This window comes from Hypanus sabinus, chromosome 10 (genome assembly GCF_030144855.1).
Source record: "Hypanus sabinus isolate sHypSab1 chromosome 10, sHypSab1.hap1, whole genome shotgun sequence".
Taxonomy (NCBI): domain Eukaryota; kingdom Metazoa; phylum Chordata; class Chondrichthyes; order Myliobatiformes; family Dasyatidae; genus Hypanus; species Hypanus sabinus.
The window spans coordinates 99,092,430-99,236,608 of record NC_082715.1 but is presented as its reverse complement, the minus strand read 5'-3'; the positions used below and the strand labels follow the sequence as shown (position 1 = coordinate 99,236,608).

The window sequence follows — 144,179 nt, the reverse complement described above, 5'->3', positions numbered from 1 at the left end:
CTCCCTAATTAAGGCCAAAGTTTTCAAAATGCTCATAAATCCAATTACTAAGAACCCTTTCCAGTAACTTCCCTACCAGAGACGTAAGACTCTCTGGTTTATTGTTTGCAGGATTACACCTGGTTCACTGCTTGAACAATAGAGCAACATTACCTATTCATCAGTCCTTTGTCTGTGGCTAGAGAGAAGACAAACATACTGGTCAAAGCCCCAGTAAGCTCCTCACTTGCTTTTCTCAATAACCTGCGGTATATCCCAGCAGGGTCTGGGACACCGTTTTTCCGAACGGTGCATTCGGTTGCAGCAGTTCTATGGGGTCAACAAAAGATGCTAATGTAGCATTTAAACATATTTTTAATGATCACAAGGTCTTGCTCTACATTAAGAACATAAAGTTCTGCAGGTCTAACCCATTAGCAAGGGATGGCAGCATTGAAAATGAAGGTGCTGCATATCGTGCTGCTGCTGGAGTTGAAGGACGCCTACAGTCGAAAAGCCAGTGACTGTCTTGGTCTCTTTTCCTGCAAGACCCTTTTGGAAATTGTTAATGGTGTGGAGCAGGGGCGGATGGCAGGCGAACTGTGTGGCTGCAGTAGCAGCGAGGACTAGGCCTTGGGTCACGGGATGGCCTGTTTACAACCTCCAAGAAAGGGGTATCAGAGCCAGTGCTGCCAGCCACACAACCCATGCTAATGTTCACTCAGCAGAAGGCAAGCTCGACAGCAACAGATTTCAGTGGACTCAGACGTCATCAATTTACAGCCAGCAGAGAGGCATTGCACTCCCCTGGGGATTGTGTGACGCAGCATCCGGGCTGGGGTTGGTTGTCTCAGCAGAAGGCAAGCTCTGTTATGGTTGACTGAAGGTTTCAATGGACTCAGGGTCTGGACTATCTATTTTTTTGTGCTGTTGTATTTTACTGATATCCAACATGAGCTTGCTACCTTGTATAAGCAAGGACGAGGGCTGAAGCTGCAGTCGCCTGCTTACAGCTGCTAGGAGCAGGCGTCAGAGCCAGTGTGCTCCGCCAGGGGCAATGTGGCATGGTGTCCAGGCTGCAACCAGTGTTGTTCCCACCCCAACCCCCTGAACACCTCCCGCCCCGCCGTGTTCGCTCTGCGGAAGACAAGCCCTTTTGTGGTTTCTGCAGATTTCTGCTTGAATTGGACTCTTTCAATGTGTAGCTGTATCTTTCTATACTATATGTGCAATGTATGCTTTGTGCTGTGTGTGTCACATTGGTACTGCGTTGTGCACCTTGGCCCTGCAGTACTGCTGTCTCATTTGGCTGTAATCATCAGTATTCATGTATGGTTGAATGACAATTAAACCTGAATTGAATTGAATTAAGACCTAAGTCAGCATGGTTTTCTTCAGGGGAAATCTTACCTGACAACACTATTGGAATTCTTTGAGGAAATTACAAACAAGATAGACGAAGGAGAGTCAGTGGACATTGTTTTTCAAAAGGCCTTTGATAAGGCACCGTCCATGAGGCTACTTAACAAAAGCCCACAGCATTACAGCAAAAGGGATTGGCTGAATATGTCAGGAGGCAAAGTTCTGCTTGGCTGCCGATGACCAATAGTGTTCTGCAGGGGTCACTGTTGGAGTTGCTTCTTTGCACATTATATGTTAATGATCTGGATGATGGAATTGATGGGTTTGTGGCCAAGTTTCCAGATGATGGGGAGGTAGGTGGAGGGGCAGATAGTGCTGAGGAAGCAGGGAGTCTCGAGATGGACAGACAGATTAGTAGAACGAGCAAAGAAGTGGCAGATGGAACATAGTATGTGGAGGTATATGGTCATGCATTTTGATAGATGGAATAAAGGTGTAGACTATTTTCTAAATGGGGAGAAAATTTGAAAATCAGAGGTGGAAAGGCCATGGGATCCTATTGTAGGACTGCCTAAAGGTTAATTTGCAGGTTGAGTCTGTGGTGAGGAAGGCAAATGCAATGTTGGTATTCATTTCAAGAGGACTAGAATATAAAAGCATGGATGTAATCCTAAGGCTTTATAAGGAGTTAGTCTGTCCGCACTTGGAGTATTGTCAGCAGTTTTCAAACCCTTATCTAAGAAAAGCTGTGCTGACATTGGAGAGGATCCTGAGGGTGTTCATGAAAATGATTCCATGAATGAAATGGTTAACATATGAGGAGTGTTTGATAGCACCCCAATGGTACCTACTTCTTTACTTCAAGCATATCCCAGCATATTAACACTCTCAGCACTGATGTCCTTACCCTTTATATCATTCTCCTTGATAAATACTGATGTAATGTAGTCATTAAGGACCTCATTCATATCCTCCACATTCAATCCAAATGTTCCTCCCTTTATCATTAAGTGGTCTCACCCTCTCCTTAGTGATGCTCTTGCTCCTCCAGTATATATAGAATGCCTTAGGATGCTCTTTAATCCTACCTCCCAAGGACTTTTTGAGGCCCCTCCTGGCTTTCCTAACTCCCTTCTTGAGTTCTTTTCTAGTTTAATTATAACCCCCAAGAGATCTATTTGATTCCAGTTCCCAAAGCTTTACATGCTTCTTCTTTTCCTTCTTGACTAAGTTCGTCACTTCCCTCGACATCCAAGGTTTCCTTACCTTGCCAACCTTGTTCTTCCTTCTGACTGGAACATACCTGTCCTGTACTCTGTGAACTAGTTCTTTAAACACACTTCACATGCCATATATAGAGTTGCCCACAAACAGCTGTCCCCAATTAACTCTCCTTCGTTTCTGCCTAACAGGCTTATAATTTTCCCTGCTCCAGTTTAATACTCTCCCACAAGGTCTATATTTATCCTTATCTATAGAAATTTTAAAACTGTCCTCTAGTTGTTCACCCACTGAAAGATTACCCAACACCAGATCCAGTCCAGCACCTAACAGATTCAGCCCCATCTAAACCCCTTACATTCAAAAAGTCCCAGTTCATATTAGGGAAGTTGAAGTCCTCCATGACATCAATCATATTGTTTTTACACCTTTCCTTAGTCTGCCTGCATACCTGTCCTAGTGGCTATAGTGGGATGGGTGAGGGGGACGGGAGAGCCTGATACAATCCCTTCAGAGTATTTGCACCCTTTCCATTTTTGAGTTCTACCCATATAGACTCAGTAGACAAAGCCAACTGACAGTGATATTGTCCCTGATTAGTAGTGCAACTCCCCTCCCCATCTCTTTTACCTCCCTTTCTACCTTTTCTAAAATATTGAAAACCTTGGACATTAAGGACTCATTTCTCTCCCTTTCTCAACCAAATGTCTGGAAATGGTCCCAACACCATAGTTTCATGTACTGATCCATGCTCCAAATTCATCAGCTTTTCTCATAATACTCCTCACATTAAAATAAGCACACTTCAGGCTATCTATCCTATTGCATCTATTACTTAGCTCTTGTCTGTTTTTACTGGCTCTGATATCTGCCTTCATCTCCATCCCTCCTCTTGAAACGAAGTTATTTCAATCAATTTCTGCATATTTATCATCTAATATATTATCAGTACATCTCAGAATAATAAATGAGTCATGAAATTTGCCTTGCAACAGAAATGTTTTAGGCATTGCTTGCATGATTTGCCATCTGTTGTTTAAGGACTGAACAACGTGTATTTTCCATCACCTGCTTGAGTGAGGAACACATCCATTTGATATCTGCTGCTTGAATGCAGCTTTTAGATATTCAACACCTTTGTTTGGTGCTACGTGTCCATTTGCCACATATAATGTTTCATTTGTAAACATATCTATTTTCCACTCCCATTTTGAGAGCAACATGCATCCATTTGTAAATAAACTAGAAGGTTAAAAATAGTCACTGGTAATGATAACTATAAAATCTACTGGGTTGTCGTAGAAATTATTGTTTTACTAATGTTCTTCAGGGATGAAATCAGAATCAGGTTGTTATCACTGGCATGCTTTGTGAAATTTGTTGTTCAATTGATCTTATCCAGCCCACTTTTCATGTGACTATGACCCATTTTGTGTAGTTGACTCTCAAGGGTCCTCGGAAGTGTTGTAGCAAACCTGGGAATGCCCTGTCTCAATTGTACCATTATGACTATGTTAAAACAGAGAAGAAATAAAACAGGACAGACCTCTTGGTTTCAATCTATGCAGCAAATTCAAACATAGAAAACTTCTTCCCAGCCTTCAAAGTCCTACTCACAAACATCTTGAGCTGATGCTTAAATTGTGAGACCTGCTGTACGGGTTTGCCATGTAAATAAGTCACTGTTATATTCTGTAATTTCAAAACATTAAACTATTTCAAAAGAAAACAAGAGCCAAGAGATGTGAGTCTTAGTTCATATTTACTTTATGCGAGGCACACACAGTAGAGTCATGATGCATGCAATTCATGTATTTTTACATATAACCATAATTAATTATATAAATAACAAAGATTCTTAATCAAGCAATACATTTACAAGATTACTCAAATATTACTGAACTATTAAGTATACAGCAATCACACTCACAGAATCTTGCTTACAGGCAAAGTTCCTGATTCCTGCATTGCTATCCCTGGGAACGTCCTGCCTCACCAAAAGAACAGTTCCATTAGAAAGGGTAGCATTTTGATGTAGAGGTAGTAGGTGTTTGGCTATTGGAGTTCTCAACCATGATTTGTGATCTCTTGAACTCTCATGAACAGGGAAACCTTTCAATAGTTACTGGCCAATGTTTTCAGTCATCCCTTGCATCAATGCCCCTCCATGTTGAACAACACTTGGAAGAGACAATAAAGTGGCAAGGACACAATGGATAGGAATGTTTTTGTTGGGCTCTCACTGATTAAGCTGCCTGAGTCTTTGAAGGACAAAGGTGCCAGAATGGGCCTGCAGCTGAGTGAACGAGAGCTGAACGTAAACCAACATGATCTCATTCACACCATTTAGCTAATAGAAGATGTATCTGTCTATGGTGTTCATGATACAATTGAACACACTGGAGGCTGTTGAAGAACAATGTACCCTATGGAAAATCCGAGCAGTTCTGGGCAATGTTTCTCACCTTCTGCATGCAACCTTGGCTGAACAGGGGAGCTCTTTTTCTAATAGACTATGACTATTTGGATAATGGAATTGATAACTTTGTGGCAAAGTTTGTGGATGTTACAAAGATAGGTGGAGGGGTAGGTAGCACTGAGGAAGCAATGTGATTGCAGAAGGACTTAGACAAATTGGAAGAATGGACAAAAAAGTGGCAGATGGAATACAGTGTTGGGAAATGTATGACAATGCATTTTGGTGAAAGGAACAATAGTGCAGACTATATCTAAATGGGGAGAAAGTTCAAACATTAGAAGTGCAGCAGCAATTAGGAGTCCTCGTGCAAGATTCCAGATGATTAACTTACTGGTTGCATCTGTGGTAATGAAGGTAAATTGAATAGAATACAAAAGCAAGGAGATAATGATGAGGCTTTATAAGACACTAGTCAGGCTGCACGTGAAGTATTGTCAACAGTTTTGGACCACATATCTCAGAAAGGATGTATTGTCCTTGGAGACATTCAGAGGAGGTTCATGAGGATGATTTCAGTAATGAAGGGGTTAACATATAAGGAGTGTTTGGCAGTTTTGGGCCTGTGCTCACTGGAATGTAGAAGAATGTGTGGGGATCTCATTGAAACCTATCGACAGTCGAAAAGACAAGATAAGATGGATGTGGAGAGGATGTTTCCTCTGGTGGGGGTATCCAGAACTAGAGGGCACAGCCTCAAAGTTGAGGGTGACCTTTCAGAACAGAGATAAGGAAGGATTTTTTTTAGCTGGAGAGTAGTGCCTCAGTGGAATGCTCTGCCACAGACTGCAGGGGGGGGCCAGGTCCTGGGGTTTATTTAAGGCAGAAGTTGATAGTTTACTGATCAGTCAGTCATATTCAAAGAATATGGCGAGAAAGCAGATGTATGGGCTTGAGTGGGATCCGGGATCAGCCATGATGGAATGGCGGAGCAGACTCAATGGGCTGAATGGCCTAATTCTGCTCCTGCATCTTATGGTCTAACAGAGCTGCTCCAAAGAGTGCTATATGAGGTCATTCTTACCCTTGGCCATTAGCTCTACAATGAGTTAACCTACAGCCGGGGGAGTGATATCCCTCTCCTGCTGGGCTGTTTGAGGTAACTATTTTTAAATTCTTTTTTACTTCTCTTCTAATATTTGTACATTTGTATATCTGTGCACTGTAATTTCCTTTGGGATCAATGAAGTAACTATCTCTATTACAAGCACCACTGCACAATCCTCAAGGAGGTAAAGCCCCATCTTAACATTAAAGACACACTCCATTGTGTTGTTTGGCATGAGCTGACTGAAAGAGACGTTGAACTAGTAGTACAGTTACTGCCTCACAGGTCCAGTGACATGGCTTCAGTTCTGACCTCCATTGTTGACTGCATGAAGTTTGCATGTTATTCCCAGCAGCGAACGGGACTCTTCCACATGCTTGTATTTCCTTCCCCTCCCAGAGGCAGGAGGGTAGGTAGGTTAATTGCCTATGATTAATTACTCATAATGTGCAAGTGAGTGGTAGCATCTGGGGACGTGGGGGTGGGAATGCAAGTGATGGCGGTTTGGGGAAAGTGAAATGGAATTAATGTATATAGGTGCGTAAAAGTCAACACAGGCTCAGTGGACCAATAGGTCTATTTCCATGGTCTCTCATCCAATGATACTGGAATTCTAAATCTGTGAACTGAACATGCCCAAGTTGGGCAACTATGAGGGACTATGAACTATTAGCAGCTGCAAAAACATACAGCACAACAATTTGTTTACTCATGGCCAGGTTTATCCATAAGTCCATAAGATAGAGGAGAGCAGAATCAAGCCATTCACCTATTTCATCATGGCTGGTCCAATTTTCCTCTCAGTCCCAAGCTCTTGCCTTCTCCTTGTACGCCTTCATGCCCTGACCAATCAAGATTTTATCGACCTCTAACTTAGATATACATAAAGACCTGGCCTCCACAGCTGCCTGTGGCAAAAAGTTCCACAGATTCAGTACTCTCTGGCTAAAGAAAGTCATCTGCTTTCTAAAAGGATGCTGCTCTATCTGAGGCTGTGTCATCTGATCTTAGACTCTCGCTCCTTAAGAAACATCCCCATCACATCTACTCTATCAAGACCTTTCACCATTTGATAGGTTTGCCACTTTTTGCCCATTCTGCCTTATCCATGCTAGCATCTTTCCAGTAATACCATGGGCTTGTAGCTTGTTAAGCAGCCTCATGTGTGGCACCTTGTTAAAAGCCTTCTGTAAATCCTTGTACGCAACGTCAATTGATTCTCCTTTGTCTATCCTGCTTGTTATTTCTTCAAAGAATTCCAACAGACTTGTCAGGTAAGATTTTCTCTTGAGGAAACCATGCTCGCTCCAGCCTATTTTATCTTGTGTCTTCAAGTACCTCCTGTACTATGAATACAGGAGCAGGGAGGTTCTACTGCAGTTGTACAAGGCCTTGGTGAGACCGCACCTAGAATATTGTGTGCAGTTTTGGTCCCCTAATCTGAGGAAAGACATTCTTGCCATAGAGGGAGTACAGAGAAGGTTCACCAGATTGATTCCTGGGATGGCAGGACTTTCATATGAAGAAAGACTGGATCGACTAGGCTTATACTCACTGGAATTTAGAAGATTGAGGGGGGATCTTATTGAAACATATAAAATTCTAAAGGGATTGGACAGGCTAGATGCAGGAAGATTGTTTCCGATGTTGGGGAAGTCCAGAACGAAAGGTCACAGTTTAAGGATAAAGGGGAAGCCTTTTAGGACTGAGATGAGGAAAAACTTCTTCACACAGAGAGTGGTGAATCTGTGGAATTCTCTGCCACAGGAAACAGTTGAGGCCGGTTCATTGGTTATACTTAAGGGGAAGTTAGATATGGCCCTTGTGGCTAAAGGGATCAGGGGGTATGGAGAGAAAGCAGGTACAGGGTTCTGAGTTGGATGGTCAGCCATGATCATACTGAATGGTGGTGCAAGCTCAAAGGGCCAAATGGCCTACACCTGCACCTATTTTCTATGTTTCTAAGTACCCCGAGACCTCATCCTTTAGAATTGATTCCAACATCTTCCCAACTACTGAGGTCAGACAAATTGGCCTATAGTTTCCTTTCTTCTGCCTCTCTCCCTTCTTGAAGAGTGGAGTTTTCCAGTCTTCCAGAACCATTCCAGAGTTGAATGATTCTTGAAACACCTCCACAATCTCTTTAGCAATTCCTTGCATAACCCAGGGGTGTACACCATCTGGTGCAAGTGACTTATCTACCTTCAGACCTTTCAGTTTCCCAAGAATGTTCTTGCTAAAAAGGTAACTTCAAACACTTCATGACCCCTGACACCTGGAACTTCCACCAAACTGCAGGTATCTTCCATAGTGAAGACTGATGCAAAATACTTACTCAGTTCATCTGACATTTCCATTACCATCTCACCAGCATCATTTTCCAGTGGTTCAATGTCCACTTTCACCTCTCTTTTACACTTTATGTATCTGAAGAAACTTTTTATATCCATCACTCTACCATTACTCTCAAACTAGGTGATTAAAGCAAGTTGATTTAGGTGAATATGTGGGCATACTAGGAGAAGAACCCGAAATAACTACAAACAATTAAATGCCAAACTGGTGGAGCTGCAGCTCAGGTCATGAGATGGTTAAACAGCAACAATCACAGGCAAAAGTTTCACAAACACCAATTCAGGCCAAAGCTTTGAATTTCAATGGTGATGGACAATATTGTCTTTCATAGGAGAAGAGCATCACTGTCCTCAATGACACTGGTGTTGGTATCTGAGTGCTTGCTTTTACAAGCTTTGAGAACTGTCCTCATCCAGAAGTGCCAAGTGAATTATCCTCCTCATTTTCCTCCAGTAACCACCATTAAGAATCAGAATCAGAATCCGGTTTATTATCACCGGCATGTGACGTGAAATTTGTTAACTTAGCAGCAGCAGCAGTTCAATGCAATACATGATATAGATGAAAATAAATAAATTGATTCCAGTATATGTATATTGAATAGATTAAAAATCATGCATAAACAGAAATAATATATATTAAGAAAGTGAGGTAGTGTTCATAGGTTCAATGTCCATTTAGGAATCGGATGACAGAGGGGAAGAAGCTGTTCCTGAATCGCTGAGTGTGTGCCTTCATGCTTCTGTACCTCCTACCTGATGGTAACAGTGAGAAAAGGGCATACCCTGGGTGGTGGGTGTCCTTAATAATAGACACTGCCTTTCTGAGACACCGCTCCCTAAAGATGTCCTGGATACTTTGTAGTCTAGTACCCAATATGGAGCGGACTAGATTTATAACCCTCTGCAGCTTATTTTGGTCCTGTGCAGTAACCCCTCTGTACCAGACATTGTTGCAGCCTGTCAGAATGCTCTCCATGGTACATCTATAGAAGTTCTTGAGTGTTTTTGTTGACATACAAAATCTCTTCCAACTCTTAATGAAGTGTAGTTTCTGTCTTGCCTTCTTTATAGCTGCATTGATATGTTGGGACCAGGTTAGGTCCTCAGAGATCTTGACACTGAGAAACTTGAAACTGCTCACTCTCTCCTCTTCTGATCCTTCCATGATGTTTGGTATGTGTTCCTTCATCTTACTCTTCCTGAAGTCCACAATAAGAGAAAATAATGTTCAGCAAAATTGCATAAATAAACATGACATCAAAAGATTAAAGAGAGCACTGAACACAGGAGAGACTATGGAAGCAAATTCCATTCTGGCTGCATTAGTGAAGATCAATGCTCCAAACTGGCCTCACCTCTAACCAAGCTATTCCAATAGAGTAGTAATACAGATATGTATCCAATAATTACAGTATCTTGCTATTTGCCATTCAAAAAAGCCGACAAATCCAGGCTGACTGATTATTACCATCTGTTCTCAATCATCAGCAAAGTGGTGGAAGATGTTGTTGACAGTACTACCATTTCTCTTCACAGCCTTGGCCTAAACATGGACTGAAGAGCTAAATTCCAGAGAAGATATGAGTGTGGCTTCCTTAATATCTGACCAAGGCTGGTGTTAAGGACCCCTGAAGAAAATGTTAACAATAAGAAAAAAAACACTTCAGTCATTGGACCTACAATTCATGCCAAGGAAGATGGCTGCAGTCGTCAAATGTCAGCAATCACAGCCCCAAGACTTCCCTGCAGGAGTTTTTTAGAGCAGTGTTCAAGGTTCAACAACTTTTAGCAGTGATCTTTTATCCTGGAGCAAGATCTAGGCAACATTTAGACATGGATTGTTGAATCACAAGTAATATTGATACTGTAAATGTGCATACTGCATCTCTAATTACAGACAGTCTAACCATCTACCATTAATATTCAATGGCATAACCAACACTGAGTCAGCACACAAAATGCTGGAGGAACTCGTTATGTTTTGTTACTCAAAATATAAATCTAATTGCAAGAAATAGATGGAGCTGGGAATGTTAGTTTTTTATCGTAAGCAAGGGTCACAGGTAAATGATGTATGCCATTTACATACTTTTATATATTACTCTGAGTGCATTATTTAAATGAAAAAGAATGCTTAATTAAACAATATATTTACAATATTATTCAAATATTACTGAAATATTCAATACACAACACCTCTCCCTCCTTATCTATAGACTCTAACTCATGCATCCCAACTATAAACTATACAATACAACTGCTTTATTTACATCCACAGCATAGTAAATTTCAAATTGTCCCATTCAGGTCTAAAGACTTAATCACTGTGGAGACTTTCTTATTCTTGTGGGATAACATCTTTCCAGACAAGAAGGATCACCCTGCTTGGCAGGTGGAACTTGCAGATGTGAAACAATCTCAGGTCTGGGGCTTCCTCTGGAGTTGACTATGGAACACCAGAAAGTGGTTCTGACAACTTCGGACACCTTTCTTTTCCTCTTCTCCCTTTCAACTTCTTCTCTTTCTTTATCTCGCCTTCCTTTTTCTTCTTCTACTTTTTTGTGTGTATCTCTGAATTTGCTAATTTCTCGAGAAATTAGGTTTTGTTTATCCTCTTCCATTTCTATAGCACTTACAACATCCTGCTCTTTCTTTTCCTTTTTCTTCTTTTAGGATGCCCATCTTGATCTTGGGAAGGCAAATTCAGTTCACTGGAATATTCTTTATTAATCCCTCTACTGCTCCCTTTATGATCTGATCGCACCTCTTGGTTTCCTCATCCGCAGCATCATCTGAAAAATCCTCTTTCTGTGGCTCCTTTAACTCCTTTCTTTTTGACCTTTCATTCAGCTAGCTGGGTGTTGGACGTTGCATCCACTTTTACAAGCAGCTTTTTTGATTCCTACTTTATGTACACAGAGTGGATTCTAGCTCTTGATACTCACAAAAGATGAATGCTTCCAACTTTCCTGAGGCTCCTTGAACTCTTACCAGCTTAAAACCAAACCACAATTCACAAATATCTGCCTGATTAACAGATCAGAAGTTTTCTCAGATTTGGTTCCTCCAAAAACTGTTGTAGTCCAATAACAGCTTTCATCACTTTTGTGATTCCTCTGAGCAGCAGGGTCCTTCCTTAGTCCAATATACTTTCCAACCAGAGACACAGAGGTTAAAACCAACATCTGTTTGCCCACTGTTGAGACAGCATGGTGTACAGCATAGAGACAGTTGTGGCATCGTCCAATACCTTTCTTAATTCACTTTGAGTTGAATCTGTTATAGGGGCTGTGGCATGCAACTGGTGGATGGATCACCAATCAAATTGCAGTTCCCTCAGCCAATCATATCCCCACAATGCTGGCCCTCCAGTTTTCACCACATACAAACCCAACATTGTTTGTTAGTTGTTGTATTTTACTGTTACAACTGTCACTCCCACAGGAATGATCCTTTCCCTAGTATAAGTTCTTAGTTGGATATTTTCAGGCTTCAGTTCAGTATCTTTGAAATGCCGTTCAAACTTATTTTGTGGAATGACTGAAACACCCAAACTAGTGTCTAATTCCATTTTAATCAGTGTGTTTTTCACTTCTGGTGTAAACCATATTACTTGTCTTGTAACACACATAAAATGCTGGTGGAACGCAACAGGCCAGGCAGCATCTATAGGAAGAAGCACTGTCGACATTTCGGACCGAAACCCTTTGTCAGAACTAACTGAAAGAAAAGATAGTGTTATGAATGTACCATAGCTCTGAGGGGCCGAAGGGTGCGGGGTAGCCCCCTCCTTTGTGAGAATCGCAAGATCACTATTGATTTGGGTCAGGAGACCCAGGAAATGAGAGAGAGACATGCGGAATGTCTCGTTCCCCAGCAATATAAAGCTACGGGACACGGCCATTGTCTTTTGAAGACGAACTTGTGTATTACAATACTGTGCTACGTGGAAGCCCTCAGGCAAAGTGGGCTGGTTGAGGGAGGGATTGCATCACCCCACCTGATTGACATCTGAGACCCTGCGAGTCAGAATAAAAGAGGGTCTGTGGGAACAGCCCCTCAGACCAGAAGAAACGCTAGCGATCCCGTAATAGCGGAAGCCGGTGGGGAGGCCACGTGCGTTCGGTTCCATTTGCCCCGGAAACCAGTACCCTTACCACAGAAAAACGGCTTTTAGCTAACAACGGGGAAACCAACTCCCAAAAGACTCGAAGGATTGGCTTCATCAAAGAACTGGGCACGTTTAAACCGTCTCTCTCTCAAACCCAAAACGCTGCAGCTTGAACGAGCTAACAGTGGCTTTTATATTTCTATCGGACAATACATTATCCCCCCAGACAACGATAGAGCTATTTCTTATTGATTATTATTATACCTGCGCTTTTAGATTTAGTATTGATGATGTATATTATCTGTATGTTTGCATTGATCTTAATTTGTGCCTCTTTATCAATAAATACTGTTAAAAATAGTACCATCAGACTTCAGCGGACCTCTCTATCTTTGCTGGTAAGTGACCCAGTTACGGGGTTTGTAACAATAGTAAGAGATTTGAAAGTAAGAGGGGGAGGATGAAATCTGAAATGATAGGAGAAGACAGGAGGGGCTGGGGTGAAGCTAGGAGCTGGAAAGGTGATTGGCAAAAGGGATACAAAGCTGGAGAAGGGAAAGGACCATGGGACGGGAGGCTTAGGGAGAAAAAAAGAGGGAGGGGAGCACCAGAGGGAGATTGAGAACAGGCAAAGAGTGATGGGCAGAGAGAGAGAAATAAAAGAAAGGACGGGGGAAGTAAATAAATCAGGAGTGGGGTAAGAAGGGGAGGAGGGGCATTAATGGAAGTTAGAGAAGTTAGACGGAATATGGCCTCCTCTACTGTCAAGATGAGCCACACTCAGGTTGGAGGAACAACTCCTTATATTCCGTCTCGGTAGCCTCCAACCTGATGGCATGAACACTGATATTTCTAACTTCCGTTAATGCCAAAGCGGAACAGTCCTATGTCACTCTCATCATTAGATTTTTCATAGAAACATAGAAAACCTACAGCACAATACAGGTCCTGCGGCTCACAATGCTGTGCCAAACATGTACTTACTTTAGAAATTACCTAGGATTACCCATAGCCCTCTGTTTTTCTAAGCTTCACGCACCTGTCCAAGAGTCTGTTAAAAGACCCTATTGTATCCACGTCCACAACTGTTGCCGGCAGCCCATTCCACGCACTCACCTCTCTCTGCATAAAAAAACTTACCCCTGACAACTCCTCTGTACCTACTTCCAAGCACTTTACAACTGTGAACTCTCATGTTAGCCATTTCAGACCTGGAAAAAAGCCTCTGACTATCCACACGATCAATGCCTCTCATCATTTTATACACCTCTATCAGCTCACCTCTTATCCTCCATCAGTCCAAGGAGAAAAGGCCAAGTTCACTCAACCTATTCTCATAAGGCATCGTCCCCAATCCAGGCAACATCTTTGTAAATCTCTGCACCCTTTCTGTAGTTTCCACATTCCTCCTGTAGTGAGGTGACCAGAACCGAGCACAGAACTCCAAGTGGGGTCTGACCAGGGTCCTATATAGTTGTAACATTACCTCTTGACTCTTGAACTCTATCCTATGGTTAATAAAGGCCAATACACCATATGCCTTCTTAACCACAGAGTCAACCTGCACAGTTGCTTTGCGTATCCTATGGCCTCAGTCCCCAAGATCCCTCTTATCCTGTACACTACCAAGAGTCTTACCATTAATACTAAATTCTGCCATCATATTTGACCTACCAAAATGAACCACCTCACATTTTTCAGGGTTGAACTCCATCTGCCACTATTTTGCATCTTATCGATGTCCCGCTGTAACCTCTGGCAGCCCTTCACACCATCCACAACACCCCCACCCTTTGTGTCATCAGCAAATTTATTACCCATCCCATCACTTCTTCATCCAGGTCATTCTTAAAAATCACAAAGAGAACAGGTCCCAAAACAGATCCCTGAGGCGCACCACTGGTCACTGACCTCCATGCAGAATATGACCCGTCTACAACCTCTCTTTGCTTTCTGTAGGCAAGCCAGTTCTGGATCCAGAAAGCATGGGTTCTCATGCCTCCTTACTTTCTCAATAAGCCTCACATGGGGTAGCTTACCAAAAGCCTTGTTGAAATCCATATACAGTACATCTACTGCTCTACCTTCATCAATGGGTTTAGTCACATCCTCAAAAAATTTCCTCCTTTGACAAAGCCAAGCTGACTATTCCTAATCATATTATGCCTCTCCAAGTATTCATAAATCTTGCTTCTCAGGATCTTATCTATCAACTTACCAACCACTAAAGTAAGACTCACTGGCCTATAATTTCCTGGGCTATCTCTACTCTCTTTCTTGAATAAGGGAACAACATCTGTAACCCTCCAATCCTCTGGAACCTCTGTCATCTCCATTAATGATGCAAAGATATTGCCAAAGGCTCAGCAATCTCTTCCCTCGCCTCCCATAGTAGCCTGGGGTATATTTCATCTGGTCCTGGTAACTTACTAACTTGATGCTTTCCAAAAGCCCCAGCACATCCTCTTTCTTAATGTGTATATGCTCAAGCTTTTTAGTCCACTGCAAGTCATCCCTACAATCGCCAAGGTCCTTTTCTGTAGTGAATAGTGAAGCAAAGTATTAATTTACCTTCTCTATCTCCTCTGATTCCATACACACTTTTCCACTATCACACTTGATTGGTCCTATTCTCTCACATCTTATCCACTTGCTCTTCACATACTTGTAGAATGCCTTAATCCTGCTCACCAAGACCTTCTCATGACACCTGGCTCTCCAAATTTCATTCTTAAGCTCCTTTCTGATAGCTTTATAATTTTCTAGATCTCATCATTAACTCATATTCTGAACCTTTCACAAGCTTTTCTTTTCTTCTTGACTAGATTTACAACAGCCTTTCTGCACCATGGTTCCTGTACCCTAACATCCTTTCCCTGTCTCATTGGAACATACTTAAGCAGAACTCCACACAAATATCCCCTGAACATTTGCCACATTTCTACCATGAATTTCCCTGAGAACACTTGTTCCCAATTTATGCTTCCAAATTCCTGCCTGATAGCTTCATATTTCCCCTTACTCCAATTAAACACTTTCCTAACTTGTCTGCTCCTATCCTTCTCCAATGCTATGGTAAAGGAGATGGAATTGTGATCACTATCTCCAAAATGCTCTCCCATTGAGAGATCTGACACCTGACCAGGTTCATTTCCCAATACCAGATCAAGTACAGCCTCTCCTCTTGTAGGCTTATCTAAATATTGAGTCAGGAATCCTTCCTTAATACACCTAACAAACTCCACCCCATCTAAATTCCTTGCTCTACGGAGATAATAGACAATAGACAGTAGGTGCAGGAGTAGGCCATTCGGCCCTTCTAACCAGCACCACCATTCGCTGTGATCATGGCTGATCATACACTATCAGTACCCAGTTCCTGCCCTCTCCCCATATCTCTTGACCCCGCTACCTATAAGAGCTCTATCTAACTCTCTGTTGAATGCATCCAGAGACTTGGCCTCCACTGCCTTCTGGGGCAGAGCATTCCACATATCCACCACTCTCTGGGTGAAAAAGTTTTTCCGTATCTCTTTTCTAAATGGCCTACCCCTTATTCTTAAACTGTGGCCTCTAGTTCTGGACTCACCCATCAGCGGGAACATGCTTCCTGCCTCCAGTGTGTCCAATCCCTTAATAATCTTACATGTTTCAATCAGATCCCCTCTCATCCTTCTAAATTCCAGTGTATAAAAGCCCAGTCGCTCCAATCTTTCAACATATGACTGTCCCGCCATTCTGGGAATTAACCTTGTGAACCTGCGCTGCACTCCCTCAATAGCAAGAATGTCCTTCCTCAAATTTGGAGACCAAAACTGCACACAATACTCCAGGTGGGGTCTCATCAGGGCCCTGTACAGCTGCAGAAGGATCTCTTTACTCCTATACTCAATTCCTCTTGTTATAAAAGCCAGCATGCCATTAGCTTTCTTCACTGCCTGCTGTACCTGCATGCTTGCTTTCATTGACTGATGTACAAGAACACCCAGATCTCATTGTACTTCCCTTTTCCTAACTTGACTCCATTTAGATAGTAATCTGCCTTCCTGTTCTTGCCACCAAAGTGGATAACCTCATGTTTATCCACATTAAACTGCATCTGCCATTATTTTGCCCACTCACCCAACCTGTCCAAGTCACCCTGCATTCACATAGCATCCTCCTGATATTTCACACTGCCACCCAGCAAATTTATCATGTCATCAGCAAATTTGCTAATGTTACTTTTAATCCCTTCATCTAAATTTGCTAATTTTACTTTTAATCAATACTGGGGAAATTAAAATCTTCCATCACAATAACGTTGTTATTACTGTACTGTTCCAGAATCTGTTTCCCTATCTGCTCCTTGATGTCTCTGTTACTATTGAGTGGTCTAGAAAAAACACCCCGTAGAGTTATTGATCCCTTCCTGTTTCTAACTTCCACCCACAGAGACTCAGTGGACAATCCCTTCATGACTTCCTCCATTTCTGCAGCTGTGACACTATCTCTGATCAGCACTGCCACACCCCCACCTCTTTTGCCTCCCTCCCTGTTCTTTCTGAAACATCTAAAGCCTGGCACTCTAAGTAACCGTTCCTGCCCCTGAGCCATCCAAGTCTCTGTAATGGCCACAACATCATAGCTCCAAGTACTGATCCACACTCTAAGCTCATCTGTTTTGTTCATGATGTTTCTTGCATTAAAGTGGATACATCTCAAACCATCAGTCTGAGTGCATCCCTTCTCTATCACCTGCCTATTCTCCCTCTCACACTGCCTACAAGCTTTTTCTATTTGTGAGCTAAATGCCCCTTCCTCCATCTCTTCAGTTCAGTTCCCACCCCGTAGCAATCCTAGTTTAAAATCTCCCCAGCAGCCTTTGCAAACCTCCCCACCAGGATATTGGTCCCCCTGGTATCAAGTGCAACCCGTCCTTATTGTACAGGTCACGCCTGCCCCAAAAGAGGTCCTAATGATCCAGAAACCTGAATTCCTGCCCCCTGCTCCAATCCCTCAGCCACACATTTATCCTCCACCTCACTCTACTCCTATGCTCACTGTCCTGTGGCACAGGCAGTAATCCCAAAATTACTACCCTTGTAGTCCTGCTTCTCAACTTCTTTCCTAACTCCCTGTAGTCTGTTTTCAGGACCTCCTCCCTTTTCCTACCTATGTCATTGTTACTAATATGTACCATGTCCTCAGGCTGTTCACCTTCCTGGATGCGATCAGAAACATCATGGACCCTGGCACCTGAGAGGCAAGCTACCATCCGTGTTCCTATCCTGCATCCACAGAATCACCTGTCTGACCCCCTACCTAGAGAGTCCCCTATCACTGCTGCCATCCTTTTCCTTTTCCTACATTTCTGAGCTACAGGGCCAGACTCTATGCCAGAGGCACAGCCACTACAGCATCTCCCAGGTAGGTTGATCCGATCCCCCCCCCCCCCCCCCCCCGCTAACAGTACTCAAACAGGAGTACTTATTGTTAAGAGGGACAGTCACAGGGATTATGCTCTAGCATTCGACTCTTGCCTTTCCCTCTCCTGACTATTACCCACTTATCTGCCTCCTGAGGCCTTGGCGTGACTACTTGCATATAGCTCCTACCTATCACCTCCTCACTTTCCCTTACCAGACTAAAGTCATTGAGCTGCATCTCCAGGTCCCTAACCTGGTCCCTAAAGAGATGCAGCTCAATGTATCTGGTACAGATATGGCTAGCTGGGAGGCTGGGAGTCTCCCGGACATTCCATGTAGTGTTTTCGCTCGGGTGTAACAGAACGCCAAACTAAACACCGAGGTAAACTGTAGTCAATGAAAACAAGAACGTAGTAAGATTTACTGTTTACTGTTCACTCTTCCTCATTAATGTATGTTGAAAACTGTTGATAAAACAATACAAGATTTGTACAACATTTGTTTCCTTCTTGATATTATATGTACATCGTAAATACTTGCAAAAGTAAAACTACAACAACTACGTTACATTAAAGTGCAGCATACAGTCATAATCTACCTACAGCATTGACTGCTTTAAATACACTTCAACACAAACTATCCGCAACTCTTTAACTAATGAAAACATAAACCTTATCGACCGTCGTTACTTTTAACAGGATCGGCGTTAACATTTTAATTCAACATATCAATTATCTCATGACTTACTGCGTAGCTTCCACTATGTTTCTAGTGCGTAGAAAGACAACTTTCCTTGCGCTGATTTCGCACATGTGTGCCCCCCACCTTCCCGTTTCTCCAAACCGGTATTTTCCCACAAGACGTGGCGAAACCGGATGTGACGTAATCACATGCCGCGATATATCACAGACAACAAATTTACTTTAAACAATCCTAACTTTAGCTAGAAAATGCTAACAATGACTTACTAAAGCGAAAATATTATAAACTAAACACATGCCATAAAGGCAACACACTCCACATCCGACAACCAGTATAGAACACCGGCCTCGCAGACATACTTCCTATTCCTATTCTTCACAAGTAACTTACCTCGCCTGGACCTGTTACCTGCTGTGCAATGGGATAGGTCTATCCTTCTGATGCAGCCAGCCTTTTCTGTTTTTTTAAATTTATTGTTACCACCTGGTACTTGCTTACTGTGAACCTGTAAATTTTTCTGTTTTCTGTGCTTTTTAATCTGTCTTTCCTTTTGTGAAGCAAATGTGCTGCTCTGAAGAAAAAATGTGCTCTGTTTTTTAACTTGACTGTTTCTCACTGAGCTTCTTTTTGAAACTCAAGAGTCTCGCTGCACTTCAACAGGTAGTAGTTGTCTCAGGTTTGCTTTAAAATAGCTTATCACCACTGTTCTGCTTTGTAACTCCAAAACATAAATCTTAATTAAATTAAACCATTTTCGTATTTTTACATATAACCCACAATGCATTGCTGTATTTAAATAAACAAGAATGCTTAATCTAATGATATGTTTACAATGTTACTGAAATATTAATTACACAAGAAAACTCAGCAGGTCAGGCAGCACCTATGGAAATGAATGTGGTTGAAAATCTACAGATGAGAATAAAACAACAAGACAAGGCTTCCTCTTTTGTCTCAATGAGGGCACTCTCAGTGTGGAGAAGCAATGCCTCATATTTCTCATTCTATCTGGGTAGCCTCCAAACTGATGGCATGAACATCAGTTTCTCCTTCTGGTAAATTCCCCCCCCCCCTTCCCTCTTTACCTAGTCCCCACTCTGGCTTCTCATCTCTTCACCTCACCTGTCTATCACCAACCCCTGGAGCCCCAGCTTTCTTTCTTTCTTTCTCTCATGGTCCACTGTCCTCTCCTATCAGATTCCTTCTTCTCCAACCCTTTACCTTTCCCACTCTCTGGACTTCACCCTATCACCTTCCTGTTAGTCCTGCTTCCCCTCCCCTCTCCTTTTTTTTCTGGCATTATCCCCCTTCCCTTCTAATCCTGAAGGAAGAGAGCCTGAAACATCGACTATTTATTCATTTCAGTAGATTCTGAGCTCCCCCAGAATTTTACGTATGTTGTGAGCAGTCTTGGCCCAAAACATTGATGGTACTCTTTTCCATAGATGCTGTCTGTCCTGCTGAGTTCTTCCTGCATGTTGTGTGTGTTGCCTAGATTTCTAGCATCTGCAGATTTTCTCTTGTTTATGATTGTAGGAGCACTATCTTCAAAACATTGCAACCCCTAGCTTGGGATATTCTCCTAGGGACTACGTGTCTATTTAAAAGCCATTGTTTCTGTGATATGAGTACTTATTTCCATTCAGTGACACTGGCTCCTTTCTGTAAGTGCTGCAGAAGAGGTGCCCAGTGAAGCAGCAAACAAAACATGATGAGCAAACTTCACAGATTATATCAGCAGGAATTTCCTTTCAATTTGCATTCAAGTATATCCTCAGGTACTACCTGTTTATTTGCAAATTAATTACTGCCAAATGTGCTTCAAGGCTTTTAGTGTGTCTACTTGGGTTACAGTGTGTACCCTGATCTTTTGCAATAGGGGCTACATCATACTAGGTTATGCAAGGTTATGCAAAAGAGTTGCCCAGCACTGGCAAGCTGGAAAGGCTGGATACCAAAGTAATACGTAGCTTTGGTGCTGGCCTCTGTCATGCTTTCTGGTATTGTCTACAAGCTTTCTGGCAGTTCTGCCTATGCTCCAAGGATTTTATATTGCCGTCAGCCTTCTGCATGTTGCCAGCTGAAATCTTCACTGAAGTCTTTTGCAGCAAACATCTTGTATTCCCTCTCCCTCTTGGGGAACTGACATCTGCACTCTTTACCCTGCCTACAGGCCTCTCAGCCAGGGCTATTGGTGCAGATCTCAACCCTAATCTAACCTAATGATCTAGTCTCACCATTAATAAATGCTAAGTGTCCTTGTGCTTGTGGTTGTAAGTGTAACTTTAGAAGCATATTTGTCAGGTTGTGGTTGGAAGGAGGAGGAAGAATGAAAGAAGTGCAGGTTCAATGTGTGAATAAGGTGAGGGTGGAGAGAATTGTTAAATGAGAAATAGCATGAACAAAGATCAATTGTATTCTGGCAACATACCTACAATTGCAGATCCCCTTCCATCATTAACACCAGTTAGGTGTCACATTGTCCTGCATTTGAGATAAGAAATATGTTAATAAGTACCACATCATGTATTTGACTACAACAGTCTGTCTGTATCTGACTAGCAGTCTGTGCAAGCTGAGAGATGGATCAGCCACAAACCATTCTGGGTACAAGCAACACACACAAAATGCTGGTGGAACGCAGCAGGCCAGGCAGCATCTATAGGGAGAAGTACAGTCGACATTTTGGGCTGAGACCCTTCTTCGTCAGGACTAACTGAAAGAAGAGATAGTAAGAGATTTGAAAGTGGGAGGGGGAGGGGGAAATCCAAAATGATAGGAGAAGACAGGAGGGGGAGGGATTAAGCTAAGAGCTAGAAAGTTGCTTGGGAAAAGGGATACAGAGCTGGAGAAGGGAAAGGATCAGGGGACTGGAGGCCCAGGGAGAAAGAAAACGGGGGAGGGGGAGCACCAGTGGGAGATGGAGAACAGGCAAGGCGTGATTGTGAGAAGGACAGAGAGAGAAAAAAAGAGAGGAAAAAGGGGGGGGGGGGAGAAAATAATAAACAAACAAACAAATAAATAAATTGATAAATGAGGTATGGGGTAAGAAGGGGAAGAGGGGCATTAACGGAAGTTGGAGAAATCAATGTTCATGCCATCAGGTTGGAGGCTACCCAGATGGAATATAAGGTATTCTGGATACAATGAGCTTTGAGTTCTCATGAAGGTTATTAATACAGTCTGTGGTTGTGGACCTGTCATCTGTATGTTGGATAGACTGGTAGAGCATTGGTGGGGTTTTTGATATCTGAAGTTGCATTCAATAGCTTTGAACACTTCTGAAGTCTTTAGGCATTCTAAAACACCACATCTACAGCATGTCCTTGGGGTTTGATTGCTGAGTCTGGACATACTCCCAGCTCTCTGCAGATAAATGATTTCATTGCCAGCTTCTCAACCAGGATCTCCAATGAAACATCCAAAACCCATGACCCCCACTCTCTTATACATCACTCTACCAAATTACAATCACCTACAAAATGACTTCCACCAACTACTGCAGCCTCAGTGCAGCCTCATACGCTTTAACAAGTGCAAGCTAGCCACTTACACTTTGGTTTCTTGCATCAAGACAATCAGCAGCTGTGGTCAGCTCTGCCTGGATGCTAAAATTAGCAGACCAACCGTCTTTAGTACACTGCTGATAGATGTACAAGGGGGAATGAGTGATCTGCTCAAGGAACTTTGGGGGGGGGGTGGTGTTCAGCAGCATCCATAAGGGGGAAGGAACTGACAATGCTTTGGGTTGGACTGAGAGTAGAGAGAGGAGATGGGCGACATAAAGGACAGTGTGGAGATGGTGGTTGGGGGTGGGCGGGGTTAGACAGGAGCCCTTAGTGATTGGTGGACTAAGAGGAGGCAGAGAGTGACAGGCAGGTCAAGCCAAATAGAATAGAAAGAGGGGTGGATTTGAGTGAGAGTACATGTAGATGGTACACACAGGAGATTTTGTGGATGTTCAAAATGCAGGAGAAAGTCAGGAAGCATCTATGGAGGGGAATAAACATTCATTGTTTTGGTCTGAGTTCTTCCCTCTCCCCCCCCCCCCCCACTGAGGATCAAGGGACTCAGCTTGATACGTCAACCATTTACTCCCCTGCATAGATGCTGCCTGACTTGCTGAGTTCCTCCAGTACATTGTGTGTGTAACAGGCGGAGGATAGGTGAAGGCAGACACAAAGACAAGAGCAGGATGTTGTTCTAAGGTGGATGAGGGGGTCGGGGAAGGGGGAGACAACTCCAAGATGATGATGAGCAGGAAGACATAGTCTATCAATGTCGGAATCTGATAGGTAATGAAGGTGATAATGGGATCTTTGGTAGAAAGGGAATTGGGAGATGGAACCAGAACCAGATGAGGGTGGGGCAGGGGGAGGGGGGTGAAATATGTGTAGTGGGTGGATGGAACAAGAAGGTGGAGGGGGATGAAGTTGAGTGGTGGGGCCTGGAGATTTGGAGGGTTGGGGGCTGGCAGTATAAAATTGGATAAAGACACTGGTGGGAGCAGGAGGGGAGGGGTGTAATCTAAGATTGGAAAACTCAATATTCATGCCATTGGATTGTAGACTAGTCAGACAGAATAGGAGATGCTGCATTGAACCTCTCAGTGGCAGTTGATTCCGTCTCTGGGTTTATTTAGAATCAGCTTTTCACTTGCAGTATGGCCTTCCCTTGGTCATACCTGGACTTGTTGGAGGGTTCTGAATTATGGGGGTAAAACAAGGCTGCACTTCCTATGGTTACAGGTGAAAGTGTGGGAAAACTAGGGATCAGGGAGGGTGGGATGAGCAGAATAAGGAGGCTCAGAGAGATTAGCCTCTGTGGAAATTAGAGAGGGGTGGGGAGGAGAAGATGTGACTAATGGTGGGATATCATTGCAACTGACAGAAAGGACAAAGAATAATGTGTCAGATGCAGAGGCTAGTGAGGACTAGGGGAACTATCACTGTTCAGTTGGAGGAAGATGGGGTAAAAACACGTCTGAGAAGTAGAGGAGATACAAGCGAAGGGTTCATTAGAAGAAGAAGCAGAAGAAGAGAGGCCACGTTTGTGGTAAAAGGAAGACATTTCTGATGTCCTAGGTGTGGTGGATATGGAGAAATTTGGAGAAAGGGATGGCTTTCTTACAAAAGGCAGGTTGGGAAGAGGTGTAATTTAGGGACCTGAGTTCTGCCAGCACATTGTTCATTTTGTTCCAAATCCCAGCATCTGAAGACCATGTGCTCTTTCATCAGCACTACCTAGTTTAGCCCTCTGCAAAGAGTGAATAAAGCCAGAAAATTGAATAACTGCCAGATTTTTACAGAATTTGAATTGCATATGTTAATACAGACCTCAAGGATGCAGAATAGTGGGCTGATGACCAAGCTGAACCTTGGCATCTGAAGTAACTTAAGGACTGGAATCATTGTATTTCAGGATCATAATATTCTGGAGAAGAGTAAATCACTTTCATCGTAGAGCTCCACATGTTGACAAATTATCATATTGTCCTGAATCTTGTTAGCAAAATATTGCCATAAGATACTATGAAGTGCTGGCACAAAAATGCAAATAGAGAATTGCAAACTAGGCTTTGTGCCAAGCAGATACATAGCAGAAACAAAAGAAATAATCAGTTGCTGGAAATCAAACTAACAGACACAAAATGCTGGAGGAACTCGGCAGCGTTTATGGAACAGTCTTTGTTTTGGGCTGAGACCCTTCAAAGGGACTGAAAAAAAGAGATGAGAAGAAGTAGGTAGAGGGAAGGAAGAAATGCAAGGTAGTAAGTGATAGGTGAAACCGGGAGCGGGGAGGGGAGTGCAGTAAAGAAGTTGATTCGTGAAAGAGATAAAGGGCTGGAGAAGGAGGAATCTGACAGGAGAGGACTGAAGGTTGTGGGAGGAACACCAGAGGGAGATGATGGGCAGGTAAGGAGCTTTGTTAAGAGGGGGAAATGGGAACTGGGGAATGGTCAAAGAGGGGGGTTAATTACCGGAATTTTGAGAAATTATGTTCATGCCATGGTTGGAGGCTACTCAGACAGAATATAAAATGTTGCTCTTCCAACCTGAGTGTGACTTCATCGCAGCAGTAGAGAAGGCCGTGGGCTGACATGTCAGAGACACAGCAAACAGGATTTCCTTGACTGAAATCAGAAACTCAGTCAATTCTGAATGATCATTCTAATGAGAGTGGCTGCCATGGAGTGACCAGTTCTTTTACATTCTATGCATGAAGCATTTAACTAATCCTGAAGTTCTGCATTCCCTTCCCTCTCAGTTGTCTGCACATTTTGGACTAGACAAAATGTATTCCACCCTTTCAAAAACCAAAAGCTTCTTTGCAATACATTGAAAATATTCAAAGCTGTTTCTTGAAAGAAAATGCTTTACAGAGTCAAAACTCTAAACAAAAAATTAGTCTGTTCTGACAGAATCATGACTTGAAGTCAACCATGCAGAAAATAGTTCAAAAGCTGCTAGAGTATTTCACTGAAACATACCAAAAAAAATTGACTGTATTGTACTGTATAATGCAAATTCGGATATAGGAGAAACAGTAAAGCACTAGGTGAGGTAGGGAAAAGGAATGAGGATCTTAACATAAACTGAACTGTTCATTATAATAACACTTGATGTTTCTGGAACTGGATGTTGGTAGGGGAGAGTATAGCCACTACCTAATACTCCTCTGTGTATTAAATGCTGCACACGATGAGGGAGTTGTTCACAATTGTGTGCCAGGTTTCCCTGTCATTGCCCTTTTGTCTTTAGATGGATTGAGCTCTTGATTGTCTTGGTGTGCAAAGTACAGGACATGTGTTGATAATGGTATCACCTTCCTGCAGCGCTACCTGCACCATTCATTTCTATTGAGGCCATGAAATCCTTTTAGAGAATTTGTCCCAGAGAAGTGAGTCCCCACACTTCTCTACGTCTTTGGTGAGCAGGCAGGAAGTGAGCTGTGACAGGGACAGCACAGTAGCAGAGTGGCTAGAGTGTTGTTCTTACAGTGCCGGCAATCAGCAATCAGATGTCAATTCCTGCAGCTATCGTGAAGGAGTTTGTATGGGTGCTCTTTTTCCCTCTCACATTCCAAAAGATGTAGGTGTTATGGTTAGTAAGTTGTGGGCATGCTATGTCGGAGCTGGAAGCGTGAGGACACTTCCGAGTTGCCCCTTGCACATAAAAGTACTGTGAATAAAGCACTTCACTACATGCTTCGATGTTTTGATGTCAGCATGTGTAACAAGTAAGGCTAATCTTTTAAAAAGATGCATTACTACATGTAAGGGAGTAAGTGGCCATGTGGGCAAAGATGCTTGAGATAAGATTACTGTTGGATAAGACACTTTCTGAAAATTGCTGAAGAATAAGTAATTAGACCAATGGACAACAAAGCTACGTGTATTGATTGAGGAAGGAGATCCTGTTGACGTCTCCAAAAAAGTTTTCCATTGATTTTCCACATTAAATAACACACAGTTTCTGCACCCTTTTGTGTTAATGAAAGCAAACATGTCAGTATTCGGGAAAGGAACACATCGAAAATAGCAACAGTGTAAATTTTCATTTCAGAGTAAGACCATAAGATGTAGGAACAGAAATGGGCCACTCGGCCCATCCAGTCTGCTCCACCATTCCATCATGGGGATTTATTATCCCTCTCAACCCCATTCTTCTGCTTTCTTCCTGCAACCTTTGATGTACTGAGTAATCAAGAGTCTATCAACCCCCATTTTAAATATAGACTATGAATTGGCCTCCATAATTGTCCATGGTAATGAATTCCAAAGATTCAGCACCTTTGTTTAAGGAAATTCCTCCTCTTCTGTGTTCTAAATGGACATCTGTCCATCCTGAGACTGTGCCTCTGGTTCTAGACTCACCTACTACAGGAAACATCCTCTCTGTTGAGGCCTTTCAATATTCAATAGGTTTCACTGAGATTCCCACTCATTTTCTAATCATTAAGTAAAGGCCCAGAGAAATCAAACGCTCCTTGTACATTGACATTTTCATTCCTAGAATAATTCTCTTGAACCTCCTCTGGATTCTCTTCAATGCCAGCACAATGTTTCTTACATCAGGGGCTCAAAACTGCTCACAATACTCCAAATGTGGTCTGATCAGTGCCTAAATAAGCCTCAGCATCACATCCTTGCTCTTACTGTATATTGCAGTCCTCTTGAAATAAACACTAGCATTGCATATGCCTTCCCGTGGGAAATCCTGCACAGGGACTTCCCTTTGAATTGTCTTCCCATTTAGAAAGCAGTCTATACCTTTATTCCTCTATCAAAGTGCATGATCATACACTTCCCTACACTATATACTGTCTGCCATTTATTTGCCTATTCTCCCAGTCTAAACCCTCAACACTACCTGCCCTTCCATCAGTCTTTATGCTGTCCATAAACTTGGCCACACAGCCTTCAATTATGTTATCCAAATCAGTGATTGATTTCAGATTGCAGTATCAGTTAGATTATTTTTTATTTATTTAGAGATACAGCACGGGACAACTTCTGCGCTTTCCAGAAATCCACCTATTTAACACCAATTTGAATGTTCAAGCATTGTGCAAACGGCAACAAACGACAAATACAAAAAGAAGGAAATAGTAATAATAAATAAATAAGCAATCAATATCGAGAGCAGGGGATGAAGAGTACTTGAAGTTGAGTCCATAGGATGTGGGAACGTTTCAATGATGGGGCAAGTGAAGTTGAGTGAAGTTATCTCCTTTGGTTCAAGGGCCTGATGGTTGAGGGGTACTAGATGTTCCTGAATCTGGTAGTGTGAGTCCAGAGGCTCTTGTACCTTCTTCCTGATAGCAGGGATGAGAAGAGAGCATGATCTGGGTGGTGGGGATGCCTGATGATAGATTCTGCTTTCCTGTGACAACCATACATCTATTCACAGGACGGTTTACAATGACTAATTATTCCTTTAATAGGTGGTATATCTGTGACTGCATGAGGAAACTGGATCACCAGAGAGAAATCTATGAGGTTCACAGGGGGAAAGTATAAACTCTGCACAGGTTGTGCCAGATTTAAACTCCCAACCCTAAGCAGTAATGGTGTCTTGCTAACCACTGTGTTAACTTGGCAATTAGCTATGTATCAAAATAAACTTTATTCATGATACATAATTATTTACAAGAATAAACTACGCAATGTGTTTTCATCCTTACATTCATAGGCAATGTGTTAAGTAGTATTCAATTACATTTCTAACAACTTGCAGCACCAATGGCACTCACTTATTTCCCTGGGGTGGGATACTACTACAATAACTGCAGAAAGTTTTTTTAGAAATCAAAACAAATTTAATTCATTATAAAAATGTTTATAAAAATAAGCCATGCGATGCCTTTTCATTCGTACATCCATAGGCATTGCAAGGAGGAGCTGGTAGTGTAGAGGCAGCAGAAAATCCACAGAAGGTCTTAGGTTGGGAGAATGGGCAAAAAAGTGGCAGATGGAATATAGTGTAGGGAAGTGGATAGTCATGCACTTTCTAAATAGAGTCCCTGTGCGGGATTGTAGGACTCTCTAAACATTAGCATGCAGGTCAAGTTGGTGATAAGTGTTATGATTAGTAACTCTAAAACATTAAAACTAATTGAAATGAAAACAAAAGAGAGCAGGGAATACGAGTCTAACTTCGGTTTTACTTTAAGCAAGGCATGCACTTGTCATGTAGCAGTGTCATGATTTCTGCAATTCATGTATTTTTTCACATAATCCATAATGAATTATTTGAACTAAGAAGAATGCTCAAACAATATATTTATGATATTACTCAAATATTTTAGGAATATGAAATACACAACAGTTAGGAAAGCAAATGCAAAGTTAGCATTCAGTTCGAGAGGTCTAGAATATAAGATCAAGGATGTAATGCTAAGGCTTTATAAATCAGTGGTCAGACCGCACTTGAAGTATTCTGAGTAGTTTGGGCCCTTTATTTACAAAAAGGTGCTGCCATTGGAGATGGTCCAAAGGAGGTTGAATCTGGGAATAAAAGTGTTAGTGTATGAGGAGCATTTGACAGCTCTGTGATTGTGCTCACTGGACTTTAGAAGAACGAGAAGGGATTACAGTGAAACCTATTGAGTATTGAAAGATCTAGATAGAGTGGATGTTTCCTGTAGTGGGTAAGTCTAGGACCAGAGGGCAATAACCCAGAATAGAGGGATGTCCATTTAGAACAGAGAAGAAATTTCTTTAGCCAGAGTGATGAGTCTATGGAATTCATTGCTATCAGCAGCAGTGGAGGCCAAGTCATTGAGTATATTTAAAGCTGAGGTTAACAGGATCTAGATTAGTTAGGACATCAAAGATTACAGGGAGAAAACAGGAGAATGGGGTCAATGGACACATTCTGCTCCTTTGTCTTATGGTCTTAAGGTCATGGTCTAATACACTAAATCGATCCAACCATGCTGAGGCTCAGGTCCTTGTGAAGTCATGCTACCTGAAATTGTGCCACTCACTTCACTTGAGTTTCATATTAGCATGTCACATTTTCAGCCTGACATCTAAAACTTTGACAAATTCTATAGATGTATGGTTGTCACAGGAAAGCAGAATCTATCATCAGGCATCCCCACCACCCAGATCATGCTCTCTTCTCATCCCTGCTATCAGGAAGAAGGTACAAGAGCCTCTGGACTCACACTACCAGATTCAGGAACATCTAGTACCCCTCAACCATCAGGCCCTTGAACCAAAGGAGATAACTTCACTCAACTTCACTTGCCCCATCATTGAAACGTTCCCACATCCTATGGACTCAACTTCAAGTACTCTTCATCCCCTGCTCTCGATATTGATTGCTTATTTATTTATTATTACTATTTCCTTCTTTTTGTATTTGTCGTTTGTTGCCGTTTGCACAATGCTTGAACATTCAAATTGGTTCAGTCTTTCTCTGATTCTATTGTGGTTGTCATTCTGTTACGGATTTATTGAATATGACCACAATACAAAGAATCTCAGCTTTGTATATGGTGACATTAAATTACTTTGAACATTTTCCAGCATTGGTCTAATGAATTCAGTCTCACACGTTTCCAGGCGCTCAAGGGTTTATTCAACAGCCTGCATAGACGAGTCTCAGCACAGCTAATGCCATCTCATGCTACTCCATTGCTCTCATTGTTATTTCAAGAAATATTCTGCTAACATCAGCATATCCAATTGAGTAGCTCTGGAATTATTGGCAGCTATTGAAACACCTTGTGAATTCCAGAGTGTATTTTAACTAAAACAAGGTGTTACCTCTGGCTTTTAGCTGCTGGCACATCACTCGCTAATGGCAGAAATCCATTAACAACCTTCCAAGGTGTGGTCTGTTGCTATGTCCATGTCACTTATCCCTATACAATGAAGAAAGCAATATGCCCTGAAATAGGACGTATGGCATTTCTTTGCTCTGGTGTATTGACAAATATTGATAAGAACAAGAAAATCAACTCTACAAGTTGAGAGAAAAGCACTTAGGTTTGATATCTATCTTTAAGTAAGTTTTCTGTACGTGTTTCTCAAGACAATAGTGTACAATGTTGTATATTTTGCATGCTGCAGTCTGTCTGCTGAATTGCTGCTCCCTTTGCCCAGAGGTGTCAATGACCCACAAGAAGTTCTTGCCCTTGGTGAATCAGCTTCAATTTGCTTCTCAGGACCAAAAGATAGAACAGTCTAGGAAGGCCATCTGTACAGAGTCAGAAGAGGCCACATGGAGAACCTAGTGAGGGCATCACTGTCTCAATCTGTTTACCAGGTTTACCAGGTTAGACAATGGTTCAAAGATCTGCAGCCCTCTCCAACAGTATTTCAACCTCCAGAGCTGAGCCCATGGCAGACCTTCAGTCTGATCTCTGCTCATCCTCATTCCTCTCCTCTCAATCTGTATAATCAGAATGAAAATTAGATTTCTTATCACTGACATATGTCATGAAGTTTATTGTTCTGTGGTAGAAAGACTTAAAAATCATCATATAACAAAAAAGTAAATAAATAGTAGATGAGAGGAGCAGCAAAGTAGAGTTTAGGAGTTCATGGACTGTTCCGAAATCTGAAGGGGGAGGGGAAGATGCTATTCCTAAGGTGTTGAGTGTAGGTCTTCAGGGTCCTGGATCTTTTCTACGATGATAGAAGTGAGAAGAGGGCATGTCTCAGATGGTGAGGTTCCTTAATGATGGATGCTAACCTCTTGAGATTTTGAATATGTTTTCAATAGTGGGAAAGCTTGTGTCCATGATAGCACAATCAAAGCAGGAACGTACACTTTGATGATGTGGGATCTCTGTGGGAGGGAGATGAAGAAAGTCTCCAATCCAGGGCAGGAGGCCAGATCCTGTGTACCATACCTGCATTCCAGAAGGAAAGAATCTGGCTCATGAATGGCATTCCTTCTGCACATGCAGGAGAGAAATCTGTTAATGTGCAGCAGCTCAGTGTTCACTGAGACCATCAGGTTGCAGATGTACATGATTGCCTGTCCATGGACAACACCTGGTGTTGATGTGCAGCACTGCTCTGCTTCTGGAGAACCATGAACTGATTCTGTGTTGAATCTCTAGGACACTGAGAGACGGACCTGTTTCCTTTCTCTGCTGAGTGTAAATGTCAGGCTGCTTCCTTATAACAGATCACTGTTCTTTTTGATCTGTTTCCATTTATCAAAGGCTTCACAAGGTTCGCACATAGCCTCCATCTGAGTTGTATGTAGTGGATCCTATCGTCCCCTGGCTCCACACATCCTCCGTGTGAGTATAAGGATAGACTTCTGCAAACTCCTTCTCACCTGCTTCATTCAGTTTGCCTGAAAGAGGCATGTTTGTACAAAGGTTACTTAGTTTATAATGTACATTTTCAGTTTCACTTACCTACCAAAACACCTTAATGGTGATACAAAAGCACAGATTCTAAAGATTTATCTATTGTTCACCAAAGAGAATATAGCAATCAGAAAGTCAGAATATGAATTACACTTGTTACTGAAGTGATTTGAACTCAGTGCCCCATCTAATCATCAGTTTTCTATCAGGAGCAGTGCTGCATAGATGAAGAAATCAACTTCCCTCAGCTGAGCTTTCCCCTGTTCCTTGCTAGCTTTACATAAATAGCAGAGATAAAGAATACTTGGAGCAAAAACAAGCATCTAAGAAGGCAGAGAGATCATTGATGTTTCAGGTTGAGATTTGTGGGTCTTTACACAGGATCTCAACAGGAAATGTTGCCAGTTCCTTTGCTGCCATGATGTTACCTGACCCGTAGTGTCCCTCCAGCAGTTTGCCTTGGTTCCAGATTCCAGAAACTATAGTCTCTGTGCCTCAAGTGGATCTGGAGCCCTAACTTCTGTGTGGTGGCAATTGGATTGGATGTGAGTGGCAAAATAATAAAAGGGAGTGAGAGTAAGAGGTACAGTGGCTGAGGAGTGCCTGCAACCTGTGGAGATGCAGGTGAAGAAAAAGTTTGTGGGTGTCTCTACCAGCATAAATGTTTAATGGTATAATGAATGACTAAGGGGGGTGCACAAGGACACTGGCCATAAGTTTGGGGACATTATATATATATGATATTGATGGCAGTATGAGGTCCCTTCTGCTTTTGTAGGATGAATTTGCAAGGAAATCATCCCACAGCAAAAGAAAAGAATGAAACCATGATACAGTTCCTGGCACATTGCACTTACAGTTCAAGTCCAGACATCTGTGATGTCTGTGTGATGTTCCTGTGTACCCCTTCGATCACATGGTGCTCCAGTTTTCTCCATGCCCTGACCTGCAGGGTTGGTCCGGAGGTGATTTAGTCACAATAAATTGCCTTTAATGTATAAGTGACTGATGGTGTTGATAGAAGAATAAAATGAGATTAGAATAGGATTAGCAAAAATGGTCGCCTGGTGGCCAGTCCAAATTCAGTGGGCCGAATGGCCTGTTTCCCGGCTGTATGACTCTATGCCACATTTCTACTGTTGTAGAACTCCATGTGAGTGGAATTTGGTAACACAAGGAAATCACCAGTGAACGGCTGAAGATTCTGTGAGTTCTGGGCTGGAAAACAGAGCTGATCAGTTCAGCTCACTCAACTCTGAACTGACTGCCCAACTGACAGACTCACTTTCAGGGACTCTACAACCTATGCTCTCATGTTCTCAGTATGACAAGAAATAAGTATATATGTTTTGATATGCATATGACAAATAAAGTTAACCTTTACTGAGACAACAAAAAGAGTAGACAGAGCTCATCGAGCAGAGGCTGCTTTCTGTGATATGCTGAGTGTGTCCACAGCTCAGCAGTTTCTTGTGGTCAAGGGCAAAGTGATTGCTGTATGGGCTCATGACTCATAAATGCTTTCTATGGTGAATATATAAAAAGTAGTGAGGGTCAAAAGGAGCATGCCAATTTTCTCTCGCCTGGCAATAGAGATGTTCGTATGCTTTCTTGGCCGTGCCATCTACATGTTTAGACCAGGACAGGCTTTTGATGATGTTCATTCCTAGGAACTTGAACTCTTCTGTCCTCAGTGCCGTTGATGTGAACAGGAGTGTGTGCATCCCCATACCCCTGTCGTCAGTGACCAATTCTTGTGCTTTTCTGGCATTGAATTCAAGCAGTAAGGGCATTGGAATAAGAGAGTGGAAGAAAGGAGAATCAAAGGGAAAGGATGCGGGCAAGATCTTGATGTGCCTCTGTTCATGTGGGTGTTTGTGTGTGTCAATTATTCTGTGCACACACGTGTGTTTGTGTGCATGCATGTATGTGCAATCTATATTTATAAAGCAAAGCCCAGTTTCCAAATGCGGTGGACCTATTTGGAGAAAGATCATGGTCTACTAAGGCCAGGAGGTAATTCCATGTTGAAAGAGATTACACACAATCATCATCCACCCTTCAGAGCGGGGAGGAGACAAATCATCCTTAATAGTAATTGTCTGTCTAAGAGAAAGTAAGCAAGGAAGAGCAGGATTTATGTTCATCTGGACATAATTTCAACATATCCAGCGAGGTTGTGGCATTTCTTGTGGCACGTCTGTATAGTTTGGGGATACTTCTTCCCAGCCAATACCTGTCAGGTTCTTTGAAATGAAGGGTCACACACCCAATAGATCTGAAACACCTCATCAAACCCCCTCCACGGCTCATAAGGTGTCACTCGGGTTTCTTTTCTGCTGCACTAGAATATCATTCTCATATTGAGAGAATCCAGATGCTCTCTCTGAAGCAGCCAAATTATATGCCTTGACCGTTTGGCTGGCATAGGGGTGTGTCTTTCCCAGCTGAACATTTCTGTCCTTAGCATTCTACAAAGTGTCAACAGAATTTGACTTAATATGTCCCTGTCTGGATGTGTGGAAATTTAGGGTTTGGGTTTTCCCCGCTGAAAACATTATGTCCAACTCATCTGTGAGATAAAATACTAATCTTTATGTTCCGTTCTTTTTTAAAATTAACAAAAACAGTAATAAAAGAGGGCAAAACGTTTTGAGTAAGATTTGATGGTACGTCCCTGCCAGTATGTAAGTGGGATCCTTCAATGTGTGTGTAAAATTTTTCTGCAGACAGCCATGTAGTTTTTGCAGACCATATCAATGTTGTAAGTCCTGTGCCAGGAACCTGATTTTATGAGCCTCCCAGTACTATTTCCCTTTTTAGTTTGTGACCAAATAAAGTTCAGAGTACACATGCAGAGGGGAAAGAAAATCCTTTTTTGGCAATACCTGAATCTTGAATTTGTCTTGTAGAGCAAACATTGCTTTATGGCCTTTTCCACATGCTGGGACAGGCATTGTGCAAGTATTAGTTTGTTTGAACAAATATTAACACTTCTGCATCAGGTAGCTATTGAGGTGTTGCAAGCTGGGAAACTGGTGTTTCTCCTATTTTACAGCCTAATGCAATCAATCATTTCATACAGAGTCTTGCCAGCTACACCTGTGCTTATATAATCTACCTATTACAGGCAGCACTGCCAAGCCCTATGATATCTTTGAAGACACCAAACTTTAATGATAAATTTTCAGGACATTGCATCATACAATGCCAGAAGAATATCTGCTAGAAGTGCATCTTTGCCTGAAGGAGTTCAACAATCTGCTCACCAGTGGCTGTGCATTCAGAAAGTTGCATTCACTGAAGCTCGTGGAACTAAATTTCAGAAGCAGAGCATAATGCACTGTTTCTTTGACACTGTACACATTGATCAAGCAGAGTTTCATGAAACATTGTTATTTACTTTAGTGGGAGATAACAGGAAAGAAAGCTGATTGAACAGATGGATTGGGGTGGGTTGAACTCAGGAATCATAAGATAAAGCCTCCAGGGGTATATCTAATCAGTGTTAGTAAACTTAATCAATGACCAAACTCATCTCTCCCACTCTTTTCCACCTCCACAGAGACAGATTTGCAATAAAAATGAAAGCAGTTTTAAGAAGAACATTGCAGTTTTGAAAATAATCTTAATTTAGTAACCAGAAACGGAACTTATTCTTGCATGTATAGGAGACATTTTTAAAGAAGAGGATAAATCTGTCTTTTATTTTTCTTCAAAAATATATATTTTAAACTGTTTAATATTTTATTAGCAAGACTGTTTAAAGGAAAGCACATAGAACATAGAACATTGCAGCACAGCACAGGCCCCTGAGCTGACCTTTTAACCTACTCTGAGATCAGTCTAACCCTTTCCTCCTACATAACTCCCCTCCATTCTCTATCACCCACGAAAACATTTAAGAGTTTTTTAAATACCCCTAATGTCTCCACCACCACCCCTGACTGGGCATTCCACACACTCATCATTCTCTGTGTAAAAATTACTTCTGGCATTCCCCTAGACTTTCCTCTAATCACCTTAAAATTATGCCCCCTCATTTTAGTCATTTCCACCCTGGGGAAAAAAGTCTTTGGCTATCCACTTATTATCTTGTACTCCCTCTATCCAGTCACCTTTCATCTTCCGTAACTCCAGAGAGTAAAATCCTAGCTCACTCAACCTATCCTCAAAAGACACGCTTTCTAATCCAAGCCAAATCCTAGTAAATCTCCACTGTACCCTCTCTAAAGATTCCACATCCTTTTTATAATGAGGCAACCAGAACTGAAATAAATGTTCCAAATGTGGTCTAACCAGGGTTAGAGTTGCAACATTACCTCATGGCTCTTGAACTCAATCCCTTGACTAATGAAGGCCAACTAATTTACATGTCAACTTTAAGGAATCTATGGGCGTGGATCCTCTGCTCCTCCATGCTACTAAGAATCCTGCCATTAACCCAGAATAACACATTCAAATTCAACCTTCTGAAACAAATTCACTTCACACTTTTCCAGGTTGAACTCTATCTGCCGCTTTGAAGCCTGCTCTGCATCCTGTCTCTCAGAATATTTCAGTCCCACTATCTGTACTGAAGCATCATTCTGGTTTTCTATACTGGAGTAAAGATGGTAAATGTCATGTTGTTCTTCAAAACAGGTTTTAAGCAGAGATGTCTTGATGCAGTTGTGCAAGACAGTGGTCAGACCATACATGGAATATTGTTTGCAATTGTTGTCTCCTTACTTAAGAAAAGTTATGTTTTTTCAAGACTGTTGGACAAAAAAACAAATTACAAAACTAATGTAGATAGATTCATTCATGGCTGCAGATTCTGGAACAATAAGCACTCTGCTGGAGAAACTCAATGGGTCAAGAAACGTCTGGCGGGGTGGGATAGAAGGAATTGTCAATACTTTGGGTTGAGATTCTACATCAGGAGACGAGAGACAGCCAATATAAAGAACAGAGGGGGAGTGTTAAGACAAGGACATACTGACAATGGGGCTGAGGTTTGGGGTTTGATGTTCTAGCTGCTGTTTTCCATGTGGATGATCTGTTAGTTTTTGTGCAAGGGAAGGGATGGTGGTTATGTGATTTGAATTTTCAGCTGCCATTTTTCTTTGGGGTGATCTGTTAGCTTTTTTGTGTGTGGGGGTGTTGGGGTTTGCAAATTCTGTTTCTTTTTTTCATGTGGGGAGAAGGCATTGATGTCTTTTCTTTCAATGGCTCCTGTGGCATTTCTGTAATTCATGGCTGGATGGAGAAGACAAATATGAGAGTTGTATTGTACATGCATACTTCGACAATAAAATGAACCTTTGAACATTTGAACCTTCTTTGACCTTTGAATGGTGAACTGAAGAGAGGTGAAGGATGACAGGCAGAGGGACCTATGTAAGGAAGTTGAAAAGGGTGGAGTTGGAAAGCAAAGGCAGGTGGATAATGAGTGAGGCAGATGGAGCTAGGCTGAGGAAGAGGAGGAGGTTGGAGACAGCCAGGGGGTTATCTGTAGGAACATAAAAATGATCATTCTAGGATCTCACACACAAAATGATGGAGGGACCTGACGGGGGTCTCAGTTTGAAACATCGAGTGTTTATTCATTTCCCTAGATCCTGCCTGACCTGCTGAGTTCCTCCAGCATTGAGTGCATTGCTCTAGAAATACAGCATCTGCAGGATCTCCTGTGTTTACATTCTGGAATTTACTAAGTAAGGAAGGCCATAATAGAAACCAGTTGCTGGGATGACATATCTGTAGTATAAGGAGAAAATCAGTCCACTAAACCTATATTTACCCAAGTTTAGAACTTCAAGAGGAGATCATGTGGAAATGGGAAATATGTAGAAAAATAGGTCTTGGGAGGTTGACACGGTCTAGAACTAGGGTCATGGTCTCAGGAAGAAAGACATGACACTTAGGACTGAAATAAGAAAATAACTTTTACTCAGTGGTTGATGAGCATGCAAAATGCATTGTCATAAAAACCAGGAAATTATAGATAGATTTCTGGATATAAAAGGCATCATGGATGATGAGGAGAGCAGGGGACTATAATATTATGATAGAGGATCAATTATGATCATGCTGAATGGTAAAGCTGACTAGTAAGTCCCAAAGTTCTACTGCTCCTAGTTTTTCTGTTTCTATGTACCTGAAGCATGATTCCAAAGAAAACCTTCTGCACGAGTGCAGCCAGCAGCTAAAAAAAAGAATAAAATCAATGAAATCCATAAAATCTCTTTTGTCTCTGTTTGGACAAAGGCTGTAATGAGACCTAGAGGCAAAAGATCTTGCCAAATTCCAAACTGGGCACCAGTTAGCAAGTAAGGTGAATTGTTCCAGCTAAGTGAACCAGAGGTCCATGAGCCAGTCCTTATCGGAGGATCAGAGGTGGAGAGAGTCAGCAGCTTTAAAATCCTTGGTGCTAATTATTTCAGAGCACTTGTCTGGGGACCAGCACGTAAGTGCAATTATGAACAAAGCATCTACTTCCTTGAGGTTGCAAAGATACGGTAAGACATCAAAAACTTTGACAAATTTCTATAGATGAGTAAGGAGAGTATATTGACTAGCTGTATCACAATCTGGTATGGAAATATCAATGCCCTTCAACGGAAAATCCTGCAAAAAATTAATGGATGCTGCCCAGTCCATTATGGATAAAGTCCTCTCCACAATTGAGCAGGAAATATGAAATGCTGTCGCAGGAAAGCTGCATTCATTATCAGGGACCCCATACCAAAGACATTCTCTTTTCTCACTTCTGCCATCATGGAGAAGGTACAGAAACCTCAGGAACATTTATTACCTCTCAAACATCAGGCTCTTGAACCAAAGGGTATAACTTCACTCAATTTCTCTTGCCCTGCCATTGAAAAATTTCCACAATCTATGCACTTACTTTCATCTTGTGTTCTTGATATTTATTGCTTATTAACTTATTATTATTATTTTTTTCTTTCTTCTTCTATTTACACAGTTTGTGTCTTTTATACACTGGTTGTAAGCTCAAGTTGGTGTGGTCTTTCATCGATTCTGCCTGGTATGGGAACTGTATTTCCCTCAATTGCAGGACTTCACAGAGTCTTGCGGACAGCCCAGCACATCCGTAGATTTGAACTTCCCACTATTCAGAAATTTTACAAAGATAGGTGTGTAAAAAGGGCCTGAAGGATCATTAGGGACCGAGTCAGCCAAACCGCAAACCGTTCCAGCTGCTACCATCCAGAGAATGATACCTCATCATAAAAGCCAGGACCAACAGGATCCAGGACAGCTTCTTCCACCAGGCCATCAGACTGCTTAATTCATGCTGACACAGCTGTATTTCTATGTTTTATTGACTGTCCTGGTCTACATAATATTTATTATAAATTACTATAAATTACCCATTCCTCATTTTGATGGATATGTAATGTAACATTTTTACTCCTCATGTGTATGAAAGATGTCAGTAACAAAGTCAATTCAATTCAATTATAGTTATTATTCTATTATGGAATTAGTGAGTATATCCACAAGATAATGAATTCCAGGGTTATATATGGTGACATATATGTACTTTGAATATACAGAAAATCATAGTAAAGGCATTTTGCTGGGAATGTAGTCTTTCTGTAATGTGGAATCACCTTTACTGCAGGATGGTTGCTATTTGTTCCCATGGTCTTCTATCGTGTGCTCGATTATCACATGAGGAGCGTTAAACTGACAAGACAGGCTTCCGTGATGATGAAGATCTCAGGAGGAAACTAAGTATCATCCCTTTAGCAGACTTAATCCCTCTAACCTTTAATCATTTTAAATTTTATTTGACATGTCCAGTTAATGTTAAATTATTATGCTTACAATTTTAGAAATCTGATCTGCACGGACTGCAAAATCTAAAACCAGATTTTTCTAAGGTCTTATAATGTTATCAAAATACTGCATACAAATAATTACTCTTCAAAGTTCACTGACACAGCAGCCTTTCAATACCGTCAACATTGCACAAACAAATCTACTTGTTCTGATTGAGCAACAGTTATGAACCAGCCCTTTGATAGAAAGCCTTGATCTTGTTTAAATTATTTGCCCACCTGACGTGTTCAATTTAACAATGCACTTAAAGAACTGCATTTCCAACAACACTGCATTCCCACAGCATTGTCACACAGAGTGAATCCACCATCCAGTACTCTCAGTGAAAATGAGTTCCCAGAAACTGCAGTTTGTGGTAAACCGGCTATCAATTTCCCAAGATGTTTTCACCCAACAAGTGTCACATTCTGTTCTCAGGACCTTAATTGCTAGGTGTGGTCCAAAGACATATTAGGGCCTATCCGACTCGGGAATTTTGTCAAAACAGCCGAATTGCCAATGCAGTTATCTACCTGTAAAAACTAAGATAACCTGTAATAAGCTATAAAATGAGGCAAATAAGCTGCTAGGCACTTGCGCAACATGTTGCAACTTGAATGTTCAGCACAAAGATTTATAACACAAGTTAAATACAGTGACTTACTGTTGTTTTAGAAACAGACCTACAAATACAACAGGTAATCTGGGTTATACTCAACATCACCTGGCTTCCTGTCAGATTGTTACACAAAGCTCAGCAAATAAAGTTTGTAACAGAAGCTCCTATCTTAATTGGCAAGATGAGTCTGACAGAGAAAAGCTTTCTAAGCATGTTCGATAGAGCAAGTCAAAGGAATTTCAGTGTTTTTATCTTGCAATATCCCAGATAAAGTCAAAATGGATTTGATGCTTTTTGTCAGATCAAGAAATTACAGAAAATATAATCCTTTGCATTTCAAAAATACTAACACTGAGCATTCAAGTCTGAGTAGAAAATAGTATTTTTGTATATAATGCAAAATAAAAAGAAGGGATTTCTATAAATATTCAACAGATCAGAGAGTTTCTGTGGAGAGAGCACAAGAGTTAACTAAAAGTGAGTGCTTATACTTCAGGTTTGCATTTAACATTGATAATTAATATTAATTTGATGGTTCATTACCTCAAATAATAAATCATCATTGCCCAATCAAATTGCATTTCTTCTGAACTTGATGGGTGGGAAGGAATGGCAACCTGCAGTTTACTTAAGATGGGTGGTCATTGCCATTTTATGTACATTGTGATAACTGCTACACAGCAAATTCTAATCAATAAAAAAATCATTTTCATCTATATCTGTACAGATAAACATAACTCCAGATATTTGCAAGCCAGATCTCTGTGAAGTTTCTTTTTTCTTGAAAAAGGATCTAGTGCTTTCCTAGCGTACAGGAAATTAAACTCTTCTCAGGCTTCCATCCGGGTACAGGTATTGATTTTAACTGACATTTTGATGACAAACTCTGCATCTTCACCAGAACATTTGTTAAAGTCAACACCTGTAGCTGGCTGGAAGCTGAAGAAGAGTTGCTTTCTTCCCCTTCTCCACAGTGAGCTTGGATCCGTGGAAAAGCCAGAGGAAATTAAATTCAATATTTAAACTGTTTTTGCCAGATTTTAAAGCTATTTTTCTGTACTTGATGAATTATTGGGAGAAATTTCCTGTCATTTATGAGTTTATTTTTAAGTACTTTGACTACTAAATTAAATAATTTAATGTTCAATTTTAATAATCATTACTCCAGTTTGCTGGCATAGTGTCTCACATCAACTGTGCCAGCAAAATAAAATCATGACTGTTAAAAATTATTCTGGCAATATGGGAAGATATTGGAGTTGATTGTTAAGGATGTGGTTTTGGGGTCTTGAAGATACATGATTAAATAGGCTGTAGTCAACATGGTTTCCTTAAATGAAAATCTTTGAAGAAATACAAGCAAGATAGACAAAGGAGAATCAGTGGATGTTGCATATTTAGATTTTCAGAAGGTTTTGACAAGGTGCCACACATGAGGCTGTGTAACAAGTCAAGAGCCCTTGGTATTACAGGATACAATAGTGGCTGACTGGCAATAGGCAAAGAGTGGGGATACGAGGAGCTTTTTCTGGTTGGTTGCTGGTGATTAGTGGTCTTCCAGAGGGGTCTGTGTTTGGACCTCTTCTTTTTACGTTATATGCCAATGACGGCTGATAGAATTGATGGCTTTGAAGCCAAGTTTGCAGAGATACAAAGATAGGTGGAGGGGCAGGTAGTTTAGAGAAAGTAGAGGGGGTACAAAAGGACATTGACAGATTAGAAGAATGGGCAAAGAAGTGGCAGATGGAATATATTGTCAGGAATTGTATGGTCATGCACTTTGGTAGAAGAAATGAAAGGGTTGACTATTTTCTAAATGGAGAGAAAATACAAAAAAACTGAGCCGCAACGGGACTTGGGAGTCCTTGTGCAGGATTCCCTAAAGATCAATTTACAGGTTGAGTCTGTGGTGAGGAAGGCAAATTTGATGGTAGCATTAATTTTGAGGGGACCAGAATATAAAAGCAAGGGAATAATGTTGAGGCCTTATAAAGCACTGGTGAGGCCTCTCTTGGAGTATTATGAGCTGAGGTGCTACATTTTGGTAGGAATAATTCAAATAGGACAAACATGGTAAACAGTAGGGCTTTGAAGAATGCAGTAGAACAGAGTGAGCTAGGAATAATGGTGCATAGTTCCCTGAATGTGGAATCTCATGTGGATAGGGTGGTGAAGAAAGCTTTTGGTATGCTGGCCTTTGTAAATCAGAGCATTGAGTATAGGAGTTGGGATGTAATGTTGAAATTGTACAAGGCATCGGTAAGGCCAAACTTGGAGTATTGTGTTCAGTTCTGGTCACCGAATTATAAGAAAGATGTCAACAAAATAGGGAGGGTACAGAAAAGATTTACTGGAATGTTACCTAGGTTTCAGCACCTAATTACAGGGAAAGTTTGAACAAGTTAGGTCTTTATTCTTTGGAGCATAGAAGGTTGAGGGGGGACTTGATAGAGGTATTTAAAATTATGAGGGGGATAGATAGAGTTGATGTGGATAGGCTTTTTCCATTGAGAGTAGGGGAGATTCAAACAAGAGGGCATGAGTCGAGAGTTAGGAGGCAAAAGTTTAAGGGTAACACAAGGGGGAATTTCTTTACTCAGAGAGTAGTAGCTGTGTGGAATGAGCTTCCAGTAGAAGTGGTAGAGGCAGGTTCGGTATTGTCATTTAAAGTAAAATTAGATAGGTATATGGACAGGAAAGGAATGGAGGGTTATTGGCCGAGTGCGGGCCAGTGAGACTAGGTGAGAATAAGTGTTTGGCAAGACTAGAAAGGCCGAAATGGCCTGTTTCCGTGCTGTAATTGTTATATGGTTATAGTTTTAGGCCCCTTATCTGAGAAAGAATGTGCTGATATTGGAGGAGGTTCAAAGGAGGTTCATGAAAGTGTTTCTGGGATTAAGTGGATTGTCATATGAGAAACGTTTGATGGCTCTGGACTTCTACTCACTGGAATTCAGAAGAATGAGGGGTAACCTTATTGAAACCTATTGAATGTTGAAAAGCTTCAAGAAAGTGGATGTAGAGAGGATGTTTCCTGTGGTAAGGGAGTCTAAGACCAGAGGACACGGCCTCAGAATAGAGGGCTATCCTTTCAGAATGGAGATGAGGAGGAATTTCTTTAGCTAGAGAAATCTGTGGAACTTGTCACCATAAGCAGCTGTGAAGGTCAAGTCATTGGCTATATTTAAGGCAGAGGTTGATGGATTCTTGATTCGTCAGGGCATGAACGGATATGGGGAGAAGGCAGGAGATGGAGGCTAACAGAAAATGGATCAGCATGATGAAATGGTGGAGCAGACTCAATGCGTCAAATGGCCTAATTCTGCTCCTATATCTAAATATGCCAGTTGGACATTTATTCACCAGCAGAATATTGTGGGGTTGAAGTCGCAAAAGACTGTTTTGCTGCTCTTAAAAATGAGCAAAAGCTAACATAGGTTTCAGAGGTGTTCTCACTGTCTTTTTATATTCTATGCTTAAATCAAAGCAAACAATCAATCTTCACAATATAGTCCACTCAGGCTCTGAATCATCCTGGCGAAACTGCATTATCAAGACCTGCACTCCTGTGTTAGTGCACACAACTCAAAATTTAAGATTCAAGAATCAAATGTATTTGTCATGTGTTCATCGAAATATACTGTACAGTGCAATGCTTTAACGATCTACACACCCGGGGATCTGCTGGATGTGCAAGTGTCATCAACAATGCTTGTCAGAACATGACTGTTATGTATTTGATATTTCAGTAACATTGTAATTGTACTGTTTGATTAAGCATTCTTGTTTGCTTCAATGATTCATTACGGGTTATATGTACTACTGCATGAATGGCATACATCACCATGCTGCCTTCTCGTTATGCACGTGGCACACTAAGATAATTTCTTGTCCTTTAGTATTTTGGTCACGAGAGATAAATTCATGCAGTGAACTTCCTGGGATGAAGTGGAATAAGCAAACAGGAGTAGAATTTAGACCAGGGCAGTGGTAAAACCTGTCATTCTCTTGTGTCAAATTGTGTTAAAAATAGGATTTTTGTTGCAAAGACACACAGAATAGCTCACCAGCGAACGAGAAGATTTTTTAAGTCCAAGAGCAACTCTTATGCTTTCTTGACTCCACAAAATTCTGCAGTGGTATTCTTGTCACTGTATTTATTTATTATTATTATTTTTAAATTTTATTTATTATTAAATCTTTTCTCTTCTGTATTATGTATTGCATTGAACTGCTGCCGCTAAGGTAACAAATTTCACGTCACATGCCGGTGATAATAAACCTGATTCTGATTCTGATTCCGAATAATGATAAATGATCCTTGCCTAGTCAAATGCGACAAAGAAAAACACAAAAAGTGCTGGTATTTGCAGAAATGTTTTTAATGGCAGTTGGCTTAGTGATGGCAAAATTAAACCATGGATTTCGAAGCAGTAGAGTCATTCCATTTGCATCCTTGACCAGGTTTTTCTCTGCCTTGGTGGAAGGTCAGGCAGGTTCTGTGGAGAGAGAAACAAATTAGGCTTCAGGTCAATGAATTTTCATCAGAACCTCCTCAGATGTTACCTGAACCACTGTGTATTTCTAGTGTCTCCTGATTCTGTTAGTTTCTCCTAAGTCATGCTGTATTGCTTTTGTAAAATGCAGTCAAGTGGTTTGAGAATACTTTTCCGTGGTGCTTTCAAATTTATCTATGAGAAAAGAATTGTTCTGGCTATTAGAATGCAGCATTGGAATGAAAAATATCTTAACTGGGTGCCAAATTTTGAGTGATCAGCAGTTTTAACAGATCTTGTTATTAAATTTTGTTCAAGGGAAAGAACTTCCATTTACAGATGGATGTCATAGCCTGAAGGAAAACATTTGAAGTGCTGTATTTTGCTAGATTGTTGTGACTTGCCCCTCATGAAGGAAGTGGTGTTTGTTTGAAGAGGACAAATTTTTTGTGAAACTGATAAGAAAGTGTGGTAATTTTCTCTAAGAGTAATTCTAAAAACCTGTGGCTCAGGGCAATTAGATTGTAAAAGAGTTAGGAATATTTGAAAAAAGAAGCTGTGAAGTAAGACAGAAGCTGGGGTACAATTAACAATGGAAGAGACACTTTCACAATGAACGTATAAATAATTTTGGGTTAGCATGATTCAACATCTTTATATTAATATAGAGTCACTGAGTTGTACCGCACAGAAACAGGCCATTTGGCCCACCATCTCCATGCCAACTATTTCACCCATTTACACTCAACATCATTATGTGCTGTGTCGTATGATGTGGGCATTTATGGTCTATCCATGATTGCTCTTGGAAAATTTTTCTACAGAGGTTGTTTGCCATTGCCTTCTTCTGGATGGTGTCTTTATAAGACAGGTGACACCAGCCATAGTCGATACTCTTCAGAGATTGCCTGCATAGAATCAGTGGTCTCATAACCAGGACTTGTGATATGCTCCAGCTGCTCATCCACCACCTGTTCCCATGGCTTCACGTGACCCTGATCGGGGTGGGGGCGGGGGCTAAGCAGGTGCTACATCTTGCCCAAGGGTTACTTGCTGACTAGTGGAGGGAAGGAATGCCTTACCTCTGTGCATTTCCACCCCACCACCCTAATCCTAATTTTCCACACCATTTATCCCTTTCTGCATTCTCTCTTCACGTGTCTGCCTAAATGTCTCAAGCATTGTGACCGCATCTGATTCCACCACCTCCTCCAGAAAGCAGCCACATTCAGTTTAGAAAACATACCTCTCAGATCACCTTAAAATCTGCTTCTTCTCACCTTAAGCTTAAGCCATCTTGTTTTTTTATATCCCTATCGTGGGAAAAAGATTTCGACTATCTACCCAATCGCTGTCTCTCTACTATTTATATTTCTCGTTGGGTTACTACTCAGCTTCTTTTCCCCAGCCAACAGCCTCTCAGTGTTAAGTCCTTCAATCTAGGCAGCATCCTGGTGAATCTCCTCTGCAATCTCCAGCATAATCATATCCTTTTTTGACTGTTTGACCATTTCAAAATGCACACATTTTTCCAAGCACAGAATTGCTCACCCTGAACAATATTCCCTAGAGGCCTTGCCATATACTTTACTTTCTAAAAGAATTCTCTATCTACCTTCTCAAAGCTATCACCTCGCACTTATAGGAACTCAGTCTGTCAATGATCCACCTAGACATCTGCCTGCTGCAGCCTTGCTATCCATAACTCGACCAACTTTCATGTCATCTACAAACTTACTGTGACACATTGCTCCACGCATCCTGTGTAAATATCAGAGCTACTGCATGCTTTATAACTCTGACTAATCTTGCATGAATGTGACACATCTCAGAGCAGTTTCACGAATCTGATTGTTTTTCAGACTGACAGCAGGACCATCAGGTCAGCACACAGAGCTCCGTTTATCTTAAACAGTAACAGCTCCCTTCTGCTTGAGTAAGTGAGTCATTGAAGCCCTTGCTCACATCTCTCTGTCATGTAATTCTGTTTTGCTAAATTTAAGCTTCTGATTCATATTATTTTGCAAAACAAGCGGCAACCTTTCAGATTAAATCTACCTTTTATTTTTCATGTCATATGCAGTATCAGTAAATCTTGGGTTCAAGTGAGAGAAGGTAGATACACTCTAATTGCCAATATTAATCCAACATATATCCCAACTTCCTGGAAGGAGAATTACGTCAGACAGTAATAATTGTCGTAAGTGGGAATATTGAATGTACCAAAACACTGAAAGCTTTTGGGTAAAGATATTTGAATATTAAAGCTGGGAAGTGAAGCAAAATTTGAAAAGATTAACACACTTACCTCACAGTCATAAATAACGCATGCCATTTAAAGACACGTCATGTCTATCTTGGCACTGGCAGGAGTTTGCATGAACACAATGCCAGCTACAGTTGGGAATTTGGAAAGGGCAAGACAAATATATAACGGCAGTCATTCAGCCTCATCTTTTCTAAACTAATAGAGATCAAACTGATGCATGATCACCATTAGATTCTGCAGCTGTCAGCCTTGGCATTCTTGGTAGTCCTCTCACTTGTGAGTCATGTCACTCCAGAGACATTCAATATATGTTCCAGACGGATGCCTCAGAGTTTGCAGCACGATGGAGATGATCTTTCAGAAACAGCATTCGTAGAGTCTGATTTTCATACAGCACAGAATCAGGTCCTTCAGTTCCTTGAGTCCAGGCACAAATTTACATTAATGCTGCTCTATTCCTATTTTACTCTTTGCACTGCCTTGTTAACTACTCCCCAGATTCTACCACTCATTTCCACACTGTGGGCAATATACAGTGGCTAATCAAACTGACAGTCTGAGATTTTGAATGCGTGATGACTCCATGCTGTTAGGAGCAGAGACGTGTTGGAATGGGGACAGGGGTTTCTGAAGGGAAAGAGTGAACAGCCAATGGACATGGTACATGTCAATACAAAGACGTAGGTGGAAAATGGGGTAAAGTCCTGCGAAATTAACTTAAGGAGTTTGGTATCAGATTATAAAGCAGGACCTTTGGTGACACATGCTAGTGAATTTGGAATACAAGGATAGGTGGGATGAATGCATGGCCAGCAGGATGGTGTAGGAGAGGGGGCTTTAAAGCTTTGTAACACTGGGAACAGTTCCAGATAAGTGGGGTCTATACAAGCAGCACAGGGTTCACTTGAGCAAAAATGGGTCTTCAGGAAATCCTGGCTCTGCCATTGGGAGCGTTTAAACTAATTTGACAGGAGAATAGGTCACAGAGTAGCTACACAATGATTTGGAAGGAGGTGTGGCCAAAAATAATAGAAAAGTCTAGATCACTCCGTAAACGGAGTAAATATAACATGATGAAGCGCAGGGCAGGAATGTAAGTTGAAAATACATCTCTTTTAAACCAAAGAGCCTGGTAGGAAAAGGAATTTGCCTACCCATCAGGCTCCAATGGTAGGAAAAGAGATGAAGTTCAGCAAAGAAAAATTAGGGAATAAGGAAGAAAATTAAAAAGCAGTACATCAATGGCTGTGATCTCAGGATTACTCTCTGTCCTACCGAGACAAGAAACAGGAAGATAGAGCAGTTAAATGATTGGTTAAGCTGCAGTTGGGATAGCTTCAGATTTGTGGATCAATAGCATCTTTTCCAGGGCAGGAGGGACCTATACAAGAAGGATGGGTTGCACCTAAACTGAAGGGAAACCAAATGCTTTGCAGGGAGCTTTGCTAGTGCTAATTAAGAGGGTTTTAAATTTTTAAAAGGAGTGTGGATACCAGAGCAGTTGGTTAGCAAATGGAAGAATTGAGGGGAAAGCAGAGATTGGGTCAAATACAGTAAGTCTAAAAGGAAGGCCACACATGCCCTGGTTAACAAGCATGGTGGAGGCTAATGGGCTGGAAGTGTATTTAATTCAATCTAAGGAATATTACAGGTAAAGCAGATGAATTTATAGCCTGGATTAGTATATGGAACTATGATGCTGTAGCCATCACATAGACTTTGTAGAGATAAGGGCATTACTGACAATTCAAAGTTACAGGAATCATTTGTTTCAGATACCATTGACAGGGAAGTGTTAGAGGTGTGGGAGCTGAACTATTGATCAGGGAGTATGTCACAAAGGCATTTAGAGTGGACATCTTGGAGGGTTCCAACATGGGGAGAGGTCTGCAATGAGAAAGGTAGAGTTACTAAGACTGAGTTATATGATAGGCCTCCCAATAGCCAATGGAAGATAGAGAAACAAGTGTACAGTATAGGTGGATTATGGAAAGAAAATTGTAAAAGCAGTAGGGTAGCTGCAGGGGTGACTTTAATTTGCACAATATTGATTGGATTCCTCTTAGTTCCAGAGGATTAGATGGGGCACAATAGATCTAGGAGAGGTTCTTGACACTGCATGTAAATAATCTGACAGAGACAGGGTCATACTAGATCTTGGATTGGGGAGGTGTGCCTGGTCAGATATAATCAGAGTCTTAGTGGGAGAGAATTTTGGGAACAGAGATAATAACTCCATACATTTTCAGTCTGGGCCTTGGTGGAAATTGCTAAGGATGGCTAATTACGACAACGAGAGCTATGGAGAGTAGATTAGAATTGGCTTTTACGGTACTGGGTAAGGCCACATCTAACATGTAGGGGTCATTTAAAGCCCAGCTAGTCAGAATTTAGAACTTACATGTTCCCTTGAGGAAAAAAACAGAAGAATGGCACATTGGATGATGAGAAATATTGCATCAAAAGGGGAAATTTTAGTCGAAGGAGAAAAGAAGCATATGTAATGTTTAGGAAGCTGAAATCAGACAGGTCCTTTGAGGGAAATAAAGAAAATAAGAGAGAACTTCAGTAAGGGATCAGGAAGGCTAAAAGGACCCAGGAAATGTCCTTGGGAAATAGGATTAAGGGGAACCCCAAATCATTTTTACATACATAGAAAAAAAAGATAACCTGGGAGAAGGTAGAACCCCTCAAGGGCAAAGAAGGGAACTTATGCCTAGCACTAGATGAAGCGGGTGAAGTAAAAATATGTGTATTTCACATGGAGAAAGTAATAGAGGATGGCAAAATTAGGAGTGGGTGCACTAATATTGTGGGGCATTTTGAAATCAAGTAAAAGGAGGTGTTGGGGCTCATGGAGAACATTAAGTCCCCAGTGCCTGATGAAATCTATCCAATTTTATTGAGGGAGGCAAGTGAAGAAATTGCTGGGACCATATCAGAAATCTTTGTATCCTCTTTGTCCTCAAGCTATATCCCAGAGGACTGGAGAACAACCACAATTTCTCCTCTGTTGAAGAAGAGACAAGTGAAGAAACTATAGGCAGTTAGCCTTACATAAGTGTAGTGAAATTACTGGAGAATATACTTAGGAATAGAATCTACTCACATCTGGAAAAGTACAATTTATTCGGGATAACCAGCATGGCTTTAATGGTAATCCCAGAAGTTTAAGGCACATCAGATCCACAGAGACATGATAGATTGGATTTAAAAGATGTCTTAGTCATAGGATGGTAGGGGTAGAGGGGTGTAATTCTAACTGGAGGTCTGTGACCAGTGGTGGTTCCCAAAGATCAGATGTCTGTTGTCTGTTTGGCATATGTATACCTGTAAATTTTTTGGCTGAAAATGTAGGTGGCCTGTTCACAGATTACACAAAAATTACCAAAGTTGTGGATTGTGAAGGAGATTGCCAAAGGATGCAGTATTATATAGATCAATTGGAAATATGGGCAGAGAAATGTCAGATGGAGTTTAATTTAAATGAGTATGAGATTTGACACTTTGGAAGGTCAAATGTACGAGGAAAGCATTCAGTAAACGGTTGGACATTAAAAATTCATGTACGGACGGACCTTTGAATGCAAGTCCAAAACTCCCTGAAGTGGGCAATACAAATAGGTAGAATGGTTAAGAAACCAGATGATTTACTTGCTTTCATCAATCAGGGCATTGAGTATAAATGTTAGGAATTCATGCTGCCACTGCATAAACCTTTGGTTTGGCCATATTTTAAGTACTGTGTGTAGTTTTAGTTGTCATATTACAGGAAAGATTTGACGGTGGTTGAGAAAGTGCTGAAGAGGGTCACCAGGATCTTGACTGGAGTAGAAAGGTGCAGAACTCGGATTGCTTTCTGTAGCATTTTAGAGGTTGAGGTAGAAAGGAGATAAAATAATTAGAAGCATGGATAGGGTACGGAATCACAGCCTTTTCCCCAGAGTGGACATGGGTCTAAGGTGAGAGGGAGGAAATTTAAAGGATACTTACAAGGGATTTTTTACACAGAGAATGGCAGGAGGCCTTGAATGCACTGCGAGAAGTTAAGTTTGAAGCAGATATGAGAGCAATGTTCAAGAGGTGTTTAGACAAATACATAAACAGGCAGGGAATGGAGGGACATGGACATGTGCAGCCAGGCATGCAGTTTAGATTGACATCATTGTCTGTTATGTACTGCTTTATGCATTCTGTTCTATGTTCATAGCAAAGCAGCTCTTATTGATAAGGCTGCCTTGTGTGGTGCACAACAGATGGGGCACCCAATAAAACTAACAAAAGATCGCTATCACTTACAGCACTAATAATTAGTAAAATATTTTATTGGAGTGTTTAATGAAAGGACCTGGCATGGGGTTTGAAGAAGGTAGCTATAGAGATAGCGGCTTCACTGATTTTCAAAATTTCCACAAATTCTATAATAATTTTCATTGATAAACATGTTTCCAGTATTTGAAAGAAGAGGGAAAGAGAAAATAAAGAATTACCAGTCAGTTTGATTGGCATCAGTAGGTGACAAAACATTGGAATTTATCATTGAGGAACTATTAATATGGTAATTAGAAAATAAAATATAAAGCAGTATGAGCTAACAGGAAAATACAATGAAACTTCAAGGCAATAGAGATAGATTAATTAAATGGGCAAAGACATGGTAGATATAATCAGGAAAAAGTAGAGGGTCTTCCACATTGGTAAAAAAAATAGAATGGATCGGTATTTTTTACAATAAAAATTGATAATTAGAAGGTTTGTTTATTAATGAATCACTGAATTGCAATGTGTTTTGTAATTTGGGAGACAATTGGTATGCTTGTTGCAAGAGCATTTGAGTACAAAAGTAGAGATGACTTGTTTCAATTATGTAGGGGCTTTCTGAAATTGGTTTGTGAGAATATCTGGTCTCCCTTTTTAAGGAAGTACATTTTTATGAAGTAAAAGACTGATCAAATTTCAGTGGGATGATGGACCAATGCTCTTTAAGTTTAGAAGAATGGCAGGTGATGCACTGTGAGGTAATGGACTGAGGAAATGGTTAAAATTTCATCATATGAACACATATTGGGAAGAATTAACAGTGAGGGAAAAGTGCAAGACGCATGGGATCAATTTTGGTTGTATGTTAATCTAAACTTAAATTAGAAGTTTTTTTCTGTTTCTTAGTTTTATATGTTTTCCTGTCATGGGATGACTGTGTAAACATGCTGTACTGTATCTGCTCTATGATATGCTGTGCTGCTTTGTAAAATAAGAATAAATAATAATAAAAATTTGAATTACAAAGAAAAGTAGGGCTTTCTTTCAAGGCTTAAAAGGAAAAAGTGGAACTGTTTTCCAAGGGCCACAATCTCATTTCAAGGAGGCAGCCATTCAGACAGGAATGAGAAGCTAGTGAACTGGGAATTTTCTCACCTGAGGGTGATGTGAAGGCTCCACCTGAATCAGAATCAGAATAAGATTTAATGTTATGAAATTTGCTGTTTTTGTAGAAGCAGTACATACAGTACATAGTAATAAAGTCTTTGTACCTATATACTGTATTTATAGTATATATAAAAAAGTTAAATTAAATAAATAGTGCTAAAAGTAGTGAGGTAGTGTTAATGGGTTCAATGTCCATTCAGAAATCTGATGGCAGAGTAGAAGAAGCTGTTTCTGAATCATTGAGTGTGTGTCTTCATGCTCCTGGAGTTCCTTCTTGATGGTAACAATAAGATGAGGGCATGTCCTGAGTGATGGGAGTTCTTAATGATGACTGCCACCTTTGAATATTAATTGAATATTAATAAATAATCTCTTCTCAGGTTTTCAGCAAGGTACAGGCATCGATTTTAACCAACATTTCAATGACAAACTGCCACCTTCATCATGGATGATGCCTGGGTATGTCTAGTCCAGTGGGATACATACCCCTGTTCTCCATCCCTCTTGATTAATTAATCCTAATCCAATCGGATTTCTGCTGTCCCACCGTGTTTACAATTGAATTTCAGTTCTTACGTAGAGCAAGATCTTACCTTTGTTAAAATATCTTTCCTCTACTTTTAATTTATTGTTCTCCTTCACCAGGTGGTCCCAAAAGCCATTGGTGTGGCACAGTAGTTTTCTGCCGTCAAAGTCAATCCTATGGCCATTGTGAATGCAATAATCTGCTACCACCAGACTGAGGTAAAATATTAGTAAATGAGTAGTGGATCAAGCAAGTGTCTCGAAAGCTTTTGGAAGTAAATTTTAATTACTTAAATTAAGATTACTTACTGGAAATGGACTGGAAATATATTTAATTGAATTTTATTAAGAATCACATTTTCAGCATGCTCTTCAAACTACTATTCTTAAATATGAAAAGGAATACATTTTAATATAATTTTTATAGAAAATTACATTTTAAAGGACTTTTAAGGAACTTTTTCCAATGAATTGCAGTGAGCAACACCGATTTTAGGTTCAAAGAAGTTTGAGAAGGAGTTTGAGGAGAAAGCATTTCTCAAAGCAGGCAGCATCTTAGATTCAATTCGTATCTGGATTGAAGAATATTTAACTCAGACTGCTTGTTTATCATTACACACACAGTAGACTCAATCCAACAGATGCAAGATTTTACTTAAAAGGATGTAAATGTTTCATATAATTACTGTTTTTTATAGATTACTTAGATGTTATCTCTGCTTTTTTTCTCAAATGGTGAATTAATTTACCCATCTGTTTCCATTACGTAGCTAATTTAGAACTAATTTAACAAACCTTTTATCAGGACAGCCATATTCTCCAACACCAGTAAATGGTGGGAAATGGCTTTAAGTTAAGGGGAGGGAAGTTCAAGGGGGATATTAGAAGAAGGTTTTTCACTCAGAGAGTGGTTGGTGCGTGGAGTGCACTGCCTGAGTCAGTGGTGGAGGCAGACACACTAGTGAAGTTTAAGAGACTACTAGACAGGTATATGGAGGAATTTAAGGTGGGGGGTTATATGTGAGGCAGGGTTTGAGGGTCAGCACAACATTGTAGGCCGAAGGGTCTGTAATGTGCTGTACTATTCTACGTTCTATGTTAAATGTGACTTTAGAATAATCCGATGGATTACCAGAAACAATTATGTTTAATACATTCTTGAAATGAACTAAATTCTGCATACTTGTGACTTACTTTGAATTTCAACAGTAATTCAAAGTACTGTTCAATAATGAACAGTACAGCACAATATGAACTCTTGTTGAACAATGTTGAGCATACTTCATCATCAATCTAACCCTTCCCTCCTACACAGCCCATAACCCACCAATGTTCTCATATTCATGCGGATATTGTATTAGCCTCTACCATCACACCCAACAGTGTGTTTCAAGCACCCATCACTGTTTGTGTGAAAGACCTTCTCTGCTATATCCCCTAAGCTTTCCTCCACTCACCTTTAATATATGTCCTATGGTATTGGCCATTGCTGCACAGGGAAACAAGGTGCAAACTGTACACTCTATCTATGCCTCTTGTAATTTTATACACCTCTATCAAGTCACCTTTCATCTTCTCCACACTCCAAAAAAATAGCCCTAGCTCACTCAACCTTTCTTCATAAGACATGTTCTCTAATCCAGGCAGTATCCTAGTAAATCTCTGCACCATCTCTAAAGGTTTCACATCCTTCCTATAATGAGGTGACCAGAACTGAAGACAATACTCTAAGTGTTGTCTGACTAGAGTTTTATAAAGCTACATTACTTCATGGCTTTTGAACTCAGGCGCCCGAACAATGAAAGCCAACACATCATACGGTTTCTTAACCATCCAATGAACCTGCATAGGAACTTTGAGGGATCTATGGATGTTGACCTCAAGACCCCTCTGTTCCTCCACACTGTCAAGAATCCTGCTATTAATTGTGTCTCAGCCATCAACTTCAATCTTCCAAAGTATATTACCCCACACTTTTCCAGACGGAATTCCATTTGCCACTTCTCAGTGCCACGCTGTATCCTATCCTGTCTACATTTCCGTTGTAGCCTCTGACAACCTTCTACACCATCCAGAACATGACTAATCTTCATAGCATCTGCAAGTTTACTCACCTACCTATCCACTTCCTCCTCTAAGCTGGTAATAAAAATCATGAAGAACAGGAGTCCCAAATATATTTATATGATTAGATCTATTATAGTTGATTATGAACTGCCAGGGGATGAAACTGACTTTCTGAAATGTTAAAATCAATTATTATGATACAGAAAGAGTTCTTTCAGACAATGTGGTCTATGCTGGCTCTCACCAGAGTGACTTCATCAGTCTCTTCCCCCTTTTGTTCCCATTAGCCCTGCCAAATAACCATGCTTGCACACCAGTAAAAAGCTGGTCAGGCATTGATTCAAGATTCAAGATTGTTTATTGTCAATCTTCAGTACACGAGTGTAAAAGGGAAATTAAATTATTATTACTCTGGATCTGATGCAGTCTAATAAAACACATAAGCATAAAGAACATGATAAAAGAGCAAAAAAACCCCACAATGAATATAAATAGAAAAGCAGTCCTATAAAACACAATGTGTAATTAGCTGTTGTATGCATAGACTGAAGGGAAGTAAACTGTCAATGTTTTGAGCTGAGAGTCTTCATCTTTTCCCAAAACGTTGATTATTTATTTCACTCCATACATGCTGCCTGACCTGCTGAGTTACTCCAGCATTTTGTGTTTGTTGTTCAGGATTTCTAGCACCTACAGTCTCTACCAGTTCACAGTATTGTCATGAGTCCAAATTGGAATCAGATTTATTATCATTGGCGTACGTGGAACTTGTTGTTTTGTGGTAGCAGTATGTTGAAGTACCTAAAAATTACAATCAGCTACATGAAGAAATATATTAAAAAATAAGTAAGTAGCCTAAAGAAATGGCAATACAATAAGTCGTGTTCATGGATTCGCTGACCATTCAGAAATCTAGTGGTGGAGGGGAAGAAGCTGTTCCTAAAATGTTGAGTGTGCACCTTCGTGCTGCCAGCCTGATTGCAGTAATGAGAAGGCAGGTGAGACATCACCTTTTGATGCATAGTTATTGTACTTAGATCTTGTGAAGATAAAGCTCATGTGAGACTTGGAGGGGGCTCTCTAGTCAGTTGATGCCAGTATCCCTCCTCCACTTGTAGTAGAGATTACAGATTTAATCCTAGGACTTCTGCTAGGAATTTCTGTGCCTTTTCTAGATGATACACATTGCAGCCACTGACTGCTGGGTGATGAATTGTTAACCTAATGGCCATGTTGTCCTGATTGATGTTGAGTTTCTTGAATGCACTCATTCAATCAAGTAGAATAGCCAATCACTACATCAAAGGAAAGATTTTGGGGTACCAGCATCTGAACTAGTTGCCAAATTCTTAGAGCCATTGCATCTGTTTGTGAGATCTTATTCTCTGGGTAAATGGACCCAGCTCATCCAATCTCTCCTTATAACTCAAGATCTCCAAATCCAGCAACATCCCTGTGAATATTTTCTTCATTCTCACTGGATTAAACACATTATTCCTCAAATATTGCAATACTCCAAGTATGGATTCACCAACGTCTTATACAGCTGCAACACAATGTCCTAACTCTTGTACTCAATGCCACCTTCTGATGCAGGCCAAACACCTTTTTCACCACCTTATCTAACCATGTCACCACTTTCAGGGAACTATGTGTTTGTACCCCTCTATTCTTCTGTTCTACAACTTTCCCAATTGATTCAGCTCCAGCTTTATCCTTTGATCATCTTCTTCACTGTCCACGCTATCACCAATCTTAGTGTCATCTGTAAAAAACTTACTCATCATATCAGCTATATTCTTTTCCAAACTGTTAATATTTTGAAAACATTAACAACTGACCTGTTGTACATACTATTTATTACAAATTACTATAAATTGCTCATTGCACATGTAGACAGAGATGTACTGTAAAGATTTTCACTCATGTATGTGAAGGATGTAAGAAATAAAGTCAATTCAATTCAATTCAATTCAATAATATTTATACACATCTTCACAAACATATAAGGACTCTTGTCTAAATTGAAAGATAAGCAACAATCTCACTAATGTATCAGACTCTTCCATCATAGTTATTGAGTACATCCTGCCCCTTTGTCTTGACATTGATTCAGGATCCCCCGAAATCTCCCAGCATCAGATCAAGCTTGTTAAAGAAAACATCCACCTGACTGCAACCTAACATTCTCCATCAGATAATGGATCAGTGCTCCTCCACGTGGAAGAAGCACTGAAGATAGCAGGGTGCAGAATATCCTCTGGGCAAGATTACGCTGTCAATAATCAAGAATGATCGCAGTGGTAGTATTATAAATGAATTAGCCAGTTGAGTACTGGAGGAAATAGTGGGTCTGTGGCAGACAGTGAAGAAGCCAGCAGAAACAATTTGATTCTTTTCACGTCAGTCTATTTATAACAGATGGATCTGGTCATGATAGTGTTGATAGAGGTGATTAAAGTACCACTCCATCCTAGTAGAGAGAAAAACCTATCTTCAGGCTGAACGTATCTTCCATTATTAGTACAAAGAGGGTAGGTTGTTTGAGCTGGGGCTTTACTCTCTGGAGCCAATGAGGAGGAGAGGTGACTTGATAGAGCTGTACTAGATGATAAGAGACATAGATTGAGTGGATACAGAGACTTTTTTGCAGGGTATGAATGGCTGCCACCAGAGGGTATAATTTTAAGTTGATTGGAGGAACGTATGGGGGGTGGGGGGTCGATGTCTGAGAATGGTGGAAGCATGAAACTCCCTGCCAGGGTGGTAATAGAGATAAATTCATTAGAGGTTGTAGAACCATAGAGTCATAGAACATTATAGCACAGAAACAGGCCCTTCAGATCCAACTAGTCCATGCCAAATTATTAGGTTTCCTTGTCCGATTGACTTGCCTCCAGATTGTAGCTCTCCATGCCCCTCCCATACTTGTCACTATCCAAATTTCTCTTAAATGTTGAAATCGGATCACATCCACCACTTCCATTGGCACTGCAGACCATGCTCTAACCACCCTCTGAGTGAAGAAGACCCTCCTCATGTTGCCCTTAAACATATTGCCTTTCAAGTTTCTAATTCAGGCCTAATTGTCATCCAGCCATACAGCTAAGTGAAAGAGCACTTCTCCGGGATCAAGGTGCAAAACACAGTACGTACGTACAGTCACTCACAGCACGTACAGTCACAGAAAGTCCCTGAACAGCACGGCCTGAGGATGAATAGTGCACAGGATATTCCCCTGGATCTACAATGCTGAAAGAACAAGCACACAGTAGTTCCTCATCATGCACTAGTCCAGCTGCCGATGAATGCAAACCAGCTTGAATTCCACCAAGCGAACACGGGAGAGGCCACCATCCCATGCCGCGCACCTCCGCTCCATCCCACACCGCACCCAGTACCTTCTCCCTTAGGTGACACTGTGGCACGAGGGCCTAGTCCGTGCAACATCTGAGGCCACTCAGCTCCCCCACTGTTGATCTTGCCAGTGAACCTATGAACTGGACTTGCAGTATTCTACATTACCAATGTTCTATGGGGCCTTGTGATCACCAGAAAACACACAACCTCTAGCGCTAGTCACACCCAACCTCAGCGGAAAAAGCTTGCTTGCATTTACCCTGTCTATGCCCCTCATAATTGTGTATACCTCCACCAAATCTCCACTCATTCTCCTATGCTACTTGGAATAAAGTCCTAGCCTATTCAAACTTTCAATAACTCAGGTCCCCAAGTCCTGGCAGCATGCTTGTAAATTTTCTCTGCACTCTTCCAATCTTATTGATATCTTCAGTATTTTTAAAACTCTTAGAAGGGCACATGGATGATAGAAAAATGGAGGACTATGTAGGAAGGAAGTGTTAGATTGAGTTTAGAGTATGTAAAAGGTTGACACAACATCGTGGGCTAAAGGACATGTTCGGATCTGCAATGTTCTATGTTTTATATAAAGTCCAAAACAGGATCGGCAGATCAGATCTTGTAACATTCATGAGGCAGTGTTGATCATCGGCAGTAGCATAGGCGTGCTCCACCTCAATCTGTGACAGCAAACGCCAGCACATCCTCACTGTACCACCATTACCAGGTTAGGAGATCAACCCTGCTTCAAAGTGGAGTAGAGATGGGTGGAGGATGAGAAGGATGAGGTCCAGACTAGTGAAGCCAAAGTGGAGAAAGCTCACCTGGGAGACCAACGAGAACCTCATGTCCCCTTTATCAGGAGCATCAGAAAGAACTCACCACATGCCATCCAATCCACTCATCCACCCTGTCAAGCATTTCTGACCCACTCACTGGTCTGTCACTGGCCTCATCTTCAACCTCAGAACCCACTGTAACAGAGCGGGAGTAATTATTCTCAGACCCAAGGAATTACCCGAGAAGTATCAAGATGACTTCAGACTTCACCATCTCAGCTGATGAAAATGATTCCATTAAAAAAGGAAGTTAACATCTGTTTTATTTTATTTATTATTATTTCTCTCTCTCTCTGCTAGATTATGTATTGTATTGAACTGTTGTTGCTAAGTTAACAAATTTCACGTCACATGTCGGTGATAATAAACCTGATTCTGATTCTGAAGTTCAAAGTCAATTAATAAAAAAAAATATAACTTCAACATAAAGATAAATAGAACCTTGTAGTGACTGGGAATCCGTCTGTGCTCCCCATGCACAATTAAAATTCAAAAACTGAGGAAAAACTTAAAAAAAGGTTTAGCTAACAAGCTCCAGTGTAAGGATGTCTCATTGCTTATTATTAGATTTCAATGAAACACTGATCTTCCTGTAAGGCAAAAAATATTGAATCAGTGATATTGGCAAACTGTAAAGCAGATCACACATGCCCTCTGCCAACAAACTTATATGAATTAGTCAGAGATTTAATTTAGTTACACTTCGAGCCTTTTAGGTTGAAATGCTTCAGCCACACTCCAGGTACATTCTCATGAGAGCAGTGAGTAAAGAATTTAAGGCCAGAGCTATGTAGATGACTGAGCAAATGGAGAGTAAAATTGATTAGAAGAGATTAACAGGTTAACGCAAAAGATAACCAGGCTGAGTCCTCTTTTCTCCATAATTAAAGGAAAGAGTTAAAAAGGAAATAACAGAGGCAAAGGGAGAACATAAATGTTGACAGCAAACAGAACGAGAATTAATGAAATATTCGAGAGCCATGTTAACAAAGAAGAAATTTACTCAAAAAGGCAGACAGTACAGAAGCATTAAGTAAGTACATGACAGTAGTGTACACTGAGGAGCTACTGTAAAGTTGATTCAAAGGGGGACTGGAAAGTTTGACTGCATGTAGAGGGGATAATTAAACAGGTCTACATGGGATGCATCCTAGACCGCTGAGGTGAGTGAGGGAGAAAATTACAGAGGCCCCTGAAAAAAATTCAACTAACACCCTCATTTTTAAAAGTTTCAGTCTTGATGATTGCTTGACCATTTCCAACATACCCCATTTAGTTTTAATCCTTTGCAAAAGTCTGATATGCATTTTACAGCTTTTATACATTGCTTGTTGTTTGTTGTCTCCTCATTAATCCCTCATCCAGATGGGCTTGTAAACAGAAGTATCATCATGGCAACTCTGTTCTATCAGTTCTTCCTCCATCCTCTCTTTAAATTTAAGCTGACCTGTTTTCTCTCTTTCCCAGTTTAGATGAAAAGTCTTCCATCTGAAACCTTGCCTCTCTTTGTACATGTTCCCTGGCCTGCTACTTGTTGCCTCTATTTCTTGATGTTGTTTTAGATTCCAGTTATGTACAAGAGAGATAAAAGAGACTGAAAATGCTGGAATCTGAAGCAACAAACAACCTGCTGGAGGAACTCAATACTGTACCTCAGGCAGCATCTGTGGAGGAAAATCCTACATTAATATTTCTAATACTGGCAATCTTATGAACTTCAGAATTCAGCATTGAGCAATATTATATGGTGTGAGAGTAGATGACCAAAAGTTTGTTTTCAGAGGAGAGAGAGAGAAAAGCTTTGGGAAAGATTGGAGGGCCTCAGAATTCTAATCCCAGATTACTGCTTCCATTGCAAAGTAAATGTTCCTTCAAAAGTGAAACAATATCTCTCACTCTTGTGTTGAATAGATCACTACACTTCCACAAGTAGCAAATCATTTGAGGTCAAATGTGGGAGCAAACATTCTAGAGAATGGAAGTGTTGAGCTGAACACACAACATGCAAGAAAATGTGAGTGCACTCTACAATCTCCTCAAAGATCAGTACAGTAAGCATCTGTTCAGAGAATCTTTACACCATTTTTTACAACTTCCATTTTTTTGCCAAAAGCCCTGTTTAATTGAGACAGGTAACTTCAGCCTTTGTGGATTGTTGCTGCAATGGAACATGTAAAAGTAGGTCTTTGTGACCTCTGTCGGTCAAAGAGACTGAAGGGTTGGCCCATCTTGGCCTCTTCATGAAGTCCCCACTTTCAAAGAAGCTGATCAATAGGGGCAACACACACAAAATGCTGGTGGAACACAGCAGGCCAGGCAGCATCTATAAGGAGAAGCACTGTTGACGTTTCGTGCCAAGACCCTTCGCTAGGACTAACTCAATAGGGGCAATGAGCCAAGCCTGTATCCCTTCATGCCCTGACAAATGGAGCAGTTTTTTTGTACCACGTTGAAAGGGAGGGGTAGGGATTTTAAGAGACGAGTGGAAACAACACCTAGGTAATCTTAGAAAAAAAGTCAAGGTGGGACTTGAAAGTTCAAACTGGAGCATGCCTGTCATTTTTATAAATATGGTAGCATTTGGGATGAGATAATGGAAATATGAGGAGAATAGGTCACAAGAAAAATTATTTGGAAATACTTAATGAGCTAGCGTAGATTAAATAGATTGAATGACCTATTTTTATGTTACAAAACCAAAAGTCCATAAGATATAGGAGCAGAAATATGTCTCCCTGTTCTTCATTCCTTAATATAAATAGATGCTTATATAGCTTCCAAGCAAGCTTTTTGACACCATATCTATTGTTCTACATACATGTTTGAAGCTGTACTTATTAAGGAAAAGATAAGGAATCATGCTAAGCTTTCAACTGTGCATATAAAGAGGAATGCACAGTAGGCATTTTGAAGTTACTGCAAAGAGAAACCTACCAGTCAGCTAAAGTCCTGTGCCAGTTACGTGTCACTGCAATAAACCTCAGTAAACAATGCCTTTTATTTCTTGCTGAGAAAATAATAATAATCCATTCACTTAATAGAGTAAAAGTATGTTAATAAAAACTAGATCAAAACTGATTAAATAAGGAGAGAGAGTTAATAAAAACTAGATCAAAACCGATTAAATAAGGAGAGAGTTGGTTGGACAACATTACTAAGCTGCCAACACACCTCATTAGTCACATAACAACTTGATGAGGGAGCACTGACCCTTTGGTAGAGCTGACACCCTAGATTTGTTTAACTAGGAGAAGAGAAATGAAAATGAAGGGAACTGCATATGCTGGTATCTGAGAAACAACTAGAAAATGCAACAATCAAAGAAAAAAGTGGCCTTCGGACAGGCATATAGGGACTGTGTGCCAAAGCTTCACCATTTGACTCTTCCAACTGGCAGAGACAATCACTACTGCAAGGATGAAAAATCTGAATATGGCACTGTGCTATAGGAGCGTTTCAAGCTGGTGATAAAATGGGATCTGTTCATGATATGACTGGTGTCAAATGCTGTCCTGCCTGTCCGGTGCTGGGGGTAAGGGATTTCCTCTGCAGCTGGAATAGATTGGCAGAAGAATCTCACTGTTAAATGTTACATAGGAACCAAGTTTGTCATTTTGAAATTTTGCTGTGAGAGTTGAGGAGCTGATATTCTAACTGGTAAGCAGATCTTCAAAGATACAATTTACCATTTCAGGAAGTCAGAAAAGTCTGCAGATGTTGTAATTTGGAGCAATAAACAATTTGCCAGACCTGCTGAGTTCCTCCAGCTGGTTGGCTGGATTACCTTCTCATTCAGGCACAAATTGGCATTATGTCAAAGAGAGATAACTGCATGGTGGGTGGAGTTCTGCTGTCAGTTTTGGGAAGAGAAAGCTATTTATTTGCAAGGAATCTGTTTAGATTGGGCTGTGGCCAATATTAGCATATCAATTAATTATGGCTGTGGATGGAACTTTAAATAAACACTGAAAGGCAGAGGTGAAGGACAGTGTGCAAATATTGTATAGAAAATCAGTGCATTGTCAATGAAAAATAATTATTATTTTGATATTTTAGTGGTTTTAAAATAAACAATCAAAAAAACCAAGCAACAAGGTAGACAAGTGGCATGTTGATTTTCATTGCAAGGGGTTTGGAGTCCAAGAGTAAGGCCGTCTTGCCATTATAACAGAGTTGGTGAGACTACACTTGAGGTACCATGTGCAGTTTTGCTCCATGGGAGAATATATTTGCCTTAGAGGCAGTGCTCAACATTTCACTACCTTGATTTCTGGAATGTGAAGGCATTTCTGCAAAAATGTTATTAGGATTGGTCAATATGCCTAGGAATTAAGGAGAAGGGATCTCTGTGAAACAAAGATTCTCAGAGCAACTGAAAAGGCCAACATTAAGAGGCTGTTTCCTTTTGCTGGAGAATCTAGAATGTCACTGCAAAATCTCAGAACAGGTACGTCAGACACTTAAGAACATAATCCTTTTATTGAAAGGGTTATAAATCTTTGGAGGATTCTGGATACAAAATTACTGAATATAATCAAGATGAGATAATAGGTTCAAAGTTCAAACTAACTTTATTATCAAAGTGCATATATGTTACCGTATGCAACCCTGAGATTTATTTTCTTATGGGCATACTCAATAAATCCAATGACCATAATAGAATAAGTGAATGACTGCACCAACAGGTGGACAATCAGAGTGCAAAAGATGACAAACTGAGCAAATACAAAAAGAAAGAGAGAAAAAAATTAACAACAATAAACATAGAGAACAGGAGATGAAGAGTGCTTGAAAGTGAGTCCATAGGTTGTTGGAACAGTTCAGTGATGGGCAAGTGAATTTGAGTGAGGTGATCCCCCTCAGGTTCAAGAGCCTGATGGCTGAGGGATAATAATTGTTCCTGAACCTGATGGTGTGGGTCCTGAGGCCACTAAACAAATCAAGGAATATGAAGAGCAGCAGCATCATACAGCTGAAAGTGAGGTTAACTATGTTGGTACTAAATGGCAGAGCAAACCTATACATCATTTCTTGCTCCTTTTTTCTTTAATTGATGCATATGATTTACTGTTTCAGGTGACAAAAGTGACTAGCGTTCAGGACTTTGCTACTCAGGAGCTATCACTTCAAGAATGGATGTTGTGTGCTGGAAGGTGATCATAAATAGTTTAGAAGGAGAAATATCAATAGACTAGGGACACATTTAAAATAGAGGGGATGGGATAGAAAGGAATATAAGAAGAACTCAGAGAATAGATAGGATTAATACCTTCAAGTCGAATGACAATTTGAGAGTATATAATTGCAGGGCAGTGGGAAAGATCTGAAAAATGGATGAACAGAATTACTCTGCTGGGAGCAAGCACATGCTTGACGGGCTCAAATGTCTTTAGACAATTCACCCGTCATGTTTCTGAGCTTGTATTGCTGAGCTCAGTGAGGACTCTGTTAGTGAAACTTAGTCTGTATGGATACTAATCCTCAAAGAATCCAAGATAGGAGCATGGATCCCTGAAATATCTGAATGAATTGGGCACTGTCAGAGTCATAGAGTAGTATAGCACAGAAGCAGGCCACTTGGCCCATCTAGGCCCTACCTAGCTCCATCTAACTGCACCCAGACCATACCCCTCCCATCTACATGCAGTACTTATTCAAACATCTCTTGAATGTTACAACTGGACCTGCATCAATCACTTCCACTAGCAGCCTATTCCACACTTGCACAATCCTCTGAATGAAGTTATCCTGTAGATTCCCCTTAAGTTTTCACCTTTCACCCTAAACCCTGACTTAGTCTTAGCTATTCCAAGGGGAATAAGCCTGCATGCATTCGCCCTATGAGTACTTCTCATAATTTTCTATATTCTTTAAGATCTCTCCTCATTTTCCTGCACTCCAGAAAATAAAGTCATAACATATTCAAACTTTCCCTATAACTCAGAGTCCTCAAATCCTGGCAACATCCTTGTAAATTTGCTCTGTATTTTTCCAGTAGGTAGGTGACCAGGACTGCAAACACAATGCTCCATATATGGCCTCAACAATGTCTTGTACAACTTCAACATAACACCCCTGTACTCAATGTCCTGATTTATCAAGAGTGCCAAATGGTCTCTTTATGACACTATCTACTTGTGCACCACTTTCAAGGAATTATGGATCAGCAATCCCAGGTCCTTTTGTTCTACCATACAGCTCAGAACCCTATTACTCACTGTTTAAGCCTTGCCCTGGTCTGTGTTTCTAAAGTGCACCACCTTCTTTGGTCCATGTGGCTGACTGTGATATTTAGCACAATATATAGCTAAATATATAGCAGTTCATTTCCATGCCATTCAGCTAGCAGAAGTGATTAGTATAGGCAAATCCATATTGAAAGTCAGCTCTGAGTGCAAAAATCTTATTGATGATGCCAGAAAAGATTGGTTAAAGCAATATGTAGATTAAGCACTGGGTCTTTGCTGCGCTATGGAGGACCCTGGCGAAGAATCAGCTGTTGGTTCATTGAAACAAAGTGGTTATCAGGATTAGTAAAAGTGGTTAGTAAATAAAAAACTCAAGAGATCCTGCAGATACTGGAAATGGTCCTGATGAAGGGTCTAGGCCAAAACTGTCAATTGTTCATTTGCCTCCATAGTTGCTGCTTATCCTGCTGAATACCTCCAGCATTTTGTGTGTGCTGCTCAGTAAATTAAAACTGCTGTCTTTCAGAGCAGCAAGATTGAAAATCATACCCAGTAGGAATTTTAGGCATTGCACAATTGTTGACATGATGAGCGAATTGTTGAAGATGAGTTATACAGCTCTCGTTACATGCACATGCAGGTCAACTCTTTGAGTGATTACGCAGAAAGTTTGAAGTTAATAACTCATGTCCTTCTACCTTAGGCCATGAACTTATCAATCAACCCTGATGAGTTATTGCAGGATTTGTGTTAATTGCAAATTTTGCATGTTAATACATCTCCTTAATCTCCAAACCACCATGAAGTGGTAAGTTTTATGTTGTAATGGAACTGTTGTGCATGTGAGAAGTTTGAGGATGCTGATCTTGGGAGTGAGGCTAATCAGCACCAGGCTCACTTTAGCACAGTTTCTATTTATTGTAGTGAGCAACTTTCAGCAGTGAAATGAAAATTCATGGACGTCTTCAAACAATTCACTCATCCAGGCTGCTGTCCCCACATGCTTGAAACATCATCATCCCTGTACCAAATAAATCTACACCTTCAGAACTGAAGCTAATCATCAAGAAGTGCTTTGAATGTCTGGTAATGGCACATATCAAAAACTCCATTTCTGCCACACTGGACACTCAACCCTGATGAGTTATTAACTTCAAACTTTCTGCATAATCACTCAAAACACGGCATGTGCATGTAACGAGAGCCGTATAACTCATCTCCTTCTACTTTAGGCCACAAACTTATCAAGTCACCCTTGCTGTGGACATTTTCTGGAGGTCCAAGATCTGTATGCTCCATGACCACGGGACTAAGGGACTATGTTGAAAAATGAATGTGCTAGATTTTCTAAAATTGATCCCTTCTACCTTAGACCATGAACATATCAATCACTCCTCATAATTCCTAAGTACAAACCAGATCACTAAACATTTCTTCTTAAACAAGAAACCACACCTGTAATTGAGCCAACAGTCATTTTTTTTCTTCACCTTGCCTAACAAGATCAGATGGCTACTCGATGAGGTTTCACCTCCGTATCTCAAACATGAAGTTACTGTTGAAAGTTGCTCACTACAATAAATAGAAACTGTGCTAAAGTGAGCCTGGTGCTGATTAGCCTCACTCCCAAGATCAGCATCCTCAAACTTCTCACATGCACAACAGTTCCATTACAACATAAAACTTACCACTTCATGGTGGTTTGGAGATTAAGGAGATGTATTAACATGCAAAATTTGCAATCAACACAAATCCTGTAAGTGAAGAGGATAGTAATGGTTATATACTCAGGGGCCATTTATTAGGAACCTAATATAGTGGCTGCACTATATGTTCATGGTCTTCTGCTGCTGTAGCCCATCCTCATCAAGGTTCAATGCTTTGACCTCTCTCATTAACATGACAATTTTACCCACGAAACTGCCACTCAATTGATTTTTTTTTGTTTTTCTTCAGATTCTCTGTAAATTCTGGAGAATGCCATGCATGAAAACCTCAGGAGACTGGTAGTTTCTGAGATATTCAAACCACCCCCTCTGGCACAAACCTTCCTTCCATGATCAAAGTCACTTAGATCATATTCGCTTCCCATTCTGATGTTTGGTCTTAACAACAACTGAACCTCTTAACCATGTCTGCATGTTTTTATGTATTAAGTTGCTTCCACATGATTGGCTGATTATATATTTGCATTACAGGCAGGTGTACCTTATAAAGTGGCCACTGAGTGTACACAGAGAGGCTGATTTAATCGACACACATGTAACAGACAAATATCTATGATGAAATTTGCAAAGGGATAGATTTTAATAGACTGAGAGGGATAGGCAATATAATATAAAGCCCCGTCTCTTTAATTCTCAATCCATTTCCAGTCTAATCTCTAAAAAGAAGTTAAAGGGACTCAGCAGTTCAGCTGGCATATGTGGAGGGAAATGGACATTTGATATTTTGGATTGAGACCCTTCATCTGCACTCATCCAGATAGAGTACAAACGTACAGTCTCAAAATAGACATTGACTGTCTACTTTGCTCCATACATGCTCTATGGGCCCCTGACTTCCTCTAGCTGCTCAAACAGAAAGTCTGCAAAGGCTGGAAATCCAAAGCAACACACACAAGAATGCTGGAGGAACTCAGCAGACCAGGTAGCATCCATGGAAAAGTGTAAACAGTCAAGATTTCAGGTCAAGACCCGTTGTCCTCCAGCTTCTTGCTTGTTTCCGCAGAGTCTGGTTTACTCCAGTCTTGTGTGGTCCTAAGAAGACTTCTCTATCTTGTTACAATGTTCCAATGATACACAACATACAGTGCCTTGAAAAAGTATTCACATGCTCCTTTTTTCACAGTAGAGCCTGAAATAAATAACAGGAAAAAAATGTGCAGTATTAGATTTACACCACATGTACTACTAAAAAAAGGCGTAAGACTTTGCTAAGTGTCACTTAAATATGTAAATATGTAGATATTAAGTGTTACTGTAAAGATATGGAAGAAGGTCTTGTGGTCAGATGAAACTAAAGTGGAACTTTTTGGCCTTGTTATGATACGGCAACAATGAATATAGAATTGAGACAGGTTTTTATAAACAAAGAAACATTTATTTAAACTCAGCTCAACAACAAATGGAAAGTAAACAAACAACTAACCTAACCAGAAGTTAACTGCTATACAGCAACTCGAACATTTCTTAAAGCGATAAATGCAAACACAGTTCTTAAAGTGATAAATGCGAATACAGTTCTTAAAAGTGGTAAATGCGTAAGTCCAAATGATTTACACAGTCAATTAGGAGAGACTTTCCTGAAGTAATATATTCCTTGACAGCGTGACGTTACTGCTGATCCCAGCCAAAATATGCCTTGCCCAAAGGATTTACAATGAAGGAAATAAAAACAGCTTAAAGGCACTGACATTCTCCTTGGTGATAACATTGCCCCCAGCCCTTTCTGCCTTCACAATGCAGGGGCTATCTTGGATGCAGGTAACTACCTCCTTGAACGAGGATTCAATAAAGTCGATCCTGTAGTAAACCACCGACGACACCAGCTTTACTCAATCTTTTGGGTTCCCTGTATTTCAGTAAATCTTCACCCTCCAACTGAATTGTAAAGGTAGAAACCAAATCACAATGGGCAATGGTTTTAAAAACTTCTGGCACAACTTACAATAGAAAGTAAAACCCCGCTTTAAAACAAAACTGCATCATGAGATGAATACGCAGCATAATGGAGTCTGACAAATTAAACAATGAACTGACCTGGGTCATAGCAAGGCTTTCCTGTTTTATACCTGTTGAAACAGGCCATCACATGACCTCTCACTGGCGTGAAAATTACATCATGCTCACCAGATACTCAATTACATCATGGTAGTAAGATACCCATGGGGTATGTAACAGCCTCAACACTAAGAGGTTCATTTGTCATAAATCTAATATTGCATATCAGCCAGTTAACACTATCCCTACTGCAAAGTACAGTGGAGGTATCATCATGCTATTGGGATGCTATCCAGCAGCAGGAAAATCTGGTCAGGATCGATGAGGAGATGAATGCTACTAAATACAGAGAGATCCTGAACTAAAACCTGCTAGCCTCTGCCAGAAGTCGTAAACTTGGGAGGAAGTTTGTCTTTCAGTTGGACAATGACTAGCACACTGCTAGAGCAACCATGAAATAAATGAAGAAGATTGATGTCCTTGAGTGGCCCATTCAGAATTCTGACTTTAGCCCTATCGAACACCTCTGGTAAGACATCAAGATTGCTGGCCATGATCACTCCCCAACTAACCCAGCACAGCTTGAGCAATTTTGTAAGGGGGAATGGGCAAATCTTGTTCCATCATATTATGCAAAGCTAATAGAAACTTATCTAAAAAGACTACTGGCGGTAATAGATGCGAGACTAAGTACTGAGCAAAGGGGGATGAATGCTTTTGAAATGCTCATATTTCAGTTTTTGAGGTTTCAATTTATCATGCTTTATGATTTCCCCTGTTTTGGGCTTTACTGTGTTAAAAAAAAGAGCATGTGTTATGCAAATAAAAATTCTCAGTTAAATTAATCAAAACCCCTGGCAGTAATGCTCATTTATGTGTTGGGGGCTGAATACTTTTTCAAGACACTGTAAGCTCAAAGAACATAACCTCCTGTCCTATCTGGTTACATTTCAGTCTTTGGGAATACATAATTAATTTAATATTTTCAAGTAACTAACCCCTTTTACTTTACTCTGTCTGTAAGGATGTAGATTTCAGAGTAATTTTTACTTTGACAACTTTGGTCTGCACCTTGTCAGATACTTCCTCTAAATTCTCTCCAGCCATTTCCTTGTTGATATTTAACCCAATTGTTTTCTCACATTTTCACTTCTGTTGAAGGATCATTGACTCAAACAATCAATCTTGGTTCTCAAAACTACATGTTCTGTTGTTGATTTCCAACATCTGGAGCTTATTTTCTCCAAATATACGGATGCAAAAAGAGTACAGGATGGTGTATTTAGCCACTGTTGATTAAAGGAGGCAAGTTCAAATGAAAAAAAAGGTTAAAAACATTTAGGGTCTGGGGAAAAACTGGAAAAATTACATTGAAATCTTAAAAAATCACTTACTCTGGTGCAATACTTTAGCTAAACCCGGTCAGCAGTTTAGGAAGAATGTAAAGATCTTGGAAAGGGTGCAGGAAAGATTTGTTATAATTGATTTAGGGCTTATGGGAATAGTCAGAGAAGTTGGGATTGTTCCTACCAAAGCAGAGAAGTTTGTGAGGTGAGCTGATAGAGTTGTTGAAAAAAAAAATCAGGGGTTCCATGATTATTGCATGGAAAGGTACTCTTTAGTGGAAGGGTTGAAGGGACAAAATTGATGAAGCCTTTTTGTTTCATTTGAATGATTTGCATCTGGAAGGCAATGAAGGGCAATGGGGATCGATTCCATTATCGTTTTCAAAGTGAATTTGGAATTTCATTCAATTAAAAAAGGCTTGCAGGGCTACAGGTTGAGGGTATTTTAGTAGGGTTAGCTGCATTAATCTGACAGAAAACCATCAAGGAACTGAAAGACTGAACAACCTCCTACTGTACTATTAAATTTTTTAATTATATACAATGAGATTTGTTCTTGCAATGTTTCCCTGTGGACTAACATCAAGATAAACATTTAAATTCATGGAGCATGTGCAAATATTTAAAACATCTTTTAATTCTATTTAAAATCATGTAAAATCACCCTGTGAAGGCAGAAAGAGTTGCTAACTATTAATTCTTTGCTACATAATAAAGATTCTTTTTCCTCACACACCTGTAGTAGTATTTCTAATTTTATATGGAAACAACTTGCAAGAATTACAATCTAACTCTAATCAAATATCTTCCGTATGCTCAGTAAATTCAATGTTTCGACAGATTGCTTTTGAGGTTTTATGTGCTGTCTTTGATTTTCTCCCTGTTCCAACTCACACTGAGATCTTTCTCTGACATATTCTGTGTTCCTGTACTGCTAATTAGCTGTCCAATTACTGGCCCATTACCAACACATAGAGTAAATGTCTGCAAGTACCAACTTCAAGGGAACATTTTGAAGCACTGTGAAACCTCTTGTGGCCCTGAGAGCAACAGAGCCAGATGCAATATTTCTGATTAATTCGATAGTTAATATTGCCATTTTCCAATATTAAACACTGGATGAAATATATTTCGAGATGGAATGTTGTATTTTGCTGGACGGTACAAAAAAGTTAACACCACATTGGGGCTTTGAATAAGGGTGTTTATTCTACTCCTGCAACAAGTAAATTTTGCTGTACAAGGTATTTATCATATGCATGATAAATCCACTGGCCACAGGAATACTTAACATCCAGAATACTTTGTAAAGAAATGCTAATGGACCCAATAGATGTGTTAGATGGGTATAGCAATGGCAACCATTTCAGTGGGTGGCTGGAAATAAAGATTGGAAGGCCAGCAAAGTTTGGATGATACGGAGATTGACCAAACAGCAATTGTGAATCGGTAAATACGAAGACTGGCAACTTAAGCAGAGATCAGAGGTTCAGAGCTAGAAATTGGAGGGTGGGCACCAAGGATATTTAGTAGACTTGTCTCAGGACTAACTAGATATAGGCCAAATGTCACAAGAGTCACCAAGTTCCCCTGCAAAGTTCCATGGGCAGTGATGCCATCCTGAGTCCCTTCATATTAAAAGCAACAAGGGTTCATGGATGACACATACTGGGTACAGCCTAGTCAGATTTCTAGACTGGTGTCCAGTTTGCATTTGTGAAAAAACAAATTGCATTTGTGTTGCTCTGGAGGAAAGGTCAGCACTATGCAGGAGATTTTCTAGGCAACATTGCCAACAGTTAGAATGTTCAATAACAAGCCCTCATATGCTGTCTCCACAATTATCTCTTGCTGTAGTTGGCAAGAAATCCAGTGAAGAGTGACGACAGAGTAGCTTGTTGAGACAAGCAAGCAGTAGATCCGTAATGGTGAATTGGTGGTATTCATTGCCTCAGATGGCTACAGAGGCCAAGTCATTGGGTATATTTAAAGCAGAAGTTGATAGGATCTTGATTAGTGATGCACCATCAATAACTCTCAGAGACCTGAGGCGAGATATCGGCTTTTATTGACCGGAAGAAAGAACAAGTGGTAGTTGACCACCATACTACATCCTGGAGACTGAGGGCAGGGCTCAGGCCTCAATCGCCTTTATACCGGGGTCTGCAGGAGAAGCCACAGGAGCAGTCAGCGGGGGGTGGGGGGGGTGTGTGGGGGGGGGGTGTCCAGACAGGTATATGTAGTTCACCACATTTAGTAAGGGCATTATAGGTTATGGGAAGAAGGTAGGAGAATGTGATTGAGAGGAAAAATAAATTAGCCCTGACCTATTGGCAGAGCACTCACTGGGCCCAATGGCTTAATTCTGTTATAACCTATTTAATGACTTATGGTCTTATAAGCCAAAGCACAGAGAATTCAGCCAATCAGATCAACTTGCCCATGTGAATACTTTATGTCTATCTAATTTTAATATCCTTTTTCCACCCCCTCCGATAAACATTCCCTTAATTGTCAATGCTCTCAGGGAAACAACCTCAGCTTCTGCAACCTCTCCAGTAACTGGTTCTGGTGGTCTCACAAATTCTCGGCATGTTTCCAAAACTGTGGTTCCTGGAATTGGACACAATGCTCCGGTTGTGGCTTAACAAGTCGAATGTAAGAGTTCGCTTAACTTCTTATTTTTGTATCTTATGCTTAAACTCATAAAACAAAACATTAAACACACACTTTAACAACATACTTAACTTGTCCAATTATCTTTGAAATGTATATGGGTACTCTGCCAGAATCTGTTCCTGAAATGCTTTAAAAATGAGATTTTTAAAAATCTCCCTTCATTCTTCCAAAATTCATCAAACACTGTATTTATCTTTTCATCAATCTTCTCCTATCCTTATATCTGTTACTATTCTTTCTGCTGTTTACTGAATATCTTAGTTTCATTTCACCAATACCGATTGAGTTTACAGCATGTAGAGCCAGATCTAGGCAACTAATGTATGTCACTACTCCTAATGTCATTCCCTTCAGGAATGTAGCGTCATGTTATCCTCTGGCATGAAAAGCATTGACCAGTGCAACTTTGAAGCATATTTATTAATAACTCACACTTTGATGTGCAGGGAAATTGCCAAGATTACAGATAACTGCAAGTTTAAAATGTTATCAAACAGGTAAGACCCAATGAAACTCCTGAACATACTCAGGAATTTGGTTGTGCAGGTAAGGACTAATGCACTTTGAATTTACATGTTTCTAAATGTTGCACAGTATTACAGATAAATTTGGCATCATGGTTAATCATAATTATCAGCAGCACAGGTGTTTACAAGTGGAAATATTATCCACAGATTTGTGCTTGGTTACATTTACTTGAAGTTCACTGAAATAATAAACCAATTACAAAGTTCACAACAGCTGTATATTATTCAAAGTAGTGATCTTTATGAAACAAATCATTCAACTTAATGCTATGTTGATTTCTCTCATTTCCATTAAAAAATCATCATTAAAGGCTTCAAATTAGCCAACAAATAAGCAAAAGGTGGATTGATATCACTTTGTACTGATATCATTTAAAGTAATGACTGCATTTTCATTATTTTAAACCAAACTCAAATGTTATTTCTTGCATCACCCTTTTTGGAGAAATCAATGAAATAATTGCATTATTGAACCCACCTACAGTTAGTGTGGTACGGATCTATCATTAATTTTTTTTTCGGTTACAGCAGGGTACAGGGGTTTAATGGAGCAGAAAACAAAAGAATTAATATTGATTTGTACAGTTTGTTCTTCCACTTCTTTTCCAGCAGTAACCCTAACTAAACTAATGCAGAATATTTTTAATTATGAGTCAGAGTGTGGAATTTCAGGGGTTACTGCAAGGCTGGATCATAGGACACATGAAATGCCCAGGGCCATGACAGTTTATAAAACTAATAATAGGAATGAATTTCCATAGAGGTTTCCCAGATTGTAACTCAATATTGACAAGTACGGTGATTGTGCTGGTGGTCTTGGACTTCAACAGCTGTTCCCCTCAAGCCAAGGTGAGATAACTATCAAGTCGCTGCTTCAAAGCACAACCCATCCTCTCTTACAAAAGAAACACAATTTTTGACTACAGTATGTGTAGTACCCTTTATACAGTTCCCTTGAGTTGCATTTCTTTTAAATTTGGGAGACCTATACAGTATAAAAGTTCACCCATTCAATAATGTCCAGCTGAGTTTATCACCTATGGCTAAAACGATCCCTAACAACATCTTTACTACCTAGTCAACCTCTTGAATATGCATTTGGAATAGCAACTGATATATGCTTGAGCCTTTGCAGGGCCAGGTGGGAGTGAAAAGCAGCTCTCGCCTGATGTGTACTGTTAGATAAACAAGGATGATCTGGTTTAATGGGTTCAATGTCTGCAGTGACGCATGGACTTGCAGCAGTTGTCAAGCGACACATGCAGTAACCTAAATCCACACCAAGTATTTGGAAGATAAATCAAACCTAGGACAGCCGTTTTATTAAAAGTCAGCCATCAAATGAATGTCAAGCTAATTACAGTATCCCAATATTTATGCAGTTGTTGTAATTACTCAACACATTTCAAACTCGCCCTTAAAATACTTTTTGGGAAAATTTGATATTTAAATTATTAGTTTTAGTAGTCCAAATTAAATCTTTAGCCATAAGCAAAAAGGTTATAGTGGAGTTTTATTTTTGCCTGTGTTAAGGTTCATTTACATTTTTTCCAAGGATTGCTTAGCCTTTCTTTCTATTTTTTTTTCTCTCTCTCTGCTAAAGGCTTCATTATTTGCTTACCTCTGTTTATATTCCCAGTCCAACATTGTTGCTTCCACACTTGCAAAAAAAAATCCAATGTGTCGAGGATGTTTTTGGGGGCTGTTCTGTCATTATCACTAGGGCCTTCTTCATTCCTGTTAAACCAAATACAGTAAATCTGCCAGAAGTTTAAAGGACAATTCATTCTGCAGTTTATCTTTTTGACATACAATGGAAACTAATATGAGAACATTCAGAGAACACAACACGGACATGAGGCATCTTTATCAGTGTGTCTGACAGCAGCTTTTATGCTAACGGAACACATCCACTTCATTGATTCGATCTTCTGAAAAAAAATTATAAGATATTCTCCAAACAGCACTTAGTTGCTAGGAAAACTGAAAACCCTTATGCCTGATTCAAGGGCTTTAATATGAGGATTTAAAGATTACCTTTCTCATCACTGACCCACTTAATGTAAATAAAGTGTCTACACATTGTGTATTTCAAACACAATTGTTCCTTTTATCTTACATGGAAAAAATCATAAGAAATATACATGAGACATCTCATTTTGTTGTAATTACTTCCATTTAAATAAAATTACTTCTCTTCAGGTCTACTACTGATAACCTAGATCAGTCAAAAAGTATTAATGTAAGAATTAGTAAAATACTAAACATAATCTCATTAATATGAAGCTCTAGTCAATTACAGGAATTTATTTTTGTAAAGACAAGTACACGCAGTATTGTAGTTGTATAGCAGAGAAGTTTGCTTTTGTGGAAAAGGATACAATGCTTTATGATCCATGAATTTTCAATAACTACTGTCACTGTTGTGGAATTAGAAGAGGCAGATATTTTCAACACAACAGGATTTGAACAGCAGCAAGTTATAGTCTAGCTTGCTTTGACAGTATTAGTTGAGGATGAATGTTGTCTAGATCACTGCGAGACTCTTCACGTTTTCCATTTCTAGCCCTGTGAATTTTTGAAGATCCATCTGAAATGGTTTGGCAATGATCAAAAAGACAGTATCCCTGAGAGAGCTGTAGTTTTGTCAGTGCAACATCATAGTGTCAGTTTAGATTAGGTATACAGATCCATGGTGAAACTTAAATTAATAGCAAAATGAGACTATTACTGAAGGCCCAAAGTGAAATCTCCAAAGCAACAGCATGGACAGAAAAGGACAAATTGCTTTTGGAACTGGAACTGGAGCCAATATACACCCAGGACCACCTGGGAAGGTTGAAAACTTCAAAGACATGACTTTTCCTAAGGTGGTCACACCCAGAATTCAGTCAGATATTAGACGGATGACCACCAGGAGAAGTAAGGGGAGGAAGCAGTCCGTGCAGAGTTCCCCTGTTGCCATTCCCCTCAGAAACAAGTATACCCCTTTGGATACTGCTGCAGGGAGTGGGGTGGGGGAGGGTGGAATGCCCTATCAGGGCACAGTAACACCAGCCAGGCTAATAGCCTTTTGGCCGGCTCTGAGGCTGAGGTTGGGGTAGTCAGTATACAAAGTGATGCTGTATGTAGTGAGACTATGAGGATGGACAGGCAGGTGACAGGGTAAAATTGCAGTCAGTGGGATGAGGTGAAGTGTAGCGAGGGGGAAAACTGGAAAATGGTGATGAATACAGGACTGTAGGTGTTAAATTTGAATGAATGCAGTATACGGAATAAGGTAGATGAACTTGTAGCGCAGTTAGAAATTGGCAGGTTTTAGTTTGTGGGTATCAGAGAGTTGTGACTGAAAGAGGATCATAGTTGGGAGCTTAACATCTAAGGATACACCTGTATTGAAAAGACAGGCAGGAAGGCAGAGAGGGTGGGGTGAAAGAGGTGTTATAGGATCGTAAGATGTAGGATCCTTCTGGGTAGAGTTAAAAAAACTGCAAGGGTAAGACCCTGAAGGACATCATATATAGATCTCTGAACAGTAGCCAGGATATGGAGATAAAAAAGGCACATAATAGGGGCAATGATACGATAGTCATGGGGGGATTTTAATAAGTGGGTAGATTGGGAAAATAAGGTTGGTGCTGGATCCCAAAAAAGAGAACTTGTAGAATGCCTACAAGATGGCTTTTTAGAACAACCAGTGGTTGAGCCCACTAGGGGCCAGGCAATTCAGGACTGGGTGTTTTGCAATGAACCAGATTTGATTAGTGAGCTTAAGATAAAGGAACTCTTAGGAGACAGTGATCATAATATGATAGCATTCACCCTGCAGTTTGAGAGGAAGAAGATAAAGTCAGATGCAAATCAGTGGAGTAACAGGAATTACTGAGGCATGGGAAAGGAGCTGACCAAAGTTGATTGGAAGGGGACACAAGCAGATCTGCAATGTCTGGAGTTTCTGAGGGCAACTTGGAAGGCGCAGTGCAGATACTGCACAAAGCAGAATTAGTATTCAAAAGGAAGTGAGGTAACTGTAGCTGACAAGGGAAGTCACAGACAAAATAAAAGCAAAAGAGAGGGCATATAATATGGCAATAATTACAGGGAAGATAACAGATTGGGAAGCTTTTAAAACCAACAAAACACAACTAAAATAACCATATGGAGAGAAGGTTGAAATATGTAGATAAGATAGCCAATAATCTCAAAGAGGATACCAAATGCTTTTTCAGATATATAAAGAGTGAAAAAGAGATGAGATGGATATTGGACTGCTGGAAAATGAAAGTAATGATAGAACAAAGAAATGTCAAAATATTTTGCATCAGTTTACCATGGAAGACACTAGTACTTTGACAGAGTATTAAGGGGGCAGAAGTGAATGTAGTTGCTATTACTAAGGAGAAAGAGATTGGGAAGCTAAGAAGTTTGAAAGTAGATAATTCACCTGGACCAGATGGACTACACCACAGGATTCTGAAACAGGTAGCTGAAGAGACTGTGGAGGCAATATTAATGATTTCCTAGTATCACCAGATTCTGGAATGGTCCCAGAGGAAAACTGGAATGACAAAACTGGAAAATTGCAAATGTTTTTAAGAAGGGAGGGAGGCATATGAAAGGAAATTATAGGCCAGTTAGCCTGACTTCAGTGGTAGGGAAGATGTTGGAGTCTATTATTAAGGATGAGGTTTTGGGGTACTTGGAGGGGTATGATAAAGTAGACCAAAGTCAGCACTGTTTCCTTAAGGGGAAATCTCGCCTGACAAATTTGTTGGAATTCTTTGAGAAAATAACAGGCAAGATAGACAAAGGAGAGTCAGTCCATGTTACTTACTTGGATTTTTAGAAGGCCTCTGACAAGGTGCCACAGATGAGACTGCTTAACAAGAGTCCATGGTATTACAGAAAAGATTCTAGAATGGATAGAGCATTGATTGATAGACAAGTGATAAAGAGTGTGAATGAATGGAGCCTTTTCTGATTGGCTTCCGGTGACTAGCATTGTTCTGCAAGCATTCGTGTTGTGGCCACTTCTTTTTACATTGTGTATCAATGATTTGGATGATGGCATTATTGGCTTTCCGGCCACTTTTTCAGATGTACAAAGATAGGTGGAAGGACAGATAGTGTTGAGGAAGCAGAAAGTCTGCAGGACTTAGACAGATTGGGAGAACAGGCAAAGAAGTGGCAGATGGCATATAGTGTAGGGAAATGTATGGTCATGCACCTTGGTAGAAGAAGTAAGAGGATAGACTACTTTCTAAATGGGCAGAAGATTCAAAAATAAGAGGTACAAAGGGGCTTGGAAGTCCTTGTGCAGGATTCTCTAAAGGTTAACTTGCTGGTTGCATTGATGGTAAGGAAAACAAATGCAATGTTAGTATTCATTTCAACTGGACTAGAATAAAAAGAGCAAGGTTGTGATGCTGAGGATTTATAAGGCATTGATCAGACTGTACTTGGAGAATTGTGAGCAGTTGTGAGCAGTCTTGTCCACACAGACCATGATGCTATCGAAGCTAGTGCCATTTGCCTATACATGGTCCATATCCTTCTAAACCTTTCCTATCCATGTACTTGACCAAGCATCTTTTATGTCATTACTGTACCTGCCTCAACAATTTCCCTGTCAGTTCATTCAATTTCTGCATCACCCTCTGTTTGAAGTAGTTTCCACCTAGGTTCCTTTCAAATCTTTCCTCTCATGTTAAACCTATGCCTCTAGTTTTCAGTTCCCTTTCCCCGGTGCCTCTCATGAGTTTTTACACATCTGTTCAAAAGTACAGCAGTACCCTATAGGATTCAACAGCAGGAACCTATAAGGATTGAACAGCAGGAACCCATAACGCTGTGGATCAAAAGCTGGGAAGTGGGACTTTGAACAGCACCAGGTTCAGGAACAATTACCCTTCAACCATCAGGCTCCTGAACCAGCATGGATAACTTCACTCACCTCAACACTGAACTGATCACGAAACACAACCTATAGACTCACTTTCAAGGACGCTACAAATCATGTTCTCAGCATTGTTTGTTTACTTATTTTTATTTGCACAGCTTGTCTTGTTTTGAACATTGGCTGCTTGGCTGCTTTTGAACATTGGCTGTTTTTCATTGATTTTGTTGTAATTCTTTGCTTTACCGAAACCTAATTTCCGTTGGGATCAATAAAGTGTGTCTGTCCGTCTGTCTACTGCCACTGCCTGCAAGAAATCTCGAGGTAGTATATGGTGACATATACATACTTTGATGATAAAATTTATTTTAAATTTTGTACTTTGAACATGGAGAGGAGGAACTGAATGACCATCTTTCGTAAAGGAATTTTCAATTGATTTTATTTGTCCAAATTTACAATGCTCATCTTTGCTGTTCTACATGAAACGTAGATTAAATTGTATAAAGTGTGGCTCAAAGCAAATTAAATACATTTGAATTTGTTGAATGTTTGGCCTGAAATTCGATAATTAGCTCTATACAAAAACTAACATCATCCCAACATTAAAGAGTCTTTGAACAAAGTCTTTTTCATTTTCATTATTTTCATCTGTGGTTTCCTGTGTTAAATCTGTCTCACTGCACCACAGGACAAAAACAATCACACTTGAAACAATATTGCCATATGGCAATTGTTGTTTGGGTTTTTGTGCTGAAAAGATCATTTGTGTATTATAATTAAATAACACCATCAAAAATTAAACCCACAGCCACAACAACCACAACAAAATCTGTACAGAACAAATTGTAATTTCAGGGCAAATTTCCATAATGCAACAAGATATTAAACTTCCAACTGGGAAAAGTGCAATCACCAGCTGCTTACACAATTTCATGGCAGATTCCCATGTGAATCACACACCCCAGCAATAATTTGTGCAAATTACCAATGACATACATTGCTATGACAATCATACTAATTAATGCAAAATTATACCAGATTCATTGTTTGATAGCAAACTCTGCTGTCTTTAAATTGTGTACATTAGTTTACTCTAAACCAGCTGTCCCCAACCACTGGGCCGCGGACCGATGGATGGGGACCACTGCTCTAAACCATGGTGGCTGAATATCTACTTTCAAAACTGCTAATAAACTTCCTATCATGCGGACTATTGAATCCTGTGGGAGAACATTTAAAACTGATCTGCTGCTCCAATCAAACTACTGCCAGGTATACCGTATCAGCTTCCCTCTTCGAGAGTTGGACTGTGATGGCTCATTCTTTTGCTTGGGTCAGTTCAAGAAGACAACTCACCACCACCTTTCCAAGAGTAGTTAAAGGTGGATAATAAATGGCTGTGTTTCCCATAATCACAGACATGAAAAAATCTGCAGATGCTAGAAATCAGAGGCAACAAGGGTCCTGGCCTCACTGGGCTTCAGGATTAGTCCTGAAGAAGGGTCTCGGCATGAAATTGCTATTGTTTAAATCATCGATAGATGCTGCCTTACAAGCTGAGTTCCTCCAGCATTTTGTGAGTTGTCTTTGATGTTTCCCATAATGCCCATGTTCTAAAAAAAACACCAATTTAAAAAACGTGTTAGTGAGTTCCGACATGGTTTCAGTATAAAAAAGACACTTAACAGAAGCAGAAAATATAATTCAGTAAATAGCTGAGGTATCCCTGCAAAATCTGTTCGGTTGAACAGTTAAACCTTAAACTACAGACTTGCCTATTTATTACTCCAGAATTTCCCAGTGCAGTACATATTGCTGTGTAGTACCTATTGAAAAGGAAGTGAAATTTAAGTTGAAGTTTCCATTCAAACTTTCTTTATTCATGTGTTTTTTGGGGATCAAGATGTCATGTTGTTCATCCATAATCACTCATGATCATGAGTAGGTGCATTGAACCACTGCAATCTTTCTGGAGAAGGTATTCCCTTGGTGCTGTCGATCTGGACTTCCAGGGTTTAGATCTGGCAGTGATGAGGGAATGGTGATGCATTTGCAAATCAGGATGGAATGTTTTGAGGACAGAGAACTCCAGGTGGTGGTATCCCTGATAGGTGGCCAAGGTTTCGGGTGTGGGGAACTGTCAAAGCTGCTCACACAAGTTATTGCAGTGGCTCTTGTGGGTGGTATGCACTGCAACCATCTTGATCAGTGGCGGAGGGAATGAATATTTAGGGTAGTTGTTAGATTCTAATCAAGCAGGCCACTTTGTCCTGAACTGTATTCATCTCCTCAAGTGTTGTTGAGTTAGAGAGCATTCTACTGGACTTCCGGCTTGTGCTTTTCCAGTGCACTGCCAGAGAGTGTGTCACTCACTGCAGCATACCCTGCCTCTGACCTGCTCTGCTCACCTCAATACATAAGTTATGTCACTGGCCCAGTTGGCATTCTTGATTGAGAGGAGACAGCAGTCAAAATCTGTGCATTTTATAGAAGAACAAGAAAGTAGTCATCTGAAGGTCCCATTGATTAACTTTATAGTTTTTTTAAGAGTCGTGGGGAGGGGGTTTACTGATATGGGAAACATTTGATTTAATTGCAAAATCTGTTGTATGATTGACAGGACCTGAGTGATTTTGAATCAGCTTCAAAGCAGTAAAGAATCACAGAAACTTTATTCATAGAAAGGAGGACAAGTGAGAGTCTAAAACAGGGGTTCCCAATTTGGGATCCATAGACCCTTTGGTTAATGATATGGCTCCATGGTTTAAAAAAGGTTGGCAATCCCTGGTCTAAAGGAAGGACACCATTTCAAACAGAGATGAGGAGGAATTCTTTAGCCAAATGGTGGTGAGTTTGTGGAATTCATTGCCACAGACTGCCATGGAGGCCATGTCAATGAATATATTTAAAATGGAGATTGATAGGATCCTGATCAGTAAAGAGTGTCTAAAGTTACAGGTAGGAGGCAGGAAAATGGCTTTGAGGGGCCTAATACAATCAACTATGATGAAGACTCAGTAGGCGAAATAGCCTAATTCTGCTGTGATGCCTTATGGTTGTGTGTATATGTGTTTGTGTGTGTGTGGGAGAGCCTATGGATGCATGGCCATATGAGTGTATATGTGAGAGGTGTGTGTGTGTTGGGGGGGAGGGGGAGAGCGAGAGAGAGAGGGGGGAGAGAGAGAGAGAGAGAGGGATATGTGTGTAGATGTGAGATTTGTGCATGTGTGTGTTGACATACACACCACTGGTTCTTTTTGGGTGTGTGAAGTTCCTGTTAGTTGCTATGGAGTGGCACAGAAGGTTCATGTCGAATCCCCAGAACTAATTTAAAATATCTGCATAAATTAACCTAGGACAAAAATCTTCTGAAAAGAGGAGCAGATTGTAGACCAGGAGGGATGGAGACAGACCTATTGACATCAATGGATCTGGGGTTGAGAGGGTGAACAGCTTTAAGTTCCTCGGCATCCATATCACCGAGGACCTCACATGGTCTGTACACACCAGCTGTGTGGTGATAAAAGCACAACAGCGCCTCTTTCACCTCAGCTGACTCCCCAAATCCTAAGGACTTTCTACAGGGGCACAATTGAGAGCATCTTGACTGGCTGCATCACTGCCTGGTATGAGGATTGTACTTCCCTCAATCGCAGGACTCTGCAGAGAGTGGTGCGACAGCCCAGTGCATCTGTAGATGTGAACTTCCCACTATTCAGGACACTTACAGTGACAGGTGTGTAAAAAGGGCCCGAAGCATCATTGGGGACCTGAGTCATCCCAATCACAAACTGTTCCAGCTACAGCCATACAGGAAACAATACTGCAGCACAAAAGCGAGGAGCAACACGCTTTTCCCACCAGGCCATCAAACCAATTCATTCATGCTGGTACAATTGTATTTCTATGCTATATTGACTGCTGTACATACTATTTATTACAAATTACTATAAATTGCACATTACACATTTAGACGGAGACATAACATAAAGATTTTTACTCCCCAGGTATGTGAAGGATGAAAGAAATAAAGTCAATTCAATTCAGTTCAGAGTAGGCAGCAGATGTAAATGACAAAATGATCTGTTTGGCTTCCACTATCCAAAGCAAAGACCGAGAGTGTCCATGCAGCAGGTCACTGCTCACACTTATCACTCACTCTCCTGGTGAGTCCACACTATGACATGTGCGTCACTTGCCAGGAATACTCAGGCCATAGTCAATCATCAAAACTGTCCTAGGAGGTTAAGCATTTCTAAATGCCACTGCCATTGAGATATCATCAAAAAAAAAAACGAAGTTATTATCTTATAATTAAATTAGATTAAATAATTAAATTAATTAAATATTATGGTTTAATATTAATTATATAGACCTAAGTAAAAGTATGTGGGTAGACTCAATAAATTAAATTAAATTACCAAAGACCCTTGCAGCCTGCTTTCTCCTTTGAAATGATTCAAAGACTGTATAATTCAATGTTTCTATGCCAACTTTAACTTGGTAGCTATTCAAAAGGAAGAAACTGATTGTAAGCTCTGGAGATCTACAGGAAGTTCTTGTTCCATTGCTGGACTCTTGACACTAGTGTTTCCATACTTATGCTGTAGCCCTGAATTTTAAACAATTATGGGACATGCTTTCCACGAAAATTCGAACCAGTAACTTGCATTTACATAGTAGCATCCAACACTGAAAATTATCCAAAAATTTGGAAGGTATAGCGATCAGTTAATTCAATAATCAGGAAGAAACAAAGATGCTTAACAAAAAGAAAACAACAGGGACAAAAAAAGATGATGTTCACAAAGGAAGGGTCTGTCTCCCACACCCCTCCAGCCACCAGGTTGTGGACACAGTTTTCCAGTTGCTTGCTTGTAAGATGTTTCCCTGTACATATTTGTCCTTTTGATATTCTGTGCTGTGAGATTCCCTCATAGCCTCATGGCCATGTGCAATCTGCTCTCTGGTGCCTTAGTCAAAACAAAAAGACAAGTTGAACCCTCTGGTGAACTACATATACCTGTCTGGACACGTCCCCCTGCTGACTGCTCCTGTGGCTCCTCCCACTGACCGTGGCTCCTCCCACAGACCTCGGTATAAAGACGATTGGTGCCTGAGCCCAGCCCTCAGTCTCCAGGATGTAGCACGGTGGTCAATTGCTGCTTGTTCTTTCTTCTAGTCAATAAAAGCCGATATCTCGCCTCACGTCTCAGAGAGTTATTGATGGTGCATCAAACCCATCCAGGGTTGAAAGAGCAAACTGCTGTACTGGGTTCATGACACAAACTGAACTCAAGTTACTTTGTCTGGTTACAATTCTAAACCCATGTCATTCTGATTGCTCCAAAAATAAAGTTACCATAAGATCTTAAAGCATAAGAGCAGAATTAGGTCATTTGGCCCATTGAGCCTGCTCCACCATTCGATCATGGCTTATTTATCTTCCCTCTCGGTCCCATCATGCTGACTACTCCCCATAACCTTTGACACGCTGACCAATCAAGAAACAGTCTTCAAATATAACCAAAGACTTAGCCTCCACAACCAAATGTGGCAATGAATTCCACAGATTTTCCACTCTCTGGCTAAAGAAATTCCTCATCTCTTTTCTAAATTGATGTCCCTGTAGTCTGAGTCTGTGCCCTCTAGACCCAGAGTCTCCTACTATTGGAAACATCCTTTCCATGTCCACTCTATCCAGGCCTTACAATATTGGATAGGTTTGGAAGATTACTCTCATTCTTCTAAACACCAGCAAGTACAGGCCCAGAGCTATAAAACGTTCCTCATATGTTAATCCTTTCATTCTTGTAAACCTCACTGGGCCCTCTCTAATGCCAACACATCCTTCCTTGGATATGTAGCCTACAACTACCATAAAACCCCAAATATGGTCTGAACAACAGCTTATACATCCTTGCTTTTATATTCTCATCCTCTCAAAATAGTGAATACCATCATTGTATTTGCTTTTCTTTCTACTGACTCAACTTGCAAGTGAACCTTTAGGAAATTCTGCACTACGACTCTCAGGTCTCTAACTTCTGAATTCACTCCCTGTTTAGAAAATAGTCTATGCCTTTATTCCCTCTACCAGAGAGTATGCCTATACACTTCAGTACGCTGCATTCCATTTGCCACTTCTTTGCCCGTTGGACTAATCTGTCCCAAATCCTACTGCAAACTCTCTGCTTCCTCAACACTACCTGCCCCTCCACATAACTTTGTATCACCTGAATGCTTGGCCACAAAGTCATCAATTCCATCATCCTGATCACTAACATATAACATGAAAAGCAATGGACACAACAATGACCCTGTAGAACACCTCTAGTTACTGGCAGTGAAGGCCACCTTTACTCTCCCTGCTGGTAAGGATAGGAAAGCAATACTGTTAAAACAACTGCTGGAAGAGATCTATAAATGAATAGCAGATGATAATTTTTAAATCATTGCTGAACTTGAATCAGATTTTTGGTAGGATACATCCCTGATGTTTTTCAAGTTAGTTATTGCAGTACAGCTAAATGTGAATGGAATGTATCACACATTAATTCCAGATATACAAAAATGAATGTTAGTTTCCCCACTTAGAATAACACTTACAATACACTTAGACCCCCTTTTTTCTGTCCTACTAATCCTGATCTAGCCTTCCCTCCCTACTCCAAGCAACCCCCACCATCTTAACTACCATCAGTTTGCGTGAGCTCATTAGTTGAGGAGAGCTTGATTTCAGAGATGACACATTTTTTTCTTTGCAAAGTGGATGCTGCAGAGATCAGGCCACTTTTGGACACCAGACAACCAGTCTCAGAAGGGTTTTAAAGCAAGATATGTATCCTTTTGAACGGAAAGTTATGAACATTTAGTGTTGGTCAAAAACTGTCAGTTCTACAGGTCAGAATTTATTGTCAGATGAATGATTTTCAATGTCATTTCCCCTCATGGAAAGTTCTCCCATATCTCACTCTGGTGGTGATCAGTTGAAGAAGGTTTTGAATCTGAGTGGCTTACAAGGATGTTTTATTGGTGAATGTTCTGCAGATGTGTTCCCTCTCAGTCTAGTCAGAGTGTTCCTGGGGGAGAGAGAGTACAGCCTGCCAAGTTCCCCAGCGGGACATTTTTATTGGATTCATTTCAGTGAGCTCAAATGGAATCCCACATTGACTTTAATGTTTAACAGTGGTAAAGATAACATGTTCTAATAGCTGTTGTGACACTACAAGCATCAGACTACATTTGCCTCATGAACATACTCCTTCAGCTTTGTCCAAATACCATTTCTTCAACCAGCACAAACATCACAATTTTAGCACCACAGACAACAGAGTCCCATGGAAACAAAATAATAAACTTAATTCATATACTGTTGGAGTATACAACCAAAGACATTATTATTTGTCTAAAATGATGGCACCTTTAACATAGAAACACTGAAAGCCTACAGCACAATCCACAATGCTGTGCCGAACACATACTTACTTTAGAAATTTCCTAAGGTTACCCATAGCCCTCTATTTTTCTAAACTCCATGTACCTCTCCAGGAGTCTCTTAAAGGACCCTAACTTTTGAAAATCACTCTCAATGTATATCTATTTTATTATTTAACATAGAACAGTATAAGAGGATCAGCCCATGATGTTGTGCCATCCTTTTAACATATTTTAAGATCAATCTAACACTTCCCTCCCACATAGGCACATACATGAAAGAAAAATGGAGGGCTAAGAGTCTCCTGTGTCCCTAACACATCTGTCTCCACCACCTTTCCTAGCAGTGTTTTCACACACCCAATGCTGTTTAAAAAAACAAAACTGTATAAAAATATACCTCTGATACTGGAAGTACCCTGTACTTTACTCTAATCATCTTAAAATGATGTCCTCTGTCATATTAGTCATTTTGGCCCTGGGTAAAAGTCTCTGGCTGTCCTCTCTATCTATGCCTCTTTTTATCTTATAGACTTTTATTAAGTCACTTCTTATCCACCATCACTCCAAGGAAAAAATCCTAGCTTGCTCAATCTTTCTTCATAAGAAATGCTCTCTAATCCAGGTGGCATCCTGATAAACCTCATCAGCACTCTCTCTAAAGCTTCCACATCCTTCCTATGATGAGGCAACCAGAATTGAACACAATACTCTAAGTGTGGTCTAACAGAGATTTATAGAGCTGCAACTCTAGCTTGTGGCTCTTGAACTCAATCCCCTGACTAATGAAGGCCAAAACACCATAAGACTCCTTAACCACCCTGTCAAATTGCACTGCAACTTTGGGGGATCAATAGAATGTAGTCCCCAAGATCCTTCTGTTACTCCACTCTGTAATCCTGTTCAACCTTCCCATTTGTATCAGTCTACACTTTTCCAAATTAAACTCCAAAAGGCACTTCTCAGCTCAGCTCTGCATCCATCAATGACCAGTTGTAACCAATGACAACCTTGTACACCAACCCTCGTATCTTCTGCAAACTTACTATCCTACTTGTCTATTTCCTTGTTGCCAGTTTGATCAATGTCACCAGAGAGATACAGGAGTTCGGTATATGGAAGTCTTTATTTATCATGACAAACAGACTTTCTCTTGGAGACCATCTTGGTAGACACCCTCAAACTTCAACTATATGACTTTCTTATAGCTTTAAGATCAAAGGTAACAGTAGGTTATTCAATGTAGTTTCAATAGTTACAATTACAGTTTACTTCAATATCTTGGGTTGACAAATGGTTCCTTTTTGGTACATATTTAGAGTAGATGGCATCTGAATGCTCTTTATTTGCCCATTGAAAGCTTCCCTGAATTTATTTACAATGGTGTAAATAACTTAAACCTGTAGTTGCCTGGATTATTGAGGGGCAAGTAACACAACCCAATTAACACAAATGTCTTATCATTTGGCTGATGCAAATACAATCTCAGTCTGTAAGAGAGTCAGTGCTTTTAACTTCTATTTATTACTCACAATTTACAATAAGAAATGAAGATTGGTTCTTGCTTGAATTATATCTGCTATATTCACAGGACTCCAGACTACTTCCTAACATTACTCATCTAAGTCATTTATAAACATCAGAAGGAGCAGGGGTCCTGGAACAGATCCCTGCAAAGCTCCACTGGCCACCGACCTCCAGGTAGAATGCATTCCATCCACTACCGTGCTCTGCTTTCTAGGGGCAAGCCAACTCTGAATCTGTACAGCCAAGTTACCTTGATTCTGTTTAATTATCTATACAGAAGAACATACAGCAACTTGTAGGTTTTTATGGTTAATATTAAAGCATTGAAATAAATTTCAGACCACAAGAGCATCAAAGAAAGTAGAGCGAAGACACAAGGGAATGCAGGCCCTGGATTCTGGAGCAAAAAAATAACTTAACAATCAAAAAGAAAGATTAATGACAGATTAATAGGGCTGATATTTCTTCTCGGATGTTGGTTTTCATCTTACAAACTGCACCATTTCTTTTGTCAGTTTTCCTGCTAATTTTTCCTTTACAATTTTTTTTTGTAGTTGTTCCACTACAACTGCCAGATACAGGACATTTGGCAGTTAGTAGGGAAATGTTTGATATTGAACTATATCACGTGGCTGTGCAGGTTGACTCTGTGGTTAAGAAGGCATATGGTGTATTGGGCTTTATCAATCGTGGGATTGAGTTTAGGAGCTGAAAGGTAATGTTACAGCTATATAGGACCCCGCCCAGACCCCACTTGGAGTACTGCGCTCAGTTCTGGTCACCTCACTACAGGAAGGATGTGGAAACTATAGAAAGGGTTCAGAGGAGATTTACAAGGATGTTGTCTGGATTTGGGGGGGGGGTCATGCCTTATGAGAATAGATTGAGTGAACTTGGCCTTTTCTCCTTGGAGCGACGGAGGTTGAGAGGTGACCTGATAGAGGTGTATAAGATGATGAGAGGCACTGATCATGTGGAGAGGCTTTTCCCCAGGGCTGAAATGGCTCAAAAGAGAGGGCACAGTTTTAAGGTGCTTGGAAGTAGGTAGAGAGGAAATGTCAGGGGTAAGATTTTTTATGTAGTGTGTGGCGAGAGCATGGAATGGTCTGCCAGCGACGGTGGTGGAGGTGGATACGATAGGGTCTTTTAAGAGACACTTGGATAGATACATGGAGCTTAGAAAAATAGAAGGCTATGGGTAAGCTTAGGTAATTTCTAAAGTAAGTACATGTTCAGCACAGCATTGTGGGCCAAAGGGCCTGTATTGTGCTGTAGGTTTTCTATGTTCTTATGTATCTATGTACGTCACTAACAGGAGAGCAAATCAATGCTTTGTTTTTTTTTAATGCTACTAGGAATATGAAAATTCTTGGAGGAAACATATTGTTGAAATATACCTTGTACATGAACTGACATTGGGCAGTTGATTGAGATGATGTACACATAAGCTGAGAGGTTTAACTCCAGGTTCAAATCTTTGGCAAACTAACTTAGGCTAGGCCTAAAGGCATATGACAGGTATTTACTTGACCAAAATGTTTTCAGAAAATGTACCTGTTGTAACCTCTTAAAGCAAGTTTCCAAAATGAAAGCAATGTGAGTTTTGACAACTATTCCCAGTACAGTTACATGATAAAAAATAATTTAAAAATTATCTGTGCGTATCATCTCACTCCACGTCAGCACAAAAACAGATCTAGTAGGTTTTCATCCTTGCATTAAGAAACCAGCTTGCATTTTTATATAACTTTCAGTTTTAACATACAAATTTCCCTTGCATTCTGGTTGGAGATCAGCTAGATCACCTACGCTGTAATCTTGTTCACAATACACACCAATGTCTGTCCTCTGTCTGTACAGTCAGGCTGAAACCACAATGGGAGGTGAATGTGATGAGTCAATCCTCAATGACCTGGATGAGTCCTGTAGGAAGTCCAATGAATTTGACATACGCGGTCAAGGTTAATAAACTCACTTTCACAAGCTCTTTCCCAACATCTGCCTCATTAGTCTGTCAGTGCATCAGCTATCTACAGCCCCAAGATTCAAGACTCAGATCAAATATCCACACATCCTAGTGCAGCTCTGCACACTTCCCTCTGCTCATGTCTTGCACTGCAAGTCAAGTCCAAGTTATTGTCAAATGCACAAGCACAGTGGGGTACATTGAAAGTGTACCTTGGTGTAATAAAGGCACAATCACAGGTTGAAAACACAACCAGCTATTCAATGTTTGCAGCCATATTCCCTCTTGCCAGAGAAGGTGAAATAAAAATGATGTCAGCAGCAGGAGAAAGCACAGAGAAAGCATGGTCCAGCAACTGTCCCTGCAACCCTTCCCCCAAAGACAGAGTGCCAAGCCTTGGTGAAGCAGGATCATGGCACCCAGTCAATATTCAAACCCTTTTCACATTTCAGCAGCCTCATTCCATTTTCTTCTCTGGTTCTAATGCATCTCACACAACCCCACCTGATCTCACCAAATCCTAATCTTTGTGTCCTTCTTCTTTCAGAGTCAAAATCTGACATGGCCAGTTAAATAAAAGCACCATGTTAATCAATGAACCCCTCACACATATGTTTATAAAGATTACCTTTATTTAGAACATGTCAAGGTTCAAAGTATATTTATTATCAACGTATACTATACACAACCTTGAGATTCATTTCCTAACATGTAGCCAAAAAGCAACAAAACCCAACAGAATGCATTAAAAACAGAAGATTGTCAAACAGAAAAAAACTGTGCAGAAAAAAGCAAATTTTGCAAACAATAAAAATAAGCAAATAACACTCAGAACTGAGGTTCATGAATGTAAGTCCACTGTCATGAAGCTAGTCATCACTGCAGCCGATCCACAAACTCATTAGCTGTAGGCCACGGCCTCAGTTCAGTGCAGAGATGAAGAAACTTTGTTAAGCACTGAGCTGAAGACTGGCCTGGCCCTTTCCCTTGGCTCCAACACCCTGAACTTTCCAATCTGGCTCTGCTAAACCTCACGTCATTCCTCACTCTTTTACCTGGGCCCTACTGCCAGTACATCGAAGCATATAGTGAAGTGTGTCATTTGCAGCAAATCAGTGTCGCGAGTGCCATCATGCCCTAACCATACATCCTTTTGGAATGTGGGAGCAAACGGGAGCACCCAGAGGAAATACATGCGATCATGGGGAAAACGTATAAACCCCTTACAGGCAGCAGTGAACCTTTATCAGTGAAAGCAGGCACTGTAAACCACTGTGCTAAGCAATTAGTGATCAATTTAACAGGACTGGTTTAGTGGAGTTAAGGATATGGATGGTGCTTTGCGGAGGAGGAGGGGATGTGATAGAGAAGTGTTTTCTTTTCTCTGTTAAACGTTGGTTTGTCAATAAAAGGTGAGCACGTAGCATCAGTTCAATGTTCACAATGGGAGTGTTGACAGCATTGGAGAAAGAATGATATCACACTCTGCAGACCTTGGGCTCAACGGAGATTTTGACAATGCTGAAACCCTCTCCAGTATTGTTAACAGTGTGACTCATTCTCCAGATATTTCAGCAGTCTGGAAACATACCAGCATCCATGTGGCCCAATGAATTCTGTAGAGCTTAACTGCTCAAACCAACCTGAGGGAATCTGGGTAGATGTGTTAGATTCAGGTCAGAACAAATACCAAAAGTATATAGTTCTCAGTCTGCAGGCTTGACTCACATCAGTTCTGTCCTGCTCTTTATGAATAAATGCATTAAGCACTTTCTCAGTATCACCTGTCAACCCAACCAGAGCCTCATGAAACCTGACCATGTGTCAGGATTAAGTAGGATCAGTATCATCATTTTGAGCGCCTCAAAAAATTACATTAAATAGTGAACAGTATCAATACAATGTCAATCAGAAAATTCAGTAACAAAGTCTAACATACAAAAACCTAGACTTGCCTTTATCCACTTGAAGCCCACATTCACTTCAGAACATACCTCTTCTGTGACCAGAGTAGAAATCATGGAATTCCCTTTCTGACAACACTGCCAGAGTATTCTCAAAACAAGGAATGCCGTAGTTCAAAAAGGTAACTCTCTCCCAGCTTTCTGGATAAATAGAGATGGAAATTAACTGCTGGCATGCATAGAGTAGCAAAATTGACTTTAAGAGATGTGAACAGAATTAGTCCATTAAGACCTAAATTAAGAGTTAAAATTAAGCTTCACAGTACAGTCTGATTTGGTAGCTCCATATGTAGTCTTTTCTTTTGCCAGACTGTTACCAACCTACTACCCACACAGGGTGACACAGTAGCATAGTGGTTATCACAATGCTTTACAGTGACCCGGGTTCAATTCCCACCGCTCTCTTCAAGGAGCTTGTACATTCTCCCAGAGAAAGGATGGGTTTCCTTCGGGTGCTTTGGTCTTTGACCACAGTCCAAAAGATTGGTAGTTTGGTAGTCAGTCGGTCATTACAAATTGTCCTATGATTAAGCGAAGTTTAATTTGGGGGACAGCTAGGTGGCGCAGAGTGAAAAGCCAAAAGGGCCCATTCAGCACTGTTTTTCAATGAATAAAACAAAATCATTTACTATCATTTAGGGTAATGCATGGCCAAGGACCTCAACAATGCTCAAAGTTTCCTCTAACGTAGCAATGTGTGAAATTGTTCTGATCTTGTTGGTCTTCTGACTGTAATGAGCTCACTAAGACTTAATTCATTTTTTGAAATAATAATAGAGAAGAGCCTGTGATGTTCAGTGGGATAGCTGATGTGGGAAAAGGAAAAATGTAATATGCCCTAGAAGGAAAATGTTATACCTCATTTGGTAAAGCAGGTAAGAGGTGCACATAATGGAAAGGATACCATCTTCCACCCTCAGCTTCACTTATGTTTTCGACTATGGTACAATGAGTCTAGAATAATTTGCACACTCTTCACTAATTTGGAGTAGCCCAGTAAAATAAGCTAATGAGTGAGATCATAACTTGCAGTCTTGCTTCATAAAGATATATTTATGAAAGCAAGACTTGTAGATGTAGGAAATCTGAAACAAAGTAGAAAATGCTTGAAACACCCTGCAGGTCAGGCTGAATGTGTGGAGAATGAAACTGAGTTGACATTTTATGTTGATGTCCTTTTATCAGTTCCAGTGATAGGTTATTGACCTGAAATGTTAGTTTTGTTTCTCTCTCTCTCTCTCTCTCTCTCTCCTACAGATACTGTCTGACCTGTTGAATATCCCCAGCATTTTCATGTTGTAATTCATAGGTTATCTGAGTCCTGATTAAGCAGTACTCTGGTAGTAAGATATATGTATTTATCACCAACATAACTGACAGTAGGAAGTCCTAAAATGAAGTTAAAACTAATTTTCACTTGGTAAGGCTGAGGAAGTCAGATAAAAATGAAAAATAATATATACATGCAAAGAATTGATGGAGTTCAGATGGATCAGTTTAAGCTATAATGAAGTGATCTGGTTGCATACTTGCTCATCAATTCATTTCTCACTGTTACTCTTGATTATTTGAATTTTCTGCTGCAAGTCAACTTGTATTTCAGAACCCTCACCCTAACCTCTGGTTATTTCAACACTCGTCAGGCATACAAATTCCATCTCTATATTTCTTCCCACACAATCCTCTATGAAACTTCATTTGCCATTACTTGACCTGTATATGTGACTTATCCTGTTCTTCTAACTCCAATCCCTACTGCATTTGCTCCTGTTTTGCATGGCAGCTTCTACAGTTCACTCACATCTCACAGGTAAATTAAGAGCTGTTCTGTTATCAGCAGGGCCCTAAGGAATCTGAATTTGTAATGCTTCCTATTGTGGGGCCCACACAGCAACTTGAATATGACCATTTTTAACAATGGTGTTAACAGAGGTATTTTCTATAAATACAAATCATACATGTCCTTAATCTTCGCCACAAGGGAAAAATGCCTATACCTTACTTTCTTTACTTGACAACTTCCTCTAAAATGTACTAAACCAAATTAAGTACATATTGGAAATCTTAATTGAAAAAACCTCAACAATTCACATTTGTGAATGCAGAAAAATTCTGGCCTTTGAAAAGTATTTAGTGTCTGTTCTTGAGGTCTTCACACAAAAGAGAATCTAATGAATATCTATATACCTGCGTTTTTGTTTGATGCCACCCTTTTAATGTTCTATCTCATGTGTGTCACAAATCAGAATCTATCATTAATCAAAACAAAAATGTGAGAAAGAACCAGCAAGTCTGCATTTGTGGAGAGAGAAACAGAATTAATATTCTGGCTGCAGAAGAATTTTTAGAAGCATGGTTCCCTCTTGATAACTCCATAAACAAACCTATCAAAAGAAAAGCCGTCTGTGAACCCTTAAGAACCAAAGAATCATGGGCCAAGGTCAACTGAAAGGAGTAGCTAATCAGAACCGAGGCAAGCCTATAGAAACATGAGCACATCCATAGAGGAACACCAACAACTGCGCATGAAGGATGTTTCCTGGCTAGCCAAGAAATGTTTGCAAGTTAGTTGCTAAGCTCAGCAAACAATGCAACATAAAACAGAATTAATATTTCAGGTGGATAATGTTTCATCTTATTACACCTTATCAGTGTGGTTGTACTATCTATAAACTTGCCAATGACACACTGTTGGTGGCAGAATCTCACAACCTTGTACCCATTATCAGTAAGACAAGGAGTTGATTGTGGACATAAGGAAGGATAAAATCAGGGTGCATACGCCAGTCCAACAAGGGATCAGCAGTGAAAAGGGTGAACTGCTTCAAGTTCCTGGGCATTAACATCTCAGTTGATCTATCCTGGGTCCGACATTACCATTAGAAGTTTGAGGAGACTTGGTATGTCACTAAGGCAAATTTCTACGGAAGTATCACAGAGTGCATTTGAACTGGTTGCAACACTGCCTGATATGAAGGCTCCAAAATACAGGATTGGAAAAGCTGCAGTGGGTTGTAGAACTCAGCCAACTTCATCGTGGGCAGTAATCTCCCCACCATCAAAGACATCTTCAACAGGAGGACAGAGCTAAAGATGGTGCCGAAGGGTGACATCTCCCAGCTCATCTGCGAAACGGATTAAATTCTTCCTCTCTCTTATGCCTTTTCATTCTTTTTCAAGGCATCTGCAGTCCTAGCAGAGCCTGTGATCTACAGCTGCACTCAAATCATGGTTCTTCTCAGCAATGGGTCCCTGTTCTCAGAGCTCGCTGATCAGCCATGTTTCGGTATTTCCAAGTGTGGCCTGGAAGACAGGCGCCTTTGGAGTGTAGCCTTGCACAGCCTTGAGGATGACTCGAATCCTTGCCGATAGACTGCAGATCATGGCATCTCTTTCGGGGCTTCCTGTTGTGTGTTGGTGGGCGGTGCCAGTACTTTCTCCTGGAATAAGAGGGTGAGGGGGAGAGTTGATGCTTTTGTTGCTGCTTGTACATGAAGGGGAGGCTTTGGGGTTCTTATGCTTTTTCTGTCATTCATTCTTTTTTTCTGTTTTGTGGTTGTCTGCAGAGAGTAGGAACTTCAGGTTGTATATTGTATATATTCTCTGATATCAAATGAAACCATTGAGAAAGCAGTGCCCCAGGAAGGCAGCATCCATCATCAAGGATCCTTACCAGTCAGGACATGCCTCCTTCTTATTACTGCCATCGGGGAAGATGTAGAGGATGCTGAAGAAACACTCAACATTTATATGTCAAATTGTATGTCAACAGTATGTCAGATGGTCCATGAACCAATGAACATTACCTCATTATTCTTCTCTTATTGCATATTTTTAAAACTTCTTGTTGTAACTTGCAGTAATTTTATGTATTGCACTGCGCCACAGCTGCAAAATGACTGACCTTGGCCAGTGACAATAAACTTGCTTCTGATTCTGATATAATAATAGGAGAAATGGAAGAAAAAGAAAGGCATCCTTCAACTAACCATCTTGTGCCTGATCTGCCATTCACTATGATCACAGCTAATCTCCTACATTCAACCTAAACGCACATCTTCGGTTCTGAGTCTCCTCGGTGCTTTTACAGACAGAATTTGAAAGATCCGCTGCCCTCAAAGTGAATTATAGCTGTTAGGAGAGATAAGTTTGAAAATGACATGGAAATTTGTGGTGTTATTGACAGTGGAGCAGGAAATCTTAGCATACAGGATGACAGTGTTCAGTTAGTGAAGTAGTCAAATGGAATTTAGTCCTGTTAAAGCATGAAATGATGTATTAGGGATGAGTAACAAGAGTAGGAAATACACAATGAATGCTAGGGCAGCAGAGTGTATTTAAGAACAAAGATTATGGACCAATGGAGAGGCAAGAGACTGTCGATGCTGCAACCGGGAGCAATAACCAGTCTGCCACAGAAACCTGATGCAGGGCTTCAAAGTGAAGCTTCAACAATTCAACTCACCCAGCAAATGAGTTCTTCCAGCAGATTGTTTGCTGTCGTGGACCAAGTTATTGGCAAAGGGGTTTAGTACATAATGGTTGGCATGAAGGTAGAGAGTGGGTGGAAGAGCCTGTTTCAGTATTGGATATGGATTGATTAGGTTTCTTCTCAACGCTGTCCCAGAATGGCCAACCGCTTACTTTGAGACTACAACCTTGGTTCAGGACACACCAGCTAGGGATGGCTTTGACCATCGCCATTTCTCCTTCTTTGGATATCTCTATGGTGTAGGCCCAATCTGTTTAATCTCCCCTCATGGAGAAACACACCAGCAGGGTTTTTCTGCAATATTCAGACTGGAAGAATACAACGACCGGTCTAACCTTCACCCAGCTGCTGCAGCGGAGCACCTCCTTTCATCTCATCGCCACTTTTTATCGTTTAGCCTGCAAGAGTCATCTTCGTTGATAAAGAAACCTGTGATTCGCAATTTCAATTCCTCACTCATGCAGTTGTTTTGACTTCAGCCAACAGGAGGCGCAGTCAGCACGTTACAGACACCAGCTCCGGTAACAGCTCTTGCAGGATTTCTTTCACCTTTTTTTTGGCTCGACAATCACCGTTTGTAAAAGAAATGAGATATATTCGTTGCAAGCTTCAACTCATCAAATCCTTTGGGAAAGACCCCAAATTCCAATAATATACTTTGACTGGGTTTGAGTACCAGTAGGATTCCAGTCATTCAAGCAGATTGTTGTGTTAAAAATGATGACGCACATACACAGCTGACCTCGACTTCGTGGGAAATAGATAAACGAGCTTTACAATACTCAACCGTCGCCTTCAAATCAATTTGCACCTACAGTATTCGAGCGCGGTGCCCAATTCAACTTAATGTTACAAATATTAATTAATGTTCTGCATTCAGAATTATTCACCTTTTCTTCCCTTTTATAGACCGGTGCAATTCTGCGGAGACAAAATAATTATGAAACCGCTAAAGGTCTTCGTTAACTGTGGATGCATTTAAAATTGCAACTTCTCAGGTGTTTATACAAATTATATCGGCTTCCTCTATAATTGGTCGTGTTTTCGCCAATATAGTCTAAAGCCTATGCCAGCAGATGACATGAGCCTCAATGTTAGCGGTAACTGCATGATTTCTAACATTTCTGAAGAAAACATTCACATTGACGTGCAATAAAATCTGTTCGTTGTCTGGCCAGGCTGCTGGGTATAGAACAGGGACGAACGCTCTTCATCAGTTTGTCTCTTTCTCTCCCAAGAAAGCTCTAATACCTCCTCGACTTTTCCGTTGGACCTCACTGGACAGTAAATTTCACTTTGGCATCCGTAGTCCCGCCCCATCGCTACGCTGATTGGCCGCTTATTATCAATGGAATGTAGGCCAGCTTTTCCATTGGTCAATGCAGCATCATTCAATCAATCGCCCCTTGGCCGGCCAGCTTTCTAGTTGCTTGGAGTTTGTCATTTCCCCCCCCCCCCCCATCCCACATTTCTCTTACACTCCAAGGTCTGCCTTTCTACTACTTTCGATTAAAATATGTCTCTGAGCGCTAACGTATTTTTTGTAAAAAGAAAATTGTTATATATTGTTTAAATTTGTATCTTTTACCCAGCAGGAGCGGAGCAGTTTATGCAAATACAATAGGCGTGCCATGGCCGTGACTCACAACCGGAACTGCACACAGGAGCCGTATAAAAACTAATGGGAGAGTTAATACGCAGATAGCGAAAGCTTTGCACGGCTGATGGAATAACAGCAGAAGGAAAGTAGAAAAAAGGGGGAGGGGAAGAATACACAGTACGGGAGGAAATTGACACCATCTGCATTTTTAATCTTTAAAGTGAGCTGGTAAACTACAATGGCTGATGAAAATGACAATAAATGCAATAGTTTTAACGTGTTGAACTGGGAACAAGTGCAGCGGCTGGACAGGATCCTAACGGAGACTATCCCAATCCATGGGCGAGGCAATTTCCCGACGCTAGAGGTGAAGCCTCGGCAAATCGTGCAGGTGGTGCGGAGCCGCTTGGAGGAGAAGCGCATCTATGTGCGGGACGTGAGGCTGAACGGCTCGGCTGCCAGTCACGTCCTTCACCAACACAGCGGACTGGGCTACAAGGACCTGGACCTCATCTTCCGGGCGGACCTCAGCGGCGACAAGGAGTTTCAAATCGTCAAGAACGTGGTGCTGGACTGCCTGTTGGATTTCCTGCCGGAGGGTGTCAACAAGGAAAAGATCACGCCACTGACCCTGAAGGAAGCCTACGTGCAGAAAATGGTCAAGGTTTGCAACGACTCGGACCGCTGGAGTCTCATCTCGCTGTCCAACAACAGCGGTAAGAACGTGGAGCTAAAGTTCGTGGACTCGCTAAGGAGGCAGTTCGAGTTCAGCGTGGACGCTTTCCAAATCAACCTGGACTCGCTCTTGCTGTTTTACGAGTGCTCCGAGAACCCCATGTCCGAGCACTTCCACCCGAGCATCCTGGGCGAGAGCGTGTACGGCGACTTCGCCGAGGCCCTGGAGCACCTGCAGCAGCGGCTGATCGCGACGAGAAACCCCGAGGAGATCCGCGGCGGCGGTCTGCTCAAGTACTGTAACCTGCTGGTGCGGGGCTTCCGAGCCGCGTCCGAGAGCGAGATGAAAGCCATGCAGAGGTACATGTGCTCCCGTTTCTTCATCGACTTCTCCGACATCGGTGAGCAGCAGCGCAAGCTGGAGTCCTATCTGCAGAATCACTTCATGGGGCTAGAGGACCGCAAATACGACTACCTACTGACCCTGCAGCGGGTGGTCAACGAGAGCACCGTCTGCCTGATGGGCCATGAGCGGAGACAGACGCTCAACCTCATCACTATGCTGGCCCTCCGCGTCCTGGCTGAGCAGAACATCATCCCCAACGTGGCCAACGTGACCTGCTACTACCAGCCGGCACCTTATGTCACCGACGCCAATTTCAACAATTATTACATTGCTCACGTACAGCCGGTGTTCCCCTGCCAGCAGCACAACTATTCCACTTGGTTACCTTGCAACTGAAAGAAGCTGGGGGCGAGAATGACAACGGTGGGGTGGGCGAGGACAAACATACACGGGGTGATATCTGGAGCCAACATGGCAGGTGAAGGGTTAATCCGCTGGGACTGGGGAAAGGAGACACTTGCAACGAGTGTGTATCAGCGATGGGGCGACTGGGATAGAGGGCAGGAACGTTTACCTGGGCTCGGTTTGTTTAGTGCAATGTTGATCTACTCCAAGTTTGAGATTTTTAAATTGAAAAGAAAGCTTTTTTTGGAGATGATCGATTTTTTTTGAAACGACGACAAATCGATTCAATTCCGAGCCTGAAGGTGGACATCTCGACTATCTATATATATTAAAAAAAATCTATTCTGGCTCCCCCACTCACTGGTTCCCCCGCCCCCTCCCACTCTGAGGCCTGGCTGAGAACTGACAACATGGGATTTCAGCCCCCGTGGCCTTTTCTGCTGGGCGTTGAAGAGCCTCTCGGGTTTTTGTGTAGATGCTGATTCGTAGGTGAGGGGGGGTGAAACCTCCCCGTTTTCCCTTCTCGCCTGTTCTCCGACCCATATGGTAAGTCGAATGTAGCAAATAAATGGAAAACGCAGCGAATAGCGATGACTTGCCTTCTGCGGAAGAGGGAGCGGTAACGGTTGCACTTCGGGTTGCAAGCACTATGGATGATACACCGAGGGGAACTGCTGCATCGCGGTTGCTTGTTTTTTTTGGAGAGTTGTGTTTTTTTTTGAAAATCCAAGCGTTTGTCCCAGACACATGCAAGGCTGTTGGCGGGTGTCGACAGAAGTCGCTCTTGTGCTGTCCACGGCTCCCGGTTAAAGAGAGCACGCTTCCCTTTCTTACTGATGGTGGAAATGTATGCTGAACGCTGTGACTAATTGTTTATGGACCAAAGATTTTTCCATTTTCATATATCCATATCTATATCTTAAAAACAAAACCCATGGGAAAAGATGTGGCTAATTTATATTTGTCTACATGAACATGAATCAAGTGCCTATTGCCTATAATGATGGAACGGAGATACTGTATTCAAATCTTGTGGCTTAATCCACATTTTTTCTTTACATCAGGGACAAAAAAAGTGTTCTTGCACGAATTACTAAATTCCCTATTTTCTTGGAAAATACTTGTATTAAAAATATTCTGTTTATGTGATAGTTTAAAAAGTATGTATTGTCTTGGACGGTGTAGCACTTAGGCAAATATTTAAGCAAAGTACTTTATATTTTCCAGTTTGTAATAAGTTCCTTGGCGTTTTTCCCTTCGCCTCAGATTACAGGTACGTTGTTCTGTGCGCTGCAACTGCATTTGAGTTTCTGAAGTTAGCATAGATGGGTGTCCCGGAAGCAATGAAGTTGGGGATAGAAGAGACTGTGAATTTTTTTTTTGTTTGGGTATCTAAACAAATGGTGGGGGCAGGTAGCCTAGCAAATCAGTGAAGTCCTGTTAGAAGTTAGAGCTTGGCACAGTCCAGCATTGCCCAGCAGCATGCTTTCAAATGTAAGAATAAAAAGCTGACCCAGTGTTTCATTGGGAATAACATTCTGACTATGGTTGATTTGATTTGTCAGGGTCATGTGCTCAGTTTTAATTTGACAGTTGTTGGGAACAAGCCTACTTTTTGACCACCAAAGAAAACGGAAACACTGACTTAGGCTTTAAACTTAATGATATTGGAAGTGATTGAATCTGGTTAGGAGACTGAGCCAGTGACTAAATTGGAAATGCATTCTTTAGTTTTGCATTTTTTGAAAGTGTGCGGCAATGAAGAGGAAGAAATCTTTAACTGTTTAACTTTAGGCAACAATAACCAGTCAAAAATTGCATCACTACTTTAATTGAAATGTTGGTCTTTCCCTTCAGTTAACTACAATAAAAAAATATATACTTTAGTTTGATAGTAAATAGTGTAATTTTCTTTTGCTTCCAAATGCTTGTTAGCAGTTAACTGTGCCTAACATGCTGGGCCTCAATGCCCCTATGATAAATTTGCCTTTTTCAAAGTTTCCTCTTTTAATGGTGTATGTTTCCAAAGTCTGTAACCACAGCCAAACAATTGCTGTAAGTCCTCCAGATATTGCGAGAATTTAAACGGATTGAGGTGGCAGGGAAGAAGCTAGGCTCTTTCAACTGAATCTAGAGCTAGGAGAGACCTTCAGTTTGCAAAGGGATTGGCGTGCCAGCTGATGAGGTTTAAACTATTGTTAAGAAAAAGGTCAGTTCCAGAATCGTGGTCTGATATTTAGATAAAAAACCTCATTGTGGAGGTGGGGCTAAAGATCGACAGTTAGAGATGTTGTATCAATGTATTCTGCATTTATCAAAGCTCAATTTGTTAACTGATGCACATTATATACTACAATTTTTGACATTCTCTTGAAATGCAGCACACTAATGTTGAGAGAACTGAAATAGTGGGGGCAGGTAATACCTTTGTTCTAAGTTTGCTGGTGTGTATTTTGCTGTTCTGTTTGGTGTAGTACTCCAGTGATTTTGTAAAAAGGGTTATTTCCTTCAGTTAGTACAAGTGATGCCAATGAGAAGTACTTGTCAGCTACAATGTGAGGCTTTGAATGGAAGTGCGAAGGGAAGAACAAGGGAAATGGGATCAGCTGGTGACGAGGGTGTGTTCATTATTGGTGCTTATTTAAAGTTGCCATCAAGGTCATTCACCATCAATGAGACATCCTTTTTGGGGTCAGCAGGACTTCCAGAGCAGGCTGTAGGCATTGAATAAATTAAAAATACTCTGCAAAATAAGAACTTCGAGGCTGATTTTTAAGCACAGGATTGAGAGTGCAGCTGGGTGTTGGAAAAAGAGAAGATCTAACATGGATCACTGCCACATTAACGACATGTCAAATGAAATGTAATGCTGTGGCAAATACGAATAAGTAGCCAGTGTATATTTGTAAACTCTAGGTGGAAATTGAGACCAGAAACAGCCATGATCTTTCCTGTTCATCTAGTGGAGGGGAGGTGAAGGAATTCTCAATTCGGATTAATGCACAGTAACAACAGGGAGGGCTCAGATATCAATATTTTGTTCTGTAACAGTGAACAGGATTTTAGCTGGATGTGGCACTTTCATCACCAGTAACTTTTTTTTAAATAGTTGGCTTTGTATTTAAACATTGATAGTGGATAAATCATTACACATGCCTTGGTTCTTGAATTGGTTTATCTAAACACTTTTTTGTTGCTTTAATTTGTATTGAAGTATTCTCTGAAGTGTGTTTAAAATGCATTCTTCCATTTTCCTTCCCATTGCTTATAACCACTGGTGAGTAAAAACTGCTATTCCAATGAGATAATAAAGTGCACACCAGCTGAAATTCTGAGTGAGTGCTTGTAGCTTGCAATCTTAAGCTAAATAAACCATATTCCCTTGTGTGATTGATGCTTTTGTTGTGTTGGAATGTTAATTTTCCATCCCCCTCAACCCCCATTGTAAAACTAATAAAAACTATTTATCACGGACTTTTGGGCAAATTGAAGAGTTTTGATTGCCCAAAAATCTATACCATCTTGGTTAGCTCTCAACAAGAGCTTGGAAATATGAAGGAGGCTCTGTGCATTACTTTCTCTTCAACTGCCGCACATATATGTATGGCTTCTGAGAGGCTTCCTTTCGCAGCAAACTGTGACTTGGATTTGTCTGCTGGACTTTACAGTGATTGGAGGGGCTCTATCAAAGAGGAAACCAAATAGTTGATGGAACCTAGACTTTAAAGCATCTGTGTGAGTCACAAGGGGAACAGATTGTGAATTTGTTTACACAATCCAATATTTGGATTTTTTGGTAAATAAAAGTTATTTTTTTCTATTGATGGGTGTCCAGTGTCATTCATCTGTATTGAGAATGTAATGTCTCTTATAATCTGAAAGCATTGTTCATGCTAAAATCTAAACGCAGCACTTTCAGAGAAGCTGTGAGCATGCAGCAATTTCAGGCTGCAACTCAGTAAGTCAGCCATGTGGAGTAGGTTTAAGCAATTTAAATCAAAGAGTAGCTACAAGAAATTCTTGTGTAAAGCCGTGGATTTGAGCAGGTTAACATTTTCTCCTCCGTCCCTGGAGGGTGGGGTACAGGGAACTGAGGATAAGTATACACTTGTAATTTTAGGCACTAACTGCAATTTATATTTTTAAACTGGGAAGAATGGTAGTTACACTTTTTAATTTGAAAAGTATGGTGAGAGTCCTCAATTGCTGCTGTGGTCTGAATGAGAACAGAGAAATGGTTTTCCACCTATAACTAATCCCTTGGAATAAATTGACAGCTTGAATTTAAAGGATGTCTTTGCATGGAGCTGATTCCTTACAAATCAGACACTTCAAGTACAAATCGGCTGCCAGTTTCTTGACCCTGTTCAGTGAAGTCGTAGGTGATCTGCGGCTTCTTTTACAGAACCACTTTCCAGAGACCTTTGACTCACCTGGTGTCCAGAAGTCCATTGTTGTTGAATGGTTGAGCTGAGTTAACTTGAACAGAGGGCTTTTGTTGTAACAAGATCACACCATACTTCAAGGACTTTCCACTTGATCTGTGTTAAACAACCCATTCATTCCAAAGTATTTTTTTGCTGCACAGCTACTAGAGGTATCAAAACTATTTCACAATATTCTATATGCAAAGACCAATTATACTGATTGTAATGAACAAAACGGGTATCACAATGTACTAAATGTTTTGCAATGCCAACATTCAATATTTCACAACATTTAAATTATACTCTTCTGTTTTTCCCACCAAAGTGCATTCCTCACATTTCCCCTCCATTTTACTCGATGTGCCATCATTTGGTCCACTCTTTTTAACCTCTCTTAGATCCCTATAACAGTCTGTTTCATCCTTGCGTCATTTCCACCTGTCTTGCTGGTCTGTCAACCAATGTTTTCTCCATTACGTCACCCTCGTTCAGCAATCTCTTTGCCCTGTCAAATAAATTTGGCAAATCCAGATGCACTGCCTTTGCCTGTCATGCTTGCTTTATTATTGAAGGTCCACAAAACAGTCTTTGTTCCCGAGATGTTGATCTTGTAAAAGGTTTACATTGAAGTAATAATTGTTTTGCTCTAACATCTAATTTTAACACCACCTTAATACATTTGAATTTCATCGATGGTTAACAAAGGTATATTTACAGCAAGCAATTTGAATTTGTGTCTGTTACATATAAATAAATATTTAGGAACTTAAGACAGAATAAAATCTAGAGTGAGAAAATCAAAACCAACAAATTAGGGAGATTGACAACAAAGGGCTTTACAAAAGCCAAATATTGCAGGTGCTGAAAATCTGAAATAAAAATGTAAATACTCAGCAGGTGAGGCAACATCTGTGAAGACAGAAATCAAGCTGATGATTCAGGTTCATGAAATTGGAAAAGGAGGAGGTATGTCAGATGTAGAAGAGGCAGAGTTTGTTATCCCAGCAAACTCAAGCATAATGCCTGAACAAGAAGTTATTGATAGTTGAGAGAGAGAGGAAAAGGAAATAATAAGTAATCTAGTTATTGAGCAATGTGTGTGAATGGATAGAGTACTGAAGTAGGACAGCAACTTGAGTGAAGATCATGTGTGGCTGCTGGGGGCTTGATAGAGGGGGAGATAATGACAATTGAACCTGATCAGGAAGAGTTCAGTAGTAGTAAATTGTGAATGAAATTTCATCATGCAATATTTACAATGGATTAGAGTTTGCAGAGATCAGAGACTGGGAAAATAGCAAACAGGAAATTGCAAGCTGATGTGGATTAAGGGTTCAATTGCAGCAGTGAAATTTCCATTGAAATTTAGTGAACAAATAACTTCATTGTCAGCTGTGCTCATACTTTCATGTTTCCTGAACAAACACATCACTTTCAAGATTCATGTTAGAAAAGCACAAAATACTGCACCTTGGTCACATTTTTAACTATTTACTACACTGAATTTACAGATTTTGAACTTCACTGTGGCACTTAATAGGTTCCTCCATCAATCTCCACTTTACGGTTGTTTCCAACCCGACAATAATCTGAAACACAAGCAATCTATTTATATTCAGATACTTAAATTGTCACTGCTTGTTTAAAAATATTCTGGTGCAGTTTTTAGCATGACTAGTCCTACCCTGTTTTTAAGAAAATAAAGGGTGCAAAATTTCTATCAATTGATTCCTAGATGTCCTACTTTTTTAAAAAAAGAGTGTTGGTTATCCAGTAATTTCCATTTGCAACTCAAACCAGGTGCTTTTTTTTTTGTAAACATGTCACTGAGAATAATTGTGGAACAACACTAACAAAGATTAAAGTAATTTTAAAAGTTATGTATTGCAATAGTTCTTGATGAATAATGCATATTAGAAGCAATGGAACTACTCTGTATTAACAATCACATAGGACACATGCTGTCAACATTGTTGGTTTGTATCAGATTGATGCTACTTAAGTGAGCAAACTGTTCCCAAAATCACACCTTCTTGTCATTTCTGTGGGAAAATGTAAGCCTAATATAGATTATAACAGTCAAACCTACACAATGTGCCCTTTTCTTCTTGATACCTTGTCATTAAGTACAGTCTTATTAAATTTTAATGGAGCTAAAAGCCAGTGGTGTAGGCCTTTCATACCATAGTTCATTTTTCTTTCATTTTGTGACTACAAATGTTTTTTTAGCTGTTTTTTTATTTAATAAGGGTGGTCCTCTCACAAGTGTTGTAGGGATGTTGTTTTTCCTTGCTAGGCATGCTGGGAAAATGGATGTCACTGCAGGTAGGCTTCCTCGTGCTTTGTTCTTATTATTCACGTTAATAGGAGGGCCAGAATTACTATAGCAACTGTAAGTTCTCAGATGTATTCATTATTACCAATAATGGATATGCAATGGAAAAGGTAATTTTAAAAACTAAATAAAATGGGTTGTAATAGTGCAGTTTAGTACAAGAAAGCACAATATTACTGCTGCATTTGGGTATATGAATGAACAATAAGAGTACATTTATAAGAAGCATTATGGCTGCTTGCATATAAATTGTCCTAAATAATAGAAGGAAAAATACAATCTAAATTGAATGCTTTCAAATTAAATGTGAATATTCCAGATGTGCCTGCTATTCTTGGCACTGAAATGGTCAGTCCTTATTAATAGAGACCCGTCGAAATTTTAAAGTTGATGTTGGCAGCTCTGATTAGATTACAAGTTGATGTTGGCTTTAATTATGCATTTAATTTTGGCATTCCTGATTTCTACATTGATATTGGCATTACTAAATGTTGCGAAATATGCCATTTTAAATTCATTGTCTGGAAAGAAAAGGGAAATGAATAACAAAAAACATAGAAGAGCTAGATTTCAAAGGCTGATTACAGATTACCTTGTTCATCACAAAATATTTTAAATTTAGTAGACCACTGGGAGGCCCTTTTTAAAGGCAAGAAAACTAACTCGTGATATGTACGGATTAAGTATGGTGTAATGTAGAGTAGGAATCTGGTAACATTTCTGGTTGACTGATTCAATGGGCAAGCCATCTTGATAGGAACATACCAGCAGTGGCTCAGATTTTATCATAACTTAGTTAATGGAATTTGGTATTTCTGAGCAAAAGAAAGGAGCCATTGTTCCCTTTCTAATAAAGTCAATGAATTCTAGTAATGATAAGATACTGGACATGGGAGGGAACATAGATCAGGTGATATGAAATGCATTAAAGTAACCATTTGGAAAAGGCACTGATAACCAGACACATCATTTTTATGGTTTAGAATTGATAATTTTTCCTAAATATTTTAGAGAGATTATAATAATGCATATAGTGTCCTTCAAAGTAATCAATGTTCAAAGGTTTTGCACACAATTTCACACTGAATCACACAGGGGGGAAAAAAAAGTAGGAATGGTGATCAAAAGCTTGGAGGGATTGGTGTTAAGAAGCATCCTAAAAGTTGAGAGAGAGATGGGGAAGGCAAGAATTCTAGGATTTCAGATCTATGCACATCAAAGTGTAGCAACAAATGGTGAGGTGATTAAATTTGGAGGATTACAAGAGACCAAGGTTGGTATTTCAGTAGAGTGGAGAGCTGGAAGAGGTTATGGGGAAAGGGAGGGGTGAGGCCTTGGAGAGGTATGAAGGTAAGGTTGATTTTTTTAAAATTTGAGGCTAACATGGGCCAGTATATTGAGATATTTAGTGAGGGGACACTTGGAGGGAGCATATTAAATATAGGGGCAACCAATAAATAATATTATTCATGAATGCAACATTTGAACAGGAGGTTATGGGAAAGAGTAGATGAGAAGTTGATGGAATGTCCAATGAAATAAGCCACAATGTGAGAAGTGTGTGAATGAAGGTTTTATCAGTGGGATGAGCTAATCTGAAGTAGTCCTGGTGACAGAGTAGTTACAGGATTAGAAATCCAGGTTAGAATAAAAACGGTGATTTGACAACACTTAGGCTGAACTAAGTGAATATTCAGAGGAGAATGGGATTTAAGTTACGAGGAGACTACAGTGATTTTGTTATTTCCAAAGACTGATGAAACTTACTAGATATTCAACAGTTGTACTTAAGACATGGATATGACAAATTGGATTGTGTGAAGTGGTAGGGAGAGGTGGAACTGGGTGCTGAAAAGCATATGTTGTTGACCGTGTGGAGGACTGCTCCTTTAGATCCTCAAAAGCGTCTGGCACTGAATTTCCTGAGAAGACTGGACCATTCTATTTTCCTGCTAAATAGAGTGAATACTTCTGGGTCCTAAGATACCATTATAGCTGATAATGCTATTTCACCAGGTATAATGATCATGAGCAATTAATAAGTAATAATCTTTTCAAAATAGAAATTATACCAATTATATACAGCTTGAATTTGAGATTTACAGTATCCCTATCTTTTCTCAATCTCTATACGCTTCTCATTCTCTTTCTCAACTTCAATCTCTCTCAGTGCTCTCTTGATCATGATATCTCTCCTTTCTCTCTAACCTGGCACAAAGTATATGGGCTATTACCAAAGCTGAAATGGGGGTTGCAATCAGTGCTCGACTAGCTGATACCATGATGATAATAGGGAACTTGTTGACGAGTTCCACTAAATGTGTGAATTACATGAGTCCTGAGTTACCCAACAGTTTTGCAGTGTAGTGCCTCGATATTTAACAGTTGACATCTCATAGATTATAATATGTAGTTATATAAACTTTTATTTCCAACAATTGATTGTTGGAGATCTGCAGTGGAGGTAGATAAATAATACATTACATTACATTGGATTTTAATAACACATTGATTATCTAAGTTATATGTTTATTGGAAGGACAAATATTACACTTAAATTCTAAAAAACTTGCAATGGTTCATTTCTGGATGCTACAGCTTCAAAAAAATGTAATTCAATATTTTAAAAGAGGTTAATTGCAGTGTATACCATGGTTTATCATAAGCATGCAAATTTATAATGAATAAACCCATACTTAAATATCTATTAATCATCATACAACATTTTAATGACCTGGAATTTGTCAAGATATCAAATACATATTTCACTTTGCTTTTTATGGTACTTGAAAATCAAACCATGTCTTCGAACGTCATTTGCCTAGCAGCCGTTAAGCACCTTTTATGAGCAAATTATTTTTGCTTGTGATGTGAAAATGCTTGTGAAAATGATTAATAAATAAAGTGGTCACAGAGTGTACATATGAATTCCTATTTTATAGTTACAACAGTTTTTTTGTATGCCAGATGTTATTGACAGAATGAATTCCACTCCCCTATTACCTATTCTTTTATAGCTTAGTTGTAAATCTATATTCCAATCTCCTAATAGAGGTCATTTAAGGACCCTTAGCTGTAGAATATTCCCTTAAATCTATTTATCTTGATTGTTTAGGTGGTCATCTTTTGTTAGCTCCTTCTTTGCAATATAAACACACATGCACACATGCATTTTCTGCTCAAGGCTAGTAGCTTTTATTTGGAAAGTTGGTGGGTGTATTAATGAAATCTAGGCATCAATGGCAAGGTTAGCATGTGTTGCCCATACCTATCTGCCCTTAAACTAATTACCTTTCCAGAGTCAACCATGTTGGTGGGTGTGATGGTTACACATGGACCAAACCTGGTAAGGATGGCAGATTTGCTGAAGTATGAGTGAAAAGAAATGTTTTGATAACAGTCTGGTTGTTTTTGTAGTCATGATTGCAAATAGGGATCTCCTAATAATTGAATTTAAATTCCATAGCTGACGTTTTGGAACTCGGGTCTCTGAATTGTTGGACCAGACCAGATCTGTATCTGAATTATTGGTTCCAGTTTGAACTGAGCAAGCAATTGGTAGTCACACTTCGAGCACAAATACTTAATTTTAATTTAATTTTAACCTGAGGACTTTCCAGCAGCCCAGTATTGTTTAGTGCCAGTGACTAACAGAGACTTGACAATTATGGAAGTGCACCATAAAAGAGATTTTCCTTTTGTAAGAAAGAGTAAAACTAGAAGCCATCAATGTAAATTAGCCATCAAAAATGGAATAGGGATTTAGAAAACAAAGCATTAGCCAAGCTAAAAATAGAAAGTATTGGAAACGTGAGTCTTGTCATGCAGTTTCTTTACAGGGAGAAAATTAATGTCTCCAAATCAGGAGAGCATTAAAAATGTAAAGCCCATGATTACAGGGCATTAACTGCACCAACAGGTATACGTAGGCGTCGGAATAGAGTAATAATGAAATGAGCAAGCACCAGAGGAATAAGGATTAGGAGCTTTAAAATATTTTAAGAGTCACATGAGAAGGCAATGGAGGAGACGTGGAGCTGGGCTGAAAGGGCTTTTGACAATGCATTTTCTATATAGCTCTGTAGGAAGCATATAATAGGCTCGTGGCTGTTTCAAATTTCTGCTACACTGTACACTCAGTGGCCACTTTATCGGGTACACCTTTAAACCCAGTGTGATGTTCCGCTGCTGCTGCCACAGCCCATTCACTTCCAAGTTCGACATGTTGTGTGTTCAGAGATGCTCTTCTGCACACCACTGTTGGAATGTCTGGTCATATGATATACTGTCGCCTTCCTGTCAGCTTGAATCAGTCCGGCCATTTTCCTCTAACCTTTTAATAAAACGGTTTTTGCATCTGCAGAACTGCCACTCATTGGATGGTTTGTTGTTTCTCGCACCATACTCTATAAACTGTTGTGCATGAAAATCCCAGGCCATCAGCAGCTTCTGAGATCCTCAAACTACCCTGTATGGCACCAGTAATTATTCCATGGCTAAAGTCACTTAAATCACATTTCTTCCCCATTATGATGTTTGGTCTGAACAACAACTGAGCCTCTTGACCAGGTCTGCATGCTTTTGTGTGTTGAATTGCTGTCACATGATTGATTAGATATTTGCATTAACGAGCAGGTTAATGTACCTAATAAAGTGGCCACTCAGTTAACCCATTTCAAAATGAATAGATTAAGTAATTAAGTAAGAATACTTAATTTCTTCCAAACCGGCATGGGATTTTTATTGGTGTTTGAGGAAACAATTGTACACTTAGATATATTTATAATTAGACAGTAATTAGCTAGTAAATCAGTCAAATGAAATGTAAATTCTGTTTTCACAGAGGCAGTCTGACCTGTTGAGTATTTCCAGTAGTTTTTACTTTCATATTGATTAAGTAAAAAGTCATATTGGTCCTTCCAATAAACATAATTTGGACAACCAAGGTGTTATTAGAACAGGCAAGTTGAAATTTCTTAAATTCTGCGGTATTATAGGAATGTCCATGAATGCTGCCATCTTTCATGGGAGATGAAGTTCTGTAAATAATCCTGGTGGGGCTGGAAATGCATTTCTCACAGGTAACAGGTTCTGGAATGAAACCGCTCATGTTGCCAACTTCTGTGGGGCAAACATCATTGCTCGGAAGACAATTAGACATAGTTAAAGAACGCCAGATCTCAGATCCACTGACAAGAAGCACTTACTTGATGCAAATAAATAATATCTTGATTAAAATTTCCTAAATTTTAATGTTAAAGAGAAAATGTTGAAAGAACTCAGAAGTGCATGCAGCTTCTGTGCAAAGAGAAACAGAGTTAACGTTTCAGGTTAATGACCCTTCACCAGAACTGGGGAAGTAAGACAAGTTAGTTTTATGTGCAGAGAAGATGGGGAAAGAGGTGGTTATAACAAAGGAATATAGAGTTGAACAGCACAGAAACAGGATTCATTGCCATCATGTTCATGCCGATCATTTTGGCCATCTGCCTATTTAAGCATCTGTCTAAATGCCACTGAAATGCAGTAATACATCTGATTCCATCATTCCCTAAGAGCATCCCATTATTATTACTCATTCTTTGAGGGGTTAAAAAAAAAAGTCTTTCGCACAAAATTCCCTTTAAAACTCCTCAATCTCACCTTAAATCTATGCCATCTTTTAAAAGGGTGAAGCTAGGAGGATGTTGTAGATCCCATAGTTAATGGGTTTATGGAGGTAGTTAGACAGAGAAAAATGGAACAGAAACTATAGATTGGGAGCAATTAGAAAGTCAGAATATAGACCAAGGGATGTGAAATGTGACATCAGTAGTACATAGAATCAAAGATCTCATCTGCATCATGGCAACTTCTCATACTACCACTGGACACAAGCTACATAAGCCTTAAGTCCCTCACCACCAGGTTCAAAAACAGCAACTTCACTTCAAACACATATTACTTGAACCAACCTGTACAACGCTAATCAAAACCTCAGCAAAGCAACACTGTGACCACTTTGCACTACAATGACCTTTTGTTCTAATTATATTTGTTATTATAAAAGTTGTGAATAATTTGTTGATTTATATTTTTCCCTTATGAATGCTGCTCAGATGGGACATGAAGTGTTGTTCCTCCAGCTTATTTTAGGCATTGTTATAATCATGCTAGTAGGTGGATTCAAAATTAGCTTGAAGGTAGGAAGCAGAGTATGGCAGTTGAAGGTTGTCTCTCAAAATAGAGGCTGGTGACACAATAGCTGGGACCTTGTTCTTTTGTTATTTAGAAATAACTTGAATGTGGATGTTCAAGGCTTGATGAGTAAGTTTGTGAATAACAAAAAAAGTTAGGAGATGTTGAACGTTATCATAGATTACAAGGGGATCTTAATCAGTTAAGGAAGTGGGATGAGTGGCAAATGAACGTCAATACAGGTAAATGGGAGATAATGCATTTTGGAAAGTAAAACCAGTGTAGGATTTATACTATGAAAAGTAGAGCAGTAGAGAGTATAATGGAACACAAGACCTGGGAGCACAAGGGCATAGTTTGTTGAAAATGGTGTCACAGGTAGACAAGGTAGTAAAAGAGAGTGGTTAGTGTGCTGGCTTTCATCAGTCAGGGCACTGAGAACAGGAGCTGGGACATCATGTTGCTGTTGTACAAGTTGTTGGTGAATTTGGAGTACTGTTTGATCACCCTATTGTTGGAAAGACATGGTTAACATGGTGAGTGCAGAAAAGGTTTATGGACTAGAGACCCAAGTTAAGGGAAAGAGATTAGCCAGGGTAGGTTGTAAATCCTTGGAATATAGGAGAATGAGGGTCTTGAAAATTATGAAAGGAATAAATAAGGTGGGCAGTAGCAGTTATTTTCCCAGGCTAGAGGAGTCCAAATTTAGTGGGCATACACTTAGGGTGAGAGAAGAAAGATTTCAAAGAAACCTGAGAGGTATTTTTCCCGCACAGAGGATGGTAAGTAAGTACATTGAGGTTCCAGTGGAAGTGTTTGATTTCATTGTGCTTGGATTAGTACATGAAGGGGTAAAGATTGGAGGGCTGAATGCAAAAAATTAGGACTAGTTGAGTAGACAATGTGATCACCGTGGACTAGTTGGTCCAACAGGCCTGTATCCATGCTGTACGTGCTCTATAACTTGGTGACAAGTGCAAGTGAAACATTGCTTCAGCTGGGAGGACAGTTGGATCCCTGAATGGAATTGTTACGTCTCACTGGAAGCATATTACAAAAACAGTTGGTAGAGATAGGAGTGTAGATCAGGGAATTGCAAAATCAAGTGCCCTATCAATTCTGAAAGGGAGTAGAAAGATGAGTCTGGTGATGGAATCTTATTCAAACTAGTTGCAGTTGCAGAAAGATGATCCATTGAATGTGGAGACTGGTGTGGCGGAAGATGACGATCCAGGCAATCCTATCCTTTTCCTGCCTGTGAGCAGAAGGAGCGATGTTAGAGGGATGAAAAATAGATGAGATATTGTCACTGCCACTATTATGAAATTGCGGAATATAAACCCAAGGAAAATTTTTTCTCTGGGTGTATTGCATCCTTCTGGGCATGATCTTCAATTCTACGGTCACAGGTAACTCACTTTTTATCAGAACTGGCCATTTCTTATGCAAGTCACCAGATATGAGAGGGGCCTCGTTCTTCTCTCTCTGGACCTTTGAACATGTCCTAAAGTCTTGCATTTTGGACAGTTTACATTCCTTTGTGTATAATCTCACTGACTGCTCTCATGTTTGTTGCATTTGTTCACTCATTCTCTAACTCTCTCCACTGACACACTGATCAAATAAACTATGCAATTTATCCCCCTGGCAACCCTAGCATCATCCTATTGTAGATATTTCCTTTAGTCCTAATATACCTCCCAAAAAAATTTAGCTACTTAATGCTAATTTCAGTTCCTAATTCCAATAAAGGGTCTTCAGCCCAAAATATTAACTATTTCGCTTTCCACATGTGCTACCTAACCTGTGGAGTGTTTCCAGCATTTTGTGTTTTTATTCTGGATTTCCATTGTCTTCAGATTTTTTTGATTTTTATAACTAAAGTCATTCTATTTTCAGTAAAATAGAGCTTGGGAAATATATACATAGTTGTTGCAGCAGTACATGCAGATCTGTGGAAATTCTATTATACTTATTCCAAAATATTAGTTTTATTTTTATGAAAAAAATTCATCTGAAAAGTGTGCGGGTTAATGTAGGTTATTTTTGATTAGCTGTTTGATTCTAAATTCTCAAACCATGGTGAACTGAACAAAGAACATGCCTTTAGCTGTGCATATACTCACACAGTGGAACTGAACTGGAGGCTGTATCTTGGCCTCTAGTAAGTAGGCACACAACACATTCATGTGTAAAAGAACTTTGCTTCATGAAAAGGATGATAAACAGTTGCAGAGATGTATTGTCTACCATAACATGACTGATAGGTCATCAAGGGTTAAACCAAGCTTAAAAAAAAAGTTCACAAACTATTAACTAAAGTGATTTCTTTGGCTGTATATATAAAAAAGTGCAATGCTCTGCAATTTATGCATATCATTACAATAGTAGAATATAAGCAAAAAAGGATGTTTGCAATCTCAGTTGGAATGTTTAGTTGCTCACTTTTATTGCCATGGAAAGATGGTTATTTACCAAGGGGATCCCTTGACCCCTTGGTAATTTATTCTAATCATTTTGTTAGCACAGAAGCCTGCCGCTCAGTGTGAACTGGCACAATTTGATGAGCAGAAATGTAAGGTGCAGATGGAGCCAATACTTTTAAAATTCACAAAACAACCATACATTTCTTTTGGCATCATACTTCAACACAAGGTAGTATTTTCCTCTTTGTTCTATTTTGTGTTGTTACCAGTTCGAGAAAAAAATATTTAGCAGTAGGTTGCAAAGATATATGTATAATTGAGTCTGATGGTTATCCATGAATCCTGAAGCTTATTGTCTTTAAGACGGATAGATTTGTCTTTGGTCTGTGAGGTGCTCCACACAATATGCTGCCAAGATAATTGCACGCTAGTGTAAACACGCAAATGTGCAAATTTCATGTCTCAGGAAGAGAGAGCCCTTTTGCAGTTCCCAGACTGTCTTTGAGCAACGATTCAGATTGGAGCCTGGCCAGTTCTGCAGCTTGCTTGTATTTTTTACTACTTCTTTATATTGATTTTTTTCAGATAAATGAATATCTGATATATTCAACAATCTGCCATTATATCTTTGAATTCTCTTTGTGGGCATGAGTGCTATCAAGGTCAGACACTGGTTAATGTGAAATCAAATTTCATTTAAACTGAAGTTGAAAAGGCCTATGCAATCCATAGCATGTTTTATTAAAATTTAGAAATAGCTTATGTATATCATCACAAGCTCAAAAGTAAGTTGCATTCAACCTCACACGTGGAAACATTTAGAACTTTAATATGAACATTGGATCAGAAAGCTAGTTCATGCATTGTCTTCATTGATACGGTTACAATCTCCAATAGAGGCCTGTGTCATCATTTACCATATTGAGCAAGCATAGGCTTGGGTGTGCATAACATGTGTATAGTGAGTTCCCCTAAAAGCACTTGAAATTTAAAGTTTGCACACAACAGAAAGTTTGAAAGTGTAGAACTATGTATGCGATACATGTTTCAGACAGGTCAAGTGAAGGAATGGAATACTTAACAGTAATGATTGGGTGTATTCAACAACTGATCTCAGTAATAAGATAAAGATCAACTATCCTGTTTGAGTGGTTTATGGAACATAGAACAGCTCCTTTGGCCCACACAATGTCATGCCAACTTTTTGAAACCTACTTCAAGATCAATCTAACCCTTCCCTCCCACAGAGCTCTCCATTTTTCTGTCATTAATGTGCCTGTCTAAGAATCTCTTATGAATCCCTAAAGTATTCATCTCTACCACCACGTTTAGAACTTACCTCTGATGACCCCCCTATACTTCCCTCCAATCACCTTAAAATTATACCCCTTCATATCAACCTTTCTACCTTAGGGAAAAAAGGCACTGGCTGTCCAACTCTGGTTAAAATTATTTGAAAGCATGTCATCTCATTAAATGTGTAGCTCAAATTAAAATAGCCCAGAGCAAAAGGAAACTATTGTCCCAAATCACTTGATAATCAGAGTAAGAGTGAGGTTCAGTTTGCCCTGCTTGTCAGAAAAAGCCATATCCTTAGTCTGATCTACAATAGGGAAGAGAAAAGAATAATACGCTTGATTTAAATTTAGTACATTTTCCAAAAGGAATTATTTTCATATTCTGATGCTAAGGAACACAGCAAAGGTGCCAGAATTAAGAAGTCTGCCTCACTGCCTCTCCAGCTATTTCCTCATTCACCAGTACAGGCTAATGTGGAATGCACCACACTCAAAGAAATCTAATGATCGAAGGTGGAAACAGCAATGTTTGTGGTGGATCTGAAGGGTAAGGGTAAGGGTAACATCATCTCACATTAACCATCTAAAGTTTCATGTGTTAAGAATCTTTGTCAGATATTTCCAAGTGAGTCACAGGCCAGAATCAACTATGATTCACTGAGGTAAAGTTAAATGCAAGTCTCCCCCGCCCCCTATTCCCCCAAATGTCACTGGAATTCTGGTTAATAAATACTGCAACCATTGCAAAGAGCAGTTTCCCTTCTGCAATATTTTTTAAAATCAGATAATTGTCCAAGGACACATCTTATCAGATAAGCTAATTAGAGAGAAATGTTTAGATCTTTAGAAGGACTACCACGTTTAATAGATTGTCTGCCTTTGGGGGAGAGGGGACCGTATAAATTACAAAATGTCTGGCAAAATCTCAAGTCCAGCAACATATACAGAAACAGAAGCAATAAAATGATAGCACATTTTCATCTGATTTGATAGTTGAAATAAAAAGTGTGGAGTGGAATGGGAAGTGGTTTTGTGCAATCTTTCTGTTCCTTTCTCAAAACAAACACACACACAAACCACAGGGATATAATCATGAAGAAGAATATTTGCGTAAAGAAGCAGCATCAAAAATAATTTATATATACTTACACAAACAGTAAAAATAAAAACCAGAAAACGCTGAAAACACGCATCAGGCTAGACAGCTCCTATGGAAAGAGAAACAGTATTAATGCTTCATTTCAAAGGTGCTTTGTCAGAACCTGGAAAGAGAGAAAAGTTAGTTTTAAGCAGCAGAGCAGGTGGGGAGGGGTACACAGGACAACGAGAATGTCAATAATTGTGATAAGTCTTGGTTGCCAAGGAGATAAGAAGTAGGGATCAACTGGTAGATAGGTCATAATGAGCAATGGGAGAGAGACAAAATGAACAACAAGCACTAAAGGGGGACAGTTATTGACTTTGAATACTAAAACTGTGCAATAATGGGCTGCTGGGTAGGAGGAAAACCAACATTACAGACAGAAATGAACAGATTCTGAAGCAGACAACAAAAAATTATCGAAAGCTGTATAATTCTGTATTGAACCCTGAAGATAAGATGCTGTTCCTCAACAATTGATTCTCAATTTAGTGCAGGAGGCCACCAATAGAGAATGGGATGGAACATTAAAGTAACAGGCAACAGAAGGATCCACGTAGTCCCCATGGACTAAACACTGTGTCTGTAAAAGTTACTCAATGAGATCCATAACCATCAGATACGTTTTCTCCACGCACCCCCCCCCCCCCGCCCCACCAAGCATTCTGATGAAACTATTGCCTCTTTGCTTTTCTGTCTCCAGCAACCACACCCCTTCTGCATCTTCCCCATACAACCATAGGAGCTGGCCTTTAACCATCCTCTTCCCACCAAACAGTCTTTCCAGGTTAAGCAGTGTTCACCTCTAGTTCTTCCAACCTCGCCCATCTAGCGTTTGGTATACACAACGTGTTCTCTTCTACACTGGAGAAAGCAAGACACAGACCAGGTCACTGCTTTGTGGAACACCTTGATTCAGTTTGCAGGTAACAGTGTTAATTTTGTAATTGCCTAGTCTTTTCCTGCTCGCCCGCAAAACCGGGATGAGCTTTCGAAGAGACCAGAAGGAGCAACACAAAGGAAAGTTTTAATTCTGCCTCTTTGTCGGTTCCGCCAGTCGGTAGTTAAGCGCGCCGGTACGGGGAAACCTGTCTCCGGAAACGCAAGCCGACGGTAAGTACAGACCCCACCACGTACAGCGAGTGAGCGCAGCGCTGTACAAAGAGTAACAACGACATAGGGTGCCAATGAAGACATTTCTATGCAGAGTTTTCCCGCAAAGTTGTTAACGTCTCCAGTTACTCTGAATTGTTAAAACCAGGCTTCAATCCATCAAATGTTAAAAATCCCCTCAGTCACGTTTAACACGCCGATTGAAGCTTTCTGGTTTATTTTCGCTTGAAATCAGCGGAGAAATTAACGCTGGCAAAATACTCGGTTTCAAGGTAAATAAACTGAAAAGCCAGCTAGCCTAAGAGTGTTGCCTTTTGCAATGGACTCTCCGCGGCCGCGTATCTTTGCCCGATGATAGGTGATCAGTTCTCATAAACTGGGAGCGGGGCTTTTCATATTCTCTCTGTCCTTGGCCCGGCATTTATATCCCCGCGTAATCTAGCTGTATGCTTAAAGTACACACGACCCTCAGTGTGGCGGCAGTTTCCATAGGTGCTGTCAAATCCAATATTCATTCCTGATGGAAAATCAGGTCAGGTTCCTCCCAGTCGGCTGGTGACATCAGGGTCATAGAATGATGACAGCGAGCAGCTGCGTGCACTTTCCAGGTCTGTGAGTTGCAGCATGCTATTTTCAAAAAACGAGTTTTAAATAGACATGTCACGGACAGCAGTGTGCCATCTTAAATGTCTTCTTGAAATAGAATATTTATGACTTTACCTTTGATGAGTTGAATGATATTTCTTTCTAACGCGAGTGTTAGAAAGCCACGCGCTCTTCACCCCCTTTAAAGCGAATGATAGGAAATAGGAATGATAGCTTTCGAAAACGATAAAAAAAACCTTTATTGCAAGCAGACGTCATGCAGTTTGACCGGGGGTAACCTATCGCTCAAAACTATGGTGCGTCTTGCATTAAGAAAACAGTGACAGCACCAAGCATGTTTAAATTTTAAATCTTCTACCACAGAAAAAAGTTACATGAAACTACCAATGCTCCTTTATAATAAAATCAAGTTGCAAACTGAATAATGTAATGAAGATTTTTGAGTTTACGTGTGTGTCACAAACAAAGTCGATTTCCCATGACTGATTCCTCAACAGCTTCAGTCTCTCACAAATTATTTTCACAAAATTGCTTCTGTCTAAATAGTCAGACAGCATTGAAGCAGGTCCCTTGCCCCAACTCATCCATAACAACTGAGGTGCACCATGAGTCAGTCCATTTGCCTGTCTTTGGTTCATATCCCTCTAAATCTAGGGTCCATGGACCCCTTGCTTTATGGTATTGATCTATGGCATAACCAAGGTTGTGAACTCTTGCTTTAAACCTTTCCTATTATAACTACCAGTCCAACTGTCTCTTTTGTTATTGTACCCACTTTGCCTCTTTCTCTGGTAGTTCATTCCCTGGTCCCCTTTATTTTTTCCCTTTGTCATCTTCAACCTAAACCCTCTAGTTCCAGACTTCCTCACCCTGGGGAAAAATCTGTGCCTATTCACCATATCTTTGCCCCTCATGATTTTATAAATCTTGACAAGGCCACCCCTCAGCCTCTTTCTCTGCAGGGAATACTGCTGGGCCAGCCTATTCAGTCATTTCTTATAACTCTAGCCAATCAGTGCCAGCAATGTCCTTGTTTAATCTTTTCTGTACCCTCTCTAGGTTAGTCAAGTCCTTCCTATAGTATGGTGATCCTTCTCCACCATGAGGAAGAAAGGTGATATATTTCCAAGCTGAAATGCTATTTGCAATACATTCCTGCAAGGTGAAGCTATCATCATATGCTTTTCCGAGATTTAGGCCCAACATAATAAGGGAGTAGAAATTATGTTTGCACATTGTATAATTTAGAAACAATGCTTTCCCCTTGTGTCTGCTTCAGCCTTTGCATATGTTGAAATAATCATAATTATTTCAGCGATGCTGAGACTTGATATTTGCTAATGTTAACTCTGCATTGGTATAGTGCACAGTTTATCATTAGCAAGAAAGAAAATTGTCAGCTGTAGTAGGAATTCAGTCAGGTCCATGGAAAATTGGTAAATGGAATTCAATCCAGAGAACAGTGAGGTAATCCATCTAGAGAAATAAACCAAGGCCAGAAAATAATGCATAATACAATTTTGGAGTGCATATTTGCAAATCCCAGAATTCTCCTGGCAAATAGATAATATGAGTAAGAAAGCATTTTTATTTGATTGAGATATCCTGAATATCCTGAAAAGGGAGGGTGAGCAGCCAGAAGTGGAACCAACAACAGAGGAAGTAAAAGGGAAGAGGTCCTGAAAAAAAGAATACAGGGAGTTAGGAAGGAAGCTGAGAAGCAGGACCTTAAGGGTAGTAATCTCGGGATTATTGCCTGTGACATGTGACAGTAAGGATATAAATAGAATGAGGTGGCAGATAAATGCATGGCTGAAGAATTGGAGCAGGCGACAGGGATTTAGATTTCTGGATAATTGGGACCTCTTTTGGGTCAGATGGGGCCTTACAAAAGGGACAAGTTGCACATGAATCTGGGGGGGGGGCAAATTTACTCGCGCTGATGGAAGTGGTTTAAACTAATATGGCAGGGGGATGGAAATTAAGGTGATAGAGCTAAGGATGAGCCAGCAGGTTTACAAGCAGATGATGGGTGTAACATGAAGGTAAGGAAGGACAAGCCAATGATTGGGTACAAATACAGACAGAGCAAAGAGTTAAATTGTTCCACAGAGGCAAAATTCAAAAGTGTGAAGACTGGAGGACAAGATGTTCTATTTAAATGCTTTTAAATAAGCTTTTGGAATAAGACGGACGAACTAGTTCAACTAGTGATTGGTCAGTCTGACATTGTGTGCATGACTGAGTCATGGCTGAAAGAAGGCCATTGTTGGGAGCTTAACATTAAAGAATATACTTTACATCAAAAGGGCATGCAGAAAGGCACAGGCGTGGTTGGCTCTGTTGGTAAGAGATGGAATTACATCTTCAGAAAGAGGTGACATAGGGTCAGAGCACATTGAATCTTTGTGGGTGGAGTTAAAAATTGCAAGGGTGAAAAAAACATTATGGGAATCATACAGGCCTCCAAATAGTAGCCAAGATGTGGGGCTGAGATTGCTAAGGGAGCTGGTAATGGTATGTAATAAGTTTAATGACACAATTGTAATGGGGGGACTTCAATATGCAAGGGGATTGGGAAAATCAGGTTGGTGTTGGATCGTAAAAGAGGCAATTTGTTAAACACCTAGGAGATGACTTTTTAGAGCAGCTTGTGCTTGAGCCTACTTGGGGAAAGGCAATCTTAGATGGCGTTATGTAATAAAACAGATCTTATTAGGGAGCTAACATAAAGGAAGCCTTAAGAGGCAACGATCATAATACGATTGAATTCATACTGCAATTTGAGAGGAAGGAGCATAAGTCACATGTAACTGTATCACAATGGAATAAAGGGAATTACACAGGCTTGAGAGCGGAGCTTGTCTGGATGGATTGGAGGAGGATACTGGCAGGGATGACTTCAGAGTACAGATGTCTGAAGTTTCTGGGAATAGTTCACAAGGCTCAAGACAGATATGTCCCAAAGAGCAAAATGTTCTCAAATGGCAGGGGTAGGCAACTGTGGCTGACAAAGAAAGTTAAGGACTTCATAAAAGCCAAGGAAAGGGCATATAAGATAGCAAAGGTGAGTGGGAAGTTGGATGATTGGGAAGCTTTTAAAATCCAACAAAAAGCAACTATAAAAGCCATAAGGGAAAAGATGAAATTTGAGGGCAGACTGGGCAATAATATAAAGTAGGATACCAAAAGTTTTTTCATTTATATTAAGAGTAAAAGGGAGGTGAGAGTTGATATTGGATCACTGGAATGCAGTTCAACAAACAGCTGTAGAACAAGTACCAACCAGCTATTAAACAAATGTTTTTGGTGCATTTCAGGTGTTTTAAGGTATTACAGATTAATAATAGCTGCAGGGTATTTTGTACATAAATTCTGCTACAAAGCAATGTTGCTCATAGTTTGAGTAGCAACTTGCACATTACACCTGTAACAGGGCTTTTGTCAAAAAGGAGTTAAGTGCAAGTTAATATGTGGGAAAAAATATCACAAGTAGGTTAGAATGTTACGAATTTCCAATACAGGATAATTTTGTTATCCAAATAGAAAGTTTTAAATGGATGTTTCAGAACACAACAGCAGTATTGTATGAAGAAAACATATGGTTTAATCTTTTAAGTATTTTATTGGCAAATGGTGAATTAGTTGATAACTGGTAGCTCCCAGCAGCAAAACATCTGGGACTCACAAATGGAGAGATCTATTTTGTATCCAACTCTTGACTAAGCTTGAGAGCCAAATATTCGCATTAAGTGTATTTAATTAATTGTTAGTTAAGATTAATGTCTAACATTATTTAAGCAGTTTTAGTAGTGATTTACTGCTAATTTAATGTGGGCATTGACAGTATTGGAGAATGAAGCTTTTATTCACTTCTCAAAGTTGTCGTGACACAATGTCACTCCCCTTCAACAATAGCATCAAGGACAGTAGGTTGATGCTGGGTGGCTGATTCAAACTTTTCCTGCTGATCCCAAACTACAGCCAGATTCTGGATCAGTTAAATCACGCTTATGGCAGATGGAATAATTTGATTAATCAGCATTAACATGGAACAGTTATTTTTGTGTTTGTAGTTGATTCCTGAGGTGAACTATTTCTTGGGCCTTGTCCAACATGGGAGCTCTGGTAATGGAAGTAGGCACTTGGATTTCCAGAGGTGGAGATGAGGGATTGAAAGAATGCTTAATGGTAATAGCTTGTTAATCAATATCTGTGAGGTCAGAAAACCATCCTTTTTATCTGTCAGAATAGTGTTGAGTATCTTATTTATTAAGTGAACTGTTCAGCTGATCAAATCTAACTGTCATTTCCAGATAAGTAATTGTATTGTACACTTGCAACCAAATGCAATGTACTTAAATGCTCTGTATCATTTCTCAACATGACATGAGCATTAATTAATGAGCAAAACACTAATTGACCCAATTATTAGGGGTCAGACCTCATCTAGTAAAGGAAATGATGTTAATTTGATCCCTAAGGAAAAAAGAATGTAGCGTTTATCACTGTTACTGTGGCAACACATGACATTTAGCCTTGATATGGATCTGCCATGCAATGTCAAACCATTATTCTTTGTAACTTTGCCCAATTTGGCTCACACATCTAAGCAAGAAATATAAGTATTTTTTCTCTGTGCGGATACTTGATAACCATCAATGAATAGAATTGAAACAGAAATTGGCAGTAGCCCAAATCACTAGGAAATGCCCTGTTTTCTTTAATTATCCAGAGGGTTGAAGACAAAATTCCGTCTGAAGGAGGAGTTTTTTTGGTGATTGTCTGTACCCTACATGTGCTCCCATTCTTATGCTCTTGCTGAGTGCAAATTGGTAGCTTGAATTCCTGAATTACTGTAGTGACAGTATCTGCTGCAGTCTGAAGTTGCCACCTGCTTCAGAACGGCAACAATCATACCAGTGCCCAAGAATGATAGAGTGAGCTGCCTTAACTTGATTCCAGGATTGGATGGCTTGTCATATGAAGAGCGTTTGATGCCTCTGGTCTTGTATTCACTAGAATTTAGAGGAATGAGGGGTGACCTCATTGGAACCTATCGAATGGTGAAAGACTTTGATAGCGTGGGTGTGGAGAGGATGTTTCCTATGGTGGGAGAGTCTAAGACCAGAGGACACAGCCTGAGAATATAATGGAGATAAGGAGAAAGTTCCTTAGCCAGAGAGTGGTGAATCTGTGGAATTCTTTGCCACAAGCAGCTGTAGAGGCCAAATCTTTGTGTATATTTGATAGAGGTTGATAGATTCTTGATTGGTCAGGGCATGAAGGGATATGGGGTGAAGACAGGAGATTGGGGCTGAGAGGAAAATTGGTTCAGCCATAATGAAATGGCAGAGCACACCTGATGAACAAAATAATTCTGCTCTTATATTTTATGTTCTTAATAACTATCGTCTAGTAGCACACATATCTATGGTGATAAAGTACTTTGAGAGATTGGTTATGGCTAGAATCAACTCCTGTCTCAGCAAGAACTTGGACTCACTGCAGTTTACTTGTTGCCATAATAGGTCTACAATGGATGTGATCTCATTGGTTCTTCGCACAGCCTTGGATCACCTGGTCAATACTAATACTTGTGTCAGGATGCTGTTTATCGACTATAACTCAGCATTTAACACGATCATTCCTACAGTTCTGATCGAAAAGTTCCAAAACCTCTACACCCCTGACTGCATGGCTAGGCACAACTTAAATGTCACCTATAAACTGCTGACCATTGTTGGCGGAAATTCAGATGGTGATGAGAGGGTGTACAGGAGCAAGATATATCAGCTAGTTGAGTGGTGTCACAGCAACAACCTTACACTCAACGTTAGTAAGACCAAGGAACTGATTATAGACTTCAGAAGGGGTAAGATAAGGAAACACATATCAGTCTTCATAGATGGATTAGAAGTGGAAAGAGAGAGCAATTTCATGTTCCTGTATGGCAAAATCCCTGAAGATCTATCCTGGGCCCAACTGTTATGACACACACTCAACTGTGCTAGCTCCACTAACTGTCCACTAACTTAGGTGCACTAACTGTCTGGAATATGGATAGCTGGCACAGCCCCTTTAAAGATTCGGGACAATCTCACTTATTGATAATCATGTTTTGGGCACCAAGAATTGAGTATTTAGAGAGCACCCGAATGAGCCTCAATGCTCAATTGTAAACCCAACTAGAGTCTAGTGTTTGTTTTGTGCTCAGTTCTTGATCCAGTTTGATATCATGTCTCAATCCTAACCTCAAATACTCAAGTATTTGCATCCAAACCATCCTCATCAAGGACTCTTATAACACCAGCATATTGTTGTGTTTACAAAGAAGACACAATAGCAGCTATATTTCCTTAGAAGTCTGAAGAGATTTAATATGTCACCAAAGACACTCACAAATTTTTACTGATATACTGTGGGGGGCATTCTAATTGGCTGCATCTCTGTCTGGTATGGGGAGGGGTACTGTACAGGATTGAAAGAAAGTTGAGAACTCAATCAGCTACAGCATGGGCACTAAACTCCTCAGCATCCAGGACATCTTCAAGGAGTGATGCCTCAAAAAGGTGACATCCATCATTAAGGAACCCCATTACCCAGGGCATGCCCTCTTCTCATTTTTACCACTAAGAAGGAGGTACAGGAGCCTGAAGAAGGATCACTGATCCAGAAACAGCAGTATCTGCATGGAAGAAAGGCCTGGCAATCTATTTCTGTATCTTGCCATGGAAACCCTATGGACCCGATGGTCCATGAGGTCATGAAGAGTCAGACTCAACCAAAATGAGAAAATAACAGATTGTACTACACAACAACAAATATCATGAAAATAGGTTGGTGATATTAAACCTGACCTGATTCTGATTGTGATTTTGATCTTCAATGGTTGGCAGGTTGATGGGGAAGATCCTGAGAGGCAGAATTTATGAACATTTGGAGAGGCATAATATGATTAGAAATAGTCAGCATGGCTTTGTCAAAGGCAGGTCGAGCTGTATGGGGCTGATGGAATTTTTTGAGGATGTGACTAAGCACATTGATAAAGGTAGAGTCGTAGATGTAATGTATATGGATTTCAGCAAGGCATTTGATAAAGTACCCCGTGCAAGGCTTATTGAGAACGTAAGGAGGCATGGGATCCAAGAGGACATTGCTTTGTGGATCGAGAACTGGCTTGCCCACAGAAAGCAAAGAGTGGTTGTAGATGGGTCATATTCTACATGGAGGTCGGTGACCAGTGGTGTGCCTCAGGGATCTGTTCTGAGACTCCTACTCTTTGTGATTTTTATAAATGACCTGGATGAGGAAGTGGAAGGAAGCATTAGTAAATTTGCTGATAACACAAAGGTTGAGGGTGTTGTGGATAGTGTGGAGGGCTGTCAGGGATTACAGCAAGACACTGATAGTATGCAAAATTGGACTTTTAAGAGCTCCTGGATGGATACATGGAGCATAGAAAAATAGGGGGCTATGTGTAAGCCTCAGTAGTTCTAAGGTAAGGACATGTTCGGCACAGCTTTGTGAGCCAAAAGGCCTGTATTGTGCTGTAGGTTTTCTCTGTTACTAAGTTCTAAATTACTCTTCTTTGGTTGACATGCATTTCTGGGATATCTTGATGTTGAGGTAAAGGTATAAGCACTTCTTTTTTTTAAGCTAATTTATTCCTCTTATTAGTCATTCCAGCACCCTCCCCTCAACTCCTTATAGTCTGCATGCCTTTGCTTTTGAAGTTATTCCATCATTGCCAAAACAACTAACACAGCATTCCTCTGTAGTACTTGTCTTTGCAGTTATGTAGGCTATGAATGTTTATGGGCTATTTCACAATGGACCATTAAACTAAATCCTGTCTGATGCATGCATAGTGAAATGTTATCAATGAATAGAGATAAAATGATTTTCTCCCCTGTCATTTAAGTCATTGTGATACGCAATTGTCCCATTCAGTATAGATTGTGAATTGAACTTGGGTCTTTACTACTCATGCGCCTAACAAATATTGTGACAGTAGATTCTGCACTCCTTGTTCACTGGATTTGAAGTGTGGTGGATGATTTTGTTAACTCGTGCTGCAAGATATTGTTTGCCTTGGGTGAACCTAACTGTTTATATTTTCAGATATAGGTCATACTTACTTGAGTGAGAATCTTTGGCATGTGTTGAATTGGTACACCTGCAGCTCAGAAATGTGAAATTCCTGGCTACTATGCCAGGCACGATGTGATTCCACCATGCTGGCTCCTCACCAAGGCTGCTGCTGGTAGTTTATCTTTGAGTGCGTATGTTTGTGCCAGCTTGAGTATATGGGTGCTGTAATTGATGTGTGTGTTAAGTACATGCAACAACATTTCTTGGAAATTCTTACCTTTGGATCAGTACTTTGCTCTGTTAAATCAAAATGCCCTCTAGCGTATAAGGAGCAGCAGCAGTCTATATGTCCCTTCAAGCTTCTCCAACATCCAACACAATCATCCTCTGGAGGAACTTAGACGGTTGAGTAGCATCATTCTGTGGGATAGGGAAAGTTCTTGACGCAGAGTTTTGTACCGAAATTCCACAATATCCATTCCTCTGCAGATGCAGCTCAATCTGTTGAGCTCTTTGAGCAGGTTGTTTGTTGCTCCAGATTCTAACATCTGCAGCCTTTTGTGTCTTCAATGCAATCAGAATCTGTTTCTGCTTCCAAATCCTTGATTTCTTTAGCTACAAGAACTATGTCTCACCACTTCTTAAATACAGTTAACAATTTGGCCTTAACTGTCTTCTATGGCAGAGAATTCCACAGGTTCACCACTGTTTGAGTGAAGAATTTTTTTCTCAGCCCAGTTGTAAATGGCTTACCCCATACACTTGTACTCTGATCCGGGCTCTGGACCTTTTCACCATTGGGAACATCCGTTCTGTAAATAACCTCTCCAGTCTTGTGTGGATCTTATCAACTTCAATGAAATATTCTCTAATTTTTCTAAACTTTAGTGGATGTGATCATCTCAATTCTTCAACCTCTTACCCAAGATCCAAACGCCGGATTTGGGTAGGCCTATTGTCTCTGCTCCTGCCCCACTGAACCCGCATCCTCATACCTCAATTCCATTCTGTCCCCCTTGGTTCAGACCCTTCCTACCCACATCCATGATGCTTTCCATGCCCTCGCCCTGACCCCCTTATTTTCACCATGGATGTTCTGTCCCTTTGCACCTCTATCCCCCATGAAGAAAGTCTCAACTTCTACCTTGATGGAAGAACTAACCAGTTGCCCTCCACAACCATCCTCCCTGCATCCAGCAGAACTGGTCTTCACCCTGAACAATTCTTCCTTCAGATCCTCCCACTTTCTCTAAACATGAGCCCCAGCTATGTCTGCCTCTTCTTTGGCTATATATAACAGCCAATGTTCGAAATCTTCACTGGTAATACTCCCCAACCCTTCCTCCTGTACATTGACAGCTACATTGGTGCTGCTTCATGCATCCATGCTGAGCTTGTCAATTTTATCAACTTTCCTTCTAACTTCCACCCTGCCCTTAATTTCACTTGGTCCATCTCGAACGCCTCCCTCCTCTTTCTCATTCCCTTTACCTCCATCTCTAGAGATAAACTGTCAACTGATGTCTTTTATAAACCTACCAATTCCCACAGTTACCTTAGCTCTACCCCTTCCCACCCTGTCTTCTATAAAAATGCTATTTCCTTTTCTCAGTTCTTTCGGCTCCACTGTATCTGTTCCCAGGACATCAGAGATGTCCTCCTCCTTTAAAGAACAGGGTTTCCTTCCACTGTCGATGCTGCCCTCACCCCATCTTCCTGCCACCTTAACAGTGATAGAGTTTCTTTTGCCTTTACCTACCCCCAAATGAACCTCCACATCCAACATATTATTCTCCATAAATTCTGCCATATTCAAAGGGATCCTGCCACTAAACATATCTTTACCTCCTACCCCCTCCTCCACTTTCCACAAATATCACTCCCTCTGGAATTTTCTTATCCATTCATCCCTCTCCACAAATTTTCCTCCTGGCACTTATCCCTGCAAGTGGCCTAAGTGCTACGCCTGCCCACACACCTCCTTCCTCACCTCCATTCAGGGCCCTAGGCAGTCTTTTCAGGTGAGGCAACACTTCACCTGTGAATCTGCTGGGGTCAACTATTGTGTCCAGTGCTCCTGATGTGGCCTCCTCTATTTTAATGAGACCTGTCATAAATTGGCGGACTGCTTTGTTGAGCACTTCCGCTCCATCCACCACAAGCGGGACTTCCCGGTGACCAAACATTTTAAATTCTGCTTCCCATTCCTGTTCAGACGTGCGCTCCATGGTTTCCTCTTGTACCAAGATGAAGCCACCCCTAGGGTGGAGGAGCAACACCTTGTATTCTATCTGCGTAACCTCCAACCTGATGGCATGAATATTGATTTCTCTTTCTGGTAAACAAATTTTCCCTCTCCCTCCTCTCTTCTTCTGTTCCTCAATTTTCCTCTTACCTCTTCTCACTTTCTCACTGTGTCCCCTCATCCTCCTCTTCCTCTTGTGTCCACTCCCCTCCCCATCAGATTCCTTCTTTTCCTCCCCTTGACCTTTCCAACAGCCTGGCTTCATCTATCACCTATCACCTAGCATTCCTCCCCTCCCCCCACCTTTTTATTCTGGCATCTTCTCCCTCCCTTCCCAGTACTGAAGAAGGGCTTCAGCCGGAAAAGTCAACTGTTATTCATTTTCATTGATGTTGCCTGACCTGATGAATTCCTCAGGCATTTTGCATGTGTTGCTTTGGGTTTCCAGCATCTGAAGACTTTCTTGTGTTTATGATCATCCCAGCTTCTCTTCCTGATGAAGTATCTTAAGCCAAAATGGCGACTGTCATTTCCCTCCATAGATGCTGCCTGACCTGTATTCCTTCAGCATTTTGTATATGTTTAACCTGCTGTTTCAGGATTGGTGAGGGCTGAGCCTGTCATGTCACATGACACCTGTTTTTTCCTGGGCTCTAACTCAATGCACCATTCTCAATGTTTTCCCTCTGGTCTGACCTTTGACTTTTGGGTCAATGGAGAAAAGGAAATGTACTTTCTCCTGTTCCTCCCAGCCTTTGATTTCTCTTCCTTACAGATGTATGAGAAGGTTTACCAGAATGTGGCCTGGGATGGACTGTTTCAATCACAAAGTGAAACTGGAAAGGCTGAAGCTGCTTTCCCTGCAGCAGAGGAGGGTAAGTGGGACCTTGACTGAGGTATACAAAGGGATATACACTTGGTAGATTGCAGGAAGTGTTTTCTCGTATTTGATATAGATTAAAGTCTATAAAGTCTATAGCTAGATGATATTATCTCTTGAAAAGCCACTTCTAAACCATTTACTCTGTAATCAAGTCTAATTTATCACAAACTGGGGGTTAAAATGAAGGAATTAGCATCAGAGTCCATTTATAGACTTAGTGTAAGGGGTAAAAGATTCAGAGAGATTCAGAGGAGGATCTCTTTCTCCTAGAAAGTGGTGAGTGCCTGCTTGAGAGACTGCTGGAAAAAGAATCTCTGATAGCATTTGAGTGTCCAGACAAACATTCAAGTCACTGAGGCAACACGCCAAGGGATTAATATGGATGAGTGTGCACTCGTCAGTGTGGTGAGGTTGGGTCAAATGGCTTGTTTCCATGCTTAAATGACTCCCTGAGGTGCACTTTGCACAAAAATTTAGTGATGTATTTCATCCCATCATGGGTACTAGCATCCATAGTATCCAAGACATCTTCAAGAATTGGTGTCTATTATTAAGGACCCCACCACCCAGGACATGCCCTCTTCTCATTGTTACCATCAGGAAGGAGGTACAGAAGCCTAAATACACACACTCAGTGATACAGGAACAGCTTCTTCCCCTCTGCAATTCACTTGTTTTGTTTTTCTAAATTCATCATGTATGGCATTGTACTGCTGCTATGAAGCTGACAAATTTCACGTTGTATGCTGATGATATCAAACCTGATTCTGGTTCATCCATGAGACTCAAAGCAGAATAAGGTCTATAAGAGTTGTGTGGTGAGTTCTATATGAAACAATGTACCAATGAAACAATATTAAGTACCTGTAACAATATTACTTAAGCAGGTAAAATTAACCTTTAGATATGAATTGTATTTGCTTCAAAAACTATCAGAAGGCAGTCACAAGGACATTAACATAATCTTATGGTCTGGTTCATCTCATTTTACTGATAAGTAAGATGATTTCATTCATCTTGTAAGTTCATCTCATTTTACTGCACAAATGTATTGAAGCAACTATACCTTTCTAGATGTTTTGACAGCCAGAAATTGTTCATGCAATTAAGATTAGTAGCCAATTGCTGAAGGCATATTCAAGGTTGTCCCTTATTCTTACAGCTGGTACACAATTTTAATGTAACTTTGGACTCTGATGCTAATTCCTACACTTTAACCCCCAGTTTGTGATAAATTAGACTTGGTTACAGAATAAGTGGTTTAGAAGTGGCTTTTCAAGAGATAATATCATCTAGCTAGCCATGGGTTGCCTTGCATGATCAACAGCAATAAATTGTCAGATACATAGTACATGATAACCTTTGACTCCAGTACAAACACTTAGTGGAAAAGACACCTCCAGTGTGGCAGTTTTTTTCCACAGAAATCGCAGTGTTGATTAAGAGATGCATTAGAATGCCAGCATTATGTCAACAATATGGTTTTTCAAAATGTAAAAAAGGATTCAGAATAGGTTAAAATGTGACTGGAAAAAGTGAAATAGGGATGCATTTGTTACATTGTATATCAGGGAAAACCTGAAAATTCATTGTCTGTTATTGCTATAAATTTTATTTATTTGGCTGTTCTGTATTGGTCAGCAAAACCATTTTGCAAGGTTACGGAGAACTTGTTTGTCAGCTTCCAACCAATAAAGGTTCCAATCTTAGGAAAGATATAGCTCCTTTAACAACACCCCTTTTTAAATATAATTGTGAGAGGAATTCTTTCCCGCTAGCTCAGTTTACCTGTGTGGTGGATAGTTTCCTCTGGAGGGCTGGAGATTGAGAGACAACCTAATAGAAGTAAATGAGAGGCATAGATAGAGTAGGTAGAATCGTTCCTCCTCTGGGTAAAAATGTCAACTACTAGAGAGCATAGTTTTAAGCTGAGAGGGAGAAAATTTAGAGGAGAGTTACCAGGCAAGTTTTTTCTTTCCACACAGAGTAAGTACCTGGAGCATATTGCCAAAACATGTGGTAGAAGCAGCTAGAATAACAGCATTTAAAAGGTATTAAGACAGGCACATGAATAGGCAGGGAATAGAGGGATATAGATCCGGTGCAGACAGATAGGATTAATTTGGAATGACATCATGGTCAGTACAGACAGTACTGAAGGGCCTACTCCTGTACTGGAATCTTCTATGTTCTATACATAAGGGCAAAGTTCACGTGAAATAGATTATGAAAGAAGCTGCATATTGCAGGGGGTTTGGGACACATGGGTTTGTTCAGGATAGTCTAGACCCTCTAAAATTTTGTGCTAGTCCTGTGCTGAAGGCCTCAGTTGTCATGGAAATCTTACAGGTTCATAATATCTACTCAGTGGTGTGTTGCCTGTCTTTCACATCAACTTATAAAGACAGTTCATACTTAACCATGGGTGGTTCTCCCATGAGTTGTGCCATGTCAGTGGCTGAGCATTTCGAAAATTAACCGAGTGATGTAAGCAATGTTCAAAGTAAATTTATTATCAAAGTATGTATGCCATATTCCTAGATTCAATGTCTTGCAGGCAGACACAAAACAAAGAAATACTACAGAGTCAACCCCACACAACAAAGGTCAACAAAAATCCGATTTGAGAAAAGGAAACAAATCATGCAAAAAGTTAAAAAAACTAAAACAAAAAGTAAGATTTAGAAAGTACACAGAACATGAAGCACAGAAACCCTGCGTGTGAGTCCTCAGCCACAGAGGCAGATCAGTGCTGAGGTAGCAGAATCAGCGTAAGCTCTGCCCATAACTGCTGAAGCAGCTCGGCAACTGGTTAAGCCTCATCCCCAGCTTAAAAGGAATTGTCCTTGAGGCTCAAAAATGTTCAACACCAAGTTTTCTGTTGTCTTCAAACTTAATCAGCCCATATATTTTCATCCAAATCATTTATATGTATCATAAGCAGCAGAGGTTCCAACATTTCTCCGTTACTAGGTGGTCAAAGACCTCCAGTCGGAATATCACCCCTCCACCACTACCATCTGTTTTCTATAGCCAAATCAAGATTGAGTCCAGTCCTCCAAGACTGCATGGATTCTTAATGCATTTATATTTTGGATCTGCAGGCCATTTCCAGGGTCTATGTCTACTATCCTGTCCTCATTCATCATCTTTGGGACCCCTCGACAGACTCAGTGAGAAGCCTGACCACAACATTGGGAACACGAGGAAATCTGCAGATGCTGGAAATTCAAGCAACACACACAAAATGCTGGTGGAACACAGCAGGCCAGGCAGCATCTACAGGGAGAAGCACAGTCGATGTTTCGGGCCGAGACCTTTTGTTAGGACTAACTGAAAGAAAAGATAGTAAGAAATTCGATAGTAGGAGGGGGAGGGGCAAATCCGAAATGATAGGAGAAGACAGAAGGGGGTGGGGTGAAGCTACGAGCTGGGAAGGTGATTGGCAAGAGGGATACAGAGCTGGAGAAGGGAAAGGATCATGGGATGAAAGGCCTAGGGAGAAAGCAAGGGGCAGAGGAGCACCAGAGGGAGATGGAGAACAGGCAAAGAGTGATGGGCAGAGTGAGAGAAAAAAAAGGGGGAGAGGGAAAAATAAATAAAACAGGGATGGGGAAAGAAGGGGAGGAGGGGCATTAACAAAAGTTAGAGAAATCAATGTTCATGCCATCAGGTTGGGGGCTACCCAGGTGGAATATAAGGTGTTGTTCCTCCAACCTGAGTGTTGGTCGAGTGCCATCCCCTTCTCGCAATTCCTCCATCTTCACCGCATCTGCTCTCAGGATGAGGCTTGTCATTCCAGGACGAAGGAGATGTCTTCCTTTTTTAAACAAAGGGGCTTCCCTTCCTCCACCATCAACTCTGCTCTCAAATGCATCTCTCCTATTTCATGCACATCTGCTCTCACCCCATCTGACCGCCACTCCACTCATGATAGGGTTCCCCTTGTCCTCACCTACCATCCCACCAGCCTTCGGGTCCAACATATAATTCTCTGTAACTTCCGCCACCTCCAACGGGATCCCACTACCAAGCACATCTTTCCCTTCCCCCACTTCTGCTTTCCGCAGGGATCGCTCCCTAGCGACTCCCTTGTCCACTCATCCCCCCATTCCTTCCCACTGATCTCCCTCCTGGCACTTATCCTTGTAAGCGGAACAAGTGCTACACCTGCCCTTACACTTGCTCACCACCATTCAGGGCCACAGACAGTCCTTCCAGGTGAGGTGACATTTATCTGTGAGTTGGCTGGTGTGATATACTGCATTTGGTGCTCCTGGTGTGTCCTTTTGTATATTGGTGAGAACCAATGCAGACTGGGAGACCCTTTCGCTGAACACCTATGCTCTGTCCACCAGAGAAAGCAGGATCTCCCAGTGGCTACACATTTTAATTCCACGTCCCATTCCCATTCTGATATGTCTATTCATGGTCTCCTCTACTGTCAAGATGAAGCCAAACTCAGGTTGGAGGAACAACACCTTATCTACTGTCTGGGTAGCCTCCAACCTGGTGGCATGAACATTGACTTCTCTAACTTCTGTTAATGACCCTCCTCCCCTTCTTTCTCCATCCCTGATTTATTTTCCCCTTCTTCCCCTTTTTTTCTCTCACTCTGCCCATCTCTCTTTGGCTGTTCTCCATCTCTCTCTGGTGCTCCCCTCCCCTTTTCTTTCCCCCTAGGCCTCCCATCCCATCTCTAGCTCTGTATCCCTTTTGCCAATCACCTTTCCAGCTCTTAGATTCACCCCACCCCCTCTGGTCTTCTCCTATCATTTTGGATTTCCCCTCCTCCTCCTACTTTCAAATCTCTTACTATCTTTTCTTTCAGTTAGTCCTGACGAAGGGTCTCAGCCTGAAACATCGACCGTGCTTCTTTCTATAGATGCTGTCTGGCCTGCTGCATTCCGCCAGCATTTTGTGTGTGTTGCACAACAGTGGGAATTATGGATCTAATCAATCGTGTTCAGAAATGTGGAAGTTATAGTAGTGCAGTGCCGCTAGTTTCTTTCAGATTTTTCTGCAAATAAATGGCTACCTCAATACAATGTGGATAACTGAGATCTAAATCAGTGTCTAACATTAGCAGCACTTGGCTGGATTGTCAACAGTGCTTTTAAAGCCAGGCAGTGCCTGGTAGGCTTCATAGGACAGGGAAGAGCCTTCAGATTAATTTGCATCAATCTCACAGTGCCATCAAATCACAGTCTGGCAGGTTTATGCAAGACTTGCAAAAATAAATTAGTACTTGCTTGGACAGGAATCTGATGTTCCGGAGACCAACAGATGCCTTGTGGTGATCACCTGTGTGTTAATAGGGCTTTCTCTGCTACAATAGAGTAAAATTTATTATCAGAGTACATGCATGTAACACATACAAGCCTGAGATTCTTTTTTCCTGAGGGAATACTTAGCAAACTTTTCAAACAGTAACAGTAAACAGGATCAATGAACAACAAACTGCAAATGTAAATAAATCGTAATAAATAATGAGACAATGAAACGACAAGTTAAAGAGTCCTTAATGTGAGACCATTGGTTATGGGAACACCAGAAATAGAATGAGTGTAGTTATTTTGTTCAGGAGCCTGATGGTTGATGGGTAGTAACCATTCCTAAGCCTGGTGGTGTGAGTCCTGAGGCATTTGTACCTTCTCCCTGATGGCAGCAGTAACAAAAGAGCATGGCCTGGGTGGTGAGGGTATTTGATAATGGATGCTGCTTTTCTACAGCAATGTTTCATGTACAGTGGCTATAAATTGTATTCACCCCCGCCCCCCAACCTTGGAAGTTTTCATGTTTTATTCCTTTACAACATTGAATAACAGTGGATTTAATTTGGCATTTTTGACAGTGATCAACAGAAAAAAAACTTTTGTGTCAAAGTGAAAAGCAGTTCTTTACAAAGTAATCTAAATTAATTACAAATATAAAACATGAAGCAATTGACTGTGTAAGCGTTCATCCCCCTTTAATATGACACACCAAGTCATCACTGGTGCAACCAGTTGGTTCTAGAAGTCACACAATTAGTTAAATGGAAATCTGTTTTTGAAGTCCTGTGTGCAGTCGACGTGTTTCAATTGACTGTAGTAAAGATACAGCTGTATTTGGAAGGTCCAACTGCTGATGAGACAGTATCCTGGCAAAATCTACACCATGAAGACAAAAGAACATTCCAAGCAACTCTGCGAAAAGCACAAGTCAGGAGATGGATACAAGAAAATTCCCAAGTTACTGAATATCCCTAGGAGTACAGTTAAGCCAATTATCAAGAAATGGAACAAATATGGTACAGCTGTAAATCTGCCTAGAGCAGGCTGTCATCAAAAACTGAGTGACTGTGCGAGAAGGGGACTAGTGAGGGAGGCCATCAAGAGACCTATGACAACACTGGAGTTGCCTGAGATGGGAGAGACTGTGCATATATCTTTTGCCCGGGTGCTTCACCAGTCACAGCTTTTTGAGAGAGTGTCAAAGAGGAAGCCACTGCTGAAAAAAATTCACATGAAATCCCAATTAGAGTTTGCCAGAAGGCATGTGGGAGACTCTGAAGTCAGCTTGAAGAAGATTATATGGTCTGATGAAACCAAAATTGAGCTTTTAGGCCATCAGACTAAATACCATGTTCGGTGTAAGCCAAGCACCACACATCATCAAAAACACAACATCCCTATCGTGAAGCATGGTGGTGGCTGCATCATGCTGTGGGGATGCTTCACTGCGGCAGGCACTGGAAGGCTTGTGAAGGTTTATTTTAAATTTTATTTTTTTAATAAATTTTTTATTGAATTTTCGAATAGATTACAGAAAGAAAAAATTATCAACCTTTCCCCCCTCCCGTTAACCCCTCCCCCCTAACATATCCCTGTAGAAAGAGAAAAAAAAGAGAGAAGAAAAAAGAAAGAAAGAAAGAAAGAAAGAAAGAAAGAATGCCTGGGTATCGGAAGATCCCCACATGCTCCATAGAGTTCATAATAGCTTTAGTATATATATTTATTTCTTTCCCCAGATAACCAATAATTTTATCTTCGGAGCACCTACATATTTAATCCTATCTTTTGTAAATAAGGGTGCCAAATTTTAAGAAATATTTCATATTTATCTCTTAAATTATGTAATTTTTTCAAGTGGAATGCAGCTAAAAATGTCATTCTTCCAACGATCTATACTTAAGTATGAATCAGATTTCCAAGTAACTTTTTGGCTACTGTCAATGCAATTTTTATGAATTCTTTCTGATATTTATTCAGTTTGGATTTCGGTTTTATCCCTTCAATATTGCCTAGTAAAAATAATGTTGGATTATGTGGGAGTTGTGTTCCAATAATTTGTTCCAATAAAATTCTTAAATTTGTCCAAAAAGGTTGAATTTTAAAACAAGAACAAGTAGAGTGTATAGAAGTACCAATTTCTTGATTACATCGGAAACATTGATCAAATAAATTTGAGTTTAATTTATTTATTTTTTGTGGTGTAATATATAATTGATGTAAAAAATTATATTGCACTAATCTTAACCGGACATTTGTTGTATTTGTCACACTGTCAAGACATAGTCTTGACCAACTTGTTTCTTCAATTTTAATATTCAAATCAGTTTCCCATTTTTGTCTTGACTTATGAATTCCTTGTTTAATTGTCTGTTTTTGAATCAAACTATACATACAAGAAATAATTTTTTTAATTTTTCCTTTTTGAATTAAAGTTTCTATTTCATTAGGTTTTGGCAATAACATAGTTTGACCCAATTTATTTCTTAAATAAGCCCTTAATTGGAAATAACAAAAAAGAGTGTTCTTTGATATTTTGTATTTATTCTTTAATTGATCAAATGACGTTAATATATCTCCTTCAAAACAATCTCCTATATATCTAATCCCTTTTTGAAACCAATTGTATAAAAGTTGGTTATCCATTGTAAAAGGAATAAGTTTATTTTGAATTAAAGGTCTCTTTGCTAATAAAGATTTCTTTATCTCATCATCAACATTTATCTTATCCCATAAATCAATCAAATGTTTTAATATAGGAAATTCTTTCTTTTCCTGTATCCATTTAGATTCCCACTTATATATAAAATCTTCTGGTATATTTTCTCCTATTTTATCTAATTCTATTCTAATCCATGCCAGTTTATCTTCATCAAAAAAAGATGCAATAAATCTAACGAAGGGTCCTGACGAAGGGTTTTGGCCCGAAACGTCGACAGTGCTTCTCCCTATCAATGCTGCCAGGCCTGCTGTGTTCTACCTGCATTTTGTGTGTGTTGCAATAAATCTAAGTTAATTTGCTTTATAATAATTCTTAAAGTTTGGAAGTTGTAACCCTCCTAGGTCAAAATTCCATGTCAATTTTTCCAACGATATTCTTGACATCTTACCTTTCCAAAGGAACTTTCTCACACACTTGTTTAATTCTTGAAAAAACTTCTACGGTAATTGTATTGGTAGTGTTTGGAATAAATATTGTAATCTAGGGAATATATTAATTTTTACAGCATTTACCCTGCCTTCTAATGTTATTGGTAAGGTCATCCATTTATCAAGATCTTCTTGAATATACCTAAATATTTTATACCATTTATCGGCCATCTAAATTGAGTTATTAGTCGACATTGACTATAATCTCCTTTAGTAAGGGGTAGAATTTCACTTTTATCCCAATTTATTTTGTAGCCTGATATTTTCCCATATTCTTCCAATCTAGAAGATCATTTACGCAGTGAATACAATGGGTTTGTTAAATAAAGCAAAGCATCGTCAGCAAATAAATTAATCTTATATTCCTCCTGGTTAACTCTGAAATCCATAATATCTGGGTGTGTTCTAATTAATTCAGCTAATGGTTCTATCACCAACACAAATAAAGCAGGTGATAATGGACAACCTTGTCTAGTTGACCTTGTTAACTGAAATGATGTTGAAATTTGAACATTTGTCACTTCTTTAGCTTTGGGATTAGTATTTAAGGTTTTAATTCATTTTATAAAAGATACTCCTGATCCATATTTTTCCAATACCATACATAAAAAATCCCATTCCAATCTATCAAATGTTTTTTTCTGCATCTAAGGCAACTGCCACACTCATTTCCTCCCTCTTTTATGCCAAATGAATTATGCTAAGTAACTGAGTTACACTATCTGCTGATTGTCTATTTTTGATAAATCCTGTTTGATCCATATATATTAATCTTGATATTTAGATAATCTATTAGATAAAATTTTTGCTATTATTTTATAGTCAGTATTCAACAAAGAAATAGGTCTATATGATGTTGGTTTTAAAAGATCTCTATCTTTTTTTAGCAATACTATTAAAATAGCTGTCGATAAAGATTCTGGAAGTTTATGCGTTCTTTCTGCTTGGTATATTAACTCCATAAAAGGAGGACTTAGTAAATCTTTAAACTTTTTATAAAATTTGGGTGGAAAACCAACTTCTCCTGGAGATTTATTACTCTGAAGTGATCCTAGAGCTTCTTCGACCTCTTTTAATGTAAAAGGCATATCTAATCCCTTCTGTTTTTCCTAATTCAATTTTGGAAGAGTTATTTGTGATAAAAACCTTTCTATCTCGACATTATCATTTTGTGATTCTGATTGATACGGTTCAGAATAAAAATTCTTAAAAGTTTCATTAATTTCTAAAGGTTTATAAGGAATTTTATTTACACTTGTTCTAATTGCATTTATCATTTTGGAAATCTGGTCTGTTTTTAACTGCCAAGCAAGAATCTTGTGTGATCTTTCACCTAGTTCGTAATATCTCTGTTTAGTTCTCATAATCGCTTTTTCTGTTTGGTATGTCTGAAGTGTATTATATTGTAACTTCTTGTTAACAAGTTGTCTTTGTTTTTCTTCTGTCATATACCTTTGAGATTCTTTTTCTAATATTGTAATCTCTTTTTCCAATTGATCTATTTCTACCATATATTCCTTCTTAATTTTACAAGTATAACTTTTTATCTGGCCTCTCAAATATGCCTTCATTGCTTCTCATACTATATACTTGAGAAGGTGAGGGTAAAATGAATGCAGCAAAATACAGGAAAATCCTGGAGGAAAACCTGATGCAGTCTGCAAGAGAACTGCAGCCCAGGAGATTTGTTTTCTAGCAAGGCAATGACCCCAAATATAAAGCCAAAGCTACACTGGAATGGCTTAAAAACAACACAGTTAAGGTCTTGGAATGGCCAAGTCCAGACCACAATCCAACTGAGAATTTGTGACTGGACTTCAAAAAGGCATTCACTCACAGCCCCATGCAATCTGACAGAGCTAGAGCAGTTTTGTAAAGAAGAATGGGGGAAAATTGCAGTGTCTAGGTGTGCAAAGCCGATAGAGACCTATCCACACAGAATCAAGGTTGTAAATGCTGTCAAAGGTGCAATTACTAAATACTGACTTGAAGGTGGTGAATAATTATGCAACCATTTATTTTGTGTTTATATTTGTAATTAATTTAGATCACTTTGCGGAGATCAGTTTTAACTTTGACATGATAGAGTCTTTTTCTGTTGATCAGTATCAAAAAAGCCAAATTAAACCCACTGTGATTTATGTTGTAAAAAAAAACATGAAAACTTCCAAGGGGACAAATACTTTTTATAGGCACTGTAGATGTGCTCAGTGTTTGGGAGGGCTTTACCTGTGATGTATTGGGCCAAATCCACTAACATTTGGAGGAGTTTCTGCTCAAATGCATTGGTGTTCCCATAGCAACATGAACCACCCACAAATGAAATCTAGGCCAAGTCCCCAATTTTTTTTAATGGGATGTTTCCTACTTTGTGAAAAGCAATCTTTCTGAGAGGCATTAAACATGTGGACAGTCAGAGGCTTTTTCCCAGGGCTGAAATGCTGTCACAAGGTGGCACAGTGTTAAGGTGCTTGTAAGTAGGTACAGAGGAGATGTCAGGGGTAAGTTTTTTTACGCAGAGAGTGGTGAGTGCGTGGAATGGGCTGTCGGCAATGGTGGTGGAGGCAAATACGATAGGGTTTTTAAAGAGACTCCGGGATAGGTACATGGAGTTTAGAAAAATAGAGGGCTATCAGTAACCCTAGGTAATTTCTAAAGTAAGTACATATTTGGCACAGCATTGTGGGCCGAAGGGCCTGTATTGTGCTGTAGTTTTTTTGTGTTTCTATATTTCTATGTTTCTATTCTCTGTTGTTGGCCGGTGACGGGTCTAGGCATACTGTATGCTTAAAAATTTGCTGAAGCAACAGAATATATTTTAGCCAGTTGTTATTTTCTTGTGTTTAATTAGAGTGTCATCTTGTAAACATGCTTGATTGTTTTGCGTGTACAGCTGATGGATATTTTCCTGCCGGTAAGCAAAGTTTTAAAATATAAATGTGTTATTTGTTATTTTTAAATATAAATGTGCATGTGTTATTTCAAAATGTGAGCTGCTGGTGATGTGGCCATTGGGGGATTTATATGTGGTGAACTGCATTTCAGATTTAAACATAAAATAATAAGACACTGGGCTTGAGTATCCCACGGCTTCTGGTTGTGCTCTTTGTATTGTTTGGCCTCTTTGCCTTTACAGTGGCTTGGCAGGGTGGCACTCTCAATTCATTCAGTGCCTCCTAGGTTCTGAGCATGCCATCCAGACTGACATTCCAGATTGAGGGATAGTTGCGCAATTTGAGCTGCAGCCCTTAAAGATGAATTTTAAGCCAGAACTCCACCTGCCCCTTCAGGTGAATCTTTCCAGTCACTTGGCCAATATTTAACGTTCAACCAACTTACAAAACAGGTTTGTTTGCAAGAAATTGCTCTGCCAGTTTGTTTTTATTCATCCTGAAATAAAGCGCTCTGTGATGCCTTGAAGTTGCATGAGACATTTTTTGAATTCAGGCCTTCCTTCCATGAAATACTGAGGAAGTAGCACTTGCAATGTTTTTAATCATCAAAATCCTTTATAAAATAATCCTTTTATTACTAAGTAGTGGTATCTGCATTATATTAGTACAGAGAATGAGTGCTTTTGGATAAAGTATTGTCACTACCGTCACATCTGTAGCTAATAAGCAAATTCCACTCAAAGAGAATGTCCCTGTTGTCATGCTCACAAAAGGTCAGACAGTTTTCATTATTTGAAGCCTTCTTACAGCTGCCAAGACACAGCAGGTGGGATGCTACAATGACATTATTTTATCCTTTGGAATTCCATCATCAAGCTTATACAAAGAATAGATCCACATATGTATTCCGAGGGGCAAGGGCTACCTCCTAATCCCATGACTAGTAACATCAAAGTGTCATAGGACTGATGAAGCAGAGCCTTTTTAATCCACATAAAGACCAGCCATTTGATGAAGGACCAGAATTGTTTGGAGGAAGCACATCAAAGAGCCCAGGCAGGTCAGAGTGTGATCTGGAGTGAATGCCAGAAGGAACAGGAAGAACAATAGTAATCAGAAGTGATCGGCACCGTTTCACCTTGCAGGAAGGATTTTTGTTGAATATTACTCGTGGAATTCTTTTCACTTCTTTCTTCCCGTTTTTGTGGATATCACTGGCAATCACACACACAAAACGCTGGAGTAGGTAAGGCAGCATCTGTGGAAAGGAGTGAACAGTCAATGTTTCAGGCCAAGACCCTTCATCAGGATTGGAAAGTAAGGGGACTGGAAAGAGTAAAAACTAGAAGGTGGGTGGGGGAGAGTGGATGAAGTCGGAAGCTGGGGGGGGTGATAGTTGCAAAAGGTAAAGGGCTATTGGAGAAGGAATCTGAAAGGAGAAGAGAGTGGACTGTGGGAGAAAGGGAAGGAGGAGGGGCATCAGGGGGGAGGTGATAGCCAGGTGATGAGAGAAGAGGGGAGCCAGAGTGAGGAGATAGAAGAAGTAGGAGGGGGGCAAAATTACTGGAAGTTAGAGATTGGTGCAGTTCTGGCATTGGTTGCCAATTTTAGTTAAGATATGATGCAGTAGGCATACTGGTGGGTCTGGAGTTCCATGGTAGGGATTGTTATTTGGAGGGTGAACAATGATGGATAGCATAATTATGGATGAACTAAAATGAGAACCAGCCATCCTGAAATAAAAGCTGTACACAATTTAACTTCCAACTGATACTTTGTGGCTAGTGAAACCAATCATTGGGTGTGGCACATTTGCTGACCCATTGAAACTACGGAGGGAAACACCATGATGAATGTTCCTGCTATTAGCATATTGTTAAATGTGCATCTCTGCCACTTAGTCACAGATGTGTTTTAGTTAAACAGTTATTGCGATGTTTGTGGTGAAGAAGTATGAAGTCTCATACCACGAGAGTGAGGTTCGGCTGGACTCTCCTGGAGGTTCACTGTATGTATAAATACTTCTGTATTTCCAAGTTACAGGTTCTGTGTAACTCAGATTTAGTCAATCACAACAGTCCCGACCAGATGAAGTCAGCAGATTTCCATCCCTGAAACGCATTACCACACCAGATGGAGTTGTTTTTGCAATGATCCCCTATGTCATTGAACTTCCATGCTAGAATTGATGTCCAATTGTGAACTTTGAGTGATAATGATAGGTTGAGGGCCTTATGCAGTTGAGAAAGTGACATTGCAACTTTCACAATACGTGCGACTTTATTAGCCTTCATCAGTTGAGTAAACAGAATCAGTCCATTTGTGGATTTATTTCAGGTGAGTCATTAACAAACATTGTAGGAGTGATAATTCAACCAGGATACAACAAAAATATCAGTCTTTAC

At 40.2% G+C, this 144,179-nt stretch overlaps 1 protein-coding gene and 1 long non-coding RNA gene across 2 annotated transcripts; one reads left to right on the top strand and one right to left on the bottom strand.

Annotated features, from left to right (window-relative positions):
- Positions 1–66,836: 66,836 nt before the first annotated feature.
- On the bottom strand, positions 66,837–97,568 carry LOC132400878 (uncharacterized). The gene is made up of 4 exons (XR_009514420.1): positions 97,022–97,568; positions 92,225–92,335; positions 75,023–75,138; positions 66,837–67,983 (listed from the first exon to the last, which is right to left on the bottom strand). It is a non-coding gene; the product is annotated as an uncharacterized LOC132400878 (long non-coding RNA).
- Positions 97,569–98,361: 793 nt separating this feature from the next.
- tent5aa (terminal nucleotidyltransferase 5Aa) lies at positions 98,362–103,534 on the top strand. The gene has a single exon (XM_059982376.1). The coding sequence runs from the start codon at positions 98,525–98,527 to the stop codon at positions 99,701–99,703; it is 1,179 nt and encodes a 392-aa protein (XP_059838359.1). The 5' UTR covers positions 98,362–98,524; the 3' UTR covers positions 99,704–103,534.
- Positions 103,535–144,179: the final 40,645 nt, after the last annotated feature.

Coding starts and splice junctions, on each gene's coding strand:
- tent5aa (XM_059982376.1), top strand. CDS start 98,525: ATGGCTGATGAAAATGACAATAAATGCAATAGTTTTAACGTGTTGAAC.